At 48.7% G+C, this 139,023-nt stretch overlaps 1 protein-coding gene across 7 annotated transcripts; it reads right to left on the reverse strand.

Moving 5' to 3' along the window:
• Positions 1-3,971: 3,971 nt before the first annotated feature.
• On the reverse strand, positions 3,972-102,300 carry LRRC7 (leucine rich repeat containing 7). 7 transcript variants are annotated; one of them, XM_088060428.1, is made up of 26 exons: positions 98,503-99,821; positions 60,442-60,644; positions 57,024-57,141; positions 56,167-56,245; positions 54,950-55,039; positions 51,765-51,821; positions 44,533-44,596; positions 42,072-42,146; positions 41,479-41,623; positions 38,981-39,053; positions 34,080-34,209; positions 33,582-33,697; positions 28,255-28,324; positions 26,828-26,927; positions 26,006-26,130; positions 23,393-23,593; positions 20,080-20,187; positions 18,626-18,737; positions 18,250-18,430; positions 15,691-17,368; positions 13,805-13,954; positions 10,281-10,400; positions 8,696-8,914; positions 7,130-7,222; positions 5,908-5,982; positions 3,972-4,726 (listed from the first exon to the last, which is right to left on the reverse strand). In XM_088060428.1, the coding sequence occupies exons 1-26, from the start codon at positions 98,660-98,662 to the stop codon at positions 4,619-4,621; spliced, it is 4,650 nt and encodes a 1,549-aa protein (XP_087916554.1). In that variant the 5' UTR covers positions 98,663-99,821; the 3' UTR covers positions 3,972-4,618. The 7 variants fall into 7 exon arrangements, with proteins under 7 accessions (XP_087916554.1, XP_087916553.1, XP_087916550.1 ...); XM_088060427.1 differs by lacking the exon at positions 20,080-20,187; XM_088060424.1 differs by lacking the exons at positions 13,805-13,954; positions 20,080-20,187; positions 98,503-99,821 and adding an exon at positions 102,249-102,300.
• Positions 102,301-139,023: the final 36,723 nt, after the last annotated feature.

Consider the following 139,023-nt stretch of genomic DNA (forward strand, 5'->3'; position numbering starts at 1 on the left):
AGCTTTCAAGTTCAGTAAGTCTTTATACTGCAAAAAACATGAAGTACATTCACAATCTATGTTAATAAAGTAGTAAATATTTCCTCATTCAGCTTTATTTACATGGATACTGGAATTCAACTGAAAAGTACAGTCATCTGGAATATAGCAATCTTTGAACACATACAAAAATGACCATTTCTGTATATAATTTAAGCTCAAAATCACAATTATCTCAAAATATTAATTACAATACAGCCATCTCCATCATAATTAAACATGTCTTTTATAAAATGGTAAAATCTTTACTAAAGGAAGCTGTTGGTTCTGAACTGGATACAGTACTCACAGGTAGAAAACCGAAGTGATGAGCGAGTGCCCTGCCCGGGGAGGGGGAGTGAGGGAGGGGACACAGCCACCACCAGCAGGTGACACCTCCTGTGCCACGGGATCCTGACCCGCTGTCACCCACTAATTCCACTGAATCACCTGGAGTCAGCCAGGGAGAGGCTTGGCAAAAAAAGCTTTTTTTTTGGGGGGTTTGTTATTTTTTGAGTTTTGGTTTGCGATGCCACGGTTTGCAAATGGTGCCTTTTGGGGTTGGGTGGTGGTGCCCGGCAGGTCCCGCTGGGGATCCCCCCGGGGATCCAGGGCCAGGGCAGCTCCCGGGGATCCGGGGATCCCAATCCTGTCCAAAAGTCCCGTGGGCACGAGCTGGGCCTGCCCTGCCTGCCGGGATCAGCCCCGGCTCTGTGCGCTTCCAAAGGGATGGGGAGGGAGCGGCACGGGCAGGGAGCTGCAGCTGCACACAACATCCCCAATTTCCTTTGGGAATTCTAGCTGTGACATCCCACCAGTTCACAGAATCACAGGAGGGACCTCTGGACATCAGCCAGTCCAGCCTGGAGCAGGGGACACGGGAATGTGTCCAGAGGGGTTGGGATGTCCCCAGAGAGGGAAACCCACACCCGCTCCTGGCAGCTGTTCCGGGCTCTCCACCTCCAGGGAAAGAAGTTCTTCCTCATGCTGGGGTGGGACTTGCTGTGTTCATTTATGTCTGAACTCTGCCAGGGTGGGTGGTGAGGCCACAGCTCCGTCACCCCCTGTGCCATTCCGGGACCTGTCCCCAGCCCTGCTGCTGTGGGACAGGCTCTGCCTGGCCAGGGGGACACGGAGCCCCCGTGTCCCATCCCTCATCCATGAGCAGTTCCTGGGAATAAACACCCTGATCCCCCCTGGGAGCCATGGCCTCCCCTGAGCCCTGCCCTCAGCTGATCCCATTTCAGGGTGGGGTTCATTTCCCTGGATTTGCATTCCCCAGCAGAGCTCTGCACACAATCTGTACAGAAACATTTCTGATTGCATCGGGTGGTTCAATTACAGCAGAGAGGGCTCCCAGCACCACTGGCCTGGGTGGGAAGGGACTCAGAGCCCACCCAGAGCCACCCCTGCCACGGCAGGGACAGCTCCCACTGTCCCAGGCTGCTCCAAACCCATCCAGCCTGGCCTTGGGCACTGCCAGGGATCCAGGGGCAGCCCCAGCTGCTCTGGGAATTCTATCCCAGGGCCTGCCCACCCTGCCAGGGAACAATTCCTGCCCAAGATCCCATCCAGCCCTGCCCTCTGGCACTGGGAGCCATTCCCTGTGTCCTGTCCCTGCATCCCTTGTCCCCAGTCCCTCTCCAGCTCTCCTGGAGCCCCTTCAGGCCCTGCAAGGGGTTTTAACCAAGCAACACCTCTACACTCCAAGCGCTCACTACCAACAGCAAACCAACCTCCCGGACATTTCCTACTCAGATTTTTCCTGGATTTCCTTGGCTCTGCTCTCAGCTGCCCCATTCACCCTCAGCCTTGTCCTGTCTGCTCCCTGTGTGAGCCCCCTGTCCCCTCCAGGGCTGGCACTGCCACTAAACACAGATGCAGACGTGGATGTGTTAAAAAATACCTTGGAAAACATGAAACCGGATTCGAGGATGTTAAATGGTCGCTGTTGGGAACAATTGGCTGAGAACTTTCCTGGTTTGCCATCACCTGGGCAGGAACTGTGAGCTGGGAATATGGGAAATTATCAGGGGTGGAGGGTCCCGGAGGTTTCCCTGGGTCTGCAGCTCCCCAGGTCCCACAGCCAGGGAGAGAAGGTTTGGGAATTCTTAGAGAAGTGGAACATCCCTGGCTGTGCCCGTGGGTTGTGGGATTTTGGGTGGGAATGGTGCAGGTGATCCCGGAGCCAGCTGTCCCTCAGCCCCTGGCCATTGCTCCGGGGCACTGGGATCCCCTGGGAACACCTGCAGGGGCTTTCCCTGTCTTTTCCCATTTTGCTGTCAGGGATAACCAGGCTGGACCCTGGCACCTCTGAAGCAGCAGCAGCTGGGCACGGTCTGGGCTTTGGGATTCTCGGTTGGGAACAGCCCCAGGACTCGGACAGGAGGGGTTGTGCCACTGCCCCTGTGCTGGGAATGCTCCTCCCAGGCTGGCTGGGGGTCACCTGCTGCTCCCTGGGGTGTGTCAGCTCCGACACCTGCACCCATCCCTTCCCAGGACTCCAGTCAGGGATCCCAGAAAGCCTCACCCATGGGAATATCCCGAGCAGGGCCTGGAGCAGGGGGGAAAATACACAACAATGTCAATGGGGAATCTGAAATGAAAAATTAAAGAGTAAAATTAGCAGCAACAAAAGGAGTTTTACTGCCACCATCACAACCTTCCTCCATCCGTGAGCCAAACCTGCCTGTCCTCGGTGTTCTCCTGTAGTGTGTGCACATGGAATCGAGGGAAGAGCCAAAGCAAAGGAAGTTAACCCATTCCAGAGGGAATTAACCCATTCCAGAGGGAGCTAACCCATTCCAGAGGGAGCTAACCCATTCCAGAGGGAGCTAACCCATTCCAGAGGGAATTAACCCATTCCAGAGGGAATTAACCCATTCCAGAGGGAGTTAACCCATTCCAGAGGGAGTTCACCCATTCCAGAGGGAATTAACCCATTCCAGAGGGAGCTAACCCATTCCAGAGGGAGTTAACCCATTCCAGAGGGAGTTAACCCATTCCAGAGGGAGTTATCCCATTCCAGAGGGAGTTAACCCATTCCAGAGGGAGTTAACCCATTCCAGAGGGAGCTAACCCATTCCAGAGGGAGTTAACCCATTCCAGAAGGAGCTAACCCATTCCAGAAGAAGCTAACCCATTCCAGAAGAAGCTAACCCATTCCAGAGGAAGCTGGAATCATAGAACCATGGAATGGGTTGGGCTGGGAGGGACCTTGAAGCTCACCTTGCTTAGCCCTGCCGTGGGCAGGGACAGCTTCCACGAGCCCAGGTTGCTCCAAGCCCCGTCCAACCTGACCCATTCCCAAGGGAGCTCACCTATTCCACAGGGAGTTATCCCATTCCAGAGGGAGCTAACCCATTCCAGAGGGAGCTAACCCATTCCAGAGGGAGCTAACCCATTCCAGAGGGAGCTAACCCATTCCAGAGGGAATTAACCCATTCCAGAGGGAGTTCACCCATTCCAGAGGGAGCTAACCCATTCCAGAGGGAGTTCACCCATTCCAGAGGGAGTTATCCCATTCCAGAGGGAGTTCACCCATTCCAGAGGGAGTTATCCCATTCCAGAGGGAGTTCACCCATTCCAGAGGGAGTTATCCCATTCCAGAGGGAGCTAACCCATTCCAGAGGGAGTAATCCCATTCCAGAGGGAGTTATCCCATTCCAGAGGGAGTTATCCCATTCCAGAGGGAGTTATCCCATTCCAGAGGGAGTTATCCCATTCCAGAGGGAGTTCACCCATTCCAGAGGGAGTTCACCCATTCCAGAGGGAGTTATCCCATTCCAGAGGGAGTTATCCCATTCCAGAGGGAGCTAACCCATTCCAGAGGGAGTTATCCCATTCCAGAGGGAGTTATCCCATTCCAGAGGGAGTTCACCCATTCCAGAGGGAGTTATCCCATTCCAGAGGGAGTTATCCCATTCCAGAGGGAGTTATCCCATTCCCACGTGGGTTCCTTGTCCCGAGGTCCCAGAGTTACAATTGGAGAAGTCTCTCACCCTGTATAGTGAATTGTTCCTGATCCCTACGGAGCCAGCTATACACACGGCATATGTACAGGTATTTTCATAAGGCATAGAATATCTTTGCATTGAAAATAAATGAACATTATTAAATTTAATTTAATATATACTTTCTTTGAGGTGTTTATGAAAATATTTTCTTCTCTATACTTTCGTATGCGACATGATAGAAATATTTCATGGGAAGTACAGGTTAATATATTTCATTTTATAAAGGCATATACAACTTTGAGGCAGTGTTTCTGATGGACAGCAGAATTCCTAAAGGATTTGTATGTGCTTCTGTGTTTTGAAATCATATGAAATTGACTTTTAAGAAGGAACTTGGTTAAAAAAACGCACCAATGCACAGCCAGAGGCTGACAAGTAAAACTAATACGGAGCCACATGAACAATATATTTATAGAGTTAATTCTTATATTTTCTCCCGATGATTGGTACTAACATAGAGTATTATACATTTGGCACTACTGTTTGCCATTGGTCCAGCAATTGGCAAAAAATTGGTTTCCTATGTATAAATCTGTTTGAGCATTAGATCTGGCTAGACATATTTACTATTTATAAAAAAATATTTAGACAGTAAGCTCACGTTGGATAACTAAGTCTACTGTGTTCTGGAAACTCTTCAGTAGGAGCACAGCCTTCTCGTGTTCCAGGTGTACAAAGCTGTGTCCATTGGCCTGCAGCAGGGAAAACACAAGGGAAGAGGCTTTAGTGGATTGTTTTTTGGGGAAAAAAAGGGATATTTGGCAATTAAAAGCAAGGCTAAAATAAATAATGAACATATGAGGATTTCTCATGAGCACACATTTCTCTTGTCCTCTGTGGGATGGCTTGGGTGCTCCAAGGAATGATTTTATTCCCACTGAAATCATGCTGTGGCTCTGGGGTCTGAGCAGGACCCGCTTAAAGCCTTAATACAATAAAACATCTTTCCTCTGGGAAAGAGGAATTCAAATTCCAGGCAGGGAAAATTCCAAATACACCGACAACTGTGCCAAAACAGGGCGTGCACGGAATGTTGGAATTCTGCACTGTGGGCTGGGAGGGATCTCAAGGATTTGGAGGATCCAGAGGGAGATCAAGGGGCAGAGTGTGAGGACAAGGCTGGGGTGGGAGATGGATCCTCCAGCAGGGACTGGTGGCACTGCCAGCCTGGAAAACAGACAGGGACAGAGCCCAGAGAGGAGAATCTGGAATGAGGAGCTGAGGGGCACCAAGGGGGAATGGCCAGGGCTGAGCAGAGTCCTCTGGGAATGACTGGGACTGTCACACCTCGGTGGGAAAAGCAGGAGAAATGTGATTCCCAAAGAATCCACAGGGTCTGAGCTCCCTTTGAGGGAAAAATGCCTCCACCCTGAGCCTCCCCTGGCCCAGCCTGGGGCCGTTCCCTCTCCTCCTGGAGCAGATCCCAAATCCCCCCGGCTGTCCCCTCCTGCCAGGGACTTGTGCAGAGCCAGAAATTCCCCCTGAGCCTCCTTTGCTCCAGGCTGAGCTTTCCCAGCTCCCTCAGGGATTCTCCAGCCCCTTCCCAGCTCCCTCAGGGATTCTCCAGCCTCTTCCCAGCCCTGTTCCCCTGGGCTCGCTCCAGCCCCTCTGGCTTAGGTTTGAGGGTGCCCCAAAGTGGCCCCAGGGCCGGAGGTGCCCCAGCCCAGGGGACAAGCCCTGCCCTGGGCACTGCCCACGAGCTTTGGTTCAAAGCAGGTGCCCGTGGCCACCAGGGCAAGAAGTGCTTTGGGCAGGAGCTGTAAATCAGTTTTGAAGTCCCCAAAACACAAGTGGCAGGTGGGTCCTGCTGCAAACAGCACCCAGGGTATTTTTAGGCTGAGCCCTGAGCCCAGGAATCCCAAGGCATCCCTACCTGGAGGATTTTGTCTCCGGGCTGGAGCAGGCTGGAGGCAGGGCCGTCAGGCTGAACCCTAGTAACAAAGATACCCTATAAGTCAGAAGTAACACAGGTTAGGATGCTTTCTCCAAGAACTACATCCCAAAACACACAGGGTTCCCTAACTGGGGGCTCTGGATACCCTGGAGATGGGTGAACACCAAACTGATTTATTCTGTTTGCTACCAGACACCAGTCTGGGGGTGGAGCAGCTCTCTGGGACCTTCAGCACTTATCAATAATTGTGGCTCATTTAAAACTAAAACCCCACATCACAAAGAAAGTCCAGAGTGAACAGGGCATGAGTGACAGGTTATCAGGAGGCTAATTAAAATGGAGCAAGTGTTAATTATTAGAATAATGTGTATCATAATCTCTGGACAGCAATCTTTGCTTCCTCTAGGAAACACAGCTTGAATTTCACCATTCTCCATATTTATGGAAGTTCTCCCTGTCCCTGCAGCATGAATCCAGTATTATCCAAGAACATCAACTCCAGGAATGTGTCCAAGGCCTCCTTTTCCAACAAACTCCAGTCATTTCCAGGGCACCAAACACAAATGCACAGGTGTGAATTCCCAGTCCTACAGCCCTGGGAGCTGGGCCTCACCACATGCTGGAGTTTTCGAGGCCTCCTCCTATTGCAAACAGATTTATCTGGAGTGTGCAGTTCTCAAAATGAATTTGAGTGTCCCTGACCATCACCAGGTGTCAGTTTTAACTCCCAGTTCAGGAGACAACTGCTGCCCTGGGGTCTGGAAGGATCCAGGGGTTTCCAGGCTGGTTTTATTTGACACAGCAGCTACAAACCCTGGAATTTCAGCCTTCAGGAATGATACTGTACTTTAGGGTTCCCTCTAATTAATTTAGTAAAAGTTGGATTGGGGTGTAAGATGACTCTTAAAAAGCAAGAGAGACAATTCTCCAGAAAACAGCCCAAGAAATTATCTTATCCAGGGAATATGGGCCAGACACTCATGGGATTGAGGCTGGATTCCCTCATCTTCTTTAACTGGGAAAAAAAGCAAACAACACTGCTGAAAAAAAAACCAAACCAACAACAAAAAACCAAAGCCAAGTATGGGGATAAAACTCTTTCAATTATGCCAAGAGGGGCACAAACATCCCCCTCATATTCCCTGCCTCCACTCTGGGACCTCTCTAACAGGGAGCAGGGAGAGAGGAATTTCAAACTCACCTTATCAGAAGGTTTGAATGGATTTCCTTGTCCACTTATTCCACCACTGATACTAAACCCAAGGCCAGGATTCTTCTCTATCCTCACACAAAACTAGGTAGGAAAAACAGGGGTGATGTCAGCACGGAATCCTGCCCCAGCCACGGCACCTCCTTCCCTCCCATCCCATTTCCCTGGATGAGCTGAGCCCCTGCACGCCACAAAATGGGAAAAACCTCTGGAATATTGCTGGAAACTGGCAGCATTTCCCCACACTGCAGCGATGCCACAACATTCCCTGTGGCTCACAGATTATTTTTTGCATGGATTTTAATGTTTTTTTTTCAAGGAGGAAAAAACCCTTTAGATTTGTGAAAGAGAAGTTCACCCTGGCCAGGTTTTTCCACTTAAACGTTGGGATAAACCCATTAGGGAGGCTTTGTGTGGTGCAATTTTGTTTTCCCAGGAGGAACCAGGCGTGCAGCACCCCTGGGATGAAGCCAAGGATAAAACTCTGGGATCTCTGGAGCAGTGCTGGGATCTGACAGCCTGCACTGAGCACCAAACCCTCCTGTCACAGGAATCCGTGCTGAGCCTCCTCTGTCACTCAGGGTGGCTCCAAAGAGCCTTGGGGAGTTGGATATAAAATAAAAATGAGCTCAGAGAGCTTCATGGCCTCCCCCAGCAGGTTCTGAACATCAGGGACGTGGGACAGGAGCTGCTTCCAGGGCTCCAGTGACACTCCCCACAGGAGGAAGGTTTAGGGATGGCTCTGCACCTCATTCTGCTCCTCAGGAGCCTCACACAACCCTGCAGAGTCCTGAAGGACAAATCCAGTGGGGGCAGGAGCAGGGAATGAGGAAACTCCCCAGTGCCTGTGCCAGGCTGGGGCACGGGGGCAGCAGCTGGGCTGAGCTGGGCAGCTCTGAGCAGAGCAGAGTCCCACCAAAGCCCTGCCCTGCTGGCACTGGGCTGGGTCACTGGGGAAAGGGCAGAAGCTGAAAATTAATTCAGGCTGAGCCGGGAATGCCGGCTCTGCTCAGGGACCTCAATTCCAAACGGTGTCACTGGGTCAGTCGGGGAGAAAATGGGTATTGGTGGCTGGTGCTGGGAAAGGGACAGATCCAGCCTGTGCCCAGTCCAGCCAGAGCTCCTCCAGCCCAGCCAGAGCTCCTCCAGCCCAGCCAGAGCTCCTCCAGTCCAACCAGAGCTCTCCCAGTCCAGCCAGAGCTCCTCCAGCCCAGCCAGAGCTCCTCCAGCCCAGCCAGAGCTCCTCCAGCCCAGCCAGAGCTCTCCCAGTCCAGCCAGAGCTCTCCCAGTCCAGCCAGAGCTCTCCCAGTCCAGCCAGAGCTCTCCCAGTCCAGCCAGAGCTCCTCCAGTCCAGCCAGAGCTCCTCCAGTCCAACCAGAGCTCCTCCAGCCCAGCCAGAGCTCCTCCAGACCAACCAGAGCTTTCCCAATCCAACCAGAGCTCCTCCAGTCCAACCAGAGCCACCCCAGTCCCAGCTCCCCTGGGCTGCCCGGCTCAGCTGTCCCAGTCCTGCCCAAGGTTCCCGTGGACAGGAATGTTGTTGTTCCTGTGGCTCACCTGCTCCTGGTAGGCGTCCGTGCTGCGCTGGCCCTTGGTCTGGATGAGGCACCGCTGGGGCTGGGGGGCCCGGGAGCTCTGGGATGACGGGATCTGGATGGGCAGGGGCGGCTGGTACTGCTGGATGGTGACCTTGTTCATGCTGCCCTCGTACTGCTGCTCCCGGCTCCGGTGCTGCAGGCTCTGCGATCCCATCAGCGTCTGGATGTGGCTACCTGCCTGTGGGCACATCCGTCAGGAGCGGCCAGCAAAGCCCCCCTGCCCAGCACAGCCCTCACAGCTGGCAAGAGCAGCGTCCCCACACCGCTCATCCCGATTCCTCAGAGGACAAACAGCTCGGCTGTCAGGGCCAACTCCATCCCACACCATCAGCCTCCCCTGCTGCTGTGCCTGGAGGCATCTCTGGCACCGACGGCTTTTGTTTCACCTCCCCTGGCCCAGGGATCTCGGGGAGCCAAGGGCTGCTCCTTCTGCAGCGGCCCTGGATAAAAGCTTGGAGCAGGGGGGAGCTCCGTGGGATCCCCACACACAGCAGGAACCGCTGTGCCCTCCTGGCACTCCAGGCATGGATCTCCCGACAGCGATCCCTGGGATTATCCCGGCTCATCCCTGCAGCTCCAACACAGGGCGTGAGTGAGGATTCTCCACTCTCCAGCTTTGTGGTCAGAGCAGCCCAGCCCAGCCCAGCCCAGCCCAGCCCAGCCCAGCCCAGCTCAGCCCAGCCCAGCTCGGCCCAGCCCAGCCCAGCCCGGCCCAGCCCAGCCCGGCTCAGACCGGCCCAGCCCGGCTCAGCCCAGCCCAGCTCAGCCCAGCCCAGCCCAGCTCAGCCCAGCCCAGCCCAACCCAGCCCAGCAGCTGCTGAGCCCATGGGCAGCCAGGAGCTCTGGCACTGGAATTCTGTATCCACCACCACAGATCCACCAGAAATGAGACCCTTTCCCAGGGAGTTTATCAGCAAAAGGGCTGTGCCTGTGCAGGGCTGGCCTGGAGCCATCCCACCACTCCTGCTCTTTATGGACTGAACAACAAACAGGGATGAAACCTCAGGATGATGCTGCAGGACCAGGACAGGAGACCCAGCCCAGTTCTCTGTGCCCACTGCCCACAGCAGAGCCAGAGCACGCAAAGGGGCACCATGAAAACGATGCCTGAAGTTTTTTTAGCTTTCATATTTCCCCCTTCTGCCCTGCCCTAACTCTGAACTTCACAGAAAGCCCCAGCAAGTTCTCCTCACAGCTTAGGGAGACAAAATTGCAGCTCCAGGCCCAAAGGGTACAACCAGCAGGGAATTGATGTGAGGACTGCATCACTGGAGCTGGAATTGGACAATTAATTCATGGAGCAGAACTTATCGAAGTGTGAAACTCGTGACTCAGAGCCCAGCTCGGGTGGAGCCACGGCCGGGCTCTTGCACTGCCCAAGGTGCTCCTTGGAAGGGCTTTTAATAAATCCCTGCTTTATTCCTTTAACCCTGCCCAGCCTCTGCTCCAGGAGCCTCTCAAGGCATCAAAACCAGCGCCCTCAACTCACAGAACTCTTGCTTTAATCCTGGCAGCACCCCCAGGCTGCCCCAAGCTGTCCTTACCTTCTTGGTGACGGTGTCGGGGGGCACGTCCCGCCGGCCCAGCGGGTACGGGGTCCAGGGGCTGCCCACGGCCACCTCGTCCTGCCCGTTGTCCAGGAGGCTGCTCTGCTGCGACGGGGTCTGTTCACAAATGCAGGGCAGCCTTTAGTGACCGGCACAAAGCCTCGCACGCTCACGTCACAACAACGCGGCCACGCGCCACGGCCACGACGCCCGGCGCTCCGCCGGCACGACGGGCTCTGGGACTCTCTGCAAGCAGGAGAGCTCGAGAGGTTTGGGACAGAAATCACGAGAATAATGAATGATGAGAGAGAAGAGAAAATTCATTGGATGGGGACTCGTTACTTTCGGAGAAACTAATTTTGGCAAATTGTGATATTTAAACGGCCTGGCGTTAATTCCCGGAGTCGGGACTTTCTCGCTGCTCATTCCAGCGGCAGGAACTTTTCTAGGAAGGATTTGCCACCAGGAAAAATGAGCTGTTTGTGTTTTCTGCAGCAAACATCCCCTGCTGGCAGTGCCAAGGCTGTGCTGGCTCCGTGTGCAGCTCCCAGAACCTCCTGGTTTGTGCCAGGGACATTTTTTGGTACAATATTAACCCGGAATTCAATGTTTGCCTCAACATGAATGGCCACAACACACAGAGAGCGTTTCCTCAATGTTCATAATTCCCTTTTCTCTCCTGTTCCGTGTCTCTTCCTTGTCACATTCCCCCCTGGTGGTTTCATTCCTGTTTTCAGGACTTTGGACAGGGTTTGGACTTTTCCTGCCCAATCCTGAGTTTCCATTATTGGTCTGTCTATTTCTCGATCATCACTGGGAGTTTTCCTAACACCTTTTGGGTGTCGAACTTCCCAAAATCCCAGCCTTGTCCTGCCTCTGACAGCACCTGGCACAGTGTAGTGCTTATTGGTTAATGGGGATCTGCAAAGGAATAAAAAATATCCATCCTTCCCCTCTGCCATTCCAGGAATTCCTTCTCTAGCTTAGACTAAAAAAAAAAAAAATAAAAATCAGGATACACTTCTCTAGATGGATGAAGAATTAATCAAATTTGCTTTGAGATGTGAAAGCTGGGAATTTTTCCATTAAAAACTAATTTTTAACAGAAGTTGAAAAATAAATAAAAGGAAATTATGATTTAAATTACGTCTCTGAGGTGAAGTTAAAAAACTCCAACTCTGATTATTTAAAATGAAAGGAAACTTCCATCAGAATTCTTTCATCATTCAAGAAATCTTCTAGAAAAATCATGTAATTTGTGATTTTCCTTCTATTAAAAACCACTAGAAAAACATTTCCCCTGTTTAAAGCCCAGGATCTCCTTGCAGAGCTTTCTTTAACCCCATTTAAAGGGGAAAATGAGCCATTCCCTGCAGAGCTGTCCTGGGAATCTGCTCACATCCCAAGGGATCAATTTATGGATCCCTCTGGGTGCCCTTCCCATTCCAAAAGGAACCTCTGCTCCCCTCCTCACTGTTATTCCCAATGGGAATTCCCACTCTGGGAGTTCTGGGAATGGGTTGCACCAAATGATGAACTTTAAAAACTTTTCACTGGGAGCCAGAAACGGGCAGGATCCCTCTGGAGAGGGCTGAATTGGCACTCCAGAGGGAAAAGGGAAAATGCAGAGAGCTCTCTCAGCTTCCTCCAGAAACAGGGAAATCCTGGGATTGCGTTTGCTGCAGCAAAAGGAATTCATCCCCTTGCAATATTGGCCATTTCCTGAGCTGGGAGAGGCTGCTCCACTTCCATGAAATCTGGGGAAAAGAGGAAAAGCAGCACTTCCCACATTTTCTACAGGGAGTAGATTGATGCCATGAAGGTTTTCAATGTAATTCATTGTTCAAGTTGATTTCCTGACAGCCAGAGCTCACTCATTACTCTCTCGAATCCAGGCCACGGGAAGGAGGGAGGAGGAGAGGCAAGGATTAAACTGCTGTGGCCTGGATTCTTTAGGAAATGCAAATTCTGTGGAAGGTGTGAAGCAATAAAATTAAACAACACTAAATATACACAGTATTTTTCCAACAGTCATTTCCCCCTGCAGTAATCTTTCCCAACAATCATTTTCCCAAACAGTACAGCCAGAGAACGACCCCTCGATGCAAAACTCAGCATCACAGTTTCTATGGATATGGAGCAATGGAATGCTGGTGAAATAGAAAAGCAGAATAATCCACATCAGACCACGCCCCGAAATATTCCACAGAGCAGATTCCCGAATTTCCTCAGACATCCATCATTAATACCCATATTCATCTACAGCCTAAAAATCCTGGAAGTGCCATAAAACACCTCATTCCTAGCGTGTGGAGGCAACCAGCACCATTCTTTGGGGTTGATTCCCAATGGATTTTTCCAGGGACTCGTGACAAGCACCTGAGCAGACAAACAAGTTCCTGGGAAGCAAAGACAACACTGGGGTGTCCCTGCCCAGCACACACATCCAGGCGGGATCCCCTGGGAGCCTCCCGCCCCACGACAGAGCAGCACAGCCCCAGAGCAGGACCTGGGGGGACACGGCATGGAGGTGACAGAGGATGGAGGGACAGTGGGAAAGGCCTGGCACTGCTCCCTGTGCGCTGCCATCCTGCCCTGGATTGCCTGGAATTCCGGCCGGGACACGCCTGGGGTCGGCAGGAGGAGCAGGGCCGAGCTCTGGGCCAGCTCCTGCTGCTGCTAAATTATCCTGCTCTCCTCAAATCCTCGGAGCTGAGCTCTGAACCCTTGGAAGCCTCCTTTGGGAATTGCTGGCCAGGCTGCTCTGGCCTGGGTGGCTGCCAGGGGCCAGCCTGGTGATTCCCAGCACGGATGATCCCATTGGAACGCCGGGATTCCGGCTCTGCTGCCCTGTAATTACCGACAGAGCTGCTGCTGATTTGTCCCCTCAGCTCCTGTGCCAGGGCAAGGAGAGGCTGAGCCATCAGAAAGGTCTCAGCATCCCTCGCTGACACTGAGAATCCTGCAGGAATGGCCCTCTCTGCCTTGTCCTGGGTCCCTCTCCCTCCAAATATTCCTTGGGAATACGTAGTTTTGTACGTCTGTACCAGTCAGCAATATATTGATGATAAATATAAGATAAACAGTAAATAAATGAGGAAAAAGTTCTCTTTTTTAGGTGTTCCTCAAAGTTTTGAATGGGTTTGGGCGTGGTAACGTGTTCAAAACCCATCAGGTGTTACAGCACACCCAATTAATGCTCAAATATGAAAATCCCCATCTCCTGGAGCCCGTTCAACATTTCCACACCCGTTTTTCTAGGATCAAACAGCCCCAGAGCAAACCACGTTCCCCAGTGAGCAAATGACAGCCCGGGAGTGTGTGAGGAGAGCAGGAAAGCAGGAGTGACAGCCAGGGAGCTCCGGAATCCAAAAAGCAAGGCCAGAGCCGCGTCCCTGCCAGCCTTGCTTTGTGGACCGGGCACCGAAAAAGCGCGAGGAAGAGGCAGAAGCTAAACCAGGAGGAAGCAAGGATCGTTAATTAACCGGGAATGCCGGGAATGCTGGCTAGCCCATACTTACTTTCGGTAGAGGTAGCTCTTGAAGCATTTGGTTTTCAAATTTAGATTTAGGCTGCAAGTTTAAAGTCATGCTTCGGCCGGCATGCATGGCTGAAACCCCTCCAGAGTGCAGCATGCCAAGGCTAACTGTGTGGTGTTTGTAAGCAGCGCTCTGAGTAGAGGAAACAACCACGGGACACATATGAACACACATGCTCAGAATTAAGTCTCACACATACATGGTTAAGTTCACAGAGTTTTAGTTTAAGCCAACAAACAGTACCGAGTATCAATAGCTCCTCCAGGCATGCACTGGTCACACAAAGCGAGTACATTGCTCCTCGTACAGAAAATGGGCACCAGAGAGGAAGGACTTCCACGCTGACAGCACATGAGGGGTGGTGGGATCTGGAGTTCGCATCCTACAGGTCTTGCTTTTGCAAAAACGGCCAAATTCGGGGTGGGCTGTGTAGGCAGAGGTGGGCCTGGCGTGGAGGAGCAGCCCCCGGGCAAGTCCCGCTCCCTGAAAAGCGCGGACCAGCCTGCGTGGGAGCAGCTGGGCAGGGCAGGGACACGGGTCCCGTGCCCACCCCAGGGACAGGGGCTGCTCCCAGCTGCTCCCAGCAGCAGGGTCTCCAGCAGGCAGCCCAGCCCAGCTCCTTGGAGCTCTGCACCCAGCAGGAAGCACCTCGCAGGGATTAGGGACAACCACCGGCAGCGGCTTTCCGGGGTTAAAGCACCCTTTGTGCGCGTTGTGAGCTAAGTGTGAAGGTAATTCCTTAAAGCAACAACATCTGGCAAGGGTTTATTTCCACCAGGAAGGGCCCTGCTCGGGGGGCACTAGTTTCCCTGGGTAGGAGGCAGTTTCCAGTGGGTTTACACAGCACAAGGAGAAGAGCTGAGGGAGGAAAACACTTCAGCCTTGGAGCCCCTTTTTAAAGTTTCCCCATTCGATCTTTAAGGATAATTTAATGTCATCACATCCGAGCAACTGGAAGGTAAGGAGGGTATTAACACCGAACTCAGGAGGCTCTAGCAAAAAGCAGTATATGGACACATTTGGCAATGACTTCTTATGCATTTCACCACAGGAATTCGTCACAACCACTTCAGATCACGGAGTAAATCGGATTCATGGATTAGGTCATTAAATAGGTAATGACTGAATCATGCACTAAAGTACCCTTTGGATAGAAGGCAAATCAGCATAACTTCCTACAGCTAGAAGGAGTAACGATCACATTCCCGTTAGAACAGTGGCAGTGGATACCCAGGGATATTTCTCAGTTATAGACACTTTTAAACCCCCTGCACTAACAGTGACACCAGAGCTAAAATACATTTTATTACTTATTCTCTTTTTCCTTTATTCCTTTTTACTGCCAAGGCACGCCCAGTGCCTCTCCAAGCTCTCGGTCGTTACTGACCTGGTGGCTCCAGCAGCGCTTCCATGAGGGGGAGAGAACCTCAGGGCTCTTCCTGATTTTGGGCAGAGCTGCAGGAGTCACGACCCCCGTGACGGGCACTGGGGCAGAGCCTCTGGATTTACCCGGGGTCCAGAGTCTCTGTCCCAGCAGAGCCTCTGGATTTACCCAGGTTTCAGAATCACCACCCCAGTGACTGCCCCAAGGAATGTCACCAGCGTGAAGCCTCTGGATTGACCCAGGAGCCGGAGCCACCACCCCGGTGACCGTCCCGAGGGGCACCGCCAGTGAGGAGCCTCTGGATTTTCTGGGATCCCTCACTCCAGCTGAGCACCCCCAGGGCCCTCGGCGGGCCGGTCCCTCCGACACCACGGTGGGAATTTCATCCCTGGGAATTCTGGTGGTCACCACTGCACGTGCAAATCGTTTGACAGAGCGAAACACACAACTAAAGGCATTAATTGCAGAGAAATGCCAAACATACCCTGTCTAACCTTCTAGCTTCTATATGTCTAAGTAGCTGTTGTCTCCAGTCAGCGGGCATTTTAGCACAGCTCTCATTTCCCTTCCCAGGGGGAGGCCTCGGCTTTATATCACTGCTATCGGAAGGCTTGTCGCCATAGTTACCCAAGTTATAGTCTGACGGAATCTTTTCCAGCAGAGCTGCCATGGTGGGCCTCGCTGAGACCGGCCGCGTTTGGGCCGTGCCGTAGCTCTCTGTGCTGTAGCTTCGTGCTGACAGGGGCCTCCTTTGCGTGAGGTTTTTAACTGGGAAGCTCCCAGTCTGGGCTTTCACCTCCTGGTAGGAAGGGTGCTCGTCTTCGTAGCGCCCGTTGCGCTTGAGGAACTGGGCCTCGGGCACGGCCATGCTGCCCTGGCGCTCCGGGGCGCCGCGGAACGGGGCCCGGCCGTACCTGTCCGCCGGGGGCAGCTCCTGGGGCTCGCCCACCCTGCGGAACACCGACATCTCCGCCGAGCTGACCAGCGAATCCGCCCTGCGCAGGAAGCCGGGCCGCGCGGCCGGGCCAGGGAAGGGGGCGGCCGGCGGCTCCTCGCCGACCGAGGGCTGCGAGAAGGAGAACATGGGCTCCACGGGTGCATAGCCACGGTAGCCCCGCGGGCTCACCAGCTCCTGGGGCAGGCTCTTGGCCGGCTGGGGCAGGTACTCGGCGTTGAGCTGGAAGGGCGGCAGGAGCCGCTTGTCGGCCGGCAGCTCCACGGCGCCCTGGGGGTTGAAGCTTTGGTCGAACTGATAGACTTTCTTGGTGACCGACGCCTTGTGCTGCGGCTGCACCTTGACGCTGCCGTAGGTCAGCAGCTCGTCGTCCAGCATGGGCACGGACTGGCTGCGGGACATGCTCAGCACGCCGTGCTCCGGGCCCAGCAGCTTGTCCACCCTCTCGTGGGGGCCCACGGTGTCGTTCCCGGATGCATAGTTTTCCAGGGGGATGTTGTAGACCTTGTACGCACCGATGTCGATCTCGTCGATGCTCTGTGACTTCTTAAACTTGTTCGTTTTTAAATCCCTCATCATCGGGGAGAGCCGCTCCGTGCTCTTGCTGATGGAGATGACGTTTTTGGAAGGGTCCGGGCGACAGTGCATGTGGGAAAAGACGTTTGTGAGGCTCCTGTTAGCGTTGGAGTCGTGATATTCCCACGGAATTCCTGGAGTGAAAGTGCTCGTCATTTCGGGAGACTCCTTGACGTGATCTTTCCGCTCGGGCAAAGGGCTGGTGTTGGGGGTGCTTTCCAGTTTGGAAGGAAAAGCTGTCCTGTCTTCAAAAGGACTGGGGGTTCTGGTCCAATTTTGCCAAGGATTGGGAGGAGGCACTTCAGAGTCGTGTGTGTTTCTGAGCGCGGGCTGCTCCAGCTCCAGGGGGATCCCCACAATCCTGTCCTGCCGGATCAGCGGCCGGCGCCCGTGCGCAGAGGAGCTCCTGGATTTGGTGCTCAGCAGGGGGTTGGTGCTGGCGTTCTCTGCCGCGCTCTCCTCGGCCACGAACCCCGTGTTGTCGTAGTGGGAGCCGTCGTTCCAGCTGTCGGCGAAGGCGTCGCTCAGCGGGCGCCGCTCCGGGCGCGCCGGGACGTTCCCGGCCGGAGCCGCTTCCCGCTGGCTCAGCAATGGCTTGGTCTCCAGGGGCTGTGGGAACGACTGGGCCAGCCTGCAAAGACAAGAGAAGGGAACAAGATAAAATGTCCTCTGTCCCGGCACGCCAGCACTCATCGTCCTTGGAAAGCAATCCGGCCTTCTCCCATCTACGCTCTGGCTTCCGGATCGCACCGGGAGACCACAGGGATTCTGAACATGGAATATTCCCACTTGGAAGGGCCCCACAAGGATCACTGAGCCCAGGAACCAAACCTGCCCCCTCGGTGTTTTTAGCACCAACTGAGCTACTCTCAAGCTGTTGGGAACTCCACGGATGTCGTGCCACTGGCACGGGAATGGTGGCAGCAGGTTTCTGCCCTGGAGCACAGACTCCGGCAGGACACACACGGAGAAGCCAAGAAGTCACTCAAAGGCCTGGCTGGCTCCTTGCTGTGTTCCCAGAAATCCCGCTGAACAGATTTTCCTGCTGTAAAGATAATGGATGAGTGCAACAGAAGGTTCCCCCCCACTTTTTAACCAGAGACGCTGGAGGCGGTTTTTGCCTGTTCTCATCCAGCTCTTTAACGGGGCAGAGCCGCGGACGGAACAGCCTGAGGGGATTTGGGGCAGGCACTGACAGGACAGGCCGGTCCTGGAACATTTCCAGAGCAGGTTATGGCTTCCCAAGAACCTTTTTGGAGGTCCAGGGCAGAGGGAGCTGGGACAGCAATAATGGGACACCAACGGCACCAGCTCCAGGAGCTGGAATGCCTGGAGATGGCACAGAGCTGAACCAGCAGCTGTGGGATTATGGAATACGGAGGGTGGCCAGCTCTGCCAACATGGGACAAAAACGTGGATTATTTTTTAACCCCCAGTGCCCTAACAGGGTGGCTCTGAGGGCCCAGACAGGACAAAAGGGAAGCAGAAGCTGCGTCAGGAAAGATGTCACACCTGTTCCCCCACAAAGAGTTATTCACTGCTTCTTTAGCCGTGGTCTGCAGGGAGCCCATTTTTACGTGCGCGTTGGAGGACCCTGAGGAAGCCTGGGAAGGGGAATAGTCTGAGTAAGTGCCTGAGGAAACGCTGTTATTCAGACAATGGATCTTATCTGCTTCAGACTCATCTGTCGACTCTGAAACAAAACACAGCAAACGCTTTCAGGGGGCGGCACTCGGGAACGAAACACCAGAAAAACACATTTGAAAGTTAAAAGCGTTATTGGATCGGATGGACGCGCGCACAAATGTCCGCGGGCTATGGTTTACAAGCAGGGGTGGAACATCCCCACCACACGGTTTCATCTCAAAGGCTGTAAATCCATCAGTACCTTTCTTGTCTTTACCCAGCAGGATGAGTTTCGGGGGGTAGAGCGGCGTCTCGGGGATGGAAGGACGGAGCTCCCCTATCCTCATCTCACTGCCAGGATGTCCAAAGGCATCCTGAGGGACACAACAAGGCAGAGTGAGCACAGGAACGCTTCAAGCTGCAGCACACAAACAGTTCACAGCCCTCGTGATCATTCAAACACCCCAAACCCACCGGACGGGCTGTGCAGAATGTTCTAATTTGTCAGCAGAAAGTTCTAATTAGTCCTACACAAATCCTCCTCAAAATGAGGGTGATGTGATCGTTCTGGCAACGTGGACAAACCAGATGGAACTTGCAAGATACATCAAGGCCGTGTAAACATTTTTGATGAAGTCAAGGTCACCAAAAATGCTGCCAGCAGAAACAAATAGACACAAATTGAGTGTAAACAATTGGTATTTCAGGAGGGAGGATTCCTCGCTCAGTTATTTTTGGTGAGTCCTTCCAGAGATTCAGCTGTCCCTGGAGCTGTACCTAATTAAAATGGCTTTGTCTCTAAGGAGTTTGTGGCTAAATTGAAATGAGTTGGTTTTAATAAACTTCTGCCTGAGAGTTCAGCACACCTGGCCTTCACACGGGCCCTGCAACAGGAGTGAAAATAACCCCAGTTAAACTGGGGGAGGAAAGGGGGACTCATTCTTAGAAAGAGAAATTTCAAATTAGGACATTTAGGCCCCTAGGGAGGGAATGGAGGCACCAATGGGAACTGTGGGGCCTTTCTGATCCCTGCAGAAAGCTCCAGGATGAGGAGAGGAGTGTCCTGGGGAGACAGGGACAGGTGACACAGGAGGCTCTCTGCACCCTGACACATTGAAAATGCTCTCCAGTGAGTTTGGAGAGGGAAGGCAATAGGGAGAGATTTAATAATCAGAGAAACTGATCATTTAAACTGAAATTTAAACTGGAGTACCCAAACCAAATCCGCATTGCCAGAATGTATAATGCCACCATGTTTTAAAAATTTTCTTGTTTTCACTTACAGGGAGGAAACTTTCAGAGGTTAACTGCCATTAACTACTTTTTGTAGTGACAGAGATTTGCAGAAGCATTTGCCATGTGATTTATCCGTGGAGAATTTAATTCTGTTTACACCAGAGCTATTTCAAACCCTCTGTATTTGATGTTCTACTGGAGGCAGGACCTTCCCAGAAGAGGCATCCTCAGTTTAATCAGCGCCCTCGGGGCTCGTGTTTCAGGCAGTTCCACGGTGATTCCCACACGGAGTGATCCAGCCCAGCCTTCCCTTCCCCATGCAGAGGATTTCCCCGGTGCTCCACAGGTGCCCAGTGACCCCCAGAGCCCTTTCCCAGTGCAGTGGGACAAACTGGTGGGACCCCACGGCTGTGGGCAGAGCAGTGCAGGGCAGTGCAGAGCGTGACGTTCTCCACCTGAGCAGCCCAGGCCTGGCTGTACCTCTGAGCTTTGGGCCTTGTCCTCCCTGCCCGGGGCTTCCAGAGGGGATTTCGGGCTGCTCTCAGGCAAGGGGGTCTTGGGGGGTTCTTTGGTGTCTTTGTCTTGGACCTGGAATCCCAATATTGTGCCATGAAACTTCCAGGAGTTTCAAGCTTAAACTGTCCCCCACCTTGCTGGAAGAGATGAAGACCCAGCAGTTCCATTTTTCACAAGACTGTGAACTTGGGGTGCATGAAATTCCCTATTTTGTAGTATTTTCCTTTCCTTTTCATCCCCCAGCCCAGCCATTCCTTCAAAAAACCAATGCACTTTTGAAAGAACCACTCTGGCATTTGTGAATCTGCCATGAATATGTGAAATGTGCTGTAAAAACCCCCAAACCACTCTCCATTTAATTCCACTCTCTTTAAGAAGACCTTTTCCTTACAAGCTGAAGAACAAAAAGGTCACTAATAGGAAGAAAATTGCGAGGAGAAAGGGAAGAGATAAATGGAATTATGTTGAGTTGGTGCCTGGAGATTACTCTTCAGGATTTATTCCTCAGGATTAACAGGAGAAGGGTGCAGGAAGAGAGGAGAGAACTGTGGTGAGGAGAAAATGCCTGGTACAAACCATAAAAACAACTGGCAAGAGAAATACCAGCACATGCTCAGGCTGAGAACACAAGAACATTAAATTATAATCTGGAGGGACAGAATGTTTGGAATGACCAGGCTCCTGGAATCTGCTTGGAGCAGCCCAGGGCTCTGGGAAGGGATGAGGCAGAGGAAATTTGGGATATTCTCAATGCAAACACATCAAGAACAGGAACCACAAAGACCTGACTTGCTGATTTTGATATTCCTCATTGTTTCTCATGGAAAGGCAGCACAACTCCCTAAATAATTCCAGGCTCCTCTTCGGCCAGAACTCACATCTTTCAAAAAAGAATCGGAATGATGAAGAGGTTTGTTTTAATTGATGATTAATCAAGACATTGTTTGCTTATTGTGAATGGAGGTGAAGGGTGGTACAGTGGATTTGAAATGCAGCTCCTCATTCAGTTCCTCATTCCAGATGCTCCCTTTCATTATTTAGAAACAGTTTCTGAAGAAACACGTGCAAATTAATTGCAGGGAAAGCCAAAAGAGATCAGAAACCAGTTTATCTGAGGATGAAAAGTGAGCACTGCACCTGAAATTCAATTACCTGGGATCAGAAACTGCCTTCAGCCTTTAGCTACATCACAACACACCTGCAATTTCAAAGTGCACTTTAACTCGAGGCTTGAGTCTGTCTGCTAATTATCTGCAAAGCAAATGGAGTTTAATTATGTATGATTTAATGGGTTACAACTGAAATCAGGCCAATATTGTTCACAAAACCATTCACACTTTGCCTACACTTCCCGTGTGTTTTATCCTCGTGCAGGAAGCCAAGGAGAGGGAAATGTGTCTGCACCACCCTGATCAGAGCTAAAAACCCCTCCTGGTGTCTGGGAAGGACAAGAACATCCCTTTTCTTTTCTTCAGCTGCTGGAATAGTTGTGGTACCAGCCTTGACTCAGTCCCAGGGAAATGAAAATCTGAGAAGTTCCCCCATCTCCACCACTGTGACAGAGATGAAATCTCACCTTGGCTGGCACAGGGGGGAGCAGGGGGAGCTCCCAGCTCTGCTTTGGGAGAGAATGAGGGAGGAAACTGCAGTCTCTGGTTATTCAGTGGCACTGCAGGAGCCACCTTGGGGGTTTTGTGACATTCCCGTGTCTCCACACACACCCAGGGAACATTCCACACCCACTCTGGTCACGGTGTCCCTGCTATTCCCTCTGTTCCCTGGGCATGCATTTCCTGGCTCTGCCAGCTCCCAGGACCCTGCTGGGGCTCAGCTCGCTGGGATGTTCGTGTTTTCATTAAAAAATTCAACATTATTTTAACAAAAAGTAACAAACTGCTGATTTCTAGAGGCCACATCACTGGCCACAGCCACGAGAGCAAACACCTAAAACCTCTGCCAGGCCACATGGATCAAATTCCAGATGGAAACACGTGGGGATAATTAAAAAGCCACAGAAAGCTGTTGAGAATATTCAAGTTCAAACGATGGGTAATACAGAATAAATTCTATATATTCAGCAACAAGAGCAGAATGTCAAGACTCGTGGCCCAAGTCACCAGCTGGTTCAAGGACCAGATTTACACAGTGAGAATTTAATGAGTAAATGGGAAAAATGGTGGAATTGAAGATTTCAGATTTAGATGAAAACATGAGTGATTTAACACAACTATTCTACTTGAAATTAAATATTTAACTTCAATATTTTAGTCCTAATTGAAATCGTGCCTAGAGTTGAAGCTTTCTGAAGCCAACTTGAAGAGAAAACTTTGGGGGGTTGTTTTTTAAGGAATGAAAACGTTTAACTGCAAATAAAACACGGCAGTGAGGGAGCAGCCAGAGCTGAATGTGGAATATTTGTGCCAAAGACATGGAAAACTGAGGGAGAGCAATTCCTGCCCACAGAGGGGGCATTTCCAGGAGTTTATCACAATGTTCATATAGCAAAGGAGTGAAAAAGAAGGAAAATCTTTTTTTCCTCATTTATTTCTTTTCAGCATTAAAGCTTTGTAAAGATTTTCAGGAATTCTCCAATTCCCGCAGACCTCTCCAAGCTTTTAAACTCCCATGGGAAAGGATTTCCCTTGGTTCTGCATGGTGCCTGCACACAGGTTTGGTGGGGCAGGTGAGACCAAGCCCCAGCAGGACTGCAGGATTTAGGAATTTACCTTTTGGGGATTTATCCTGGGGTGGAGTTTGTCCCTGTGCTTGGAAAACACTCCAGGAAGAGCCGGATTCTGCAGCTCCGGGATGGAGCCACTATCCAGGGCTGCTCCCTGGTGTGGAAAGAGCTCTCCTGCTGCCTTCATTAACTCTGGGCAGGGTTAATTGGATTGCTGACAGCAATCCCAAGGGCAGAACCCAGTGGTCTTGGACAGATCCGATGGGATGGGATGGAAGTGGTGCCTGCGCCCTCCTCCTGCCAACCTCCCGTCACTGAAATGGAGCAGAGTGCTGCCATAAATCCACAGCTAAATTCACATCTAGGGAGATTTCAACCCAAAAATTCAGCAGCATTGGGAAAAACAGCAACTCAGTCTAAAACTGGACAAAACTCAGCAACTCAGTCCAAGCCCGACTGCAACCCAGCAGCTCAATACGGAACTTGAGGAACTCGTGGGCCTGAGGGGATCAAAACATCCTTTGGGGGGTTCAAAACCCTAAAAAAAACCCCAAAGAGTCTGGAATTGTGGAGAGGAGCAAGGGTCCTTTACAGTACCTCCACTGAGATCTCCTTGGGGGTCAGGGGCCACTTGTGCTCGTACTTGTCCTTCCCCGTGGGGTCACTGTTGGCAGCCGGGGCCGAGTTCTCGGGCCGCACTCCCAGGCTGGGTTTGCTCACCAGGTTTTGCACAGATTTCACCATGTTCTTTAAATCCTCGGGGTATGGAGTGGGGTAACGCTTGAGGTTTATCTCAACCTGAACAGTCACAGAAGGGTGAGTTAAAATTCGCAATGGAAGCAGAAATACAGAATGAAGGCAGGGCCTGGTTACGGTGCTGGGCCGAGGGCACTTCCCTCGTGGTTTGCTCGATCTGCCTGGGGAGTTTGAGGAGTTCAGGACTGAAATTTGCTCATTCCCTCTTTGCCAGCATCAAATGCAATCCCAGTGACATAAAATAAGGGGTGGGAATGGTTCCCTGCAAGGCCATCTCTCACCCTGGGAGGGTTTTGGTAACTCTGCCCTTTTGCTGACACATTCTGTCGCGCTTTCCCAAACAATCCCGCTGTAAACGCTGAATTAATTCAGCCGAGCTCCACGTTCTCAATTAATCTGAATTATGGATGGCAGCTGAGAGCAGGAGCTGATCCTCTGGGAGCCATTTGCTCCTGGAGATGGATCGTGTTCACACACAGCCGGGTGTCTGCGGCTCTTTTCTGGCACGGGAAAACACAGCCAGAGCTCTCCAGAGAGTCCCCAGGGCCTGGCTGAGCTTGGAGTGACTGACAGACCCCCAGAATTCCTGGAAAACCCCACATCTGAACTTCCCAGCGTTCCCAGAGCGTGTCAGCATGACGAGGCTGGGAAACTTCAAATTTCTCCTGGTGAGAGAGGATCTGGAATTTGCCGCACAGCAGCTTTTACCTCATGGTGCAGGTGAGCTGACAAAGGAGCTGATTTTAACAGCACCTGCCAGAGCTGCTGGATTTAAATTCCCAACGAGCAGGAAAAATGCAGTTTTGGATTCAGCTGAAAATGGTCTGTCCATAGGAATATTTCAGAGGCAAAAGCATGATTGATTTGGTAAATAAAACTGCATCAAGTGCTGGCATCCAGACCCGAGCCAGGAGAGAATAAACATCACGGAGCAGAACAGAAAATGTTAAAATCTATGAGTGGGATGTCACTTTTAATAAAGAATTCCAACAGAAAAAGATAAATCAAGTCTGGAAAGCAGCACTGAAGCTCTGCTTCAATTACAGTTGAATGAAATGGTTTTTAGGGGTGGCCTAATGAGGCCCTTGGTGTCTCCCAGAGCTCAGGCCTTGGTTTGAGGGCAAATCCTTGGGAACTCCAGGCAGGGAGAAGGATCTGGAGGCTGGGATGAGACAGACATTCCCAAACAGGGATTTCAGGAGGAGTTTCACCTCCCTGGGAGCATTAATATCAAACAGCCAAACTCCTGCAGCTCTGGTGGGGACAGCTCTGGGATGCAGACCTTTCCCTCAGTGATCCACACTTTCCATCCCAGAGGAAATCTGCATTCCTTGCCAGTCCCACTCCATCAAAAGCAGCCTGACCCCCAAAGAGAGAATTTTCAAAGGTCAAAATCCTTGATAGAAAAAAGCTGTCGAACAATCCCAATTATCAAATTTATTTTAGCATCTGTCTGTCTGAAAGTTCAGTGTGATGAGAGATAAAAAGTGAAATCTTCTTCTGCTGTTATAAAATGTTGCAGTGTTGGTGGTTACTGCTTGCTGGGAATTTAAATTTATTTAAATGTATCCCTTAAAGCTCTGGTGAAACTGCTAAAAATGTTCATGTTGAAACCTCCAGCCATGTCACCCCCAGGGAAAATTCTGATACAAGTTGTGGAACAACAGAAAACTTTCCCAGATGCTGTTTTCCATGCACGGCCCATTGAAACCTGCAATTCATCCAGGGTAAAATTCCACTTTAATCTATTTATTGTGAGCTGAAAGCTGCTTTTGGCTTCATTTTCTGTTTCACTAAAGCAGAAGAGTCCATTATCTCTGGGCACAGGAGCTGGAGAGAAATTCCCAACTGGGAAAAATATTGGAAAGAAAAATCAAGAATTTCCACCAAGTTTTCAATGGAATGTTAAATTGCTATTGACAAGAGAACTGTTAATTTTAGAAGTAAAATCTGATTTAAATCTCCCCAGATGATTTTTTCTCAGACCCCACATTTTACCTTGGGTGCTCTACCACAGTTAGAAATTGGCAGGGTTGAAGTGTGGGATAATTCCCTTATATTATTCAAGAAAGAGACATTTCCATGCCATGTAAAGGCTGACAGGTTTGAAAATATCCTCCTGACAATGCAGCTGATTGAGGCATCAATGGAGAACTCTGCAGTGGCATTAATTTCACTAAACTGGGGGAGGAAATTCTTGCTTTGAACTTCATTTTTTACAAGTGATGCCCTCTCCACTGCACATTCCACGAGGCTCGTTGTCTTCTGCTTTGAGAGGAATATGGGATCCCCTATGGGATTCAAATATTCCTAAAAAAGCAGTGGTGGGACAGTAATTCTGTCCCAATTCCCTTTGGCACAGAGCAGGAATCTGACATTAAAATACAAACCCAGCTCAGTTTGAGACCCCTGTCCATACTGAGTGAATCCCAGAATAAATCCAGCAGTACTTACCTTGACTTTCCCTGGATTTTCCTCCTCTTCCTTCTTGTCCTCGAATTCAAAGGCCACAGTCATTCTCTGCTGCCTCTGCTCCTCCCATAGAGTGGGGTTAAAGCTGTCGCTGTCTGACTGGAAATCTGCAGGGAATTGCAGAGGGAGATGGGAATGATCCAAACAGACTTTCCCTAATTGGTCGCTTGGGTGATTGCTGGAAAATGGGAGGGGGACAATGGGAACTGAGAAACCATCCCAGAGTTATAAAGAAAGCTGGGATGAGAGTGGTGGGAAGCACCACCAGGGTTTGGGGCAGAGGGGGAGTGTGAAAATTTGGATTTAATGGAGCTTTGTGGAGAGCAGAGCCTCAATCCAGCCAAGTTTGGGAGCCCTGAGCCCCCACCCCACGAGGCTGGACATTCCCAGCTCCTGTCTGGAGCCGACAATTCCTGGTGTGTGCACACCCAGAGCTGGGCTCTGACTGCCCCTGCAAATCCTCTCTGGAAATAAAAGGGGTCCAGAAAACGTCAGTGTGGAAGCGTAAACCAGCAAATGCCATCCCCAAAGTGTAAATAGGAAGTGTCAATCTGAAAATGTAAATCAGGGAATGTCAATCTGAAAATGTGAATCAGGAAGTGTCAATCTGAACGTTTCCATCAGAGGACGTCAATCTGAAAACGTCAATCGGGAAATGTCAGCCCGAGCACACCAGGATCCATCCGTGTGGGCCAAACCAGGGATGTCCCCGTGGCCTTGGAATGTCAGTGGAGCCACGGCTGGACCTTCCTCTCCCTCTGGAATTCCCTGCCCTCCCCAAAGAAGGAGCTGCCGGGGTTTTACCTTCGTCGCTGCGGGGCTGCTGGGGGAACATGTAGTTGGTGAGCACTCGCTGCTTGGTCTCGGGATGCGCCTCCGTCTGCAGCGGGATCAGAGCCTTGGACTGCAGGGAATGGGAACACATCCATTAATTCCTGGGAGCTGGATCTGCCTTCCCCTGCCCAGGAGCTCAAGGCTGGCTGCGGTTCTGGAGGAGAACAAATTCCGCCTGCACCGGGAGCAGCGCGGAGCCTCCTCTCCCTTTTCCCGCAATTCCCGGCAGAACGGAACACCGGGAATCCTGCCTGGGTGCTCCAAGGGAAAAGGATCAGGGAACAGACCTGGCACTGCACAGTTCAACACCCCTTGGGATGTATTTGGAGCCGGGCCTAACGAAGAGTTAATTAATGATGAGGAGTAAATTCCTGGGGGTTGTCAGTTCACCTGGCACAGCAGAACTCCCATGGAGCATTCCCGGAGAATTCCCCCAGTGTTTGACTTCAGCTGGGGATGTTTTATCATTGCTTTGCTCCACCCAAAGTCACTCTGATCCAGGAGTGACCGTCACAGCCCAGAGAATGGAAATCAATCCACGCTATGCCACAGGAAAGTCAAAATGCTGGGAAATGTTCTGTATTTAAAGGGCTGGGGGTGTTCTGTGCCTGGACTGCACAGCCAGGCAATGTTAACTTTTAAAATGGAAATCAGAGGGGGGAAAAAACCCCAAGAACCCTCATTTAACACATTAAATTTTAATCATAATTTTCTATTAACCCCCCCCCACTTTCATCTTTCACATTTTTGGCTTGGCTCTAAAACTAAATGTGCATTTCAGACTTATTTTAGGGCTCAGCTGCTGCTGGAACCGTTGCATTTCTCAGGGTTCCTGTTGCATAATTTGGTTTAAAATAGAATCCCAAAGAATATCTGCTGTAAACCAGAGTCCTGGAACAAAGAAAGGCCCCCTCAGGTTTCACAGGCACAGAAATGAGTTTTCTCCAAAGCAAGACCCAGAGTCCTCGTGCATCTTTGACTTGTCTGAATTCTCCCTGAGTGCAGGGGAGTTTAAAATATGCAGGGATGGGAGAAGGGGTGGGAAAAGGGAAGAGGAAGCCAAGGACAGAGGAGCAGATGGAGGAAAGGGTGGGAGCAAGATAATAACGAATTTGGGAAAGAACATCTTGAATTTCTACTTCAAAAATACTCCCGTGCTACTTTTGCCCTTTATTTACTACTTTGGTAAGGAGGCAGAAGCTGATCCTGGTGAAATAAATCCTGCAAAGGTGATTTTTCCATGGTGAAAAATGACACCCAGGATTTGTGGCTGGATATGGAAATCTACAGCTGGGCTGGGAGCAAAGCCTTCCAAAATTCTTCTAAATCTTGTCTTGAGTGACAGGGCTCTTGACAGCCCCTTTCCTAAGGAAAATGGGAATATTGAAAGGCATTACCTGGTTGTCAGAAAGCCACAGGGCTGCCAGCTCCTTGAGTTTGGTGAAAGTGAAGGGCAAATTCTTCAGCCTGTAAAGGAGAATTATTGGGACAAGGTGAATCCTTAATTTCCACAATAATTTATTTAAAGATTTGCATGCAGCAGGTTTATCGTACTGAAACAGCTAAAATTTCACTGCTTTTAAAAATCAAATTTAATAAAATGCAATATTTGGTCTATATTCCTATTATTATTATTGTTCCTATTATTATTCTTGTTGTAATTATTATTAGAATATCTGATTAATATTCCAATATCTGATTAATGTTTGGAAAGTAGAACTGCTGACATCCTTTGGTCCTGAGGAGAGGCTGATATTTCCTTTGGTTATAGTGTAATAAAATTACATGTATAAGACAGAATACAGAAAAAATCTTGGTCCCAGGGAGGTTCAGTGTCACTCACTGAGCTCCCTTTATTGGACACTGGAAGTTTGGAACAGAAATATTCCAAGATGATGGAAAATTCATTTTTGTCGGAATGTCAGACTGAAGATTAAAATGATATAAATATTCATAGTGAACCTAAATGGCAAAATTAAATGGAGCAGGGGAAAAAAAAATCAGCATTTTAATGAGACATTTAAACAGAATTTCCTAAAAGGGATCTGGGAGTGGGAATGGGAATGGATGGCAGGATATTTGTGGAATCTTCATTGATGTTTTTCCCATAACTCCTTCTGAACAGGGTGTTTTTATAGAATTATGGAATCCAGGATGCTTTGGGTTGGGAGAGACCTTAAATCCATCCCATCCCATCCCAGTGCTCCATGGACACCTTCCACCATCCCAGGCTGCTCCAGCCTGGCCTTGGGCACTTCCAGGGATCCAGGGCAGCAGCCACAGCAAATCTGGGAATTCCAGGGGCTCCCCACCCTCACATCCAAGAATTCCTTCCCCATATCCCACCTAACCCTGCCCTTTCCCAGCACATGGCCTGAGTCTCTCCCAGCTTTTGGGAGCTGAAGGAGCTGGGAAGAACAGGAGCAACCAAAGGAGCATCGGCAAACCCAAATCCTAAATGAGATTTGGGAAAAATCAGGAGGAAAAGCCCTTCAGTGCCAGACTCAGACCCTGCATCCCATGGAAGTGATTCCCACATTTCTGGGCACCTCAGGATGCAGCAGCTGGAATACAAAACCAGCACCAGACCCAAAGTTGTCTCTGGGGGCACTGGGATGCTCCAGGGAATATGGAGTTGGGAATCAAAAGGAGAAGCAGAACTGGCCACCAATTCCAATCCCTTGGAACTCGTGTGGGACAAGACCATTCCGTGCTGACTTTCCAGTTCCATACTCAACCAAAGCCCAGAACTCTGCATTTTTCATTTGCTCTGCCCAGACCCCTGGATACAACTTTTAAACATCAAACAAGGCCTGATTTGAAAGAGTCTTTGAAAGGAAAAACCTCAAATTTGAGCTCCAAGACAGGGAGCACCCAAAATCATTGCTGGGCTTGGAATATCTCCAGCCAAGCAAATTGTGCATTTTAAAGATTTTAAATAAAAAGCAGTTTAAATTGTGTAGTGCAGGAAAAAAATTCTTCAGCTGTAACAACAGCCGTGCAAACACCCTGAGTAAATCCCAATTCCTGACTGGGAGGAGGAAAGGACACAGGGAACAGAATTTGTTCTGGTCAGAATTTGTTTGTGGTGAGGTCTGAGGAGCTTTTCTGGCTTCTGTGGGAGTGACAAGTTGGGACCCCAGAAGCACAGACAGAAAGGGGGGATTCTCTCAATTCTTTTAGGACAGAAAAGGAGGTTTCTCTTGGTTCTTTAAGGAACAGGAAGAGGGGTTCTCTCAGTTCTTTTTGGGACAGAAAGGGGGGATTCTCTCAGCCCTTTTAGGAACAGAAAGAGGGGATTCTCTCAGCCTTTTTTGGGACAGAAAGAGGGGATTCTCTCAGCCCTTTTTGGGACAGAAAGGGGATTCTCTCAGCCCTTTCAGGAACAAGAAGGGAGGCTCTCTCAGCTCTTTAAGAACAATCTGGAACTAAAAGAAAGGTCACTTACCAGTAACCGAGGCTCTGTGGGAAGTGTAGCCCAAATGGACTTTTCTAACAATTCTACCTCTCAATCACAGGGCTCAGACCTGGAAGGACTCTGAGGAGAGAGGAGAAGCAGATGGGAGACAAGGTGTTTGTGGCTACCCATGGGCAGGGACACCGGTTACTGGTAAGGAATTTGGGATTTGGGATTTCTGGACTCCCACGGGCGCCTGAGGCCGAGCAGACACCCCTGGGAGAAATTCAGGATGAGCTGGAGCTCCCAGAGCTTCCACAGAGCTGCACAAAAACCTCACCACGGGCACCTTCTGGATCCAGGTCCAATCCCTGCTGGCTCTGCTGGGCAGAGCCAAGAGAATCCCACATTCCCTGTGGAAAGGTTTGGAGATGGGAAGATAAAGTAGGAGAGAGGAGTCCCAGGTGTGGAGATGAGAAGCTTGGATATGGTTTAGAGGGCGTGGCACGGGGAAGGAAAGCTGGAGGTGTTGCCTTGGGTGAAGTGGAATTCCAACATGGAAGTTTGAATGAAATCCTGAAATTCAAAGGGCTTCTGGCCAGGTAAGATCAGCAAGTCCCAGGATGAGGAGAAGACATGGAACAGAGTGAAGGTTTGTAGTGGCAAAGATCAGAGATCCAAAATGCTTCAGAGAAGGACTCAAACAGTGATCCCCCTGAGCAGAATGGGATCTGGGATCCAAAATGCACCAGAGAGGGACTCAAACACTGATCCCCCTGAGCAGAATGGGATCTGGGATTCCACCCAGCCCCAGATCCAAAATGCTCCAGAGAGGGATTCAAGCACTGATCCCCCTGAGCAAATCGTGTCCCTTCTTCCAAGGCTTGGAGGGGCCTTGGAAGGGAAAGAGATCCTGGGATCTCCCTCCTCTGCCAGATCCAGGGAAGAGCAGAGGGCCAAAACTGCTGTGGAAAAGTGGGAATGTTCCCACAGGAAGAGGAGCCCCAGCTCTCTTTAGTGTGAAAGTGTGGGCTCATCCAAAGGAACAACAGGGATTGATGGAATGGTGATGAAAGTGAAGCTGGGACCACAGGAAGTCAAAAAATCACACAAAATCCAACATTAGGAAGGTGTCTGAACTTCATCCAAACTCTTTGGTGCAGAATGTTGGAACTTTTTAGTTTTCATTAAGGTGAGAAAAGAATTATCCCAACATCTCCGCAGGGCAGCGCTCAAACTCAGCCGGAGCTGGGAGCAACAGAGGAGGAAAGGTTTGGAAAGATTCACTTCCCAAAGCACTGCAGAAAAGAAGAGGAGATGATTCCACCAGGTTTAAAGACAATCCAGCCTGGAGGGTTGAAGGTCTGGGATCTGGGTCACCAAACACCACTGAGGGGGAGTGGGAAGGGCACAGCTGCCACGTTCCACCCCATGGGACAAACACCACATTCCACCCTATGGAACACCCCATGGAACATCACATCTCATCCCATGGAACACCCCATGGAACACCTCATGGAACACCCCATGGAACACCCCATTCCATCCCATGGAACACCCCATGGAACAAACACCACATCTCATCCCATGGAACACCCCATGGAACACCGCATGGAACACCACATCCCACCCTATGGAACATCCCATGGAACACCCCATGGAACACCTCATTCCATCCCATGGAACACCTCATGGAACACCCCATGGAACACCACATCCCACCCCATGGAACACCCCATGGAACACCACATTCCATCCCATGGAACATCACATCTCATCCCATGGAACACCCCATGGAACACCCCATCTCATCCCATGGAACACCCCGTGGAACACCCCATGGAACACCCCATCTCATCCCATGGAACACCCCATCGAACACCTCATTCCATCCCATGGAACACCCCATCCCACCCCAAGGAGCAGCACATCCCACCCCACATCACCGGGATGCTGCTTCCATAATCCGCTTCCTCCCCAGTGGAAATCCCAATCCTGTCCCAGCTGGGGCAGGGAGCTGGAATTTTGCTGGAATCCAGGAAGGTGGGAAGCCCTGCCTGCCCCGTCCCACCCCTGCATCTGAGTCAGTCCCTACACACCAGTGGTGGCCCTGGAATCAGCAGGAAAATCACCGGGGGAAAAAAATGGGAAAAATCCCAAATACCTCCCAACAGTTTCCTGCTTCCCCAGCTCAAACTCCCGGCACAATTCCAGGTTGGAAAAAGGGGCAGTGACCCCGCTCAGGGTGGTTTAACGTGCCAGGGAAGACTCCCTGCATTCCTAAATCCCAGGAAATCCTGGATCAGCACTGTCCTCTGCCCCCTCTCCTGTGCCCTCCGTGGGCAGAGAAGGGACCAGCCTTGGGAACATCCACCCGGAAATCCACTAGATTTGGGACAGGCCCAGCCAGGATGGAATTTGTACCATGGAATTGCAATGCAGGACAGAATGGAACTGAATTAAGGAATTCTAAACAATATTCCAGGGAGGTTCTCTGTGGCTTTATAGGATTTATATTTTATGTTCAACCTGAATCTCAGCAATGAAACTGGGCTGGAAAATCCAAAATGCAGGAAAATTTTTGCTGAGTGTGGATGGCAATTCCCGGAGAGGAAATGGAATTCAACCCCCACATCTTGCACTGCCCAGCAAACCTGTGGTATCCCACAAATCACCACATTCCTGGCACATCCACACCGATAAATCCCAAGGGAATTCAGATTTTCCCTGTGGCAGAACAGGACAGGGATCGAGAACAGCTCATTTTAAATATTTTGTTTCACATCTGAGCACAGTCCCATGCCTAAGGACAACAAATCTGGGCTTTGACAAAAAAAACAACTCTGCTGAAGGAAGTGAAAAATGTTCCTTGGATTTCAGTGGATCCAGGAAAACAAATTCCTGGTTCCCTGGGTATCAGCTTTTTAATCATTAATTAGTACAAACCTATAGAAAATATCTCATTTTTTTTTTGCATGGAAACAGCAGGAGATAAAAGAAGGAAATGGATTTGAAGCTATTAAAACACACCAAGATCCAGATTTTAATCTTATTCAGTTTTCTTGACGTTTTCCTTTGGATGTCCAAGGAACTGAGACTGAACCATAAGGGCTAAGAAAAAACAGCCAAGATTCTTTCCTTACAGTTACAATAAATGAAATTATAATGATACTATTTCAAAACTAGAGTTCTAAAGATAATTTTTTATTTAAAAATATATTTTAGAGAAACGTATCTTTTACAAAGACCTGAGAGGAAAAGTTTAAATAAAAATAAAAAATAGAATTCTTAAATTGGCTAAAAAGAAAAAAATACTGTCAACTGTACCTGTTATCACTCAGATTTAACACCCTCAGCTTCTGCATCTGGCCAATCTCATCAGGAAGAAATTCCAGTTTGTTGGAGCGCAGGGACATCACAGTCACGTTCTTACAGCTCCCAATCTGCGGGAATGGAAAAGCCAAAATGATGGAATCCCAACTTTGGGAATGTTTATTATCACTTCTCATGTCAGGAGGTGGCTAAATTGGGTTTTATTGAGAGGCACAAAAGGCAGAAAAATCCAGAATTCAACCAGAAAGCGACATTTTCCTGTTGGCAGGAACCTCAGGGAATGCCTGGGGTTCCTCACACTGCTCCTCTCAGGGATATTCCCAAATTTCCATGGATTTACTGCTCAGCTTTCCCACCGAGCGCCTCGGGAACATTGGCGTTGGACAACGCAATTCCACGGGCAGCTGTAATTAATTATCTGTCGGGACAGGGATGGAATGTGGCTCCCACAGAACATTCCAGGCTGGAATCAGGCACGGAAACACCGCTCACTTCTCTGGGCAGCTCCGGGAGGAAGTTCTCATCCACGGCCAGGGTGCGCAGGTTGTGCAGGTACCCGATGGTGGAGGGCAGAGACTCCAGCTCGTTGCAGCTGCAGTCGAATTCCTCCAGCAGGGACAAGCTGGAATGGGAAAGGGAACGGGAAAGGGAAGGGAACAGGAAAGGGAAGGGAACAGGAAACCTCTCATTAGTGGCTGTGCAGGGCCTGGATCACCCAATTAACAACCCCAAACCTCCGGGAGCTTCACCGGCTCCAGGTCCTGCTGCATCACCATTTCTGAAGAGTTAAGGTTTTAGCCAGGAGTTAGAAGCAATTTATAATGATCGAGATGTAAGTCAGATGAGCAAATGGCAGGTTAATGATTATTAGATGCTTAAGCCAGAGCTAATTGTTCTATTGTTGACAGAAGTGCAGTGAGTGGTTCCAGGAACAGAGGGAACCCAGGGAGAGCAAGGGCAGCACCTGGGCTCTGCCCCAGCCCATCCCTGAGCAGGGCCTGGATCCTGCCAGAGCTCACACTCACCTGAGGAAAACATTCCTGACTTCCCTGGATCCTGCCACAGCTCACACTCACCTGAGGAAAACATTCCTGACTTCCCTGGATCCTGCCAGAGCTCACACTCACCTGAGGAAAACATTCCTGACTTCCCTGGATCCTGCCAGAGCTCACACTCACCTGAGGAAAACATTCCTGACTTCCCTGGATCCTGCCACAGCTCACACTCACCTGAGGAAAACATTCCTGACTTCCCTGGATCCTGCCACAGCTCACACTCACCTGAGGAAAACATTCCTGACTTCCCTGGATCCTGCCACAGCTCACACTCACCTGAGGAAGACTTTCCTGGCTCCATCCCTTGAGGCCACTGACCCAAGTCCAGCCCAGCCACCCAAACCAAGAGAAGAACTGAGCAGGGTGAGGGACCCAGGGGCTCATTTTAATGCTGAGTGGGGATGGGAGGTGCTGGGGGTGGCCAGATGGGCTGGAAGGTGTGGATGGATGGGGATGGAAGGGTTTGGGGAACAAACAGAGGGAGCAGAACCTTGTTTGGGGCGGTCACACCTTTTGGGGACGATCCCCTGCTGCCCAGCAGTGAATAAACATCCCTTTGGAACTTTAATTAGTGATTATTGTCTGTGATTATATCGGCTTTTAACGATTCACCACCAGGCCTGGGAGGGAACATCCAGCTCTGGCTGCCCCTGGATCCCTGGAAATGTCCCAGGCCAGGCTGGGGCACCCTGGGACAGTGGAAGGTGTCTCTGGTGGCCCTGGATGGGCTTTGAGGTCCCTCCCAACCCAAACCATTCCATGATCTCCATGATTTCCACAGAACTCTATAATAATGGGATTTTTGGAACCCACTTTAAGGCCACGTGGTTTCCCCACGCTACAATTCAGATTTTCTGGGATATTGAGGATATTGAAGAACATGGGGAAGGATTCCAAGTGCTTCAGACAGAGATCAGGGCAACTGAGATCGTGGAACCAAGAATTTAACATTTGTTAATGCAGGTAACATTCCCAGTGGGAATATATGGATGTATTACACATTACAGAGTGAGATATACAAATATATACATATTAAAAATATAGAAGCTATAGACATACATGAAAATATTCTGGAGAAGAAATATTTCCTGGCCTTCCTCTAAAATGAGGCTGCAAATTAAAATCCTTCAAGTGAAAGTTGTGTGGCCACCACAAGTGGCTCCTCTGTCCCCTTCCCTCCTCACCTTCCACCTCCTACTCTCAAGTGCTTTAATCAGAGTAAGGTTAAATAAAGTCAATTATTTCTTCCTAAAATTTCCCCATCTCCCTGTTCACTGCTTTAGGGACTTGTCAGAGGAGTCTCTGTTTTATTCCCAAATATTTTGGTGGATCTGGTAGGAAGTTTAGCTCTGAGCACACATTCCATAGATGTTGTTCTGTAGGATTCACCGGAGTCTCAGCTGCAGGATTGGGTCTTCACTCTGTATCTAATTTACCTTTATTCCAGTTTCTTAATTAAAAAGGTCTTTCAGCTTTCAAATCTGCTGCCAAACGAACCCAGAGATTCCTGTTCCTCCCAGGGAATCCTCAGAGCTCCAGGGATATTCTCAACTTCCCATGGATTTACTGCTCAGTTTTACCACCGAGCGCCTCGGGAACATTTGCGCTGGACAACGCAATTCCTGGATCCCTGTAATTGCTGGAAGCAGGCTGGGGAGCCAAAGGGGTCAGGGAGAGGTTCCTTGGAGCACATCCAAAGGCTCTGCCAGGTCCTGCTCCAGCTCTCCTTGTTCCACATCCTCAATCCATCTCCAACCAAGCACAAAAGGATCTCCGGGAAGGCTCCACGGGAGCTGAGGGAAGCTGGGTGGGAATCCCGATAAACTGCGGGATGAGCACATTCCCCTTTCCCTGCTGCACACCCAGAACTGAGATCAGCTCTCCAGAGCTGCCACGGCCCAAATCCATCAGGAAACCCGAGCTGCATCCTCAGACCTTTCCCTGGCAGTGAGGGATTTTGTTGGGAAGGTGATCCCTGGCATTCCCGGGGATTCCCAGCTGTTTTCCTGCCTGCTGCCATCAGGAGCTGGCACAATAAAAACCCCGAGATCCCCGTGGAACTCTATTTCCCCTCTGTAGCCCTGAGGTGGGAGAGCTGCACTGCAGGAAGGGATTTTCCATGCCCATGGATCATGGATTGGGCACGAAGGGAAGCTGACAGGAGCAGCTGCAACTCTGACAGTGCTGATTTAGGGGAAATCTCATTAACCTGGCTGTGCTCTTGGGAGAAATCCCCATCATTCCTGACAGGTTTTAGGCAAGGCAGACACAAATCAGCTGCTGGTCAGTTGGGCACCCACTGGAACAGATCCAAGGAAAACCAGGAATATTCTTAGAGGTGAGTAGAGAGATTCCCGGAGTAGGAAGAGTAATTCCCAGCCATCCAAGCTGCATTTCCTACAGCCACAGCACGCAGGGAATGGCCAGAGCAGCCCAAATGCCAGGGGTCACCTCCTGCTTGGCCAGCATCAGGCAAAAGGAGTTTTGCAGACCCGAGAATCCCAGGATCCCAGACTGGTTTGGGTTGGGAGGGACCCTAAAGCTCATCCATGGGCAGGGACCTCTCCCACCCATCCCAGGGTGCTCCAAGCCTCGGACACTTCCAGGGATCCAGGGGCAGCCACAGCTCCACCTGTGCCAGGCCCTCCCTGTCCTCTTCCTCCTAATCACTGATCTCAGCTCTTCCAGCTCCGTTCCCTCTGCTTCTTCCACTCCAGATCCTGCTAAAACCTGGGAATACCGACCTCCTCTGGCATTTGCAGCATCTGGGGCAGAGTGGACCAAACACCCCCAGCAGCAAACACTGCCCCAGGCCCAGCTGGGGGTGCTGAATTCCTCCTTCCCACCCACCCAGATCCCACAGGGAACGTCTCCAGCCTTTGGCTGCGTCAGTGAATGAACGGGAATCCTGGATTTTGTGTGGAATGGCTGATTAAGCCGGGCCTATTGTGCGCTCTGAGAGCCACCACGGGTTCATCCTTTGAGCAGAAATCCCAAAAACGAGGGTGGAACTCCCCGGCAGAGCATGGAATCAGCACAGAAGTGCTCTCATGGAGAAATCCCAGAGGGAATGTTCCCTCCTCCACATGGCCAATCCCTGTGTGACGGTACCAGGCTCTGGAGGGGGGGTTCCACCCCTGGAATTCCGGAGAAAGAGACCCAGCAGGAATCCATCCAAAGGGATGAGTCAGAGAGCCGGGTTCATTGTCATGTGGGAGGCTCTGCCCTCCTTACAGGAGAGGGAATTTTTCACTGGAAAAGCACAGCCAGTGGTTCCAGCACGACCTGGAGATCCCACCTGCTCTGCAATTCCACTTTGGAGCAGTGGCTGTGCCTTTGGAAACGTCATTAAAGCTCCATGACAAACACTGAAGAGATATTGGGTTAAAAAGGGGGGATTTCCCTTCAGCTGGAGCAATTCAATAAATAAAAAAAGTTTTAAAAGGTTTTAGAGCCCAAAATTGCTGAAGCTGGATTTAAATCCATCTTATGGCAGCATCCAGGAGATCCTGGAGCCTTCTGAGCTCTCACTTGGATGAGAATTTGGGGAGCAAAGATTTGTCCTTCAGTGTTCCCCATCACCAGCTTTTAGTGCTCTCCATGAAAATCCCACAAATCCAAAACATCCAAGGATGAGCCAGCCTGGGATTTCAGTGGCTGCAGCTGGAACAGGTCACAAATATGGATTATTGTTCCCAAATGGCATCACAACAGCAAAATTCTTATTGGAACAGGCCAGGGCCAGGGCTTGGAGCAGCCTGGGATGGTGGGAAGTGTCCCTGCCCTGGCAGGGGATGGGATGGGATCATTCTGGAGGATTTTGGAGGATTTTGGAAGCTGCAGAAGGAGGCAGAGCCATGGGAGACCCCACACCAGAGAGCTGCAGAGCATCCCGAGTTCTCCCCATGATCCCAGCCCCTGGAATCCTTCTGACTTTCCCTAAGAGGTTTCTCTCATGTTTTAGGAACTCTCCATCCCTGCGAGGCCACATCCAGATCCCTCCCAGCTCCAAGCCTTGGCTGTTGCCATGGGAACAGATGGATTTATATTTTTTTTCCCCCAAAATTCTTCTGTTTTGCTGCTCTGCTCATTCAAATTGATTCACACCGAAATCTTTGGTTTTCCTCTTGGAAAATTGGATGTATTTTACTGTCTTCCCCCTTGCACTGAAAAATCCCCAGGATTAAAAGTGGTGCTCCAAATACAAATGTCACAACCTGGGGGTTGGAAGCTATTTCATAATTCAGTATATTCGTCTTATTTGATATTTGAAAACCCACACTCCTTGAGCAGAAGGGAAAAGGCATTTTAATTAAAAATGATGGAACTTGGACTCACTTTCCAATGGCATTGGGCAGGATCGTGAGCTGGTTGTCATCCACTTTCAGAGTTGTCAGTCTCTTCAACAATCCTGCAGGAAGAAATGATGGATAAACAGCTCCCATGGAGATTTCCTGGAATGCCACAAGCAGTGATTTGGAACCCCAAACAGCTCTGAGCTGGATTTTAGGAAGTATCTTTCCAAATGGATTTATTCCTGCTGAAAACCACAGAACAAAAATCCTGGGATTGATGGGGAGATGCAGAAGAAGAAGATGGAAAACAGGAGGAGACACCCAGAGTGTGAATAATTAGCAGCATTAATTAGCAATCCATGTTGGAATCTGAGTAAATTGATTTAAAATTGAGGAATTTTACAGTTCTGTGTTCAAAGGGGAAGGGAAAAGCAAATATCCCAATGGACAGAGGAATGTCCATTCAGCTCCCACAACTTCCACAGATCCTAAATAATCCAGGAATTCCATAAATCATTCAAAATAAAAGGAAAATTCATAATTTATTTCCTTTTAATTTCTTTTTCCCACTGTGAATGAGCAGCAATCCCATCATCGCTCTCAGACTGATTTTTACATTTAAATCAAATTAATTCTGTCCTTCTTGGCTTCTTTGCCAATCACATGGATCAATTCCTTCCAGCCAGGGAATTCTGCTCCTGACTTTACAAAATGGGACTGTCCAGACACCATTTTCTGCCTCCTTTGGGAATTGATGGCAGGCCTTGCTCCATTACTAGAAATCAATCATTAATTGATTTTTAAATTATAAATATAAAATAAAATATAAAATAAAATATATATTATATAAATGTATGCTATTTTTAATATATAACATATATTATATATATATATTTTATAATACATATATATTTTCTGCTTCCTTTGAGATTGATGGCAGGCCTTGCTCCATGATTAAGAATAAATCATTAAATGATTTTAAAATTATAAACATAAAATAAAATATAAAATAATATATAAAATATATAAAATATAATATATATTTATATACAAGATATATTTATATACAAGATATATTTATATACAAGATATATTTATATTATATATATTTATATATAATATAAAATAACTATTTTATTACTTTTATTAAATTACTAATTAAATTATAAATCCATAATTAAAAAAACCAACAAAAATTAAAATAAATAAATAAAAATATATTTTATATATATAAATATATATAGAGTAATATATATAAATATATAAAAATATATTTTATATGTAAATATATATAAAATAATAAATAAAAATATATAAATATATACAAATAAATTTTTTATATATATACAAATATATTCTATATATAAATATATATACAAATATATATAAAATAATATATATAAATATATAAAAATATATTTTATATATAAATATGTAAAATAATATATAAAATATATAAAATGTTTTATATATAAATAGATATAAAATAATATGTATAAATATATAAAAATATATTTTATATATAAATAGATATAAAATAATAGATATAAATATATAAAAATATGTTTTATATATAAAAATATATAAAATAATATGTATAAATATATACAAATATATTTTATATATAAATAGATATCAAATAATAGATAAAAATATATAAAATGTTTTATATATAAATAGATATAAAATAATAGATATAAATATATACAAATATATTTTATATATAAATAGATATAAAATAATAGATAAAAATATATAAAATATGTTTTATATATAAATAGATATAAAATAATAGATATAAATATATACAAATATATTTTATATATAAATAGATATAAAATAATAGATAAAAATATATAAAATATGTTTTATATATAAATAGATATAAAATAATAGATATAAATATATACAAATATATTTTATATATAAATAGATATAAAATAATAGATAAAAATATATAAATACATACAAATATATTTTATATATAAATATATATAAAATAATAGATATAAATATATACAAATATATTTTATATATAAATAGATATAAAATAATAGATAAAAATATATAAATGCATACAAATATATTTTATATAGAAATATATATAAAATAATAGATATAAATATATACAAATATATTTTATATATAAATATATATAAAATAATAGATAAAAATATATAAATGCATACAAATATATTTTATATATAAATATATATAAAATAATAGATATAAATATATACAAATATATTTTATATGTAAATATATATAAAATAATATATAAAAATATATAAATGCATACAAATATATTTTATATATAAATATATATAAAATAATAGATATAAATATCCAATATATTTTATATATAAATATATAAAATATATTTTATCTATAGATATAAAATAATATATAAAAAAATATATACCTCTATAATTATATTTGATATATAAACTTCTATAAAATCATACATATAAACACACAAATCTAAATGAAACCAATATAAACCCTTGTGTGCATGGAGAGGAATCCCTGCTGTTTGCTCACCTATGGAATCTGGCAGCTGCTGCAGCATGTTGGATGAGAGGAGCAGATCCTCGAGCCCCTCACAGCCCGAGATGTCCAGGTCCACTGTCTCGATCCTGTTTTTGGACACATCCAGGTACACGAGCTGTTTTAACTTCCCTATAGACTTAATAGCACGTGAGACAGAGTTACTTGAGCAGATAGAGCTGTTAATGAGAGCTTAATTAGAGACAAACACACAAATCCAGCTGAGCAGCACCCTTCGGATGCAGGGCTGGGGTGGGCTCAGCCTCAAAGGAGCAAAATTAACCCTCCCAAGTTAATTAACAGGCTCCAAATTTGTTAAATCTGCTGGAATTTGGCATTGCTGGGCATGCAGCTGAGATATTTCTGCGTCTGGACACGGATCCAAGGGATATTCCCAATTCCCACCTCCCACCAGGCAGGTGGAGCTATCCTGTGCTGAACCATCCCGTGACTTTCATAATTAACTAATTAGTTAATTAATAAACTACTCTCTACACCCACCCAAGGAAATGCACGTGCAGGTGTTCCCTGCCAGGCAAACAGGTCACAAAAATCACCCAATAATTCCCTAAAATAAATGTCCATACCCCAGGTAGCACTTGCAAGGAATTATTGTCCATCCACAACTCCTTCAGATTCTGGATTTGTTCAAGAACCTCAGGCTGAGGGAAAGAATAAATAATTATGGGCAACTAAATAAAGCAAATTGCCATTCCCAGAAGAAATCTGATTTTCCACCTGCCCAGGGAATTGTGGGAGAAGCTCCTGATGCCTCATCAGATGAGAACAAAGCTGATGAACCGATCTCATCCCTTGTTTTCCACATCTCCACGTAATGAGTTCCTATTAAAAGCCAGTGGTGAGCATTTTAAAGATGATTTATTTTGCCTCTGCTAATTCCATTGAAATTCTGCTGTCCTTCAATGATTAAAACCACTTCTCGTTTCCAGGCTAAATTGATTAATGGTCATTTGATCCTATTTGTTCCTGTGCTGATTAATGTTTCTTTATCCCTCTGGAGTGTGCACTGCCTGAGATCATTATGGATAATCATAATTTCCCCTCTCAACTTTAATTTGCTCTTCAATCCCTCTCATTAACAGACACCTTTCTTCAAGGCCTGTTCCTGGGCTGTACAGAGCACTTTTTGGTGGGGAATCCTGTGGATTACAATTTCCCAGGATGATGGGATTTCCCATTATTGGAATATTCCACATGACAGCACACGGTGATCCAGATGAGATCTCGTGGCATTCAAGTGCCAGGAAAACCTTACTCATCTCTGCTGGGAATGCTTTGGTTTGGGCCTGTTGGGGAATATTCTCATTTTCCACACAGGCTGCTGGAAGTGGAATAAAGGGGAATGGGAATGGGAACAGGAACAGGAACAGAAGAGAACCAGCTGGAAGGGTTTTATGTTGTCCTCCCTGTCCAGCTCCCTGACCAATTCTGTCTGACCAAACCTTAAAGGATATTTTTCAGGGAATTGTCCAAATGTTCCTCCATCCCCTTTCCAGGAGCCTGTTCCAGGGTCTGATCATCCTCTCCACACAGAAAAGCTTCCTGGGATCGAGTCTGAATGGAAGTCCAAATGGAATTTTGGAGGAAGTTACATTCTAATTTATCCTCTTTCCTTTTCCTTCTCTCCCTACTCCCTTCCTGAATCTCTCCCCAGGCCTTGCTGCAGACTCCTGAACCTCTGGAACTGGGTGGAGAGAATCCAAACTTGGCAAAGCTGCTCCTCCTCTTCCCAGGGCCAGCTTTGACTCCCCAAAACCAGGGAGATGCCAAACTTTGGGATTTGCTGCTCCTGGAGCCCGGAGCTGCCTCTTCCCTTCCCCGATTCCCTCAGCTGCTGTTTAGGGAGCCACAATTCGCATTCCAGGAGCGCCCAGGTCTCCCAGGATTTGGGAATGCTGTTCCCAGCAGAGGGTGAACGGAATGAGCCCATTTGGGCTCCTCTGGCTGCAGGAAGGGCACAGACTTCTCCAGCTCCAAGGGAAGGGCCACAGCAGTGCCAGGATACCAAAGAAATGAGGCTCTCCCGCACCACCAACTCACCTTTCTCCAAGAAAAAGGAAATTCCGATGGGAACCCCAGTCAGATATTCGGAATCCATGAAAACAGGATTTTTTTTATTCCTTTTTTCCCAGGTGTGAGTTAAACTGGTACCACTTTTCCCATGACATTCCTGCACTTTCCCACTGTTCCTTGGCCTCTTGGCCCATTTGACTCCTGGCATTTGATTCCAGTTCCTACATTTTTGGAGCAGCTGCCTGGAAAATGAGTTAACTTGGGAATTCTGTCCCTAAGAGGAGGGTGGGACCATCCCTCTCCTGATCTGTCACTCGTGGGGTCACTGTGCTGCCATGGAAATACATGGAATATTGTCCAGTTCTTTCCAGACACCACAAATCCAAGCCACACTCTGAACTCGGGAAGGATTTAATTCCTACAATTAAAATTCCAAGTAGCACTTCTGAAAATTTCCCTCTGTTTATCCAGGCTGAAGATTTTAATTAAAAATCGGAGTTAAATCCTCTGTTTTTTCCTGCATGGAATAAATGAGCAGCCTGGAACAGGATGGGAGCTGCTCCATAAAACAGATGTAGAGACTTTGCTACAGCTTTTTAGCACCAGGTGACATTTCAGGGTTTGTTTGAGGGGGAATTATCTCAGTTTTAACTAAAGCTACAGGAAGGATTCCCTTGTAGGACTGTAATCCCTGATCCCATCCTTCCACAGCTCCCAAGGAACTGCATCTCCTGCTTCCCGTGATGCCAGCAGGGAAAATTCCCCAAAGATTCAAACCTCAGGGAAATGAATTCTGATTTTGGGGTCGAGTTAGGGACAGAAACTCCTTTGGGAGGTCCAAAATCGCCCTCAGCTGGAATGACAGAATCCCAGAGTGGTTTGGGGTGGAGGGAAATGTGTCCCTTGAGCCGAGGCCGTGATCCCACAGAACCTTTTCCAGGAAAAGTTGGATGCCCCATGGACAGAACATCCAAAACCCCCAGGTTTCCCACTAAAAACTGGAGCATTTCTTACCAGCTCAGAGAACTCATTATTGCCCAGATCGAGCCTCTCCAGCTGAGTCAGTTTGTGCATTGACCTGGAACAGATGAGGAAAGACCGAAAATGAGATTTTAACTCGCAAAACGTCAGATTTTGGTGGGATAAAAATAAAGCTGCGTTGAAACCGTGATGGCAAAAAGGAATTGCACTGGTTTGATGCTGGTGGAAATTCCAATGATATATTCCAACCTTGAGGTTTTGAACTCAAGAGCCAGCAGCGGTTTTGTATAAAAATAAACAAAATCTTGGTAGATTTTTGCATATTTGCTCAGGGAAAATGCCCCATGTTACATCAAGGAGTGATTGAAATGAAATAGAACAGAAATTGTGGCTTTTGGAGAGAGATTTATTCATTTGTTGTGATTTTTATAAACCACTACAAAGTGTTTGGGCTCTCGAGCCAGGTCCCTTTCTCTGAGGTTCAGATTTAATCAAGTTCCAAGTTAATAAATCAATTTTTGCCTTTGTTTCCATGAACAAAACTGGAGCAGGGTTTTATCCCAAGTGCAGAATTTCTCCCTAAGCCCAGACAGGCCAAAGTGAACCAAGCACCACCCTGGGTTTGGGGGGTGCAGTGAAAAAAGAAGATAAAAATAATGAAATCATTTAACATGAACTGCAACAGGCAGTCCAGAGGCCTCCTGAGGTAATCAGATCCTAATCAAAAAATTAGCATAGCCTTAATTGCTGTGAGCTAAAATATCAACCATTAATCTCTGCAATTTGTACCAGAGGTAAAAGTGATTATTAGTGAAAGAGCCCTGGTTCAGCATTTCAACCACTGCCACGGTTTTATTGCCAGCAAAATTCACTTTTCCTTGGTTAAAACAGGGAAATAAACTCAAAAAACAGGAATTAAACTCCACAGGAATAGGAAATAAACTCCCCAGAAATAGGAAATAAACTCCATAGGAATAGGAAATAAACTCCCCAGAAATAGGAAATAAACTCCATAGGAATAGGAAATAAACTCCCCAGAAATAGGAAATAAACTCCATAGGAATAGGAAATAAACTCCCCAGAAATAGGAAATAAACTCCCCAGAAACAGGGAAATAAAGCCCATGGAAATATGAAATAAACCCCACAAAACCAGGGAAATAAACCCCAGAGAAACAGGGAATAAACTTCATGGAAACAGGGAAATAAACTCTGCAGAAATCAAAAATAAACTCCATAAAACCAGGAAATAAACCCCAGAGGAGCAGGAAAATAAATCCCACAAAACCAAGGGAGCAAACTCCAGTGTGGAAGGGGAACTGGATGGGATTTAAGCTCCCTCCCAACCCAGACCAGTCTGGAATTCTGGGATTCTATGAAGAATAATTAAGCCAATTTTCCAGAAAACTTTAAAAATAGGAAAATACTTTTTTTTTTTTCCCTAAGAAACAATAGGAAAACCCTTTTTTTCTTTTTCCTAAAGCAAAAGAACGAGATGCATCTTCCATCCTCTTCCCTGAGCAACAAACGGATTCAGCTCCAAAAATCCTCAAGGGAAGCCTCGTAGTAGCAGCTGCTGAATAAAATATTGCCAATATTTTAATAAGGTGGTGCCTGGGTTGGCTGGGAGTTCCCAAAGCCAGCCTGAGCTCTGCTATTTGGGGAAAACAGGGCACCAGGAACACTGGGAATATTTGTAAACCCAAAATGTGGCGAACGCTTCCCGTCTCCATCAGAAACTCGGGAGAAAATGGAGCAGCATCTCAAAAAATAGCAGGAGAAAGTGAAGATTTTCACTAATTTTAGCCCCTCCCTGGACAGAATCTCAGCTGATTTAAATTGTCTCTTCCACTGACTTCTCCACACTCCAAAAAACCCTGTGATTTTTGCCAAAAAGTGCCAAAAGTGGGATTTGGGAAGCGCTGAGGAATGAGGATTTTGTGGCAGAGGTGTTTGTAAGTCGCTTGGACCACTCAATTATCAGGTTGCTGGAAATAAAAATCACTTTTATCCCCCAAATTCCTGTCAGAGGGGAGGTAAAGGATTGGGAGATTTGTAATCTTGGATGTCTTCCTGGAATTCCTGGATTATTCCCTTTATTTCTCCCTTTGGAGCGAAGTCTTGGCTGCAGAAGACACAGAAATTGTAAATCCAGGGGGTTGGAAATTCCAAATTTGCAAATTTAACCTCTGCAAAACAGCCACTGTTATTGATGCCAGGAAGAATCTTGTTTAATTCACTTGATTTTGTTTTAAAAGCAAAAAAAAAATTTAAAAAAAATCTGCTTTTCACACATTTTTTATGATGCTGCTTAAAAACCTGAATGTGTTTAATCTCCTTCCACACCCTTTTATGAAATAACCATAAATAAAAGTTACAAATCATCCCAAGAAATGGGAATTTTAGCAAGAACAGGAAAACTTCCCCACTTTGCCTTGTTCCCAAATGTTTTTTTTTCCCCAGATTTTGGGGAGTTGTGGATACCTGGCACATTCATTTGGTGCAGATCCACAGCGGGATTAATTCAAATTAAAACTTTGGGTCTGTCTCTAAATTTGGGGGGGAGAGAGAGAAATGGAAAAAAGTGGGAAGGCCTGGAAAAAAAATAAAAATGGAATGAATATCAGAGAAAAATGGCATTTTTTCACATTGTATTTATTGAAAAAAAAAATTTAAAAATCAAAGGAATTGGAATTCAAAGCACAAAGAAAATTCCATTTAATGGAAATTCCTATGAGGAAATTCTTGTGGGTGAAAAAATGTGGTTTTCCCCCGGGGAAATATAAATATATTTTTATAAAATATATTTTTATATTATATTTATAAAATATATTTTCTCCCAATATATAATTGGCAAGCCAAACCAGATATTTTCAATTATGTCTCCACCAAAATCTCATTTTCACCCCTCCCTTCATCACCCAGAAGGAAAATCTTAAATTGAGGAAGATCCTTCGTTGTGTCCATTTCTCCTTCAAATATTTTAATGGGAAATTTTAACGAGGCTGACCTTGTGTGGTTTCCAATTATGAGGAGAAAATTTCTCCAATTTTTGGTTTATCGAGGGAAATATTGGAGCATTGATAGGAATATATTAGAGAAAATAGGGAAATCTCATTTTCACAGAATTGAATGCACAGAAATCCTTTTTTTTTAACTTAAATTGTGGCAGCTAAACCCCAGAAATTCATCCCAGCTCGAGGGATTTGGAGAAAAAGGCAAAGCAGAAAATTCCATTGCCCACAACAGGTAAAACCAAGGAAAATTTTTCCAAGGAAAATCCAAATTTTGACAGCAAACAGAATGAGCAGGAATTCCCAGGAATAAAACTGGGGGGGCTGAAATCAACCCTCTGTTCTCCCATGGTTCTGCTACAGCCAGAGCGTGAAAGAATCAAGAATTCAAACCAAAATTCAAAACATTGGTTTAGATTTTAAGGCTGAAAAGAGCAATAATTTTAAGGCTGAAAAGCGAGCGAGATAAAAAGAGTGATTTTAACGAAAGGAAAAATAAAATCCCATCATGTTTATCATCATTATCATCATTAATTATCATCTTCTTGGCCATAAAACCCTTTTATTCCTGACTCCAAGCAGGAGGAAAAGGACAGGGATGAAATCTTTTGGAAGATTGCACCGACATTGCAAGGAGAGAGCTGGAAAATCTGATTATTTCAGGAATTTCAGCCTGGAAACCCCCAAAGAACAGAACACCCCAAACAAACGTCTGAGAGGAGATGGAAGCGCTGAGGAGCCCCACGTTTGTCACCTCATTTGGGATAAAATGTCCCATTTCTGGTGGATCTCAGCCCATTTCCCCAATTCCCATTTTTCCTGGGAACGCATTCCCACACAAACATCTCCCCTCAGTTCTGCCTTTTGGATAAATTTCATTATTTTCATCTCTCCCACACCACTCGCTGTGCAATCATTGTTTTTCCTACCAGGACCTGCTCCAGCCTTTCCCATTTCCCTTGGAGAAATTCCCAAATGAGCTCTTCCCATTTTTTCATCCCTAAACTGATTTTTGGGCGATTTGAACAGGATTTGGGAGATTTTATTCAGGATTTGAACATCGGTTCAAACTGGACTCTTGAGAACAATCAGGAATATTCAGGGATTTCCCTGATTTTTTTGGTTTTTTTTCCTTCTACCTCAGGAAAATTCTGGAATCTCCCTGGTGGCACAAACATTCCTTTGGCTCCGGTGAGAATTCCCTGCCAGATCCGTGACTCATGGATATTTTCCAACCCTCAAAACCCTCCCATCCTTCATTCCCAGATTAATTCCCACCTGGAGAGCTCCTGATTTATCCCCAAGCTCCCACTGCTCCCTCAGGATGTGGCTTTTCCCATTAAATCCCAAATTTAATTGTGCTGCTCCAAAATCCCACAATCCCACCCATTTTTTGAGGACTGCAACTTTTCCTCCTCACGAAGGGAATTAATCCTGAAATCCAGGAGAAATCCTGTTGGTTTTTTTTTCCATCAGGCTCCTTTGGAAATGATCCATTGGATGTCACCTTTCCCAGCGGCTCCTGCAGGAAAACAATTCCCAAAAATTCCCGAAGTTCTGCTGAGGAGCCACGATTTTATTGGGAGGCAGTGAGTCAGAGAAAACAGCAAATCCAGGGATTTTCTCATCCCTCCGGACCCCAGTGAGCCACCAGCTCCAAAGGAGCTCCCTGAAATCCTTCCCTTTTCCAGGTGACTTTGGGAAGAAATCCCACAGAACCTTGGGATCAACCCAGGGCTGGAATTTAATCCAGGATCTTTGAAAATTCCAGCAAGAAAAACCAGCAGCGCAGGGGGAGATCCCAGATTTTTCCAAAAAAAAAAAAAAAAAACCCAACAAAACAAAACCAGGGAGATTCCTGAATATTCCTGATTGCTCTCAGGAGGTTAAAATCCCCCAAAAAATTCAGTTTAGGAGCATCAGGTCTGCTGACCATGAAGAGAAATGAGTATTTAGGATGGGGATATTCCCAAAAAAATATAAAATTCCTCTTAGTGAGGGAATGTGCTGTGATTCAGGAATGTTCAGCCTGAAAAATCAGGGAAATTGGTGGAATAAAGTGATTTTTACAAGCAGGAAATCCCAGCAAAGTTCCCAAATTAAAACTCCATCAGAATCCCCAAAACTTCCTAGAAATTCCTGAAAAGAAAATCCCAGATTTTTCTATTTTTGTGGGACAAATCAGAGCTGCCATAAAATATCTGAAATTATCAGCAACATCCAGAAGAGATTCCCAAATATTTCCAGCTGCTTGGAAGATCCGGGGAAACGATCCCTGATAATCCCTGATGGAACCACACAGAGGGAAAATAAATTATGGATTTTATGGAAGAACCTGGGGAAGATATTTGGGCTAAACGCGAATTTTCTGCAGGTTAAAAACTTTTCTGTGGGAAAAATGGGAAAATCCTGCCGTGTTTTTATCACCCACAGTCAGAATTCCCTTAAATTGGTATTTTCCCAACAATTTTAGACCATTTGGCATCCGGTTCCTATGGATACATCTTTGAACAACCTGGATTTAGCAGGAAACAGAGCAATTTCAGAACACAAAACACATTCCGTTCCTGCCCATGCCCAAAATGCTCCATTTTTCCATAAGATATCCTTTTTTTCCCTAATTATTTTAGACATTTTCCAGAGTATTTTCTAAATGTTCTCAAACCTGACTTTTCTAGAGTTGTGGAAGAGATGAAAAAAAAAAATAAATTAAAAAAAAAAATTAAAAAAAATCTGCTTTTTGATAACTTTTGATAACTTTTTGATGGTTTCACTGAAATAATCCTGAGCAGAAGGATTATTTCGATATCCTGCTGCCACAGGAAAACCCAAACCATTTCATTTTGGACGCACCATGAGGGGAAAAAATTTTCCTGAGGATGTTTTCCATGTTCAGATGATTCCTTGGGGAGGAAAACGCTGCCACATCCCCACTGACCAGGCTTAGCTTCCCAATTTCGTTTATTTCTCTTAAAATATCAGATTTTTCTCTTAAAATATCAGATTTTTCTCTTAAAATATCAGATATTTACCTTAAAATATCAGATATTTACCTTAAAATATCAGATATTTCGCTTAAAATAACAGATTTTTATCTTAAAATATCAGATTTTTATTTTAAAATAACAGATTTTTATCTTAAAATATCAGATTTTTATTTTAAAATAACAGATTTTTATCTTAAAATAACAGATTTTTTGCTAAAAATATCAGATTTTTCTCTTAATATAACAGATTTTTCTCTTGAAATATCAGATATTTATTTTAAAATAACAGATTTTTCTCTTAAAATATCAGATAATTACCTTAAAATATCAGATATTTCTCTTAAAATAACAGATTTTTCTCTAAAAATAACAATTTTTATCTTAAAATATCAGATTTTTATTTTAAAATAACAGATTTTTATCTTAAAATAACAGATTTTTCTCTAAAAATATCAGATTTTTATTTTAAAATATCAGATTTTTATTTTAAAATAACAGATATTTCTTTTAAAATAACAGATTTTTCTCTTAAAAATCAGATATTTCACTTAAAATAACAGATTTTTATCTTAAAATATCAGATTTTTATCTTAAAATATCAGATTTTTATTTTAAAATAACAGATTTTTCTCTAAAAATATCAGATTTTTCTCTTAAAGTATCAGACCAAATTGACCAAAATGACCAAATGACCAAATCAGACCAAAATGACCAAATTAAGATATTTCTCTTAAAATAACAGATATTTCTCAAAATATCAGATTTTTCTCTTTAGATATCAGATTTTTATTTTAAAATAACAGATATTTCTTTTAAAATAACAGATTTTTCTCTTAAAATAACAGATATTTCTCTTAAAATATCAGATATTTCTGTTAAAATATCAGATATTTCTGTTAAAATAGCAGATATTTCTGTTAAAATAGCAGATATTTCTGTTAAAATAGCAGATATTTCTCTAAAAATATCAGATATTTACTTTAAAATGTCAAATTTTGGCTTTGGAATTTCACTCAGTTCATCATCCATAGTCCTTTTATATCATGGAATCATTAATTGGGTGTTTTTTGCTAAAAACCTTCAGTAGAATTACTTTAATAAATGCAAAAAATAAGAACACAAACCTAATCACAGAAACATCATTGGCATTGCTGCCAATCCAAATATTTGTCACTTTTGAATAATATGAATATATTGAATAAATGTAATTTATTCATTTATATATATTTATTATTAATTTATTCCTTTATTTTCCCAGCACTTACTTTGGTAGAGTTTTCAAGTGGTTTTCTCTTAACTCCAAAATTCGCAATTTAACAAGTCTGGAAACAGGAGAGGAAATAATTAATGCATTTAAATTAAAGAATCCATCAGAATTAAATATAAAATATAAAAATATAAAAATATAAAATATAAAAATATAAAAATACAGAATACAAAATAAAAAAATATAAAGTATAAAATATAAAAGTATAAAATATAAAAATATAAAAATACAGAATACAAAATATAAAAATATAAAGTATAAAATATAAAAATTTTTATATTTTTATATTTTATATTTATAAAATTTTTATATTTATATAAAATATAAATTTTATATTTATAAAATTTTTATATTTTATACTTTTTGATATTTATATTTTTATAAAAATATAAAAAATATAAAGTATACACATAAAAATATAAAATTAAAAATTAAATATAAAATATAAAAATATAAAAATATAGAATACAAAATATAAAAATATGAAGTATAAAATATAAAAATATTAAATATAAAAATATAAAATATAAAAATATAAAAATATAAAAATATAAAATATAAAAATATAAAATATGAAATATAAAAATATAAAGTATAAAAATATAAAAATATAAAATATAAAAATAGAAAATATATAAAATATAAAAATATAAAGTATAAAATATAAAAATAGAAAATATAAAATATAAAACATAAAATATAAAAATATAAAATAAAAATATATAATATAAAAATATAAAATATAAAAATATATAATATAAAAATATAAAATATAAAAATATATAATATAAAAATATAAATATATAGAATATATAAAAATATTAAATATAAAAATATAAAATATAAAAATATAAAAATATAAAAATATAAAATATAAAAATATAAAATATAAAAATATAAAATATAAAATATAAAATATAAAATATAAAAAATATAAAAATATAAAGTATAAAAATATAAAAATATAAAATGTAAAAATATAAAACATAAATTATAAAAATATAAAATAAAAATATAAAATATAAAAATATAAAAATATAAAAATATAAAATATAAAAATATAAAATATAAAAATATAAAAATATAAAATATAAGAATATAAAGTATAAAATATAAAAATATAAAATATAAAAATATAAAATATAAAAATATAAAAATATAAAATCAGCATTTGTGCAATCAGATGTTTTCTGCTAAAAGATTTGGGCTCCTGAACCTGTCCCCACACTCAGGGTGCTCCTCCCTCCCCTTCTCCCTGATATTTCCATTTTTATCCCACTCCAAGGACAGGATTTTGGGGCTCCCCTGGAATTCCTCACGTGCAGACAATTCCCTTCCTCCTGCTGAGGTTTTGTGCTCCTCAAAGGTGCCCAGGGGATGTGATAAATCAGCATTTTTAGGTTTTATTTTTTATTTCCCATTTTTTAATCCATTTTTAGCCCCAGGTCACTCCCAGCAGGATTTTGTCACACTTTGTTCAGAGAGCTGAGATGATGTTCCCATAATAAAGAAGTAAATAATAATAATAATAAATAAAAGAAATAATAATAAATAAATGAAATCATAATAAATAAAAGAAATCATAATAAATAAAAGAAATAATAATAAATAAATGAAATAACAAATACATGAAATAATAAATAAAAGAAATAATAACAAATAAATGAAATAATAAATAAATAAATGAAATAATAAATAAATGAAGTAATAATAAATAAATGAAGTAATAAAAAATAAAAGAAATAATAATAAATAAATGAAATAATAAATAAATGAAGTAATAAATAAATGAAGTAATAAAAAATAAAAGAAATAATAAATAAAAGAAATAATAATAAATAAATGAAGTAATAATAAATAAAAGAAATAATAAATAAATGAAATAATAAAAGAAATAATAACCAATAAAAGAAATAATAATAAATAAAAGAAATAATAATAATAAAAATAAATTATAATAAATGAAATAATAATAAATAAATGAAATAATAACAAAAATGAAATAATAAATAAAAGAAATAATAATAAATACATGAAATAATAATAAATGAAGTAATAATAAAAGAAATAATAAATAAATGAAATAATAAATAAAAGAAATAATAACAAATAAAAGAAATAATAACAAATAAAAGAAATAATAATAAAGAAAATAAATAATAATAAAGAAAATAAATTATAATAAATAAATGAAATAATAATAAATAAATGAAATAAGAAAACTTTTGCCCAGGTTGCTGCAGGGACCAGCCTAAAGCTGGGCTTGGGTGAGTTCTGTGACAGCACCCGAGCTTTGCTCTGCTCATCTGTCCTTGCCCAGGGGGACAATCCAAGGGCAGAAATTCCAGCAATTCCCAGTGGAATAAAGCCCAAGGGCAGAAATTCCAGCAATTCCCAGTGGAATAAAGCCCAAGGGCAGAAATTCCAGCAATTCCCAGTGGAATAAAGCCCAAGGGCAGAAATTCCAGCAATTCCCAGTGGAATAAAGCCCAAGGGCAGAAATTCCAGCAATTCCCAGTGGAATAAAGCCCAAGGGCAGAAATTCCAGCAATTCCCAGTGGAATAAAGCCCAAGGGCAGAAATTCCAGCAATTCCCAGTGGAATAAAGCCCAAGGGCAGAAATTCCAGCAATTCCCAGTGGAATAAAGCCCAAGGACTGAAATTCCAGCAATTCCCAGTGGAATAAAGTCCCCATTTCTGCCAGGGCTGTGCAGGGTGAGGATCCCACATCCCCTCCTGTGGGAATTGGGTTAACTCCGGGGTTTTGTCCTGAGCTAACACTTCTTCCTCTTGCTGTGGTTGTTTTTGTGCTCCCCATCCCTTCTGTCCTTGGTCTCCTCTCCCGTTCTGCTCCCACATTTCCTCTCATTTCCAGCTCTCCCAGCCCCTTCTTTCAGCCCCTCTGGCTCAGCCCTCCCTCGGCAGAGCTGCTGCTCCAAGGCTGAGCCTCCCTAAGCTCAGCTCAGCTCAGCTCAGCTCAGCTCAGCTCAGCTCAGCTCAGCTCAGCTCACCTTGCCCCAAGTGCCCAACCCCAGCGCGCTCCTGCTGCCCCACAAAACAGCTCAAAAGCCAAAATCTCTGGGTTTTTACTTCAGGTTTTCAAGGGGAGCCGGCTTTGAGCTGGTCCCTGGAGCCTGAGCCGGGTTCAAACCGCAGGAATGCGCTGCAGTGACTCATTCTTACCTTCCAAAGTTAGCTGGAAGAAACTCCAAAAAGGCATCATTTAGATAGAGCTGGGTCAAATTTAGAAGTTGTGTGAAGCCATCTGGCAGCCTAAAAAAACAGAGCAAACCTTAATGCTCACCCCAGTTGCCATGGAGATAATAACAATGTATATTTAGAAGCAGAAAGGTGACTTTTCTCTCTCACCTTCTTCTTCTACCCAAATTCTCCTGAAGAACTCACTTTTTACAGACATTTTTGCCCATTCTCATCATCTCTGCATTGCTACAAACAGGAAATGCAGAGGCCTGGCACATTCAGGGACTGCAGCCCTTTCTCCCTTCCTGCTTGAAGGATTTAAACCAAAGGTTCTCTTCTCTTCTCTTCTCTTCTCTTCTCTTCTCTTCTCTTCTCTTCTCTTCTCTTCTCTTCTCTTCTCTTCTCTTCTCTTCTCTTCTCTTCTCTTCTCTTCTCTTCTCTTCTCTTCTCTTCTCTTCTCTTCTCTTCTCTTCTCTTCTCTTCTCTTCTCTTCTCTTCTCTTCTCTTCTCCCTTCTCTTCTCCCTTCCTTTCCTTTCTCCCTTCTCTTCTCCCTTCTCTTCTCCCTTCTCTTCTCCCTTCTCTTCTCCCTTCCTTTCCTTTCTCCCTTCTCTTCTCCCTTCTCTTCTCCCTTCTCTTCTCCCTTCCTTTCCTTTCTCCCTTCCTTTTCCCCTTCCTTTTCATCCATTTCTCTTCTCTAATTCTTCCTTTCTCTCCCTCTTCCTTTCTCTCTATTTTTTTAAATGGAAACATCAACATTTCTCCCTTTCTCCCCTTCACTCCACTTTGTAAATCCTGGATCTAAACACATCTTTTGTTGCTATTCTTGCAAGATTTTGGAAGGAGTAAGGAGTAAGGAGTAAGGAGTAAGGAGTAAGGAAAAAGGAGTAAGGAAAAAGGAGTAAGGAAAAAGGAAAAAGGAAAAAGGAAAAAGGAAAAAGGAAAAAGGAATAAGGAATAAGGAATAAGGAATAAGGAATAAGGAATAAGGAATAAGGACAGGTGAAGTCTCACCCCTGTGTTCAGTGCCCAGCCTGACTGGCACCATCAGAGCACTCAGATCTCAGATAAAGCCGGGTTTAAATGAGAAGGACACTCAGACTAACCCTGAGAAGGGCTGGACACAAAGCCCTGAACTCTGGGCTCACGTGGAGCCCATTTTGTGCCCTTGGGATGAGCAAAACGAGCTCCAGGTACTCACTTGGACACGGGATTGACGCTGGCTTCGATTATCGTTAAACACTTGCAACACTTAATGTTTTCTGGGAAATCTTGGATTCCTAAAAAAAAAAACATGGAGAGAATGTTAGATACACAGAAATATTTATTAGATACAGAAAAAAAAACCATTATCTACACAAAAACTCTTCAGCCTGGTCTGTTCATAAATGCTTCACTGGGATTTTCAGTTCAGACTTCAGCTCGGAGCAGGAAGGAAACACAGTTTGGAATTATCATCCAAAAGGTGATGCTCAAACCTTAAATAAATGCACAAAAATACAAAAATATAACTCTTCTGCTAATGCTTGGTTTAGGTAATGTTCTAGAATTAACAGTGACATAATTGGTGCTGAGATTTGTGCTTTCATCCCTTCCCAAACTGCTTTTCTCTCACAGAATCCACTGATGGGAAACTTCCCAACGTTTCCAGGAGTTCCTCGTTTTTTAAAAACAAAGACCCTCGAGCTCAGCCAGCAGAGGTTTTTAGGCCCATCAATATGAAAACACAGAACTGGGAATGCACAGCAGCAAATCCAGATAAATCCTGGGAACTGTTTAAACCCCCCACACCCCAGTGAGCTCTAAACCCCTTTGGAAACGGGATTTTCCCAAGTGCATGGAAAAGTGGCCTCACATTCCTATTCCCAGCTGGGCAGGAGCCCTCAGAGCACAGGACACCGAAGAAAACTCGATTTTATAGTGAAAAAACAGAGCTGGAATTCCAGAGATCCTCCCACAAAGCGCCAGGCGGGAAAACCTGAGGCGGAGCTTGGAGTAAAAACTTCACGGCGGCTCCCAGGTTTTTTTTTAGGGATCCTTGGGATTGGGAGCGCTCACCGTTCTTGCTGATGTCGAGCTCGCGGAGGTTGACCAGGCTGGCGATGGAGGTGGGGAGGCTGGAGAGGTCGTTGTCGGGAATGCTCAGCTTCCGCAGGGCCTGGCAGTTGAACAGTTGCTGTTCCAGGAATTTCATGGCGGGGAGGGAAAAGAAAATTCCAGTTGGGATCGTTATTGACACACAAACAGCTGCCACAGCAGAATTCCAGCCTCCAGCTGGGTTTTTTTGGGAAGGCATTCCAGGGGTAAGGGGAAATGAGTAGCAGGAACGTTCAAAACCTGAACGTTCTCTTCAATATCTTGGGAATTTTGATATCATTTCATGGAATTCATATTTATTGAGATATTTCACATTTGTCATAAAAATCCCCCGATTTTTTGTGCCTCCTGCTAAATTAAAATATTTGATTTCGTAATTAAATTTCATGGCAGATTTTAAGAGACCGTGACTGCATTCAGATTAAATAATTAACCTCAAGATCCAAAAATGCTTTGGCGTTATCCAGAGGATACTTCCTTGAAATCCTTGCCCAAAAGTCAGGACTCAATTCTAATTTTTCCATCAAACTCCAATTTTATAGAAGCGGATTCCCAGTTTCCACCAGGAATTCCTTTGGGAGCTGAGGGAAGCTCAGAACTCGGAGTTCTGACCCCACCTGGACACACCCAAGGCTTTGGAAGTGCTGGAGGAAGAAGCCAAATTAAAAATCTTCCCTCTGGAATGATTTTATGAAGCGCTGTTGCACCAGAAGGAATATGAGACACGGAGTATGGGAATGACGTCCCAAAATTGGGATTTTTTCACCCACTGGATGCTAAACAGATATTTTTCCCAGTCTCCAGATCTTCCTGGCCATCAGGGTTTTGTTGGAATCATCATTCCCTCTGTCCTTGCACAACTTTAATTCCTCTCAGGCCACATCCAAGCGATGCTACCACGCTCTGAGTTATAAAACCAGGGTTTTATTCTGCACCTCTGGGGAGAATTCCATCCCACTCATGTTTTTCTGGATGCTGATTCCAATGACTCCACTCTCATCCAGATCAATTTTTCCTTTATTAGTCATCAATTCACTTGACTCACACAAAGAAAGGATTTTTTGCAGCAGGAGAATGAAGTCAAAGGCAAAGAGAATAAAAAGATTTGGCTGGATTTAGCCAAAAAAGAGTAAGAAATATAAAAACATCTTGTAAACCTTTAAAAAAAAACAGAGAAATACAAGAAACGAAGAACTAAAAATCAGCAGGAAAAAATCATCATTATGATACCCAAAATGAAAAGTAAAAACAAAAATAAAATCAGGCAGAATGAGTTCAAGGCATCAGGTGCATGAAAAATAATTTACTGGGTTCTAGAGCATCACAGGAAACTAAATTAGAACTGGACTTAACTGATTTGTTTGCTCATTAAATAATAAAATAACATCAGGAGTTTTGATTCAAAAGAATTTTGTAATATCAGGAGCACAGAATATTTGGAGAAGAACAGAAAATGACCAAAATTTTCCTCTGGAAGGAATTCTTTGAAATCAGATTTAGAGAGGGAGGAGAGGATGGTAGAGTTTGATGTATAACACAAAAGTTCATGTTAAGTAATGCAGTACCGGTTTCATGGAACAATTGGAACTCTCCTGGAATATTAATTCAGTGATGGAAAAAAAAAGCCTTGAGCTCTGCAGCAAAAACACCTCGAGCAGAAAATTTGATAAAGGAATTATTTCAGCTGTTGAATTCCTGTAACAATTAATAAAGGCTTAAGACAAAAACTGATGAGTGCTATTAACACTGCCATTAATCTTCCCCTCCACAGGGCCAAGATTATGTTAAACTCCATTTATTCCAAATTAAAATTATCACCTTCATCCCAATTTCAGCATTTTGGACCCATTCCCTTTGGTCTCCATCTTCTTCCATACAGAATTCTGGCATCTTGCTTTGATATATTTGTTTTCCATCAAGCCTAAGTCTGAAACACTTTGATAATTCCAGGAGGCCCAACCCAATTATCCCAAAAATCCCTCCCTAAATGAGACACTTCCAGTATTCCTCAGTAGCAGAAGGAAAAGAAGGGAATGGAGAAAGAAGGAGAAAGAAGGAGAAAGAAGGAGAAAGAAGGAGAAAGAAGGAGAAAGAAGGAGAAAGAAGGAGAAAGAAGGAGAAAGAAGGAGAAAGAAGGAGAAAGAAGGAGAAAGAAGGAGAAAGAAGGAGAAAGAAGGAGAAAGAAGGAGAAAGAAGGAGAAAGAAGGAGGAGAAAGAGGAGAAGATGGAGGAGATGGAGGAGATGGAGGAGATGGAGGAGATGGAGGAGATGGAGGAGATGGAGGAGATGGAGAAGATGGAGAAGATGGAGAAGATGGAGAAGATGGAGAAGATGGAGAAGATGGAGAGAGAAGAGAAATGGGACCACCTGAGCAGGTTTTCTCCAGGATCCATTTGGGATTTCTGGGGACAGAACCCAGCTGGTTCTGTGCTGTGTCTCCAGGAAAGCTCAGGCAGTTCTCCACAGCATTTTTCCATGAAAATAAAGGAATTTTGGCTGCCCTGCCCCACCATCTGTGCAGAATTCCTCCACAGAGTGAGACCTCTCAAGCAATGAACCATCACATCCCAGCAAAGCAACTCCATGGCATGGAAAAATCCCATTTTGCACTTTTGTAAATGGAATTTTCACTAAGTCTCCGTGCAGCACAAATGGGAAATTTGCTGTGAGATGATGGAGAATGGGGCAATGTTTAATTAAAGGTTTATAAGCATCTCTCATTATTGTGGAGAAAAATTCCATTAAGGCCTGGATCCCATCCCTTCACGCTTCATTATAGAAGGAAATCCTGTCAGGAATTGGTTTTTCCACCTTTCCCTCTTTTGTTTCCAGAACATTTTGGTTCCAGTAACTTTTAATTCCTTCTAGCAAACATTGATCAGCAGGAGAACGGATTGGAAGATTCCAGGAGTTTTACTCAGGAAGGATGACTTGGATGATCCCAGGGCAGTTACGAAACTCCTGCTTGGACAGTTGGCATTCCTGGGATATCCCACAGGGATAAAGGGCTGATCCTGACACAGGGGACAGCCCTGGCATTCCTGGCATATCCCACAGGGATACAGGGCTGATCCCGAAGGAGAGCTTGCTTTGAAAAGCAGGGATAGAGGATCCAAAGGCAGCGGTGACTCCTGATCCAGGTTCTGGACACCACAGGAATTTCCAGTGCCAGAACCGTTTCTTTTGGAGAATTGTTTTCCCCCGTTTCAGGCCCAAGCTGCCCCGTTCCTGTGCTGTGAAGGAGGAGCAGCAGTCCCTACTCCCCCAGTCCAGCCCCAATTCCAAGGAATATCCCCAGATTCCATCTCCGCCTCTCCCCAGGAGCTCCAGCAGTCCCGGAGCCGGGCGCACATCCCGGGCCAGCAGGACAGGGATTACCTTGGGAAGCTCCTCGATCTGGTTGGCATCGAGGTAAAGCTCCTCCAGGGTCCGCTCGAAGTTGAAAACCTCCTTTGGCACCTGCTGCAGGCCACAGTGGGAATAATCCAGCACGGAGACGATCTCCTCCTCCCCGCGGAAACACCGGCACGGCACCAGGCGGCCGATCAGCTTCCTTTTGGAGGTCATCTCCAAGCAGCATACTGAGGGAAAAAGGGAGGAGAAACGGGATTCTGACAGCAGCAGCAGCCCTGGGAGTTATTGGGAGTTATGTTCTTGGGAGTTATTCTAGGGATTGCAGCTCACTGAACGCGGTTTGCCCCAGGGAGATCCGGAGCGTGCATTGTGCAGTTTTTGTGGAACCTTTCTGGAATGGAGAGGTGGGATTTGGAGCGGGATGAGAAAACCTGGACCCTGCAGCTGTTCCCCACTCTGGGATGGAAGGGAACGCACCAAGCCCAGCCACAAGCCCGGCTTTGATGGGAAAATAAGCCACGGGAAGCCACAAAATCCAAACCCATCCATGGGAGCGCAGAGCCACGGCCAGTCCCAGTCCTGGCGGGGGCTCACGGGGAGGCACCTGGCTGTGATTCCCACGGGAAATGGGCATTATCCCTGGATCCCCCACAGCAGCAGAGCTCCCACAGCCGCTTCCCAGGGCCTCCTGCGGCAGCTGAGGAAAGCAGGAATGGAATCCTTGGCTACAGAGCAATCCCAAACCCTTCCTGCTCCTCCCGTGCCACCACGCTCTGCTGGAAACTCCAAGAGGGGATTTAGCAAAATCCACTCCTTTTCCTGCACTAAAATATGCATCCAGGAGGTTTTTCCAGGCTTCTGCCACTCTCAATCCCAGTGATCAGAGCCTCCTCAGCCCCAGCAAGCGCCTTCCCACAGCGCCCCGCCCCAACAGCGGATTTGGAACGCGGCAAACATTCCCTAAATCCATCCTGGACACCTTCAGGAGTTACTTAAACATTCTGGATAAGCCAGGCTGTCCTGAAATGTATCTACCACAAAGGCAAGGAGGGCTCAACCTTCAACTCCTGTTTTCCAAACCGCTCCCAGGGTTTTGAGTCGTATTTAGGGGGGAAAAAAGGCACAAAATTATTGCAAATAAAGCAAAATAAGGCTTTTGTAGAAAGCACCGGTATGGAATGGAAGGACCTGGGCTACGATTAAAAGGAGTGGAATTTCACGCCCTGTGGGCTTGTGGTAATTAAACCTTTTATTAATTTCAGCATTATTAATTCCTCCCCTGGACTAGTTCCAGCTTTGGTAATTACACTTTCCTTCCCTACTTTTTGCTCTCTCCTGATGTTCAGAGATCCTTTCCTTGGTGCTGGTGGCTGCTCATGGAAAAGGATCAGTCCAGGAGCCACAGCAGCTCCATCCATTCCTGAATCCCTGCAGGGGATTCCTCATCCCTCTTCCACCTCCTGGAAACGCCAGAGCTTGGTGCTTTTCCCCATTCAAGAGCTAAAATTCCCCACAGCTGAGTCCTGAGCTCACTGCCCCACGTCACACATTGCACAGGAAGATCAGACCCTCCAAAAGAGCTCGAAAATGAGATTATTTCTTGAATGAAGACGCATAAATGAGGAAAGCAGCATAAAATAACCTGCTCCTGCTCAGCTCCAGCAAGCAGCTCATTATCACTTCCTGCAGTTTATTGTCTTATAAAGAAACTCCTTCATCCGAGGAAAACAGGAGCTTTATGGAAATCAATGACAATAAAACACAATCCCTTCTCAATTCATGGATCTTTTGTGCAGGAAAACACTAATCCCTGTTTATCAGGAGGCACAGGAGAAGCCATTTCCCTCACCTGCTGGAAAGAGAGAGAAAACTGCTGCTGGTTCACCCGAATGATTTAAAGATGGGATGAAACAGCTCAAGAGATTCCAGCATTCCAAATATCTTGGAACAACGGGACAAAAGAACAATTTCTTTTTTCATCTCAAAAGTTTTAACCTCTGCAATGCCTGGGATGGTGGAAGGTCCCTGCTCGTGGCAGGGCTGGGATGGGATGAAGTTTAAGATCCCTTCCAACCCCATCCCTTCTGGAATTCTGGGATCCCTGGAGAGTCAGGCAGGGGGTGCAGAACAGAGCTGGTGAAGATGCTGCTACAAAAAGCCCCCAAAGTCACCTCGGTGTAATTAGCAGGGTTAATCAATTGTTAATTTGCTGTTTTTCAGGATACATTAATGAGGGACTGAATTTTTCTCCCGGACGAGTTTTCCATGGAACACCTCGCGAAGCGTTGGCGTCTCAGGGAGTTGTTGTTGTCACAGTGAATAACCACAGCCAAAATTCAACCAGGGCCAAAGCCAGCACTTCTGGGCTCTCAGGAACCCACCTGAGCTGGCTCACCAACCAAACCCCTCCTGCTCTTCCAGTTTCATTCAGAAAACTCCAAGAAATCCCATTTTCAGGGATCTGGCAGAGCTAGGGAGTTACTGAGAAATGCTGAAAATCAAGAACTTGGAAGGTGGATGGGAGCGTGGCAGGGCTGGAATGAGCAGTAAAACATTTGCCAGAGGGTTCAGAAAATAGGGATTATTTCCAGAGCAGCAGGGAATTCTCTTCAGTTTCTCCTTTGTCACACATCTCATACAAGGGGTGGTTTTTCTACTCCTGTTTTCTTTCTCTTATTAGCAGCAAAATCAACACCGTTAATAAGGAATTCCTTCCCAGCATCCCATCTAAATCTCCAATAAAAATCCAATGGACACCTCCCCTTCTGTAAAGCACATCCATTTTTTCTCCAAATCCCATACAAGACTTGTTTGGAAAGCAGGAGCCCTCTCTGGAGCATTTACCAGGATTCCTGGGAGGTGTTCCAGGGTACCTGCTCCCTCCTCTGACTTAAGGCAGGCACTGGGAATTTCCCAGTTTGTTCCAATACCCCTGAATTTACATTTTCTCTGCCAAAAGAGGTTTGGTACCAGGGGCTACACGTCAGAAATGGAGCAAAGCTGAGCTTGAGGTTGGAATTAAAAAGGAAAACAACCCTCAGCCACATTTCCTTCATCCCAAAGCCTTTTCCCCATGGATATTCTGCTGGTGCTGGCCAGACATCCACTTTCACTTCCTTTCTTCCCTTGAATTAATTCTGTGGGCTGCCAGGTTGATTTCCACAGTGTCCAGTTGCAGTCTGTGTCACTGCAATAATTAGGAAACTTCAAAGCTCTCGGAGCCATCTTCATCTCCAGCACCACATCTCAGTTGGAAACAGAGCCCTGTTAATAATTCAGAGCTTTGAAGGAACGGAGGAAGACTCTCCCTGCATTTCCAACCACGTGGAACCTTTCCACAGCTTTGCCACCTCCTCATCCAGATTTTGGTTCTCAGATTTGCTGCTCACCTTTCTGTGAGCTGCAGCTTTGCACGAACACCGGGAGTTTTTAGCACTTTGTTTCTTTGCTCTGGGAGTTGTGTAACTCTCGCTACCTCCACCTTGTATTCTTTATCCCAAACTTTTGTCTCCAGCTGTGATCCCGAATTTGTGACATGGGAATTGTGCTTATGTAAGCTCTGACATCAGTCCTGGCTGCTGTTTTGCATTTCCTCCCCGTTTTCCCGTTCAGAAAAGGCCTCTGATGAGGTGGAATCTGCTCAGTCTCTGCCTGAAGAGCAGCGTTGCTCTCCCTGAAAACTCTGCTTGGTTTCCCTGGGAGATATCCAGGTGGGAAGGAGCATTCCAAGCCTGGATCCTGCCCCCTGGACCTGCAGAGCCCCAGCCCTGTCCCAGCACAGGGAGCACCTGGAGCTGCTGGAAGGAGTCCAGAGGAGGCTCCAGGATGAGCAGAGGGATGGAGCAAAGGGGACAGGAGCCAGGGAAAGGCTTTCCATTGACAGAGGGCAGGGATAGACGGGAGATTGGGCAGGAATTGTTCCCTGGCAGGGTGGGCAGGCCCTGGAAGAGAATTCCCAGAGCAGCTGGGGCTGTCCCTGGATCCCTGGCAGTGCCCAAGGCCAGGCTGGATGGGTTTGGAGCAGCCTGGGACAGTGGGAGCTGTCCCTGCCGTGGCTGGGGTGGGAATGAGTGAGTTTTAATATCCCAAAAAAACCCCAAAGGGGATCGGTCACACGTTGGACTCAAGGACCTTGGAAAGCTTTTCCAGTCTCAGGAATCCTGGGATTCTCCACTGGAAGTTGCTCCATTTTATCCAAGTTACACTTTTCCACCTGTTCAGAAGAATCTTCCACCAAACTTCCCCCCTGATCCAGGAGAGGGAGGCGGGAACGTCGCTGTTCTGCTCCTAACTGGAAATGCAAAATTAGGGATTTATTCAGGTTGTATGAGCCATTGGTAACAGTCCTCATTAACCTTCCTGAAAGATTAGAGAACTCTGGCTCTAAAGTCACAATAACAGAATTATTAGGGAGCTTCCAAAGGGGAATTGGTCTTATCAAAGAGAGGGGTGTGCAATATTATCCGAATTGTTTTCCTGCACAGAAATTCCCAGATAAGCGGCATATCTCCCCCAGAAATGTCATTTAATGCTGATAATTGAATCCTCTTCATTATCTCCTCATTACAATGGTCTGCATTCAGGTTTGGCTAATCCTAAAATAAAATAATCGAGCATGAAAAATCAGATTTCAGCTTTTGTCTCCTGGGAATATTAATGAGGGGAAGTTTTCCTGGCTTTGCTGCAAGTCCTGGGAGGTCCCTGGACACCTCGAGATTTGGGAAAGGGGCAGAAAAAGGGTAAAGGAAAATTGAAGAAATTATTTCTACCAAGTACCAGTTTTGATTGCCCAGACCTTCCACCTTTGGGATAAATCTTTATATTTTCTGATAAGATATTCCTTGATTCCAAAGGTTACTGTTGGCCTTGCCTTGAAATTCCCAATTTCCTTCCTTGAAATTCCTTCCTAAAGGAGCTCTTCTGAGCAAATGGGTTTGGATAATCCAAGATGATGGTGACTCCAATCACAAAGACATTTTAGTGACAGCAAAAGCAGCTGTTTGGGTTGGTTTGATTATTAAAAATCTGCGTCCTGCTCTCCCTACAGACAATTCTTGCATAACCTCAAGGAAAACCCGGGATTCTTTTTATAGAAGTGACAGAATTCCAGTAATTTGTTGCACATTAGTGGCACATGTTGAAAATTAATCATTATGCTGTTAATTGCTAGAAATTCCAATCACTCTGACAGCTCACCCTGCAGACATTTCAGCAGGAGAGAATCCCAACAAACCAGAGACATTTCTTTGGGAAGCGTGCTGTCTGGAAATCGGGGAATTTACATTTCTGCTTGGATTTTTGATGTGTCGCAGCTTTTATGTGTAGTAATCCTCCCGTTTAAGAGATTATGTGCTGTGAAATTTGGGATGAAATGGGCTTTATTTGATGCTTTATGGAGCGAAGGCTGGAAGTGCTGTCCTAAAGGAGCGGCAGAGAAAACATCATTCACCTGCTGAAGGCACCACGGAAACAAACTGGGATTTAAGTGGGAACAACAAAACTTCTGGGTTTCGTCCTCACAGGATCCTACAGAATCAGAAAACCAGTGGTTCCCATCACAATCCAGCTGCATTATTCCTGACACAGCGATCAGTTCAGCAGGAAAAGCGAGGGCTGGCAGGGGGCAGTGCCAGGGAGGGGAGTGGGAACCACAAACTGCAGCCAGGACAGGCAGTTGTCATGAAAAGTGACAATTCTGACTCCTGGTGAGAGCTGCTCCTCAGGGACAAATGTGGGATCACAGAATCCTGGAATTGTTAAGGCTGGAAAAGTTTTTCACGATCTGCGAGTGCCGTGGTCACCCAGCAGCCCTGGCCAGGTCCCCAAGTGCCACCTCCAGGAATTCCCTGGGCACCTCCAGGGATGGGCACTGCAAACCTCCCTGGGCACTTCCAGTGCCTGACCCCCCTTTCCATGGGGAAATTCCTGCTGCTGCCCACCCTGAGCCTCCCCTGGCCCAGCCTGAGGCCGTTCCCTCTCCTCCTGTCCCTGTTCCTGGCAGCAGATCCCAAATCCCCCCGGCTGTCCCCTCCTGCCAGGGACTTGTGCAGAGCCAGAAATTCCCCCTGAGCCTCCTTTGCTCCAGGCTGAGCTTTCCCAGCTCCCTCAGGGATTCTCCAGCCCCTTCCCAGCTCCCTCAGGGATTCTCCAGCCCCTTCCCAGCTCCGTTCCCTGCCCTGGACACGCTCCAGCCCCTCAGGGTCTCTCTTGTCCCAGGGGATGAGGGACCTTTCCCTTCCTGTCCCCTCTGCCATGGGATGGGACATTCCCACTGGAGCAGGTATTACTGAAGTTCCAAACAGGAGATTAAATTCATTTCTGTATTTCCCAAACCTCTGGAATGCACACAGCAAACTGCCTGGAGAACGTGTGGCTCCCTCAGCGTGGGAAATGTTCCCATCCAGTCACAAAGAACCTTTTCCTTTCTGAACCAAACAGGGATTGTTGAACCATCCAAAATTCCAGCTCTGATCCCATGCCCAGTTTTCTGCCAACCCCCACCACTCCAACTTGTACCTTGAGGGCTTCTATCCCACAAGGTCCCCATTCTTATGGATTTTCCCATTATCTCCCAGCTTCCATTTACCTTCTTTAACCTTCTCTGCTCTTCCAGTCATTCTCCAGCAATGACTCCCACCTGGGCCATCCTCTCCTTCCTTCCCCATCCCAAGCTCCTCGATTCCCTCCCTCCACACACGCCCTTCCCATTCCAAGCACTGCTCCCACCTCCAGCCCCCTCCCCTGGCTCACACCCTCTTCCCTGACCTGCCCAAACTCTCCACAGCTGGGTTTAAACTTCTGCCCCACCACAATTATTTCCTGCTTTTCTGTCCTGTGGGATTTTCCTTTCTTTCCTTTCTTTCCCCCTCTTCTAGGAATTCCTGCAGAAACATAGATTTAATTCATTCCCAACTAAAAACTTTGCCCTGCTCACTCCACTCTTTATATTTTGAGAAAAGGCACAAAACCTTTTGCTGTCCATCGCTTCCTCTTTGTCCTGTTATCCCATCCCCTTCCTGGCCATGGATGCAGTGCAGGAAGATGCTTCCATGGCTGCTCCTAAGTGGGATTCTGGGAATTCTGGAGCCTGTGGCTGTGGGAATTCCAGCTGGGAATGCTGGAGCCTGTGGCTGTGCAGGGAATGTCAGCACCAGGGAAATCTCAAAGGCACAATTCCCACCAGCAGCCATGAGAATTGATTGCTCCAAGATGAGAAAATGATTTTACATTAAACCCATTTATCTCCACAAACACCTCATTATCCAGGAATTCCTGAGCCTGTCTCCTCTGTATTTCAATGGAACCCTGGAATGGGAAGGACCCTAAATCCCACCCATCCCAGCCCTGCCATGGCAGGGACAGCTCCCACTGTCCCAGGCTGCTCCAAACCCATCCAGCCTGGCCTTGGGCACTGCCAGGGATGCAGGAGCAGCCCCAGGTTGCCCAGAGAATATTCTTCCCTCATAAAATGCTGCACTAACAAGTGGTTTCTTGAAATTGGATTTCAATTCCCTGAGGAAATCACATCCTCACTTCCTTCCCACATCCCGGTTTTTAACGCTCTGATGCCTCCCTGCTCTTTTGTGGTTTAAACAAGTTTTTGTCAGGGTCAGTTCCCCCATCAACAGGAGATGAATTTGGAATTTAGAATCCAGAACTCAGAATCCAGAACTCAGAATTCAGCACAGCCTCCCTGGCTGATGTGAAATCCTCTCCCTGCCTGGCTCTGGGAACGGGAGGCTCCCAGCCCTTGCCCACCCCTGCACCAGCTGCCCTGGTACAGGAAAATGGGAGATTCCAGGGCAGCTCCTCCTTTCTCCAAGGAAATTTTTGTGCCAGAAAGCCTTGGCTTCATAAATTGGAGAAAACAAAGCCCTACCAGAGCTCTCTCTGCTTCAAATGTCCTCAGGAACAATAAACAATAAACCAGCTCCAGGGCCAGGAGCTGGACTTGGATGATCCTTGTGGGTCCCTTCCCACCCAGGAGATTGATTCCATGATTTTATCGTGTGCCACAAACCCAGCTTCCACTTCTAACCACAAAGTAAAAATAAAGAGTTAATTCTGAGCAGTTTGTGGCTGTAAACTCCTGCTCCCAACCCAGTTATCAGCTCGGGCCGGGCGCTCTCCACATGCTGCCCACAGAGCTCACTCCGGTATTTCAGCTGGAACACCTCCAGAGCCAGGGCTTCCAGGAGCAGGATAATGGCAGGAATGTTCATGGACATCATGGAAAACAAGGATATCTGCTTGGATGGCTGGAGAATCCCAGGATCAGCTGGGCTGGAAAAGCCCTCCAGGATCATGGAGTCCAAGCTGTTCCTGATCCCCACCTTGTCACCTCCAGGGATGGCCACTCCAGCCCCTTCCAAAGCCTGGCCACCCTTTCCATGAGGAAATCCATCAGCAGAGGGCTCCAGAACTGCATTCTCCCAAGTATCCTGCTCCATGATTAATCTGTCCCAGTTTTTTTTAGGCAATTAACATGCTGTTCTTCTGGTACAAATGTTCTGTAAAAAAACTCTCACAGCTGAGCTGTCAAACACTGAAATTCAGTGCTTTGGAATGTCAGGTTTTTAACAAAGTCCCGCAGTTTGGAAAGTATAATCAGAACTTTAATGCCCAATTATGCAATCTTAGCAATGACTTTCTCAAGAGAATTTTACCGCTCGCGTTGTAAACTGGGATCAGCCACCAGAACTGCACCAAATCGTTCCACTCTGGGAATAAAAGGGCTGCATTCCTCAGGGAAGGGAACAGCAGAGCTTTGGGAATTGCAGGTGTGGACAGAACAGCTCTGGAAGACTTTGGCACAGCCTTTTCATTCAGCCACAATGATTTGCTTTGGGATTTTTTTTTTTTTTTACTATTTCCCTTGTTTATCCTAAGCATTCCAACAAAGAAGAAGGATTTTATTTGTCTCAGCTCGTTTTGTTTGGGCTGAGACTCCTCCTCAGAGCAAGCCCAACAAGTGCTGGATGTCCAGAGCCACAGCCTGGAGCCAGATTAAAAAAAACAAGGACAAAAAACCCTTGGATAAATTTCCCATCCAGCCACCTGCTGGATTCAACCTTAGCTGGATACGGGCACCGAGAGCCTCTGGGCTTTTGGTTTTTGGCAGCAACTTATAAAAAACCACCAAATTCCCATTTACAACCTGCTCTGGTGACTCCAGGAAAGGAGTTCAAGCCTGGCCCCAAGGCACGGAGCTGTGACACAGAGCAAAGGGAAACAGGGAATTTCCCATCCGGGAATGAATGAGGATTTTATGGACATTTTCTGTAGCAGGTATCAAATATTGAATTGTTTGGACAACTACAAAGCAAAGCAAAGTGTTCAAATAAACCTGGAGGGTTCTGCCCACATCTGCCTGGAATTACAGCTGTAACATTCCCAGCAATACCTGGAATGTTGTTACAATATCCTCCAAATCCCAGTTGACAAAACTCAAGTTAATTCTGGCAGGAATTGCCAATATTATAATTCCACTTGTTCCAGAGCAAAACCCTCAAACAGATGCATTTTATAAAGATTTAACTCGGTTTTTTGGACTGCACCAATCTAATATTTCCCAGATCTTCTCCCAGAACCAAACCAAGCAATCCCTGTTTGTCATTCCCACAGTGCAAGCGGAGGAACTGAGGCTTTTCCTGAAGCTTTTCTAAATTCATTGGACAGCTGATGATTCCATCAGTTTATTTCCATTTAAATTATCCCAGCCACCTTTCTACTGATAATGATGAAAAATAAAAATGTGGATCAACGTCCCCACAGCAGCACAAGGTCCCCAGTGCCTCCTCCAGTGCTCCCTGGCATTTCACAATTTTCTCTGATTATTGCCAAAAAAAATCTTTATTTATTCTTGGATTCTATGATCTATAATTTTTATTCTATTGTATGCTCATTTCTATTGAAATATTTCTAATGGATTGGTAATTTAGCTGTTTTGAGACACTTTGTAATTTTCCAGTTCATGTGGATTCTCTTTGGGGGACCTGGAGGAGTCAATGGAAAGAGATCCTGTGGGGATTGGGGATGTCACCTCCAAAAACCAATAAAACCAACCCAAAATGCACTGAATTATGCCCATTAAAGTCCTCAGAGCTGGGCGACTCCAAGACAACCCTGAATTTTCTGATTTACTACACGTAGTGAGCTCTTACAACTCACAGAGGGTTCGTTAATATTTAATTAAACACATCCCTTCTTCGAGTTCTCCAATGGCAAGATAAAAATTCAATCCCTCCACGGCCTTAAAAAGACAAACTCATCCTATCAGGACTTAATTTAGGAGAAAGAAAAGGGTTTTCCTAAAAACAGAATTATTTTCCAGTCATCCATTGCCTGGGGAGTCAGGATCCATGAGAAGAATGTGGCTGCTCCATCCCTGGAAGTGCCCAAGGCCAGGCTGGACAGGGCTTGGAGCAGCCTGGGATAGTGGAAGGTGTCCCTGCCCGTGAAATGGGATTTAATGTCCCTCCAAAGCATTCCAGGGTTTTGGGATTGAGCTGGAAGTGCTGCAGGGATTTCAATTCCCACAATTCCCACCTCCCAGCCTTGGACACTTTTCCAGTGTTGTCACTCAAGGGAGGCACTTGCAGAAAACTCTCCTGCAGGAGCCACTGCAAAAAACAGGAAAAAGTATCCAGAAGCTCCTCTCAGTTTCCCAGGCTCAGCCTTGTGGTGAGATTCACTGATTTAAAGGCAGAAAACTGCAAACTGGGAAAGAAAATAAAAAAGGAATCTCACTGTGCTCAGTGTCAGCTGCCTATGGAAAAAAAAATACAGGGATCAGAAAAGGAGGACAGGGATCAGAAAAAGAGGGAGAATAAGATCAGGGCTCTGGCCACCGTTTGAGAGGAGGGAAAATAAAGAGAATTTGGGGTGGGACAAGAGAGAATCCAAAAAGGAGTGAAAAACCAGCAGCAGTGAGGATGTGGGAACGGAGAGAGGGATAGGGCTGGGAAAAAAGCTGGACAGGAGCTGAGGAGGGAGCGTTCAGTCCATCCAGACAGAGCACACAGGGAATGCAGCACAGGAATTCAGGGACAGCTCCGCCACCTCTGGATGCAGCAGCGACTGCCTGACCCTTCCATCCCCACCCAGAGGTGATCCCAGCTCCGTCAGATCCATCTGGATCAGGAGTGCCCCCAGCCCAGCCCTGCCAGCGGTGTCAGGAGCCGCACACGAACATCTGAACCTCAGCCTCAACCAGGGAAAAACATTTGGAACAGCTTGGAGCGGATCCCATTCCTCCCTCCCACCCAGGAAAACAGATGGCATCAGGAAGATGAACAACATCCCAACGCTCCGCACGGCTGTTCCGAGGGAATAAAAACAGGGAGCGCCGGAGCAAAGGGACTTTGCTGGGAATTTCTGAGCCCCCACCACGACTCCCACCCTGCTCATCCCTCACCCGAGCACTCCCAGCTCCAGCTCCAGGGTTCCTGCTCCTGCCTGCTCCTCCTGGAATGCTCTTGGAGGCCTCCACTGCTTTGGAGCCCCATGCTAATAATAACTGGCCTGGATTCATCCAGAGGATATTTATTTATTCCTCCTTTTCCTCTGCCAGCGGGCTCATTTATAGGGATGGACTGCATGGAATGGGGACAAGTCCAGCAAAATGTGGGAATTCAGAGGGAATGCTAAAAATGGTCACAAAGTCACCAAAAGCAGAACCTTGTTGGATCTTTCCTCAACCCTGTAGGATCTTCTCAGGCTGTGTAAGGTATGAGCAAAGCAAATATTCTAAAATCCCGATATTTCACGTTATTTCAGTGGGAATTCAACCCTAAGGGAAAGGGGAAAACAGCAATAAAGAGAGGCAGGAAAGGGCTTCTCTGTCAGCAAAGTGTTGTCACCCCATTTGAGAGGGTGGCAGAGAGGACAGACCTCGACCCTCCCCAGAAGGGCACAGGAAAAAGCCAAGGGAACAGGCACAAGGATCAGCACTGGGAATTCTGACTAAACATCAGGAAAAAATCTCATTTTCCAGTGGCTGGTAGCAGAGTCCGAGGAAGCTGAGACCTTCTGCAGGATGAGCATCGTCAAAGGCTGGCTTTAAACAAGAGCTGGAGCACAGCCTTTGCCCCTCCTCACCTTCCCCAAGGATCTGGGTTATCCACAGGTTTCCTTCTCCAAGTTCAGCCCACTGGAAATAGATTTAAGGCAGGGCAGAGTTCATGTTGAGCTCTCCTTTCCATCCTTCCATCACAGTAAGTTTCCCTGGAGTAAAAACATTCCCCTTCTCCCAAAAGGTGCAAAAAATATCCCCATTCTTCTGCTGAGCACAAATGGAACAGAAAGACAGCAGCAACCATAGTTACAGAGCCTTTTAGAATATTGAATCTATAAAAAGAGATAAAAACTATATTTTAACCAGCTTGTTCCCTGCTCAGAAACCTGACAACTTCCAGCCTTGAATGCTTGCTTGGTTTAAACCCCACTTTTAATATTTATTTACAGCACATTCTGGAGTTCGCTCCTCACTCTCCAAATTCAAATTTGAAACAAAGAAAGGAGAAAATAAATTACAGCTCTGTGCATATTTTATGTTTGTTGCCTTCCCAGCAGAGAAATTCATTGCTGTTGTTATGAAATTTAATCCCATCAGTCACGAAATTGGTGGTTCAGAGGCTCACAGGTTTCATCCTGCTCAACCAGCAGGTGAATTACTTTAAGGAAATACTTTGGGATTCCAACTGTTGGTTATTGACAGCTGCCAAAACCAGGCTGGAAGTGCTTTTGCTTGAAAACTTTTTAAACTGGAGAAATCTTCTGAAAAGGGGGAATGCGTTTGGTGGAACGCTGATCTCAAACAGAAGAAATTAATTCAGTAAAAATTCAAATAAAATTCAAAATAAGACAGAATGTTTCACTTAAACTATTTTTGATCCAAGTCATTTCCAGCACATTTCTCCTGGTTCAATCCTCTCCAATTGTGGATTAGTCCCATATTCAGGAAGAGACAAACAATAAAATTCCATGGATCTTTTCCTTTGATCATCTCCCAGCCCCACTGACCCCATCCAGGCCTGAATATTCTGTGTATCCCAGGGATGAGCCCAAGGAAGCTCCTCAGAGCTGGCATTGGCATTAAGAAGAAGTTTAAGAATGTTAATTCATACATTCCAAAATCTTTGTTTTTCTACGAACCAGACATTTCTGCTCATCCACTTGGACTTAATCCTTAATTTATCCCCCCAAAAACAACGGGAATGTTTGCAGCTGTGCCAGCAGATAAATTGGAGAGAGCTTCCTTGCTTCCCTGACTCCATCCTGATGTTCCAAACCTCAGGACCCAGACAAGTGTTCCCTGCTGGGACTGCCCTGTGCTCCTGTAACCCTTCGGGGTCTCCCTCAATTCCTGCAATTCCCATTCCAAAGGTTCCATGACCCCATTTCCCAGCCCGGGCAAAGCAGAGCCCTGGGGCTGGTAGGGACAAGCTATCCCAGGAACACCCTGCTGGGTTTATTCCCAGTGGGAAGAATGTTCAGCACTTCCCTCCTGACCCCTCAGCTCTTTGTGAACACAACTTCCTGAATTATTTACACCGGACAAGCCGGCGCCTTGCTGGGAATACGGAGGAGTGGAAGGATTTGGGAAGAGACAGCAGGAAAACGATGTCAGGAATTAGTCTGTGCCAGTTGTGTGCCAGTGAGGATGGAGGGAAATATTCCAGTGGAAAAGAGCCTGGAAAATGGAATCTCAGCCGAGTTCCTCACCCTCAGCGTTTTAAGCCATGTTTATCCCCATGGAAGGAAACCTGGCAGGAGCTATGGAATGGTTTGGGATGGAAGGGACCCTAAACCCATCCAGTGCCACCCTGCCAGGGGCAGGGACACCTCCCACTCTCCCAGATTGCTCCAAACTCCATCCAGCCTGGCCTTCAGCACCCCCTCAGCTCCACAGAGCGGAGCTGTGACAGCATTTAATCCATGGAAGCTCTCGCTGTTGGAATTGGAGCTGCCAGTGCTGACCCAGGACTATTAAATTTTAATTTCTGGTGAGTTACACCCAGTCAAAAATACAAATAAATGCTGAGTGAAAGAGAGAGAAGCTGAAGTCTGGCAATGGCTGAGATGAGACGGGAGCTGCTGAAGCAGGGCTGCGAGGTGTGCGAGCATCCACTTGGAACAGACAGAATTCTGAGGGAAGGATTTCACTTTGTCACTTCCCATGAGAGCAAAAAAGCCATTATTTAGATGACAAAGAACCTGTCTTCTGGATTTAGAAGATGATTATAGGAGATGTCAGTCTGCCAGAGAAAGAAGTTCCTCCTGGTTTAGAACAAGTTTTTCTCGTGACATTCTCCTGAGTTAATTTTTTGCTTTTAGGGAATTTTTCTTAAGAGGAGCCATCAGTTTACAGACAAAGCCAAAACCTGGGAGCTCTGCAGGGGCTGCAGCGAGGCACAAAAATGTTCTTAAGGCCAGTTTAGAGAGGGTTTGGAGTGGAAGGTGTCCCTGCCCACAGCAGGGGTGGAGCTGGATGGGCTCTAAGGCCCCTTCCATCCCAGGCCATTCCATGATTCCACAATTCCCTTTGTGTTTTCACCAAGGCCACCAAATATTTTTTCTGGTTTCTGCCCGTGGGCAGCAGCCCAGCTGTATCCCACAGATTTCTTGCCTTGGCAAGCACACCTAGGCAGCACAGAATCTGCAAAATACGAAAGCTAAAACTTAAGGCATCACACGAGGAGTTGCTCCAACGCTTTCCAAAGGATGTTGATGCACCTATAAAATAGTCTGGCCTGGCTTTTAGTCCTAGAAAAGCCACGTCTGCCTGGCACGATGCAGAACTTCGTGAGACTGGGATTTTATCAGAGATCAGGGGGGAGGCAAACAGAATATTCCTTCCTTCTCCTCCAGTTCTGAAATATTCCAGTACAAAATCCAAACCGGCCCAGCTCCCCCTTGGAAGCCAGATTTTGCCCTGTCCAGGTGGGAATGTCAGGCTCTCTGTGACTAAAGATGAATCACACCCAAAATCCCAGTTCGAGCACTCCGACGAAATCAGGGCTGGAGTTTGGCATGGAAACGTTTCCTTGTGGGAATACACAAACCTATCCTAAAAGCCCACTTCCCTATTAACCTGGAACAGCCAAACACCAGCATTCCAAATCATCTTCCCATTGTATTTAGCCAGCTTTAACTGGTTTGCTCTCCTTATTTGTCTGATTGGTGGCTTCCAACTTTTCCATGTGCCACGGGAGGTGAGGCCTTGGCGAGCTGGGCCCAGTTTCAGCTCCCAGTACAACACAGGCCTGGAATGAACCAACACTGGCACAGCACGGATGGAATTCCACCTGAACCCAGGAAAATACTCCTTTAGCGTGGCTCCAGTGGAGCTGTGGCACAGGTTATCCCAGGCTGGAGAGCTGTGGAGACTCCATCCGTGGAGAAATCCACACCCAGCTGGACACGGGCCTGGCCAACCTGCTCCAGGTGACTCCCAGCCAATGCAGTAGGTCCAGCCAACCTCAATTTCTTGGGAATTCTGCAAATCTGTGGCTTTTGTTGTCTTTAAAACATGCTGTAGGTGAATTTCCTACATATTCCATGTGAATTTCCCACATGTTCCATGTGAAAAATTTCCCACATGTTCCTTGTGAAGAATTTCCCACATATTCCATGCGAATTTCCCACATGTTCCATGTGAAAAATTTCCCACATGTTCCTTGTGAAGAATTTCCCACATATTCCATGTGAATTTCCCCACATATTCCATGTGAATTTCCCCACATGTTCCATGTGAATTCCCAATATTTTATGGGAATTTCCCCATGTTCCATGTGAATTTCCCCACATATTCCATGTGAATTTCCCCACATGTTCCATGTGAATTCCCAATATTTTATGGGAATTTCCCCATGTTCCATGTGAATTTCCCCACATGTTCCATGTGAATTTCCAACCTCAAGGGACTCAGACTCCCTGCCATCCTTAAAGGCACAGAAGTCACACAAAGCCAGAGTCTCTCCCAAGGAAAAGAAGGATCAATCCAAAGCTCCCCCATCCCAGCAGGCTCCAGGTTGGGTCACAGGCAATTGGGCATTCCCTAGGAAGGAAAACAGGGAAGTAAAACTTCCCAGAAACGGCTCTGAAGCGATATCCCCCCAGTGAAACCTGCTGTTCCTTACATTAAACAGTGATGTGCATGCATCCCTGTTCCCTGAACACTGCACACAAAAATAAGCCCAAATTAAGCACTAATTAGTCCCTCAGATGCCATTAAGTGTGGTGAAAGTCACCACGCAGAACATTCGAGCCATCCCTGCTCAAACCCTTTCTGCTTTAACACTTTCAAGGCTTTGTTTGAGGCCATGAAGCCCAGAACTGCTTTTTCAAAGCAGAATTTCAGTGTTTTGAGAGCAGGATCAGAGCAGAGCCTTTGTCTAGGGCTGGGTTGAGTTGATTTGCTGTTGTTTTGGTTGTAAGGGAGCCCAGCACGACGTGTCTGAGCCTTCCAAACCATGTAGAAAAATGAAATACTCAGTGAACTAATTAGAGGAGCAGATGTTTTTAACACCCATGTGTGAGACTGCGATAACATTTCTACACTAATAAAAACAGCTCTTCCTCCTTTTACTCCCAAGGTATCCCAGATTTTCCTGATTCAAGCCATCAAGATGGGTCACTAGAACAAAACAGGAGGAATTTTGACCAGAAAAAGATGTAGCAATTTGTGCTGTTTAGAAAGGAAATGAAAGATAATATTTTGATTTTGAAATCAATGCCATCCATATGTTGTGTCAAATAATCTCAAATGTTACCAGGACCTTCTAGTGACAAGTAATGAGCTAATTAGAGCAAAAATCAATCTATTTCACAGAAAAGAAATGAAACTCAATTCTCACATTTCCCAATGAGAGATCTCCATTTCAGAATTTGCTGTCCAACCTCAAATTTTGACAAGTTCAGGAATTTTTAAAGTATTGTGTGTGCAGTTCTGCTCCCTTTAAAACAGACTGGGAGATGCTGCTCAGGAAGTCCCAAGTCCTGAAAATTCTGAGACAGTAAAGATGGGGTTCATTAGGTCACTTCCCTGTGCTTTTCTTCCTGGATTTTGTGCCTGTTGATCCAAAGGCAAAGAGCTGAAATCATGGAACACTCTCCAGAAACAGGGATGAGCGTTTCTAAGCAGCTCTGGCTGCTTTGGAAATCTTCATCACCTGCCCATGAATTCCTGGAGTGACAAATCCTCCTTGTTCCAGGAGGATTTTCTTTTGTGTCCCCACAATACCAAGAATAAAGGAGTTGGAAGCCAAAGCAGGATCTTCCTTGAGAGGTGGAGCCGTGGAACGGAGCAGGGCAGGAGGCGAGGTCCTCTGCTTCCCCCACTGCCAGAGGGCAGGAATGGAGGGGATTTGGGGAAGGAATTTCTCCTTGGGAGGGTTTGAGGCCCTGGAATGGATTTCCCAGAGCAGCTGGGGCAGCCCCTGGATCCCTGGCAGTGCCCAAGGCCAGGCTGGACATTGGGAACAGCCTGGGATGGTGGGAGATGTAGGAGAGAGGAACAGGATCTTTAAGGTCTCTCCCAACCCAAACCATTCCGTGATTAGGAAAACAGAAAACCTTGCAAAACAAAGCTCAAAAAAGCTCTGAAACCCCCTCAGGCTTTAACTGATACAACTCCTCCAGCACACAGGTTTCACTTCCAAGGAAAAGAGTTTCTTCCCAGCACCAGAGGCTCTGGAAAGGTTGTTCCCACACCGGTACCTGATGCTGACTGATCGTTTTGTCCCTTCCTAATTGGCTTTGGAACAAACAAACTCATCTGCTCCCTTCCCAAACGCCACAATAACAACCCCAAAACAAACCCTGCGACAGATGCAGATCCTGCTCGTTGTTTGTTTGCATTTTAATTAACTGCAATCCAACCTTTTCCAGCAGATTTATAGCCTAATAAACAAGACAAAAGCTTCTTTTTGGAGATGGGAACACTTCAACGAACGGCAAGGTTTCATTAACAATTCCAGGCTGATCCAGGCCACGTGTGACCTTGGAGACCCTGGGATTTCCCTCTCATCGCCAGAGCTGCCTCGGGATAAATGAGCTATTAAATGGTAATTGTTGGGTGGTCAGACCCTGCTGTCAAGAGCAAATCCACAATAATTTCCTGCAGCAGATCGGCTCTGACATAACCCAGAGTGACATTTGTTTCCCAGTGAATGGGGAAGTCTTGAAAGCGCTTGGAATTCAGCGCTCCCCAGGCACCGCTTCCAACACCGAGGCCTGCGCTCTCAGGGAATTCATTCCGACCATTCCCCACGGTTTCCTCCTTTTTGTTGGGAATGAAAAACCAGCGAGTGCTGCTGAGCACCCTCCAGGATCACAAAGGCATCCACGAGCATCGACTGAACAGCTCTGAATATCAGGATAGGAGAATTTATTCGGGAAAAAGTGGAATGGCTCCCGGGACACCATTCCCAGAGCTCCCAATTCTAGGTAGTGACCGTTGGGATGCACAAAGGGCTTTCATGGAGTGCGTTAAAAAGGGAATAAATTTTAATTAAGTGCAGTTAAAAAGGGCCCAATTTAAAGCAAGTAGGTCAGCACCTGCTTTGAAAAGGCTGCTCTGAATGAAGTCACTGCAGCAGTGCTGGAGCTGGGAGCTTTTCATTTGCACTTTCTACCCTGAGCACAGGCCCAGCCTGAGCAGTTCCCTTGAAAATGCAGGAAGCAAAGGAAAAGAACCTAAAATTGACAAAAAAGAAGGGCTACACTGTGCCTTCAAAAATGGGAGCTTTGTGCTGTCCCTGAGCCAAGCCAGTCATGCCCTTTAGGAAAGGTTGATAACAAGAAATAAAAATTTATTTGACAGCAGTTGAGTTCTGCTGTCTCAACACCATGAACACCAAAGGGAATTCTTACAGCAAATATTTCATAGGATCACATCCCAGAATCCCAGACTGCTTTGGGTTGGAAGGGACCTTAAAGCCCATCCAGTGCCACCCCTGCCACAGGACCCAGGGGCAGCCACAGCTTCTCTGGGAATTCTATTCTTCCAGCCAGGAATTCCTTCCCAATATCCCACCTATCCCTGCCCTCTGGCAGTGGGACGCCACTGCCCCTTGTTCATCTGAGACCTAAAATAAATTTCATTGATTTCCTTTTAGTGCTGATACAGAAATACAGCAATAAAACCCTGAATTTGTCAATGCCACGAATTAGGGTGGAACAAAATGCCAGGGAGAGAGGGGGAAGGAGTCAGTGGGCATCTTAGAAGTTCTCCAGGAATTTATTTTTAGGAACTCTCTCTCTACTCTTCACCACAAATGAATATTAGTGCCAGCACAATGCCAAAGAAATGCCAAGCACCGGCCTCCATCCCTTCCCCCCGACTGGGAGCAGGTGGGAAAAAGCAGCTCAGGACAGGAAAGCAGATTTCCTTTGCCTCGGGTCCATCCTGCTGGGAACAGAGCTGGCTCCTGGCGCTCTGACCCAGTTCCCATCCCTGTGCCCATCCCGGAGCCAGCCGGGAAATCTGCTCCGTGCCACAGCAGATGACATTTCCCTGTGAGGGTGACAGCCCTGGCAGCTCCTGCCACAGCCAGCACCTCCCAGTGTCCCTGTGTCCCCTCCGAGATCCCCGGAGCAGCCACGGGAAGGGAGGGAGAGGAGGAGCCCTCCTGGCCACTTTTCCTCCTGTTCTCTCCAGCAGCTGACAGGGAACGGCCCAAATTTTACACATTAAAATCCAGGGAAGAAACAGGCAGTGCCCCTCAGCTGGAAATAAATCAGGCCAGGATTTAAAAAAAAACACTGGACTGGCTTCAGGATGAACAGAAAAGCCAAAGTTGGGCTTGGAGAAACAACTGGAATCCTCTAAAATTTCCCAGCCATGAAGTTTTTAAGTGAGGACAATATTTTGCCAAAAATACAACTTGCCATGCAAATATTTTCCTCTGAGAGTTTTGGTTCCCAAGTGGGAGGTGTCAAAGTTTTCAATCAGCTCCAGAAAATCCATTTTAACCTTGCTAGGACAGAATACCAAAAACCCTCCTCATGCAAATGTTCTGTATCCTCCCTCCACACTCGGCATCTGCATCAGATGGCACTGAAATGCCTCCACTGAGCACTTCTGGGGCAGTTTGGAAGGAATTCTGCAGCCTCTATTCCAACCTAAAAGAAGGGAAAAAAAAAAAAGAAAGAACCCCCAGAATTTCCTTTGGAACTGAAATTCCAGTTGGCTCAGCTGTAGTTTCCAGGCAACCGAATCTCTGCTCCTCCTCCGAGGATGTTCAGGCTGTGGCTCCTGCACCTTCCCCGGAGAAAGGCAGAGGATTCTGCCAGGAGTGGCCACAGCCACGAGGGGAAAAGCAGGGATGTGGGAAGGACACGGTGCCACGAACGGCCTGGCCGACCGCCGTCCTGAAAACGCAGATGGATCCGAGGGAAAAAGGGAGAGATCTCCCCAAAGCGAGCTGGCGGAACAAGGGCTCCTGTTCATTTCTTGTCCCATTCAAGCTCAGCTCTTGGCAGCTGCCCAAGGCAGGCAGCACCAGTCACCCAGAGGCACGGCCCAGGACAAGGCCACGTCTCAGGAGAAGCCCAGAAGAAGCACATGGCAGCAATGGTTTCATTCAGGGCTGCAGAAGAAAGGAGTGAGGAAAGCAGCGCTATCTAAAAGCCCTGTCTGCGTTATCCCCCACGACACTGGCGCTTTGTGCAGCAGCCCCGTGGCAAAAGCGCTCTCAGAAAGGCTTTTAGATAATATTTATAGGGCTGGGACAATAATATTTGAAAGCTTTTGCAAACCAGCGCGGGAGCTGAGGGCTGGCCCCGCTGGCGTTGTGAGCGGCGAGCGCACACATTGTGCTCCTCAAATCCCACAGAACCGAGCTGGGAATCGCTGGGAATCAGCACTTCAGAGGGAAGAAGGGCCCGAAATAACCCTCCCAACCCTGATTTTCCCCATTTTTATGAGCACAATGTGACCCAGGCTTTAAGGATCTGTTTGACATGAGCCAGCAGCGCTCTGAGAAGCGAATGGAACGAGAAATAAAGTGCAGCGAGGATACAAAAGATCTGTGCATGACCCAGCCCAGAATTATCCCTCATAAATGTGGAAAGAGGAACAATTTAACTTCAGAATTGCTCACTGCCACATCTCCCTGTTCTCCACCAGGTCCCTGAATGTTCAAAACTCCTCTGACAACACCTGAAAACAAAAAGTGGTTTTTTTTCCCTGAAAAAACTCCAAACTTCAAAAAATCCCAACACAAATCAACAACAAAAAACAAATTATCCAGAACCAAGCCTTGGGAGAAAAACAATTTTAAAAAAATCAATCAAATGCTTCATGCAGCCAATTTATAAACAATTAAAAATGTGTGGATATCCTGGAATTTATTCAGCCTGCTTAATCCTGGGTATCGCTGTGTCTGTAAAGCAGAGGGGAACAGAATTCAGCAGGAATTCAGCCTCACACGGGTAACTCCCATTTCTGGGGGAACAGCAGAGCAGTTCCAGCTTCTCCTGAAGTTTTTAGGAGAAAAGGGATAAAAAGAAGCAAACAGCACAATCTAATTGTCCACTAAAAGCAGAATAAATGATTGAGGAGCTCTTGCTGCAGAGAGCAGCTGTATTTAAACATAAAATCCCGAGTTCTGGCCATTCTTGGCTATAAATATCCCTGAACATGGCCTAAGGAATATTTATTCCTTTGTTTTTATCCCTCTTATCCAGCACCCGTAAGGACTTCACTGATTTCCACTTCTAAACTTCTTAAGGCCACAATTACTGAGGCGAAATCCAAGCTCTGGATATCCCAAATGCCTGCTTGGAGAGCATCATTCCTAAGGAAAGCCTTCCTCCTCCTCCCAGCACCAAACACCTGCAGCACATCCAGCCTGCAAACCCTCCATGCCTTACATGGATTTTGTTGGAAAAGATATTCCAAAGGGCCAAAGACAAAAACATTTCCTTTCCAGAGTGAACCTTTTCATTCCAAACCCAACCTGGCAGCTTTTTGGGATAAGCACAGGGCAGGGATCACTTCCAGGCTGCACATCCCTGGTGATTCCCAAAGCACTCAGGGAATGTTTTCTGCTGCAAAAGCGTGGCTGGAGCGAGCAGCACAGATGGGATTCGCTGGAATGCTCCAGGAATTGCAGCAGATCTCTCAGTGTGTGTGGCAGGGTCCCGTTCTTTCGTAACCAAGGATTCCTTACATAACTCATTACTAATAATAGGGAATCTCTTTTTTCCCCACTTTTTGGATGTCTCACTCACGCTTTGCAAATCCTTTCTCCCCTCAGAGCTGGAGTGCAGGGAAAAATCCAAGGACAGCCTGGTGCCCATGGATGGATCCAGCACGGAACGGCCCGACCCAAAAAGCTCGGGAGAAAATCGATGTTTTGGGAACAAATAGCATCAAGGAAAGGGATATTCCTGACTAAACCCCCATCCTGAGCCCTGAGGATCTGCCAGGAGCTCACACCTACACAAGTGTGGATTAGGATCCTACCTTATCCTGATTATCCATAAAACTGCCCAAACATTCCTGGGGAAGAGCCCAGATTTGCATTTGTGGCCCAGGAACTGCAGCTCCCCAGTCCCAGGTGAGGATCTGAGTGCCACACATCCCCTTTGGAATATTCCCACTCCTCCTTCCTGCACAGTCTGCCTCTCAGCAGTGCCTTTTCCTTTTCCCTCGTGCTGGAAAACCAGCTTTGGGACAGCTGCCCTCTGGAATAAAGGGCATTAAACTCTGTAATATCGTGGATTTCCTATTGAATCAAACACAACCTACTGGAAAAGCAAAATCCCACTTCATTTCCAACAGGAACACTCAAAACCTGGGGGAATGTGCAGAATTTAGGGCACGGGGACATGGGCAGTGCTGGAGAAATGGCGAATGATGATCTTAGGGGGCTTTTCCAACCTAAACAATTCCATGCTTTTATCCCCAGCCAGGAATCTCAGTGATGGCTCCAAAAATTGAAATAATTCTGATTCTGGAGGTTTCAAACCCGTGCTGGGTGAGCTGGGCCTAGGAAATGTCAGGAGGAGGTTTGTGTTTTGGGGTGAAACAAAGTCATTCCTGCCATTCCTGCCTTCCCTCCTGGATACCTAAACGACTTCCAATGCATTTCCCATCCAGTTATTTCTAAGGCAAACAAATCATTCCAGGCTATCAATCTTGCAAATTGCTCTTTGGAATAAAACCTTTAAACTTTGCTTTTTTTTCCTGTGCAAAAAAACCCATTCTCCGCACTGGAGGCAGGATGATTAAATTCCTAATTACCCGACTTGTGCGTAAAAACGTCTTTCAGGAGAACTAAAAGTGGCTTTTATGGATGGAGGTTAAAGCCCAGTTTGGAAATCAGTCCCTGGGAGTCCATTCAGGAGCCACCAAGTTGCTAAAAACAGGGGAAAGTACCCAGACACCCTTAAATAACAGCAGGGTGTCCCTCTGGATCCTCACTGAGGTCTCTGCTCTGCAGAATTCCCCTGCCTGCAGCCAGGGAAAACCGGGATCTCTGCTCCTGGGAGAGGCACTGGCTACAAACCAATTAAAATCCCTTTAATGCCACGTTTTAAATGTGTAAATGCAATTATCCTCTGAGCAGTTTAATTACACTGTGGTGTCTCTCCTAAAAGGAATTTAAAGGAAGGGTTTTCCTGTTTGGAGTTTTCTGTCAGAGGATGCTGGAATTGTGGAATGGTTGGGTTGGGAGGGACCTCAAAACTCATCCAGTGCCACCATGGGCACCTCCCACCATCCCAGGCTGCTCCAAGCTGGCCTTGGACACTTCCATGGATGGGTCAGGAATCCTGGCTGCAGGAAAGAGGCACAAAGGAATTCTCAGGGAATTCTGCAGCTGTGACAAGACTTTAGCCGTGGTTTTACCCTCTGTGCTCCTCAGAAAGCCAAGAATGAACTCGCTCACTGCTTTGGGAAGGAATCCTGAATCACTGCAGATCCACATTCCAGCTCTTTCACAGGATATTTCAGCCCAGATCCTCTCTGGGGTTATTCCGTGACCTCATTAAAAGCCTGGAAGTTCACTTGTCTGTAGGAAACCCCATTTCCCCAAAGGAGAGGGGGAGCACAGACCTGGAGCCATTCCTGGAAATTCCTTTGGTCTTTTTTCTCCTCTCTTGTTAATTTTTTTTTTAAATTTCTTCTTAGAAAGCAAGAACTGCTCCAGCTCCATCCATTATCCCAGTGCTGCTCCCATGCTGTAGTCCAGGAATGAGGAATCCCTGCCCCCCCCACCTCCTTCCTGACACTTCTCCCTGCTCCATCCCATCCCATCCCATCCCCTTTCCAGAGCACATGGAATCACCACTCCAAGTCCAGCAATTCCTGCCACTGAACCCTTCCCTGGGCTAATGAAGCCATCCAGGAAAGCACCTGGAGATGGGAATTGGGCTCTGGATCTGTACCTGGGGCTCCCGGGATGCCGAGTCCTGTTCCTGCCATGCACAGATCACAGAATCATGGAATGTTCTGTCTTGGGAGGGACTCACAAGGATCATGGAGCCCAGATCCTGCCCCTGCACAGGACAATCCCAAAATCCCACCCTGGGCATCCCTGGCAGCGCTGCCCAAGCTCTCCTGGAGCTCCAGCAGCCTCGGGGCTGGGACCATTCCCTGGGATCTGAGCAGTGCTTCCCTCCGGGGGAAGAACCTTTCCCAAAATCCAGCCTGAGCCTGCCCTGGCCCAGCTCCAGCTGTTGACACCATGGAAAGCAATTTATCCAACACCCAGGATATCCAGAGTGCCCAGCTCCACTGCTGCTGGAATGGGAGCCAGGATGGATCCCTGCATGCTCATTCCCGGTGTTGTGGATGTATGTGGCATTTGGAAGCAGGCTGCTTTCATCCCTGATTTCCAGGATTTCCATAGGAAAGGACTCGTGCATTGCCCACGGAGCCGTTCCCAGCAGCCACATCGTGGAGCAGGACACAGGGGTCTGGGAACGTGGGACCCTCAGGGACAGCTCCTCTGGGGCTCTCCAGGAACAACAGGCTCCCCTCACATGGAGTGGAGGGATTCACCCTCACCCTGACCTGGATTCCAGGGAAATGCCAGAGATTTTAACTTGCCCCAGGACACAGGGAATGGCTTCCCACTGCCAGAGGGCAGGGATGGGTGGGATACTGGGAAGGAACTGGGAGGCTGATGAGGGACTGGGATGGAAATTCCAGAGCAGCTGTGGCTGTCCCTGGATCCCTGGAGCAGCCTGGGGCAGCGGGAGGTGTCCCTGCCATGGCAGGGCTGGGCTCTGAGGTCCTTCCCAACCCAACCATTCCCAGATTCTGTGATAATTCCAGTTCCTTTCTGTTCAGGTTGAACATTTCCTTATGGATCCTCCCTTCCACCCGTCCCCCTCAGCCCCCAGAGCAGAGTCTGACACCTCCAGCTCTCCTCGTCCCTTCCCAGAAACCGGAATTCCCAGAAGGGATCCCACTATCCCAGACTGGTTTGGACTGGGAAGAACCATAAAACCCCCCAATTCCAGCCTTTCCCACACTTCCACTGGGAGCTGAAGAACTTTTCACCTTCCTCACACCCAGCTGGCCCTGAGGCAATCCCAGCACAACCAACCCCTGTGGAATGGGATCCATTTCCCATCCTCCAGGCACCGGGATGCTCCTGCCCACAAACTGCTTAAAAAGAAATCAAACTACAAAATCTAAGCCAAATACCTGCATTTATACTCGTTTGCTTCCATATGGAAATAGCTCTATTTATATTGTCTATATTTATTTCTTCTGCTTGTGTGTTTGCATATGGAAATATCCCTGGATTTGGTATATTAAGCTATATTTGTGTGTTTACATATTTAAATTTCTGTGTGGTTTGGGTGTTTATGTATTTATATGTCCATATTTGTATTAATAAATGTATGTATTTATCTACTTGTACATGAGGTATTTATAAATGTCTGTTTATATTTATATAAATGAGTATTACATAATTATAGTTATTTATTTAGATATAAATATATTTTTTTTTAAATTTGCCTTTTAACTAAAGAAACACTGGGAAAATATTTTCTATAACTGTGTCCCTTCAGAATGGAAAGGGGGGTGTATTTTAAAATAAATACATTTTTAAATAAAGATATTTTAAAATACATTTTTAAATGAAGATATCTTCAAATATAAATTTGAAAATTTTATACTCATTTTCATAGTAAAAATGTTACTTTAAAAGTCTGAAATTCCTTTCCTGTGCATCCTCCGTAGTTAACTCGGAATGACAGTAATGGGAATTACAGGAGCCCTTTTTTAGGAGCAGAATGAACCTTTTAACTTCTTTCTCTGGTGGCTTTAGCCCCTGGTGATAACAGCTCTCCTGTCACAAAGGAGATTTATATCCTGCAAAATGCAGGGAAAGGAATTCGTCCCAAAAACCACTGGATTTGTTTTCCCCCTCCATCTCCTTCCATGCTACTGATTTGCACCAACAGAAACGCTGGGAATTCTCTGGGATATAAATTCACCACCCTGGGATATTTTCATGTGAGAAACACGAGGCCAATTCCAGATGCACTTTCCCTGTTATCCGTTTAAATTCCATTAAAAATGGATGGCAGGGCCCACAGGCACCGGGAGAGGCTGGATCTGAGGGATAGCAGGACAGGCTGGATCTGAGGGATACCAGGACAGGCTGGATCTGAGGGATACCAGGACAGGCTGGATCTGAGGGATACCAGGAGAGGCTGGATCTGAGGGATACCAGGAGAGGCTGGATCTGAGGGATACCAGGACAGGCTGGATTTCAGGGATACCAGGACAGGCTGGATTTCAGGGATACCAGGACAGGCTGGATCTGAGGGATACCAGGACAGGCTGGATTTCAGGGATACCAGGACAGGCTGGATCTGAGGGATACCAGGACAGGCTGGATCTGAGGGATACCAGGAGAGGCTGGATCTGAGGGATAGCAGGACAGGCTGGATCTGAGGGATACCAGGAGAGGCTGGATCTGAGGGATACCAGGAGAGGCTGGATCTGAGGGATACCAGGAGAGGCTGGATCTGAGGGATAGCAGGACAGGCTGGATTTTAGGATTAGCAGGAGAGGTTGGGTTTTTGGGATGTGGCAGCCCCAGCTCCCTGTCAGGCCCTGCTCCCTCTCATCCAGCTGGATCCTCCCAGGGAGCTTTTCCAGGAGTGGGATTCCAGAGGGGTCAGTTCCACTCGGGAATAAGTCAGAGAAGCACGGGATGGTGGGAGGGGAGCCACAAGGATCAGGGAATCCAACTCCAGACCCCAACAATCCCACCCTGTCCTGAGGGCCTTGTCCATCCCCAGCACTTCCAGAGGAGAATTCCAGTGGGAACTCCGGATTTCTGAGGGAATGGCTGGAATTATTTCAACCCTGCCAAGCCCAGTTTTCCTTGGGGATGCAAAACATCCCTCAGTGCCCAGGGCTGCTCCACCCAGCTCCTCCAACACGGAATGATGGAATTCCTTCCTCACCTTCTCCCTCCATCCCAAACAAATCCCACACACAAATCCTTATTTCTTTGTCATGGACCAATTTTCTCCGACAAAAAGAACCCAGCCCAACTTTCTCTCTTGGAGACAGGAAAGCAAAGAGGGAATTGTGGTTCAATATTGAAATCCTGGTTTGTTTCCATGCCAGGACTGGTTCAGGGCCCTCTGGAACTGGAAACATTCCCAGGCTGGGATGGGCACTGCTCCTGTCACAAGAATTTCACTCCAACTTCCCAAAGTTCTCCTTAGGTACAGCACAAGGCACTGGCTGGGATCTTTGGGTCGGATCCAGGAGGGAATTGCTCTGTGCCCCCAGCAGAGCTTGAAGTGTCCTTTACCTCCACACCCAGGGGGTCTCTGAGGGATTCCAGGTTTGGAAAGGGAGGACAGGGAATGAAATGGAGATGGAGGAAGGGATGGGGGACCAGACAGGGGCTGGCTGGCCTCAGTCTCTCCAGGAACTGGGATTTCATGGGAAGAGTTCATCCCAGCTCCCCGCTGAGGCCATGGAGAGAGCGCTGCCTGCATCCCCCAGCACAGCTCCCGCTGGATTTTGGGAATGCCAGCTCCCACAGGAGCCTTCCTGCAGCTGCCTGAGGCAGCTCCATCACCCCTTCCTGCTGCTGCTGCTTCCCAGGCTCTCCAGAGTGAGGATTCACTCCCACACCTCATCCTGAAACTCCATTTGGTCACTCTGGGTTCACCCAGAGATTCTGCTGGTCCCTTCCCAAGGGAAAAGGGACGGGACAAAAGGAAACGGCCTCAAGCTGTGCCAGGGGAGGCTCAGGCTGGACAGCAGCAGGAATTTCCTCTTGGAAAAGGAGCTCAGGCCCTGGCACAGCTGCCCAGGCAGGGGGGAGTCCCTGTTCCTGCAGGATGGAAATCCCTGGGCATGGAAATCCCTGGGCATGGAAATCCCTGGGGATGTGGCACCTGGGGATGGAAATCCCTGGGCATGGAAATCCCTGGGGATGTGGCACCTGGGCACGTGGGGCAGTGCTGGCCTTGGCAGTGCTGGGGGACTCCATGGACTCAGAGGGCTTTTCCAAGCTCGGTGATTCCGTGATTCCCGGATTTTGGGGAGCACGCCCAAGGCAGGAGTTACAGGGGTGAGGAGCAGGTGGATACAGAAGAGCAGGAAAAGGAGGGTGTGGAACTCCCAGCTGAGTTCCCTCATGGGGACACAACTCCTGATATTAAATAAATTTCTGTTCCTGCCCCTGGGTTCCCTTTGCTCCCGCTGTCACCACAGATCCCTCACCTTCAAATCCCCTTCCAACAAACAACCCCCAGGAAATCCAGAGGATTGTGTCTCCCTGAATATTCCAAAACCAGCAACACAGAGGCAGAAGCCACAGCAAGCGAAGGTGAGCTTTAGGAGCACTGGGAATTTGATGGTTTAAAAGCAGAGATGTCCAAAGGTTTTCCTTCTGCAGCCCTTCCAGAGGCTGTCCAGGAGGGATTGCCCAGCTCCCAGCTCCTCCTCACGCCTCAGTGCCCAGCACAAATCCAGGATCCCTCAGGATCCCAGGCTGGGCTGATCCCTCAGGATCCCAGGCTGGGCTGATCCCTCAGGATCCCAGGCTGGGCTGATCCCTCAGGATCCCACCTCCAACTCGGCTTGCACGGTCAGCTGGAATAATGTTGATTAAAGCACAGCTCGACAGCAGAACTTGAACCGAAGTCTAACAAGATTAAAATGAATCAGAGAAATTTGCATTGAATTTAACCGCAATATTTATCTCTGGTTATGCAATTATCTCCACTGGGGATTTGGAATAAGGGGTCCAGCCCTTACTCCAGGATTGGCTCCTCTTTGGGCAAAGAAAGAAATAAATAATCCTTTCTTTTCCCTCTTGCTTTGCTTCCTCGAGGAACCTCCCCTGTCCTTTATCCCCAGAATTTCAGTGGAAGGAACTCTCTCTCAGTGCAGAGGGAAAATGAGCACATTTCCCTTTCCCTGCAGCTTCCCCCAGGTCCCACTCGGATCCCTTCGTTAGAAAATTGTCCTGCTGCCCTGAGCACAGAGTTTTCCAACTCCTCATCCCTGCTCCTTCAAACACTTCCACCAGCACCAGGAGAGGCCAGGAATTGAGAATTGGAGCTGAGAGGGGTTTCTGCCCCTCACCTCCAGCTGCCTGAGAGGATTTCCTGGACAGGAGTCGCTGGTGTAAGAGAGAAATTCAATTAAACGAACCCAAGAGCAGCAGCTTCACATCATTTTCCTTCAGATTTCCTCCAGATATCTGAGGAAAGGCAGCAAATCCTGTGCTGGTGAAGCACCTCAGCACCGTTTCTTTATTCCTTTTAAATTTTAAACCTGTTTTAACCTTCTCCTAATCCTTATCTCACAGCAAAAAATAAATACCCCAGGAATTTTAGCCAGCGCTAAAACCCACCTCATTATTTAGTGTATTAACCAAAAAAACTCAGATTAACAAATCCAAACCACAACACACGCTCACAGGGAGACTTTTCCAGAGTCCCTGAAGAGCTCTGGGGATTTCTCTGCCTTTCCTGAAAGAGATTTCCTTATTCAGGGATGAGGAAGAGCCAGCAGCAGCAGCTGGGGAAGTGTGAGTTCCCCCAGTGCAAGGTGCCCCATCAGTGACCCTATTCCAGTCACTTAGAGGCAGAAAAATGCTATTTTCCAGCAATATTTTCCTGACAACTCAATTATTTAGTAATAAAAATAGGGTTTGGGTGGTTTATTTTATTTAATTGATTTAAACCTATTTTATTTTAACAATATTTTCCTGCCAAAAATTCCCAGCCTCGACTGGCAGCTGCCCTTCCCTCCTGGCTGAGATTGGGTGAATTATTTCTCTTGTAAATAAGCAAACAGGGTGGCCCTGACTGTCAGAATCTGTAAATAATGTTACTTTTCTCCGTGGTACCATGAGATATTGTCCCTTTTCACTGCTGGGGTGTGTATCCTGATTTTTTTGCAGGAATTTCCCTGCTTCCCAAACAGGATCTGGGAGAGCTCAGGCCCTGTTGATCTCTGCCAGGAAGAAATCTAGAAATAAAATTCACTGATCACTGACTGGAGCAGTGATTATATTGATATTAGAATATATTCTAACTGGATTAATGAGAATTGATGGGAATTTCTGGGGGTTTACTTCAGCAAGAACCACCAGGACAGTCCAGGCCGATGTTCCCTGCAGATCCCTGATTTCCATGGTGCCTTCTTTCCCAAAAACCTTTGGGATCGTGCCTGTAACTCCCTGGAGCCCCCTGTTCTAAGACAAGAACTAAAGTAAAATAACATTTTTGTGCCAAATTGCACTTCCTTGGCAAAGGGAATTAGAAGGGAGCAGGCAGCTGCTGCATGGAATTACTGGAGAAAATGGGATAACGGGAATAGTTACAGGCCTGGCAGCCTGACACTGATCCTGCACAGCCTAATGGAATCAGCAGCACACAACATTCTTTAGGGAGAATTACAGCAGCTTAATAAAATTAATGCCAGTCCCCGTGTGCCTCTCCACCTGCAGCACATTCCTGCGGGATCAGCGATCCCAGAGCTCATCTCCAGCTGCTCTGGGAGCTCAGGGCTCGGGATTCACTCACAGAAGTTTGGGAAAGGAGCAGAATTGTGAGTGGGAACCTCCAGAGCCGGAGTGGGGCCTCACCCAGGGAACAGCTCCGAGCCTTTGGAGACTTCAGCTCTTCCCCAGAGCTGGAATCTGCTGAGCAAGGGATGGAAAAGCAGGGACAGCACACAGGGAATGGCTCCCAGAGCCAGAGGGCAGGGCTGGATGGGAGGTTGGGAAGGAATTCCTCCCTGTGAGGGTGATGTGGGGCTGGGATGGAATTCCCAGAGCAGCCCCTGGATCCCTGGCAGTGCCCAAGGCCAGGCTGGATGGGTTTGGAGCAGCCTGGGACAGTGGGAGGTGTCCCTGCCATGGCTGGGGGGGCTCTGGGGGGGATTTGAGGTCCCTCCCAACCCAAACAAAATTTAAATTTAAGTTCAAGCCCTCGGAGAAAGCCAAAGGGAGGAGTCCCTTGGGAATGCTGGGCTGCAGGGGGATTTGGGATAGCAGGAAGCAGTTTCTGCTGGGGGAATTACAAGAGTTGGAATAAAGATGGAATGGAAAGCAGGGAGCACCCCCAGAGCCGTCCCAGCAGTGCCACATCCCCTGAGGAAGGGGCAGGGGATTCTCCAGACCCTCACTGGAGCTCCAGCCCCCACAGCAAGGCTCTCCTGCACTGGGATAAAAGTGATAAAAACCCATTTTGCACAGCTGGGGTCTCGTAAAGTGACCCAGTTCCCAAGGGAGCCTGGAATGAGAGCGGCTCAGGGGACACAGCACAGCCAGGGCCACCCAGAGCTGTCACCCCAAACCCCGAGGGGACAGCTGGGGGCTCCTCCTTCATCCCAAACACATCCAGAGAGCTGGGAAGGGAATTAGAATATTCCAAGCTGTCCCCCAGGCTCTGAGCAGGGTCTGTTCCCTCCTCCTTGCCCAGCAGGATGAGGGACACAGGCACTGCTCCCTTCCCTTCCATACAGCCCTTGTTAATTCCATATATTTTCCTCCCAGAGAGCCACAGGAGCTGCTGACGCATCTCCAACCTTTTTCTTAGAGATTCATCAGCTAAAATAGATCCCACATATAAGAATAGGAAGTTTAATGAATTCACACTCCTGTGATGTAACAAGTTAAATTAAAAGCACTGAGCTCGTAAGGTTTAATAACAAGCCTTTTATGGTGATTTCGCTTTTCCTGCAGGAAAACTTCCTCCTACCAAAACTGGGAAGGATATTTTTAAAACCTGTGAAACTGGAAGCAATGTTGGGAAGCATCACAAGGAACAAAGCCCTTCAGGGACAGTCAGAGTGCCTGAGAGGTTCCTCTGCCATTGTTGGAGTTCTTACATCACCAAATGTTGGAGTTCATCCCAAATCCACGGTGGAGAATGTTCAGGGACCTTCATTGCCACATCTACAGGAAATCCCTCCAGGAATGGGGACTCCACCACCTGCCCAGGCACTCCCAAGGCCTGACCACCCTTCCCATGGAGAAATCCCTCCTTTTCTGCAGGCTGGAGTGGAAGTACAACCTCCATTTCAGGGTGAAAAGTCTCAGGGTATGTAAAACAACCAGCCTGGGGTTTAATCCTCCCCTTCACAGGGTAACAAAACCCTCAGCCAACCATCAAGCACAGACACGTTCAGCTCACAACCAACAGGTCATTCTGACCAAACCAGAAAGGGAAAATCCCAAAAAACCCTAAAGGAACGTGCCTGGTGATGCCAGCGAACATTCCAGAAATAAAACCCAAAAAAACCCTAAAGGAACGTGCCTGGTGATGCCAGCGAACATTCCAGAAATAAAACCCAAAAAAACCCTAAAGGAACGTGCCTGGTGATGCCAGTGAACATTCCAGAAATAAAATCCCTAAAGCAATCCCCACCCAACTCCAAACCCCTCGTGGGTCACCCAGTGTGGCTCAGAGCAGCTTGGGACATTCACCTTCCCGTGCTTCAATGCTGCCATAACCCACCAGGAAACCCTGGTTCGTTAACTCTCTTAATTACCTACAATCTCCAAAGGAATGGGATTTTTAAGAGCTCATTGTTTCTGGAGAAAGACAAAATTTTTGTCCTCACAGAAACTGAGGGCAAACCATCAGAGGAGTCTTTGGAGAACCTTGCTGATGATGTTAAATTTAAAACCTGGATTTGAAAATCTTCCCCTGGCACAGCCCCTGGGTCCCTGGAAATGTCCCAGGCCAGGCTGGAGCAGCCTGGGATGGTGGGAGGTGTCCCTGCCACGGCAGGGCTGGAATGGGATGAGTTTTAAGGTCCCTCCCAGCCCAAACTGCTCTGGGATTCCATGGAAAGCTGCTCTAGCAGAAGGTCAAAGGAAGAAATGCAATTGTCAGGCCACGGCTTCCCAGGAGACAGGGAACACGTGGAAGAGAAATCCCAATATTTGATCTCTGCCCTAACTTCTCCCCCCCCATTTATTTTATAGATCACTGCATCAATAAAACGGAAGAAACAGGAGGAAAAAGCACCAAAACCACCCCAGGAATGTAAAAATTGCAATATTTCTGCTGGGTCCACAGCCCTGCCCCTGACACAGGGAACACTGACCTTCAGCAGGCCCTGGGATTCCTGGATTTAATGCTCTGCCTGCTGCTCCCAGTATGGAAAGTCTCCTGAAAACACTCAAATAATCCATCAAAACCTGGCAAAACCACCCCAGAACGCTGACTGGAGATGCCACCTTTATTTAATCACTTTCAGGAGCTGCTGATTATCTCATCCATAAAGCTCTGCTGCTCCAGGCACTGTCCCAGGTGAAATGAAGCTGCAAATGTGAGCAGCGGGAGCCTGGCTCGGAGCACAGGGAAAAATCTGCTTCCCAAGCAGTGGGAAAAGGGAAAGCACCTGCAGGGGACAGGTCCCCTCCTGCCCTGAGCTCTTTTAACTTTGACAGGAGTTGCAGGACGCTCGTTCCCAATCACAGCATTGTGGGCTGGGTTGGACCCCACTGAGCTCGGGGGTGTTTTCCCCCTTTTTTGGGATTCCCACGTGGATTTCTGGGATGTCCTGGGACAGAAGTTGGGCTCAGGAACGCTGAGGGTCCCTTCCAACTCAGCATGTTCTGGGATTCTGTGTAATATCATTTAATTCCAAGCCTCAGCTCACCTCCAACCCCCAAAACTCCTCTAATTCCATCCCGAATTCCCAATTTACCCGTGCAGGATAAACCACAGCTCCAGCTCATTTCTCTGCACTGCACCTCACCCACTAAACCCTGTCCCAGCACTCTCACAACTGCTCCAGACAAACCTGGCTTTTGCTCCTCTGGTTGACAAATAAATCACAAGCAGCTGAAATGCCATGAAAAGAAAAATCCTGCTCCAGGAAATCAATTAGAAAATCATTACAGATCTTCCAGGAAACCTGGATTTCTTTCCTGGCGTGCTTCCTCAAAGCAACTTTAATCACAAAGCCCTCATCTCCACAACAATGCCATGATGCAGTTTGCTAATTAGCTTTTCCCACTCCTTAATTAAGAAGAAGTGTTCGTGTTGTATCTGCAGTTAAATGGTGGCAGCAGCCACCACTCTGGGTTTTATTTCGATTTCAATATTTAGTTGCTTTATTTTCTATTTATTTCATTTTTACTTCAAACTCCCGTTTTGATTCCTGTTTTAATTAGCTGGGTTGTGGCTGCTCCAGGAGGGAATTTGGGAAGTTTTTTTTACGACAAGCATGGATGAGTCTCTCGACAGAGCAGCTGATTCTCTCAAAAGCTGCCACAGGTCCAGCACCCTCCTGTCCTGCACTGGGATCCAAGGAATGCACTCTGTGGAGCTCTCCTGGCTCCAGTTAAATTTTCAGGACACAAAGGAGTGGGGTTTGACCTTCTGGGTGTTCCAGAGAGCAAGAAAAATCTGTGGGATGCATCAGAGTCAGACCTGCTGCATCTGCTCTGGAACTCCTGGGCAGAGAGGAATTAAATGAGGCTGAGTAAAAAGGAAACGTGTTTGGATGTGGGGATGAGCTGCCCAGGATTTCTCAGGAAACAAATAATCACTGGGAATTACGGTTCAGAGCTGGAAACAAGGGCCCTGGGATGAAAAGCTTTTTCCTGCCCACAGTTCCAGGCACTCTTTGTGTGCAGCAGGGAGATGTTGCTCTCTGCAGCTCCCTCTGGGATGAGGAGCTCAGGCAGGATCAAATCCAGCAGGAGGAATTCAGGATCACCCAACCCCGGCTGAATCTGACACCAAGGAGCTTCTCCCTGCCTTCAGCACCCTCTGGATGAGATCCCAGCTGTGGGAGACACAAACCCTGAGGAACAGGATCCAGGAATTACCGAGGAAAAGCCCTCCAAGGTCACCGAGTCCCCACCCTGTCCCCACCCTGTCCCCACCCTGTCCCCTGCCTCCTCCAGCCCCTCCCTGGGCTCCTCCGGGGCTGGGCACTCCGAAATTCCCTGGGATGGCACTCTCCTGCCTCCTGCTTTGTACTTCCCACAAAATCAGTTGGATTAAAGAAAAACTGGAGAAGGAAACGAACCAGACAAGTGCTTTGTGTGTGGATTTTCCCAGCCCTCCCCATGGGTACGGAGTGACCTTGGGACTGAGATTTATCCAAAGTCACCACTCCAAACCCAAGATGTCTTGGCCAGGGATTAAATCCAGGCTGACACTTCGCCTCACACCTCCTGATGCCGAATCTGTCCCCCCAGAATAGCAGCTCTGATGAAAGGCCTGTGCCTGGCAGCTCCTGGAGCTCCATTTTTCACTTGTTCAAGTTCCCACATGGTTGTCATCACAACTGGAAATGTTCATCCAGCAGAGTGAGAATGACATCCTCTTAAAAGGGTGCCTGTTCCTGGCAGGTGGAGACAAGGACAGCCCTGGAAAATGCACAGAATTCCTTGTTTTCAGGGGTTTTTGGTGCCTGGGCTGGAAAGCTGATGTGCTCCCAGTTTTCAGTGAGGCCTCTTTCCCAGGTATTCCTGCAGGAATCCTGAAAAGTGACTTTGCTAGGGAAAAGAAATCCTGAGAAAAATACTGCAGCATCCACAGCCATGGATCAACAAATACAGAAAACCTGTTCTGTCATCCCAAGGAAAAAAATCCTACAAATACAAGTGAGTTCACTGAGTTGGTGCAGAGCCAAATTCCCAAAATGGCACATCCTGGAGACCCTGGAGAAGGACCTGAGGGACAAGGAGCTGTCCCTGAGCAGCAGTGTCCAGAGGGACCCTGGGCTGAGCATCCCCAGCAGGTCAGGGAGGGATCCTGCCCCTCTCCAGCCTCAGCTTTCCCAGGAGAGCAGGAGGAGGCCTCGCTCCTCTCCTGCTCCTCCATGAGCATCACCAAGCCCCAGAGGATTTGGGAGTGATGCCAGGGATCAGGAATACCTCATTCAGCCACGAGCATTCCTGGACAAAATTGCTGCAGCAATGCCACCAACACGGCTGAGGGGGAGCAGGGATGAACAATTCCAGGAGAAACAGCACCTGGCTGCTCCCAGCTACCTTCACCTGGCAGCTCTGCAGGGCTGGAAGAGCATCCCCCACTTCCAGACCCAATTCCTGGATGCTTTGAGGGCACAGCAGGTCACGCCTCACTTCTGCCAGGAGAAGAAGGAAGCCCATTTCGTATTTGTGGTTCCTAATCCAGCCTGGAGAGCACCAGGAAGATCAAACTGCGTTAGTACTGCAGGAGAAAGCACTGATGGATTTAGGGGGAGAAAAAAAATCCTTCTCCATATAAGGGCTGTGAACATTTTCCCACTTAAGACAACGTGTGGGATCATATTCACAGACACAGAAATATGTTCTGTTCCCCGACACCCACGGGCCTGGAACACCAGGCTGAAAGTGCTGGCAGGAATCAGAACCATTTGTTAAGTACAAAAAATGTCTCACATAATTAGGGAACTGCTGAAAGCCACCAATTTAGTGCTCAGGCTGGAAAATGTAGGAATATTTCTTGGAACAACAGGCAGAGCTGCCTCGACGCCGCTCACACAGCAAATACCTGGGGCAAAATCAAAGTGCAACGAGATTCCAACACCTTCAGGGGATGGAACCGGGATATCCCCAGCTGGGAGCATCAGCAAAGTCCAAGTCCTGACTTTAATTCTGATTATGAAGTGAGTGGCCCCTTCCCAGCCTCACCCCTCCATTCCCAGAGTGGCTCCATCACCATCCCAAGCTGGTCCAGGCTGTCCAAGCGCCCTTCTGGCAGGAGCAGAGGGCCAGGAGCCTCTCCCAAACACATCCCAGGGCTGAGGAACCTCTGCCTCCTCAGAGGTCAGCACTGGGAAGGGCAGATGGAAGGTGCTGCTGGAAACAGAACTTGGGGAGGAGGCTGGGTGGAGCTGGTTTTTATAGATTTGGGGAAAAGCAGGAGAAGCAGAGATTGGTGGGGTTTGAGCTGGGAAGAGCTGGAGACAGCTCCTGGCAGCCACAGCTCGGCTCCTCAAACCCCAGAGTCCCCCTGCCCGAGCTCTGTCCCCTCCTGCCAGCACCTCCTCAACCCTCAGAAGGGTTTGTCCCTCCCAAAGCCATCATTGTCCCTCCCAAAGCCACTAAGGTCCCCCTGCCCGAGCTCTGTCCCCTCCTGCCACCACCTCCTCAACCCTCAGAAGGGTTTGTCCCCAGCCAAAGCCATCATTGTCCCCCAGAGCCGCCACGGTCTGTCCCCCAGAGCCACCATGGTGTGTCCCTCAAAGCCACCAAGGTCTGTCCCCCAGAGCCACCATGGTGTGTCCCCCAAAGCCACCAAGGTCTGTCTCCCAGAGCCACCACGGTCTGTCCCCCCAGACTCTGTCCCCTCCTGCCAGCAGCTCTGAGTCCTGCAGGGTCTGTCCCCCCAAAACCCCCAAGGTTTGTCCCCGAAAACCTCCAAGGTCTGTCCCCCAAAACCTCCAAGATTTGTTCCACAAAACCCCTAAGGTCTGTCCCCAGAGCCACCAAGGTTTGACCCCGAAAACCCCAAAGGTTTGTCCCCCAAAACCGCCAAGGTCTGTCCCCCCTGGCCGTGTCCCCCGCTGTCCCCCTGTGTCCCCCGCTGTCCCCCTGTGTCCCCCGCTGTCCCCCTGTGTCCCCCGCTGTCCCCCTGTGTCCCCCGCACCTCTGCAGAGCAGGGATGGGTTCTGCAGCAGGGACACCAAGCGCCGGCGCCGGCCCCGCTCCCGGCTCCTGCCGTAGCTGACGGGAGGGGTGAATCCGCTGCCCCGGCGCGTTCCTCGCGGAGGGAATTCGGGAATGCCGCCGTGCCCGTGCCATGCCATCCCCTTCCTTCACCGGCTGCCCTCGGGCCGCCGCAGCAAAAATGTCAAAGCGACCAAAAAAAACGACAAAAAAAAAAAAAAAGCAGCGGGGCTGTGGAACGATCCGAGCCTTTAAATCCCGCTGGATCCAGCGCTCCAGGGCAGCTCCGGGGCCGGGCTGGAGCACAGGGATGCTCTCCCTGTCCCACGGGGACAATTCCCGAGCTGCCGCGGCTGTCCAAAGGCTCCTTAATCCCGGATTTTATTCCCGGCGGATCCCTCTGCCGATTGCTTTATTTCAATCCGAGCATCCAAGATCTCCCAAGGACGTCTTCACATCTCCAGCATCCCTGGAACAGGAGCGGTGCCTGGCAATTCACGTGATGCGGAGCCGGGTGTTGGATTCCCAGCCATGGGAATGTGCTCGGCACTCCCAGTCCCAGCTCCCTACATCCCGGCGCTGGATGAACCGCTGCTCTCCTCCGCCCCACTCACACAAATTCGGATTTTTTTTCTGCCCGCTGGCTACTGGTTCCTAACCTAGAAAAGGTTAAATCTGCTCTCCACAGATTCTCTTGGCTCCAACTCTTATTTCCAAATCTTTTCCCCGGCGAAATACTCGGGGAAAAAAAAGGGAAAAAAAAGGAAAAAAAGGAAAAAAAGAAGCACCGTTTTCCTCCGATGAGCTTAAACTCCTGTAGCTCTAAAGTCATTCACTCCGGATCCGAGGGAACTAAAGGATGAGGAATATTCTCCTCTTTATAATAAAAAAGAGCCTTCCTGAGCTTACAGCTTCTTTTCTTCTTTATTCACCAGAACCTGATCCATTAACACGGTATTTGCTCCCCCTTCGCAGAGCGCTGGGGTTTAATGCTCCTTTCTTTCCCTAATTTCGCACTTGGCTCCAGCCCTGCCAGCAGCAGCCTCTCCCCGGGGCTCTCAGAGCTCTCCAGCCTCATTCCCAGCTGCTTCCAGCCATCCCTCCTCATCCCTCCCTTCCCCAACTTCTCCGCAGCTCACACCGGGAGGGGCGGCTCTGCCCAGTCCAACACGGAGGATTTCTCTGCTCTCGACAAATTGCTGCATTCCCAGGGAAAAAAAAAAAAAAAAATAGGAAAGGAAGAACCAGCCCCGAGTTCTGCAAGCCTTGTCCTAGGATTTGATGCAATCTGCAAATGAGAGCCTACGGAAACCACGCTAAAATTAGAGGGAGCTGAGATGAAAACCAAGGACACATCGTGGCTCTTAGAAATCTTTAAATAGGGCTTGGTACCACCTCGAGGAGCTCGGGCTGCGCTGGGCTCGCATCCACCGAAATCCTTAATTGGGATTCTCGAGTGGCCCCGGATGTTCCTGGGACACCTGGCAGGGTGTGGGTTCCCACCCCAGCTGTGTCCCAGCGGATTTTCCCAGTGCCCGATGGATTCACACCCCGGAGGGGAGCGCTTCCTCCTCCACCTGCCCTTTCCCAGCTGGGCACGGCCGGGATTGGCAGCCCTGGAGCCCCAGGGATGGAGCCTCTGCTCCCCCCGCCGGGCAGGGGAGGGGGCTCAGCTGAATTCCAGCCGGATAAAACTCCCTGACTGCCCAGGGGGATGAAATTCCCCATTTCTGGTCAGTCTCCTGTCCCTGATGCCAGGCCGAGGCACCCCACAGCCCCGGGGGTGGTGCTGGACCAGGGGAGCCTCGGTGGCTCTGGGGGGACTCAGGGGCTGCCACCCCACAGCCCCCGCCTGTCCTGCCATGGATTTCTCTGTTTGGGATCCCTGGAGTCTCTGCTTTAGGATCAACTCTCCCAGCATTGATTAAACACCTCAGGGGTGATTAATCGGAATTTTGGGGGCTCTAATGGTGCTGCTGCCTTGAAATATTCCAGAGACAGCGGCCAAGCTTCCTTTTAAAATCCTTCCTGTGGGATTTTAAACTTCAACCAATTTTTAATGCAGTGTTGGGAAGCACTGACAAATTCCTGCAGGTGCAGGGAGTGGGGAATTTGCTGCTGGGCTGGCAGCACCTTCCCAGAGATTCCAGCTCAGCTCTCTGCAGCGTTTGCTCCCGAGCTGCAGCTCCTCACATCCACCAGGCACCCAGGAATGGTTTTGTTACTCCAGCAACTGCGAAAATCGCTGTAATCGAACCCCCCCGCATTTTTAGGGATTTCACATCAGCTGTGCAAGAGAAGCGCAGAGCAAAGCTCCTCCTCTGTGAGGTAATTAAAAAATAAAAACGCCGCTTTAGTCAAGGAAAAGTTTTACAGATGGAATACAGGGGAGGTTAAAGTTCACAGGGACAGCAAGGTAACACGGCCCGGCAAGGTATCGGACGATAAAACCATTGAATTTCGGAACAATCACAGTAATTAGGGGTGTTTGGAAAATGAAGAGCCCTCCTTTCACTGCGGCTTCTCGCAAGGGAAGCTCCGTGACCTCCCCGAAGGCCCCGTCCCTCTCCACAGCCACCCCCAGGCTCCGGGAATGTTCCCAAAAAGGGGACACGCTTTCCCAGCTGCTCATCCCCGAGCGTGCCCGTTCTCAGATCAGCTGCTCCCGTTTCTTTCCCAAGTCCTGCTACTTCCCCGAAGTGGCTGCAATCTGCGCCGCGAGGTTGCCATGGCGAGCATCCCTCCCTCCCTCCTCCTCCTCCTCCTCCGTGAGGAGCTGAGCGAGCAGATGTGGAACAGCAAAACCCACCGGATTAAGTCACTTCTGTGCTCGTGGTGGGGGAAACGCTTTGGATTTCTGCTGTTCCTAAGGATTATTCTCACTCCGACACCTGAGATCAGAGACCCCGACCGTGGGCACGTGGCCGGAGTTCTTAGCTGGAAATCACGGATGGGCAGGAGCAAAAGGCAGGGATTTAGATGGAGTGAGGGGCACGGCACAAATCAAATATCCATCGGATCGTTTCTATTTCCCCAAAACCGAGGAACTTTCGGCAGGGCTCTCCTGTCCGTGACCCTCCCCGGCCCAGCCTCCCAGAGCAGAGGAGCGAAGCCAGCTCGGCACACGCGGTCCCGGGGATGGGGCCGGGGGACGCGGGCTCCGAGCGCCACGGGCCCGGCCCCTGCGCAGCCCCCCGCAAACGCCCCAGAGCGGGGCCGAGCAGCTGCCCAGGGCCCCGCTGCCCCCCAGAGCCCGGGGCACCCGACCTGAGCCCCCGCCGGCCTTCTGCAGGCGGCCGGGAGCGACAAACGGGCCGAGGGACCGCGGGAGGCGGCGATGTCCCTACGCGGAGGGAGGGAGGGAGGGAGGGAGGGAGGGAAGGAGGGAGGGAGCCTCCTCCGCACCTCCCCGCGCCTCCACCGCCGCTGCGAAGGGCGCAGAATTTTCCAGGAGCTGCGCCGAGCCCGACCCCCGCCGCAGGCAGGTTCTGTGGCACCGCGCCCGAGCTGTCACCGCTGCGCGGGGGCTGCGCGGGGGCGGCTCAGGAGCGGAGCGCGCCCGGGCTGCGCGCACCGAGGAGCGCTCCCCGCTCTCCCCGCTCTCCCCGCGCTCCTTTGTCTTCGGCGGAGCCGCCCCGCGTTCCCTCCCCGCTCCCGGGGGCGTGGGCGGCCCGGGCATCCCCCGGGGGCTGCGCGCCCCTCCCGGCCCCGGCCCCGCGTACTCACGGTGCAGGCGGGGGCGCGCGTCCATGCGCGGCCGAGCCGCGGTGCGGGGGCTGCGCGGGCGCCGCCGGGGGCTGCCCGCGGCTGTCCCGCCGCCCGCCCCGCCGCGGAGCCCAGCGCCGGGCCCGCTCCGCCTCCGCGGGCGGCGCCCAGACACAAAGCGGCGGCGGCGGCGGCGGCGGCGGGGCGGGTCCGGTCCCGCTGCGCGCCCGCGCTGCGCTCCGCGGCGGCGCGGGGGGGCGGGACGGGACCGCGCCCCCACACCGGGGCGGGGATGTGCGGGGGATGTGCGGGGATACGCGGGGGATGTGCGGGGATGCGGTGCGGAAATGTGCGGGGATTCGCTGGGATGTGCGGGGATACGCGGGGATGTGCGGGATGCGGTGCGGAGCCGTGCGCGCAGGAGGTACCGCCCGTCTCCGCCCGTCCCGGTCCCAACGGGGCGCCCCGCGAGCGGAGCATCCCCGGAGGATCCCCCGGGCCCTCGGGCAGCCCCCGAGCGCCGCCCCGCTCCTTTGGCACGGCAGGAGCCATCGCCTCACGCGGGCCGAGGTGCGGGGCCGGGCAGCGGGAAGGGGCTCGCAGCCTCCCGGGAGCAGCGGCGGTGACAGCTCAGTGTCCCCCGAGGGCTGCGGTGTCGCAGGAACCGCGGGGGTCATGAGGAACACCTGGCAGGGGCGCGGTGCCCGGGGCTGGGGCTGCCCCGCAGGACACGCACGTGGATGTCCCACCCTTCCCTGGGTGTCCGTGCGTGACCCGGAGCGATCCCGGGAACCCTCCGGGGGCTCACGGAAACGCAGGATGCGATGGCTTGGGAGGAACCTTAAGGCTCACCTCGTTCCACCCCTGCCGTGGGCAGGGACCATCCCAGCACATCACTGCCCACGGGGCCGGGCTCCCGCAGCCTCTCCCGGTGCTCCTCACAGCAGATCCTGGAGCTGCTCGGCTCCTTGGACTCCGCTCTTCGCTCCCGAAGCCAGCCCTGCTCCTGCCGTGCCCCACGGCCGGGGCTCACCGGGAACAGCTCCCGGCGGCGGCTCGGGGTGGCCGCGGTGACTCGGTGCCGCTGGCTGAGGCCGGCACCTCGCTCTTCCAGCTCCGAGAATCTGCCTGGCAGCAGAGAGCTGGGAGAGGATCACAGGAGGGTTTCTGGCAGCAGCGAGCTCCCCAGCCCTGTTCCACGGGGATAATCCCCTGCCTCTGATGACCTCTCCGCCTGTTGCTGCTGGAGGAATTCCTGCTCTGGGGACGCTCCCAGTCTCTCCCACTCTCTCCATCTCCGAGGGGGAAGTCAAATTAGGCCCAGAAAAGTTTTGCTCCACCAACATTTTTGCAGTGCTCAAAGCGCACATCCCCTGGTCTGATGCTGCCCAGAGCAGCTGTGGCTGCCCCTGCGTCCCTGGATCCCTGAATTCCTGGATCCCTGCATCCCTGGATCCCTGCATCCCTGGATCCCTGAATTCCTGCATCCCTGCATCCCTGTGTCCCTGGATCCCTGCATCCCTGGATCCCTGGATCCCTGGATCCCTGGATCCCTGCATCCCTGCATCCCTGGATCCCTGCATCCCTGGATCCCTGAATTCCTGCATCCCTGCATTCCTGCATCCCTGCATCCCTGCATCCCTGCATCCCTGAATTCCTGCATCCCTGTGTCCCTGTGTCCCTGGATCCCTGCATCCCTGCATCCCTGCATCCCTGCATCCCTGGCAGTGGGGATCCGCTGCTTGCCACACACATGGAAATTTTCAGGTGGGAATGCAATGCTGTGTTGTTAAATGTTTCCTTTCCTCACAGGCCCATGAAATATTGATAATATGCTGTGCAATATTTTCTTCCATGAAACTGTCATAAAATTCTTTTTTCTTATTTTAATACCTGGTCAGTAACCTCTAGACTGGCTCATCCTGGCAGTGCCCGAGGCCAGGCTGGGCTGGGCTTGGGATGAGGTTTAAGGTCCCTCCCAACCCAACCCAGTGATTCTGATCTCAGGGGTGACATGGGCGGTGTCCAGGGACAGCTTCTGGGAGGCAGGAGATGGAAATTTGTCTCCCAGGAGATCCACAGGAGCACAAAATAGGGATTTTTTTTGTTACTGCTGAGAGTTCTCTCTTTTCCCGATGTTCCTGGAAAACGCCAGGATTCTGAAGGGCACGAAGGAACTGGAAACCCCTTGGAAGAGTCGAGTCCTTCTGTACAAAATAGGGATTTCTCGTCCCTGAAAAGGCAGGTGTGGAGAGGGAGGAACACAGGGATGTGCCGGGGGGAGCTGCAGGAGGACGGGGGGAGGTGGGAACCAAACCCCCAAGGCTGGAGCTGTGGGGTTTAAATCCTCAATTGCCATCATCTCACACCAGTTCCACCCTGGTTCCACTGACTGCAGCGGGGACAGGAAAAGCAAGGCCAACAAAGAGCAGAACAGAAGAGTGAAAAATGTGGATGCCAGCACATCCCTGAACTTTGCTGATGCAGAACTCCAGCTGATCCGTGGAACAAATCCCTAAGCTGGGCTTTACCGCTGCTCTTCCATGCATTTCCCCTGCTAAGCTCCTATAAAAAACCTCTTTCCTGATGGGCCTGGCAAAGGCAAGGTTTTAGAAAAATGAAATTCTTTCAGCAAATTTCCTAGGAAAGCTGGATGCGTTCCCTAAAAGCGTTCTGCAGGTCCGGGCTCAGAAGGGTCTGGTCAAGTCCAGCTGGGAAGTTGGGGGGTAAATCAAAGCATCACCCTGAAATAAAGATATTTTTATTCCTCTTATTTTGAAAGTCTGGACTACAGAGAGAAGGAACAGTTTTAAGGACTCAGCTCCTTCCATTCAATCAATGGTGGAGCTGCACAGCTTTGAACATTTTCCCTTCAGAATTCCCAATATATTTTTTTCCCCCTCTGGTTTCACCAAGTCCTCTCCAGCGCCACTTGAAATATTCCCAGACAAAGCTGATCTCCATTTCTGGAGCCTTTCATCGAGGGGTTGAGAGGAGGGGATGAGGCACAGCCCCACGGACACGGGTCACCCTCTGGGGGTGGTGACAGAGCCACTGGGGAGCTGGGGGAGGGTGACAGTGCTGGGAAAGGCTCTGCCCAAAAACCCCAACGAGTCTGGGAGTTTTGATTGAGGCAGAATTTAGGAGATGAGCAAAGAGGATGGAAAAAGAGGGAAAATCTTCATGGAGACCCAAAAAGCAGCCGGGTACTGCCCTCCCTCCTCATTCCCAGCGTGCAGTTGATGGATAATTGTTGTCATGCATGAGGAATTGCTGGAGCTGTTCCATCAGGATTGACACTGGAATAACTTGGGATATTTGCATCCCTGTGCTGAAGGTGATTTGGGGAAAAGTTCATATTTCTGGAGTGATGACATCATCAGGCTGGATCTGCAAAAATGATAACTCTTAAAACTGGAACAACTAATTTCTTCTTTTAACACTGAAATGATTCCATTTCTATCATCTGGAAGCACTTTAAAAACCTGTTATAAATTCAACAGCCAGGGACACGAAACTGCTCCCTCTTCCCTGTCTCATCACAAGGACAAGGGAGCTCAGGAGAGAAGCTGGGACAATCCTGATCCCTGCTCTGGGATGGTGGGAGGTCCCTGCCGGATCGAGATGAGCTTTCAGGTCCTTCTGACCAAACCAGTCTGGGATTCTGGGATTCCACGAGTACCCCGGGAGCCGCTGGGATGTTCAGTGCTGGCCCCTGAACAGGGTCAGGGATGTTGTGAGAAGAATCCCTGATCCGATTTCCAATTTGTCTCCTCCCAACCGAGTTCCCGGGATCCGGCACAAACCCTTCCCCTCCTATTCCAGTTCCTCCCTGGAGCAGCCGAGCTCTCCAGGACTACAAAAAAAGTATTTAAATCTCTTCGAAGACACAGCTCCCTCTGGACTTTCCGTGCGGGAGCCGCCCGTGTGAAGAGCAGCTGAAGGTCATTCCCAGCCTGGGAGAGCCGGGCTGCCTTTGCTGCAGCGGCTGCTGCCGGGGCTGCCAGAGCTGGGGCTGCACGGCCGTGCACAGCTCTCCTCAGAGCCGGGGAAGGGAATTCTCTCCCCTCCTTTGCTGCAGTGGGCTGCACTCTGCAGCAGCGTGTGGCAAAAATCCACTGCAGGCACTGCAGCAGGAGCGAGCCCCGTCCGTGCTCTCCCCGCTCCTCCTCCTCCTCCTCATCCTCGTCCTCAACCTCCTCATCATCCTCCTCATCCTCCTCATCCTCCTCCTCATCCTCCTCATCCTCATCCTCCTCCTCATCCTCATCCTCATCCTCCTCATCCTCATCCTCCTCATCCTCCTCCTCATCCTCATCCTCATCCTCATCCTCATCCTCATCCTCATCCTCCTCCTCATCCTCATCCTCCTGCTCATCCTCGTCCTCATCGTCCTCCTCCTCATCCTCATCCTCCTCATCCTCATCCTCCTCATCCTCATCCTCCTCGTCCTCCTCCTCCTCCTCCTCCTCATCCTCATCCTCATCCTCCTCATCCTCCTGCCCTTTACGAGACGGGAGCTCGCTGTGCCCCCAGATGCAAAGCCGGGGCTCGGAGGGAGGGAGGGAGGGAGGGGGAGCAGCCACGGGCAGCGCCCAGCGCCGGAGCCCGGGCGATCCCGGTGGGAAAGGGAAAACGGGGGGCAGTGACGCTCCCGTGGCAGGTGTGACACGGAGCCTCGCTCTGCTGGGGTTTGTGCCGCTCACCCGCGAGCTCCCGGCCCCGGAACCCGACGGCTTTTTAAGGAGCATCTTTCAGGTCCCTTCCCTCCCGCAGCGCTCCGGGGCTCCGGGCTCAGCCGGGCGTCGGGAGGAGCTGCTGGGACAGGAGCGGCACCAAGGACAGCTCCGGGGGCAGGAGGAGCGAGCAGCAAACATCCCCCGACAGAACAGCCCGCGGCTCTCCTCCCTCAGGCTTCACTGCCACGGCCCTGGGATGGAATTCCCAGAGCAGCTGGGGCTGCCCCTGGATCCCTGGCAGTGCCCAAGGCCAGGCTGGATGGGTTTGGAGCAGCCTGGGACAGTGGCAGCTGTCCCTGCCATGGCTGGGGTGGCTCTGGGTGGGATTTGAGGTCTCTCCCAACCCAAACCAGTCTGGGGTTCTGGGATTTCTTTCCAAAGTGGCTCTGGGGTAGAAGCAGATCCCCTAAGGAAGGAGGTTCCCTGGAAGATGCTCCGTTCCTGCTGGCCAGGCTCAGCTCCCCACATCCACAGTCTCCTTCCCCAGGAACATCCCGTCCCTCACAAGGACAGGGTGCCCTCTCCAGGAGATCACCAGGAGCTGAGCACTGCACAGATTTCACACTTTGGCCTTTTCCTCACCCAACTGGAAGCGCTGGAGGTGGGTGTGGGCAGCTCCTGGCCCTGATCCCACCCACTCCCAGCCCAGCTCCCGCCATCCCAGCTGGGTTTGGTGGCCCCATCCCAGCTGGGTTTAGTGCCTGTTGGATCAGAGATGGAGTAAACTCCCATTTTTTGATCTATTACCCTCTTAGCATTTAAAAATAGAGCTGTTACTAAGCAATGGCAGTGAGGAGAAAGCCAAGCCTATTGAGGAGCATTCCTGGGAACAGGTATTTTTCCCAGCCCAAGCTCTGTAAACACTGTGGGATGTGTGAATCAGAGCCTTCCCTCCCTCCCATCCCCACTGCTGCTCTCCCCTTACCCCCAAAACCAGCGGCAGCGACACCAGCAGCTGTTTGTTCCCACTCTGGCTTGGTTTGCAGGTCAGGTTTTCCAGCCTTTCCAGGCATCTTTCCAAACAAAAAAAAAAAAAAGGAAAGAATTGGGATGATATTGCCATGGAGGGGGGAACCATGGGGACAAGAGTCCAAGCACTGCCCCCAAGGGCCACATCCACAGGGTTTTGAAATCCCTCCAGGGACGGGAACTCCTCTCATCCACTGCTGCTCCAGCTCCTTTCCCTTCCTGGGGCTCAGTATTCCTGCACAAAGCCAAGAGCAGCACTGCAGGACAAGGGAAATTTATGGAATTAATAAAAAGATGGACAGAAATTGGAAAAAACAGCTGTGATTTTCCTCCGTGGGGTTCAAATCCTTGTTAGCCCCAGTGGCTCTCCTGAATCACTCAGGGATTTATGGCTGCAGAAGTTTTTGCAGTGGGTTTGTAGGACTGGATTTGGGATAAAGTCTCCTCTGACAGGGTTAAAATAGGGCAGAAATCCTCATTAAATACAAGAAGTGACATTTTCAATTAAGCAAGAGGAAGAAAGCAGCAGAGAATTGATAGGCCTGCTCCAGAAAATGGGGGAAACGGCATAAAAAATGGGAAGATGCAGCTGGAGAAGCCTGGGTATTAAAAATCACACTCATACATTGAGATTATCCAAAGGAATGATGGATTTGTCCCTACTCCAGGCTCTTTTGTGTGAAAATAATCAGGAATGCAGCAGTGGAGAGGCAGAGCTTGGCTTTCCCCACGTGCAGCCAAGGCCGCGTGGGATGGGGAGGCTCAGCCCATCCCAACAGTTCTTTGGGAATCCAGAGCTGCTCTCATTTTCAGCAGCAGGATTTCAGGATTTCTGGCCCTCTGTTGAAAGGAGGATTTGGGATCTGAGGCTGGAATTAGGGGATTTCAGGGGCCACGTGTGCAGGGCTGGAAGGCAGCGAGGTGTGATGGCTCTGTGTGCTCCAGGAGCAGCACTTCCCTTGGATGGGGACATGGAATTACTCATCGGGGCAAGGTGAGGAAAACTGGGATGAGCAAATCCCAATCCAACTCCTGCATCTCCTGTTTTTCCAGCCACACAACCACACAACTCCCTGGGGAGTCCCTGAGTTCAACTTGGAGGCTGCAGCTTAGAGGGGACGGTGTGAATGCTCTCAACCCTTCTGTTTGCTCCAAAGGGCTCCATAATTTGGGAATAGGGAATGGCAGGAAGAAATGGAAGGGGTGAGCTCTTTGCTGCTTCCCAGGAAACTGCTGAGGGATGAGCCAGAGGCACAGGGTGGAACAGGAGCCAGGGGAGCTGGAAAAGCAGGGATGGGGCTGCTCCTCACAGGGGAAGCAGGAAAACGAGCAAGGAAAGGATTCCAAACTTCCATGGATCCATCAGCCCACGCTGGGTTTCACATTCCTACACAGCACAACTTCTTCCTCCCCAGCCCAGGTTCCATTTATTCCAGTGCTGGAATCCTGCTCTGGCCCAGGGACACGGATGTCTCCCCACATTCCCTTTGAATCGCAGCATCCAGGAGCTCCCACCCCTCCGGGATTCAGGGGGCTGCTCTGAGTTATGGATTGTGCCCAGCTCTGCTCTTTCCCTATTTGGCCGCAGGAAATCCTGTTCAATTCCCCCCCAAAGTGACAGAAACCCATTTTCCTCTATTAATGCTCCCACTTCTTCACATCCCAAATCCGGCGGTGGAGCTGATGAAGGAGCTGGGATGAGGACGCTGCCTTCTCCTCCCTGTTGAAGTTTCTGTGCTCAGAGGCTGCTCCAAGGCTTGAACTCGGTGATCCTGGAGGTGTTTTCCACCCTGAAGGATTCCATGACCCTGCCTTTCCCTGCAGCTGCCTTGGCTGAATTTTTCATTGCCCTCGCAGGGCTCCGGAGCCGCTGCCGGGGTTGGGGTTGGGTTATGGAATGTGGCTGCTCCCTGCCCGGCCAGAGAGCCCCAGGAGCTCCTCCCATGGTCAGGAGAAGGCTTTGGTGGGATCCCACCTCCCTTGGCTCATCCCCATCCATTCAGAGTGCTGCTGTGTTCCCTTTCCTGAGGCTCCCTGGATTGTCCTTCCCTCTCCACAGAGGACTCAGCCCTCCATAATTTATATCCAACCTTTCTTGTCCATGCTCTGGGACAGACACTGCAAAAAAAAAAAAAACCTAAAAAATTTATTTTCTGCAGGAAAAAATAGCAAATGGCTGTGGAAGGAGCTGGTGGCTGCCTCAGCCACTCCCTGCTCCCAAGCTGGCACGGGGGACGCTCCGTGCACGGAGCCGAGGCAGGGGATGTGGCTGGGGAGCACGAGGAGTGGGAGCCTCAATTTCCACCTCCTTTTATGTTTATCCAGCACTTTTATGGAATTCCATCCATGGAATGCCTCTGGTTGGGAGATTAAAAGGTTAAGGGGTGGATGCAGCGGGGCTCCAGCAAGGCTTCCCCATCCTGCTGGGAAGGAGGAGGATCCAGCCTGGGCACGGCACAACCTTCCCACAGGGAGGGTGGGCTCCCAAAATTCCATTGCCATGTGACAGAGTCATAGAATCCCGGATTTCTGGTGGGACAACCCATTCCCAGCCCTGTCCCACTGTCCCAGGCTGCTCCAAACCCATCCAGCCTGGCCTTGGGCACTGCCAGGGATCCAGGGGCAGCCCCAGCTGCTCTGGGAATTCTATCCCAGGGCCTGCCCACCCTGCCAGGGAACAATTCCTGCTCAAGATCCCATCCAGCCCTGCCCTCTGGCACTGGCAGCCATTCCCTGTGTCCTGTCCCTCCATCCCTTGTCCCCAGTCCCTCTCCAGCTCTCCTGGAGCCCCTTCAGGGGAAACCACAGGGGCTGAATCTCAAAAACTCCACAGCAAAGGGATCCAGGACACATTTGGAGGAGGAGGATTTGTTCCCAAACACATGAAAGTGCATAAAATGCCTTTTTTATCCCTTTCTTTTGCATGGGGAGGGCAGGAGCTGCGCAGTGCAGAGGATCTCTGTGGGCTGAAGACCAGGAGGTTCCCAGCAGGATCTCCACAGGACACAGCTCCTGCAGAGGGATGTGATCCGTGGCCAGGATGTCTCCGAGTCTCGGTTTGTTTTTCTCTGCTGAAGGAGCTGCAGGGAAGTGGGATTGTTAAAATTCAGCTCAGCCCATCCTCCCTGACAACCGAGGCAGCCAGGGGAGGCTGGGAGAGCTCCACGCCGCTGAATCATCGGCTCTCCTGCAGGAGAGACTCCTTCCCTTGCAACGAGCAGGGAAGGGACAGGGAAAATCAGGGCTATTCCTGGTGATGAATATCACAGCAGGGGGAAGGTGTGAATTCCTGCCTCTTCCCTTCGCAGTCCCACTAGAGGCAGGCGGCTGGGTGGAATTCCTCCCATCCCCGTGCTTGGAGAGGCCAAGGGCAGAGGTTTGGCTCCAATTCCCTTAAGGAATGGATGGGATGGTCCGTGGTGGAAAGGATGGAATGCACAGGGATGAAGGTGTGTCCCTGCCCTTGTGGGTCTGCTCAGACCCCACATCCCTGGAATGTCCAAGGCCAGCTTGGATGGATCTTGGAGCAGCCTGGGACAGTGGGAGGTGCCCCTGCCCATGGCAGGGGTGGGACAAGAAGAGCTTTAAGGTCCCTCCCAGTTCCATCCTGGGATCCCAGCAGTGCAAACGGAGCTTCCCAGGACCATTTTGTTTTATTTGTTCTGAAGGCTGGAATGTTTCACGCTTTCCATGTTGAATATTAGAACAATTCTTTCATCTCAGTGGGTTGGTTGTGTGCGAACACCCAAGGAAAATCCGTGGCTTAGCAAACAAACATATGGAAAGAAGGGTTTGGAGAAGTTTTTCCTGATAAATTACATTTACCAATTTCTTTCCAGCTTCTCTGGTTTCCTTACGGATTCAGGAGGTGCTGATGAGGCAGAAAGCCCTGGGAAAGAAGCAGTGGAGTTTGCACAGGGTCCTGCCTGCAGGGAGGGGATGGAGGGTGGCCAGGGGTGATGGCCCAGGGATACTTTGGAACCCAAAGCCTTCTTCGGGAATGGGCTGAAGCACCCAGCCCTTGGCTCGGTGTAAATCCATTATCTCATCCTGGCCTAAAAATAACCACTCCAAATTATTCCGAGCTCTGCACAGGCTTCTGCTTCCTCCTCACACTTAGTCATAAACCCTTTAATCAATATTAATGTTGTCAGCCCAGGCACGTTCCTGCCTGCTGCAGAGCGGCCCAGCACCGAGCTGCTCTCCAGGGAAAGCGGCTCCGGCCGGGATCCTGCCGAGGATGGAGCTCTGGGGCTGTTCCTGGCTCATTGCCATGGGAAAAGCTCCTTTTCCCTTCACTCAGCTCCACCCCACAGTAATTTCTGTCACACCCCACACGGCTCTGGGACGCCTCTCCCTCATGGGAGACAATCCAGAGGGTCCAACTCCCGCCTCAGACCAAGCTGGGAAGAGTTTGTTCAAATCCCTGGAAAAGTCTGGGAAGTCTCCAAGCCCTAAAGGTGGAACCTGCATGGTCCCGTGGGTGTGAGGTCAGATTTGTAACTCATCCACCCACAGGGTGTGCCCATCTGAAACAGGGATTTATTCCTTCCCAAATTCCTCACGGTTTCCCGGCTATAAATCACAAATTGGTACCTGCTCCACTGTCCTGATCCACCAGTAATAGTTTAATACCACTATTAATCATTATTAATTATTCATGGAGTGCTTGTGCGCTTAAAGAAATGAATGGCCTGGGACTGGCTGAGTGGCAGTGTTGGATTTCCAGTGGTTATCTCCCAATTAATTGGGAGATGCTTTCCATGCACAAAAGCAAAGAGTGCATCAATGCATTAATTCTTGATGGGAAAAAATTCCAGAGATCAATTTACCATTAATATTAAACTGGCTGTGAATAAACATTCCATTAAAATGGAACTGGATTGTTCATGTGAGCACGTCTGTTCCGTTTACTTTCCTGCCAGCCCGTTGGAATAAAAGCATGGAAATCCATTCAGGAGAGGGAGCTGGGCTCCCTCATCCTGGAAATCCCTTCTCCAGTGGGGCTGCAGGAGCACAGCCTGGCCTTACCAAAGAATTCTGGGATGGGTTGGTTTGGAAGAGACCTTGAATCCCTGGAGGTCACTCCAGTTCCGTGCCATGGGCAGGGACGGGCTGAATTCACAGGGAATTCCTGCCCAAGATCCCATCCAGCCCTGCCCTCTGGCACTGGCAGCCATTCCCTGTGTCCTGTCCCTCCATCCCTTGTCCCCAGTCCCTCTCCAGCTCTCCTGGAGCCCCTTCAGGCCCTGCAAGGGGCTCTGAGCTCTCCCTGGAGCTTTTCCCACCAGCAGGACCCGAAGAGCTGCAGTTCCAGCCTGGAGGGAGCAGCAGGAGAAATCCCGTGGCTTTTATGACTCCAGGAGCCGTGCTGGGATTGCAGTGAGGGAAAAATCTGTGGACAACATTCCACAGGAAATCTTCACCTTTTCCCAAGGATCCAACCTAAACCTCCCCGAGGCTTTTTCCTCTTGTCCCATCTGTCATTCCCTCGGAGCAGAGCCCCATCCCCACCCGGCTCTCAGGGAGCTGTGGAACATCCCTGGTTTTGGGGCTCCTTGGGGCTGGATTCTGGGAATGGCTCCCTGGGAACCGGAGCAATCAGGAGCACAGAGAAGCAATCCGTGCCCAGCCCGTGCCCTTGGCATTTCTGGGGTGAGCTGGCTCGGGAGTTCTGCATAATAATGGGAAAAGTAGAGCCAAGAGCCGCCACCAGGAGGGATCTCCAAAATAATTCAGGGATGAGGAGCAGCACAGGAGCGGGCAGGAGCTGCTGATCCATCATCGGGAATTGCTGCAGGTGCAGCACCACCAGAAATGATAAATTGGGGAATGGGAGGAGGAGGAGAAGGGGGGAAAACCATTGGAAGGATGAAATAATCAGGCAAGGAAGGTGCTGCTTGCCCTCCCCTGCCCCGGGGATGGAGGAGCTGCGGGATGGATGCCAGGAGTGCAGCCATGGATCACGGAGAGGCTGGAATGTGTCTGAGACACCGAGGAGCTGGGATGGAAACACCCCACCAGGAGGGAGGAGCCAGCACTTGGATGAGGATTGATGGAACTCAGAAAACGGGAAGAGCCCGAAATCCCGGCTGTTTCAGCAGGAGGATCCTGGAACAATCTCCCCATCCCAAAAACAATCCAAAGGGAGCTCGGAGCCAGGGGAGCTGCAGCCAGGGGCTGGAGCTGTCACGGCTGGGGGGAGTCCCATCCACAGCACCAGGGAATCGTGGAATGGTTTGGGTGGAAGGGACCTTCCAGCTCCTCCCTGTCCTGTGGGCAGGGACACCTTCCCCATGTCCAGCTTCCCTGGGCATCCCTGCCTCGGGATCCCTCTGGAAACAGGGAAAGCACGGCCTGCCCTTCCCATCAAATCGCCTGGAATCCGAGTGCCAAAGCATCCCAACAAAGCTGCGTTCCTTCCCAATGGGCACGAGGGGCTGGGGAATGAAATCCTCCCTCGGGAAGAGCAGCAGTGCTGGCAGAGGTCAGAAATGAAAAAGTTATTTAAAAATTCTGTGAATGGTGTAAAGTGGGAACAGGGACCTGGATCAAAACGTGAGGTTAAGGACAGAAACAGGGAAAGAGTTTAGAGGGAAAAAATAACTTTATGGAGCATGGGAAGTATAAAAACTGGGAGTGAGTAAAGGAGAGTAAAAGAGAGCAAAGGCCACCGTGTCACCAACCCCCCTGGGGACGAGCCCAGGCTGTTCCAAGAGCAAAGGGATGGGGGCAAGGAGGGATCAGGGAAGTTTCAGGTGCTTTGGCTGAACTTCAGACGTGTGGAAGTTCTTAAAAGTAGGGCAAGACATCCCAAACTCCATGCCCAGGTGAGCAGGAGTGAGCCGTGAGCCAGCCCCAGGCCAGGCTGCTGGAAAAGGAGCCAAAGGCAGAATTGCCCTGAGAAATCAGCCGGGGTTATCCACGTTTTATTGGGCATGAGGAGGACGAGGCTCTGGAGCTGCACAGCTCTGCAGGCTCTTCCTTGCCCCCCAAAACTGAGCATAAGAGCAAGAATTCAGCGTTTCCAGGGGAAACTGAGGCAGGAATGGTGAAGCTGCCACTGACAAGGCAGGGAAGTCGCTCCAGAGGATCATTCCCTCCTCTTGGAGATTGTTTTCATTGACAGATTCTGACTTCTTCCTCCTTTTTTTTTTCCCACTAAATTATTTGCCAGGCTTTATTTTCAAACCTGTGGAACCCACATAACCTGAATTTTAAAGGAATATTAAATATATATAAATACATAAAAATATATTTTTATATATTAACTATTATATCTATAATTATATAGGAACATATATAAATACATCTTTATGCACACATATTTTTACATATACATATTTTTATATTTTTTTTTCCCCCTTTCCATCTGGAAAGCCTCCCTTAAACTCTTTCCATGAACTACATTCCCCATGACAGGGAATGAAACTAGTTCCTTCCTTGATCCAAGGAAACTTAAATTAAGCTGGAAAAAAATTTGGAGGAGAGCAGCTTCTATATTTATACAGCAACGAGTGGTGCAAACATGAGGTTTTGCTGGTGGAAAGCTGAGCAGATATTTCTAATTTTATGAACAGTCCAGAGAGTTTCTGCAGGAATATTTCCTCGTGCCTAAAAACATCCATGTGATCCATGGGGGGATCGGGAATTTTGTGAGTTTTTCTGGGAATTTGCTCCGCACACTCTCTCTGTGTCCGGGTTTTAATCCAGCTCCAAGCTGCTCTCCTCTCAATAATTGGGATTTTGGGTTCTTTTTGCACCCCTGAGCTGGGGCTGGCTGGTGCTGAGCCTGCCTTTCCAAATGGGAATTTCCCTTGTCCTGTTAATGGTTCCCGTGGAGCTGGAGGGAAGGGAGGTGTCCCGGGGAAGCTGGACAGGCTGGAGAGGGGAATTCTGTCCCTGTGCCCTGCTCAGGTGAGGCTCCACCTGCAGAGCTGCTCCAGCCCCGGGATTCCACCACGGGAAGGACCTGGAGCTGCTGGAGAGATTCCAGAGGAGCCCCTGGAGCTGCTCCAGGGCTGGAGCCCCTCTGGAGCCAGGCTGGGAGAGCTGGGGGTGCTCACCTGGAGAGGAGAAGCTCCAGGGAGAGCTCAGAGCCCCTTGCAGGGCCTGAAGGGGCTCCAGGAGATCTGGAGAGGGACTGGGGACAAGGGATGGGGAGACAGGACACAGGGAATGGCTGCCAGTGGGCAGGGCTGGATGGGATCTTGGGCAGGAATTGTTCCCTGGCAGGGTGGGCAGGCCCTGGGATGGAATTCCCAGAGCAGCTGGGGCTGTCCCTGGATCCCTGGCAGTGGCCAAGGCCAGGCTGGATGGGTTTGGAGCAGCCTGGGACAGTGGCAGCTGTCCCTGCCGTGGCAGGGTGGGAATGGGTGGGCTCTGAGGTCTCTCCCAGGTGCTCTGGGGTTCCAGGATGATTCCCTGGCTGCTCCATCCCACATTCCTGCCCAGGGAGGACACTCCAGGCTCCTGCCAGCCCTGCCCTCCCCAGGGCCGGGCCCAGCTCCTGCCCAGATGCCCCTGGAGACGCCGGAGGCTCCCTCAGCTGCTCCACTCCCAAATCTTCCCGGGAATATTCCCTCTCCCCACCCTGGGCCGGGAGCAGGAGGAGCTGACAAGCTGTACAACCATCCCCAGGGATGGGAAGCACGTTTGCTTCTCTGCCAGATCAGGATTCCTTTTGCCGTCGGAATTCCTTATCGGAGCATGTGTTGTTCTGCAGGAGCGCACCAGTGCCTCCCGCCAGGGATAAATCCGGTGTTAAACGCGATGCTCTGACCTACATTTTATGGATATGATGTCTCTTACGCTGGTAATGAGCACAGAAACCTTGATATATTAGCACTTCCCAGGCAATATTTTTCCCCGCTTCCCTCCTTAGGATGCTGCGGAGCATTCCGGGAACAAGATGGATTTCCTTTAATTTCTGTGAAATGCTGAACCCTCTGCAAATATTTCCATTTTAAAACTACCAGGGAACACACTTTGATAGGAACGTTTCCCTTTTTTTTTTTTTGTTTTTTTTAGATGTAAAGTGCTCATGAATTTACAGACAAAAACAGGGATTGGAACAATAGCAACGGGGAGCCCCTTTGTCCTTGGAATTCCTCCTGTTCCAGTCGTTCCCAGCTGGAATGTGGCACTCCCGAATTCGGGAGGAATTCAGAGTGGATCATCAGCTCCTCATTCCTTCCTGGATGGGCCCAAATGGACAACTTGGCATAAAAATGGGAATGTCCCAAAGAAATCCTCCCTTTTCCACGAATCCCATCCCAGGGACCCACAGAGACTTTTTCAATCAGCCACGTTCCTGAAACACCGAACCAAAGGGAGAAATTCCCTGGGGATAAGAGGATGCCATGGAGGATCCCAATGTTCCAGACACTTCCCAGTTGCTGTTTCCCACTCTGGTTGGAGCAGTAATTATAAATATAAATAAATAAAGTCACCACGAGCAGCCCCAGCTCCTTCCCTCCCCTTCTGCATCAAGGCTGATCCCTAAAAAAGCAATTTTTTCTTACTCCAAGCGAGTTTTCTCTCTTTTTTCCCCCCCTTATTTTAAAAAAAAGAAGTCATTTATTAAAATGTATCAAGAATAATTATCATTTCTTCAGAGTAGTTTCAAGGCTCCCATCTCTAATTATTCCAGTCTCCCATCTCTAATTACTGCTGGCCTGCTTTAACTAACTCCCCGTTCCCCAGGGTGTCCCGTGCCCTGCTTTGGGGATGCTGAGCTGTCCCAACAGAGCCAGACCCTTTATTTATTGCCTACCCCAAATTAGTCAAACTCTGCTACAGGTGCAAGGCTGCCTTCAGCTTGTGGAGCTGCTCATTGGTTTTTCTTCCTTTAATTAAAGGATGCTGGAGCCCAGGAGGGGCTGGACACACCCTGAAGCTCCTCGACCCCCAGACCCCATTTCTATTTTACTTGTGGGGTTCTCAAGGAACCCCAGATGCTTGAAATACCTCTGAAATGAGGCAAAACCCATTCAGTGTTTACTAAAACCTCCCAGCTCTTTTGTCTCATCCTTTTCTTGAGCGACTTAAGCATCTCTGACAAGAATTTCTTCAAGCCTCTCCTCGATCAGGGGCTTAATCCAGGAGCAGGAGATGAAAAAGAGATTTGGGTCAAGGCCTGCAAGAATTACACTCATTCCATCAGAGCCCGGGGAACAGGGCACAGTTCAGCTTCTTCAGCCCTCACCCGAGCAGGAGAGGCTCTCTGGGGGTTAAAGTATCAGATTTATAAATTCCATACAATAATTCCATCAAATAAACCCGAGCTTCAAAGCCTCACTCAGCTTAATTGAAGCCATCCAAACAAGAACCCAGCTCCAGTCATCTTTTCCATTTTACAGGCGAGCCTGGAGTAGGGAAAGAAGCCCCATTTCCTGCATAAATTATTGGTTGGGAAATATTCCCTGCCTTTCCTCCTGGCTCCTTTCCCGGGAATCGATTTCATCGGCGTTGGCGTCGGACGGAGCCTTTGCTGTCCTTGGGCAGCAGGAGCTGCCCCGGCTCCCCTCAGCAGGAATCTCCTTTCCATCCCTGGCCATGGATCCAGAGCCTGGTGTGGCAGTGGGATGGGGCAGTGGGATGGAGCAGGGCACCCCACACACCTCTGCTTGTCCCGAGGATTCCTGGATTGAATCCGGTTTGGATTTTGGCCTGTGCCAGCCCCACCTGCAGAGGGCTTCCCCGGCTTCCATGAGGATCATGGGATTTAGGGGAGGATCCTGGAATTGTTTGGGTGGGAATGGACCCTAAAGCTCATCCCATGGGCAGGGACACCTTCCCCTACCCCAGTGTGCTCCAAGCCCCATCCGTGGACACTTCCAGGGATCCAGGGGCAGCCCCAGCTTCCCTGGCCAGCCTGAGCCCATCCATCCCATTCCCAGGGATGGAAGCAGTGCCAGCTCCAGTTATCCCAGCTCCCTGGAACCCCAGCACCCCATGGAATATCTGAGCACCTCTGGGACTCCGTTTGTGTGTCTGCAAGGCCGGGCTGGTGGGGCCCTGGAAGCCCTGAGGGACCCTCGGGCCTTCCCAGCAAGGCTTTTCCCTCTCACCCAGGGACTGAGCCATGGATCAAAGTGAAGAGCAGATCCAGCAGAGAGGAACCCCCTGGCCCAGCACAGCTCCGCTTTCTCTCCGTGTCCCAGGAAAACCCCAGGATAACTCCCCTGAGAGCCAGCCCGCCCCAAGGAAAGCTCCACCCCGGGGCTCAGCACAGGCTGAGCAGCTGGAATTCCATTTATCCTTTCCTCCAGCTGGGTCCCAGCCCTGCAGCCCCCCTGGCACCCAGGGCCTGAAATCCTGACCCACCCCAGTGCCTCCCCCTTGCACTTGGATTTTTGGCAGTTTCTTCCTGTGTTTTTATTGGAGCTTTTCTGTGCTTTTACCAGCAGGCTCTTGTGCTATTTACTGTCACTACCAGAAGCAGGAAAAGTCAAAGAAGCAATTTTCACCTCCTAATAATTTTTCCCTGTCGTGGACATGAGCCTTGAGTATTTTTTGACAACCAGGGGCCAAATTATTGGCTGTCACAGGGTCAGAAACCTCGCCAGGCTTCAGGGGAGCTGCAGCAATTCACACGGGCTGAAAACATGTCAGGAAATCTTTGCAGCCAATTTGGGAAAAGCAGAGGTTTGAGCAAGTGAGAAACAGCAGATGCTGCAAACCCAAATTGCCACCGCCCTTTAGCAGCTTTGGTCACCAACCCTGCTGGCAGAAACCAGTTGGGATTGAGGGAAACAGCTCAGAGACGGCTCCAACCATCCCCAGCACTGCCAAGGCCACCCCTGATCGTGTCCCCAGTGCCACATCCACACAGCTCTGAAATCCCCTGGCATGGGGACTCCAGCCCTGCCCTGGGCAGCTGTGCCAGGGTGGGCAGCCCTTTCCAGGAAGGAATTTTCCCAAAATCCACCCTGAGCTCCCCTGGCCCAGCCTGAGGCCGTTCCCTCTCCTCCTGTCCCTGTTCCTGGGAGCAGATCCCAAATCCCCCCGGCTGTCCCCTCCTGCCAGGGACTTGTGCAGAGCCAGAAATTCCCCCTGAGCCTCCTTTGCTCCAGGCTGAGCTTTCCCAGCTCCCTCAGGGATTCTCCAGCCCCTTCCCAGCTCCCTCAGGGATTCTCCAGCCCCTTCCCAGCTCCCTCAGGGATTGTCCAGCCCCTTCCCAGCTCCCTCAGGTTCCTCAGGACAAACCATTCCCTCTTCCCAACATCAGAATAAACCAAAGCAGACAAAGCCACTCTTTGCTCACCAGATCTGGCTCTAAATCCCGCAAACAACGTTGGAAACACCCCCTGAGCAGAGGACCTGGGGGCATGGACAGAGGGTGTGATCAACAGACAAAATCTCAAAGTATTTTGTGTTTCCCCAAGCAGGGACAGGAGGAAGAGGATGAAGCAGCACAAGCTCTGACACTTCCAGAAGTTTTGGGGTCACTGGGAGCTCTGAGGGCTCCTCACCTCTCCCAAGGACAGGAACATCCAGCTCCCCTGCTGGTGTCACCATTCCTGACTGTAACTTTGGGATTTTACAGCACCAACAAAAGAACCAGTGCCCAAGCGACAGCTTTGCACTGAACTCCTGGATTGGAATGTCACGGAATTGAGAAGGTTGGGAATGCTCTTTGAGATCATCAGCTCCAACCATCAGCTGACACCCAACGCCATCACCCGAGCTGGGAGCTGCGAGGACACGGCGCTGGCACCGGGGCTGGGCAAACCTGTTGTGGTTCACACCTTGCCAAGGGCTCCCAGTGCTGTCCCCAGGCCCACAGGCAGCACAGCCTGGCACAGGCTGCGGTGGGAGGATGGAAAAGCAGGAATGAGGCAGCGCCAGTGCCTCTGCGCTGTCACGGTGCGTGAGTCAGCCGGCATTTTCCAGCCTGCACAGGAGTTTCCATGGCTGGCAGCAGGAATTAAAAACCTCCTGCACCGAGGAATCACCAAACGTGGGCTGCAGCTCTGTGGGACAAACATGGCCCTGCAGTGCTGCCCTGCAGAGCTCGCTCTGCGCTCTGAGCACATCAGGGAACAACTCCAGACACTGGAATTCCGAGGTTCTGCTGCCAGTTCTGATTAGAAGGAACTCAAAGCACTTCAAAACTTGCAGGGAGCTCCTCAGAGCAGTGACTCAGCAGCAGCTGCAGGTCTGGGAGGTGGGAGGCTGCTCCAGTCCCTCCTGGATGGATGTATGATGGATGGATGGATGATGGATGGATGATGGATGGATGATGGATGGATGGATGATGGATGGATGATGGATGGATGATGGATGGATGGATGATGGATGGATGGATGGATGATGGATGGATGGATGGATGATGGATGATGGATGATGGATGGATGGATGATGGATGGATGATGGATGGATGGATGATGGATGGATGGATGATGGATGATGGATGGATGATGGATGGATGGATGGATGGATGATGGATGGATGGATGATGGATGGATGATGGATGGATGATGGATGGATGATGGATGGATGGATGATGGATGGATGGATGGATGGATGATGGATGGATGGATGGATGGATGGATGGATGGATGGATGGATGGATGGATGGATGGATGATGGATGGATGATGGATGGATGATGGATGGATGATGGATGGATGGATGGATGGATGGATGGATGGATGGATGGATGGATGGATGGATGGATGGATGGATGATGGATGGATGATGGATGGATGATGGATGGATGGATGATGGATGGATGATGGATGGATGATGGATGGATGATGGATGGATGATGGATGGATGATGGATGATGGATGATGGATGGATGATGGATGATGGATGATGGATGGATGGATGATGGATGGATGGATGGATGGATGGATGGATGATGGATGGATGGATGGATGGATGATGGATGGATGATGGATGATGGATGGATGGATGATGGATGGATGATGGATGGATGGATGGATGGATGATGGATGGATGATGGATGGATGGATGATGGATGGATGATGGATGGATGATGGATGATGGATGGATGGATGGATGGATGATGGATGGATGGATGGATGGATGATGGATGGATGGATGGATGATGGATGGATGGATGGATGGATGATGGATGGATGGATGGATGATGGATGATGGATGGATGATGGATGATGGATGGATGGATGATGGATGGATGATGGATGATGGATGGATGGATGGATGGATGGATGGATGATGGATGGATGATGGATGGATGGATGATGGATGGATGATGGATGGATGATGGATGGATGATGGATGGATGATGGATGGATGGATGATGGATGGATGATGGATGGATGATGGATGGATGGATGGATGATGGATGGATGGATGATGGATGGATGATGGATGGATGGATGATGGATGGATGGAGACCCTCAGTATCCAGCCTGGAGAAGCTCCGTGTCCCTCAGCCACAGACTCAGCCCTTCCATTGGCCCTTAAATTCATTACCCAAGCGGAGCCTTCTCCTCACAACCCATCAGCTCAAATTCCAGCTTCCCAAGGAAAGCCACAGCTCTGTCACTCCATTTTTCTCAGGAATTATCAAAAACTCCGCTCTTACCCAGCCAGGGGAAGGGGGATGAGTGAGGCTCAGAACCATGGATGTTCTTCAGGAGAAGGGAGCTGCCAGTTTAAGCCATGGATGTTTGTCAAAGCCCCGGGTGTTCATTGTGTCTGCTGGGGAAATGGGATTCTGGGGGAGGCTGGGCAGGGGATGGGAGCAGAGCTTTGTACCAAACACAACCTCATCAAAACCATCGAACAACAACAGCTGCGAGTTCAGCCAGCCCTGGGAGGGAAATTAAGCCTGGCCTGCAGTTCCTGGGGCTTTGGCCCCGGTCTAATTCCTTAATCTGCTTTGCTCAGGGTCAGCTCCTAATTTTTAATTATGTCTCAGGTTTTGTGCCCCGATTTCCTCCTCGCTGGGAGTGTCTGGGTGGCTTCAACAGGGGTGGAGCTCTGCTCCCAGGATCTTCCAGCTCCCCCTTTGGATCTTGCCCTTTGCCTCAGCCTCCAGCCTTTTCCCTGGATGTGGGAACAGAAGGAGCTCCTCACACAACGAGGTTTCTCCAAGGTTTCACCACCTCCACCCCCTCAGCTCAATGTCCTCAACATCCCTGATCCCTCCAGGTCTTTGGAATCTGCAAAAAGGAAAAACAACCCCAGCATCAAAGCGGCCCCAGTTTGTTCCCATCACTGGTGGTTCCAAGAGTAAAACCACAAATCCAAATAAATAAAGGAAGAAACTCTCCAGGCAGAGGGAGTGGGGGACACCTGGTTTCCCTGGAGCCACCTGCAGCTCCCCAGCCTCCCTCAGAACCAAACTTCATCACCAATTAATGCTCATTAACTCTCCTGGCTCTTTCCTGCCGCACACACAATTCCTTGTTTGGGTTTTATTCACCAAGCCCAACGTGGGGGCTGTTTTAGCATCCAGAATTTATGGCATCTTTCCATCCCTCCGAGAGCAAATCAAGAATTTGATGACAAATGCACCAATTAAGTGGGAGCAACTCAATTGACTCCAGTGGAGTTCCACTGCCTCATTCCTGCTAATTCCATTAGCAGCCTTTGGATGACATTTATAGAGACAGACTTTGGCCTCTCTCCCTTAACCGGGATATGGAAGTATCCCAAAAAGCCTCTGGAGGTGGGAAACGCTCCTGGCTTTCCCTCCTGAGCAAATTTAGCACCTTCTAAAGGCCACTGGCAGGTTCACTCCTTATTTTTAACACATTTTTGAACATCAGAAAACACAGACTTGGAGCTAACAATATTTTCCTTAAAGAAAAAAAAAAAGGAAAAAGAAGGGAATATTATTCCCTAAACCACTTGCATTTTAAAGGAGATCTTCCAAGCTGCAAGGCTGTGACGATGGAAATTCTAAGTTATTTTCACTTTTAAAAGAATTCCTCTGCTTTTCCTGGAAATTCTGCTTGGTCCCTCAGTCCTGCTGCCCCTTCCACTGCAGCTGCTTTTTTCTGGCAGATTCCAATGTGGTTTTTTTAACTTTAATTTGTAGTAAGACTTCATAACTTCTTTAAAGAGAAACCAAATTATGTGAGTTTCACTTGAAATCAACTGGAAGAGACAAGGCTGCGGCAAAAACCTTTATGGATCCATCCTAGAAAGGTCTGTATTCCTACAATTTATATTGGGATCTCTCCAAATTCGAGGATGGCCTAAACTGAACACCTCATCCTGCTGCCCTGTGCTCTCCTGTGGGGAAAAAAAACAGCAGAATCCCAAAAATCTGAAATTCCTGTTGGGAGCTGAGCATCCCACGGACAAGACAAGCTGGATCCAGGTCCAGCCTGAAGCCACGTGATGGACATGGGATACTGAGGGTAAGCTCAGGGTGTTTGCATCCCTGAGATCAGGAACAAAGGGGCAGATCCACAAAAAGCCAGGAACACAAGCAGGAGGCTCGTGGGACACAGGCACTCTGAGAAGTACTAAAGGAATCTTAAAGGAATTACTGCTCCAGGGAAAAATTCTCCCTCCTTTCCCCCTAACCTCAGAGTACCCCATCTCCTGGGTGGCAGCAGCTCCTGGTGAGCTCCAGCTCCATCCTCCCCTTCCCAGGCTTCTGCTCCCATCATCCCATCATTCCATCCCCTTCCCAGGCTTCTGCTCCCGACATTCCATCCCCTTCCCAGGCTTCTGCTCCCGACATTCCATCACCATCACCCGCTTGGGCAGCGAAGCCTCTCGGGGTTTCTCCTCCCCTTCCAATAAAACATCTCCATGGAACGAGTGGCTGAGCAGAGCTGGGGATGCTCCAGAGCAGGAGCTGGAGTGTGACTGCTGTGTTCCCTTCCCAGCTGGAATTCCCTGCCCACAGGAATTCCTCGCTCCGGGGATGGATTTTCTCCTTAAGATGGGATGAGTGGAGTGAGTGGAGCAGCAAATGCCTCCCAGAACTCTCCATCCACACGTGCCAAGCTGCAAAGCAAAGCTGCTCATTAACCAGTTCAAACCAGCAGAAATAAAACTAATCATGGAAAAATCAGATCACAGAAGGAAAATTCTGCTTTTCTGGCTGTATCCGGGCCACACAATTCAGGATATTGGGAAGGATGAATAATTTTATTGTTTTTCTTTCCAGTTTGGGATGGTGGAGAGTGGGATTTGAGGTTGGCACAGACAGCCCTGGCTCTGCAGGCAGAGACAGAAATCCAGGAGAGCCCCAAACTCACCAATATTCCCATTGGGCAGCCTGAGACACTGATCCATGGCTGCAATTCCCAACACCGGGAATCAGAGCAAGGGAAAGGTCCCATGGCCTGGCTGCAGAGCCTGGGAGCTGCTCCAGGAGCTCTTCCCATTCCAAACTCATCCAACCCGAGCTCCAGCTCACATCCAGGGCAGGCCACACACCTGGGCACAGATTCCAGCCTGGTATCCAGGGAGTGAGAGCTCCCAGGGAAGCAATTCCAGTGTTATTAATAACTTCTGGAGCGTGTGGAAGTGGGAGCCGTGGAGACGTGCTGTTTCCACAGAAACTGGAGGCACTGGAGGTGGGATTCTCCCAGCACAGGCACGACCTCAGAGCTGCTCCTGTCCCCAGAGCAGCTTCCCCTCACCTCTGATACCCATAAACACAAATAAAACCCCATCAGCCCAACCAGGGAGGCAAAGAGGGTGGAATTCAACGTTACCTACACTGGAAAAAACTCTGGAATGTTCCTTCTGTGTGACTAAGCACAAGGATTGCAGCTCCCAGCAGCTCCAGGCTACCAAAGGCTGCTACCTGTGGCTGCAGCTGGGCCAGCAGCTCGTTCCCTGCATGTTTAACACTCCAGCTCTTCTGGCTTCCACGATTATTCCCACACATCCCAGTCCCAGGAAGTTGAGCAGCAGCAGCTCCCGGGCTGGGACTGGGCAGACCAAGATCTGCAGCTCCAAGGACATCCCCGGCTGCTTTCCTTCCTGCCAGCCTCTCCTCGAGCTGCAGCATCCTGGGATGCTGGAGAACACAGGGAATCCACATGGATCAGCGGGAAGGAGCTCTTTTCCCTGGAAAACCGGGCTGCTGTGGTCACCAAGGAGAGGGGATGGCTCCCACAGGAGCCTGGCAGCGCTGGGCTGGGAATGAGGCAGGGCTGGCTCTGCAGGGGAGGGACTGAAGTGAAAGTGCTCCAGAATGAGCCCTTGGGCATCCATTCAGTCAGGAAAGGCCCTTCTGAAGTGGGGGCTCCCAAGGGAAGAGGCTGAAGAATTCCCAACTATTCCCAGAACAGTGTCAGGGTGTCAGCCCTCCTGCTGGATGAACAGGACTGGGACCAGGCTGGAGTCTCCCATTTTCCTGCTTTCCTTCACATAAATCACAGCCCTCGCACAGAGACGTGAGGGGAGGCCAAGCAGCTCAGGAGGGCCCTCTGGAATGACAGAAGATGTGGAGCTACAGCCAAAAAAATCCCAACTTTAAACTCAATTCCACTTTTAAACCAGATTCCAGCCATCACTTTAGCCGAGAACGGAGCGGACAAACAGACCCGGCCCAGCGGATGCTCGCTATTCCCACATGGAATAAATCATGGCCCGACTCTCCCACATCTCCCCCAGATTCCACATGGCCCTCCCCAGTTCCATGGAACCAATGATTTCTTCAGCCCAACTGTGACTGCTGGAGCAAATTCCAGTCAGGATTTATTCAAGGAGAAGGGCTCCTGTGCCGTGGTGGAAGGTGGAGCGGCGCAGCTCCGACGGAGCCCTGAGGGACAGAGCTTGTTTGGCAGAACATATGTTCCTCTGCATTTCTTGTATCTGGGAATTAACAAAGTCAGGTTCATTTAGGAGGAATAATCAGGAATACTGGCGCTTTGTCCTGAGGATTTGGCTGTGGAACAGCTTTTCCCATTAAAACGGGATCGCTGTGGGCGGGAATCTGCTCCAGAAACACTGCCCCAACTTGGGGCACTGCTGGGAAAAATATCAGGGGGGAGAAAACAGGGATAAATCCATTCTGGTGCCTGGGGGACTCCAGAGAGGCACCTTTGCATCCCAAGTTCCTGCTGGAAAAGATCTGGTCTGTGGGAGATATCCCTGCCCATAGAACAATAGGGGATTTAAGGTCCTTCCCAAGCCAAACCAGTCTGGGATTCTGGGATTCAAAGCTTGACCTTGCTGCTGCCACTGCTCCCGCTGAGTGACCCCTCACCCAGCAGCTTTTCCATCTTTTCTGTCCCATCCAGCTGGAAATCCTTGTCTGCTCTCCTGAGCCAGATGTAAAGGATGTTTGTCACACAGCAAATTTCTCCCTCTGGATGTTGGCCAGAACCTCCAGATTTTTATGAGTAGATATTGCTGGGATGAATTTCTTCCCTGAGCAATTCAGCCTTGGAAGGGCTGCTCAGGGAGGTGCTGGAGTCACCATCCCTGGAGGTGTCCAAACACCAGCTGGATGTGGCACTTTGGGGGGGTTGCTTGAAGGTTGAACTTGATTACCCTGGAGAAATTTTCCAACCTTAATGACTCTGTGGCCTTCCACATTTTGGGAAGGGCTTAAACCCTAAATTGCTGTAAATTCTCCCAGTGGCTGAATGGAGGATGAATCCCGTGGGCAGGACAGGGATGGAAGGAAGAGTTTTTGCATTCCAGACTGACTCCGAACACGATCAGATCCCACCCTTTTCCCATCTCTCAGACAGGGATGGATGTGAGCTCTTGGCTGATCCAGGCCTCTCCACAAGGATATTTCTGTTCCCAACCTGTTCTCACCCCTATTTGCAGTGCCACTGAGCACACCAACACAGTGCTTAGGCCTGGACTTAGCTGGGCTGGACTTAGCTGGGCTGGACCCTGTGTCCGGGTTGGCTGCAGCACCCCCAGTCTGGGATTGCTGTCCCAGCACAGCACTGGAGGTGGGAAGGGGAAATGCAGGAGCATCCCTCGGCTCTGGGGAGCATTCCCAGGAGGATTTGCCAGCCTGTGCAGGGATGGGTGAATTGCAGAGGAACGTTCCTTGCAGCAGGATGGATGCTACGGCACAAAACTGGCCCCGCTCATGCTAATTAAACTGGAAGAGTTGATTAGGTAAATGGTAATTGCACTAACACACTCTGAAGGAACGATGAAGCACAAAACCTGATTCCAGGAGAACCACAGATCCCCCGCTCCCGATAACCTTTAGGCAGCTGTGTCAGGATTAATGTGAGGAGCAGCATCTCCAAAACCTGAGCTTTCTGGAGCTCGTTAACACATCCCAGCTTGCTTTCCCTCTGTGGATCTTTTCCTTCCGTAGGCATGTGGAATCATTTGGGTTGGAAAAGATCCTCAACACCACCAGCTCCAGCCCTTGATGAACACCTGGAGGACCTGGCAGTGCTGTAGGAATGGCTGGATGGCCTTTGAGGGCTTTTCCAAACAAATGATTCCGTGACTTTGCGTTTTTCTCAGGAGCTGAGCACATTTTTATCCCCACAGCTGTGGTGAAGATGTTTATTTGTGCTGCCGTGGCACTCCAAGCTCCAGCTCTGGACTGGGATCCAATTATGTCAAGTGCTCCCGGATTTAAGGAGGAATCATGGAACAGGGGGAGTGGCGGTGACAGAAGGAGCTCCTCAGGGAAGAGCTCCAATCCTGCTGGACTGGGGAATGGGAAGGATTGCAATTCCTGTGCCTGCTAGCACAGGAACACGGGAATGCCAGGATTTCTGCTACAGGTGGGTGCATCCCAGCACGGAGCCAGGCAGCTGGAGCAGCACTGGCAGCAGCGGCCGGGAGCAAAAGGCATTCAAAGGCACAAAACCAATTATTAAAATGTAAAGACTTGAAAGAAAAACTGACATTCTAAAAAAAAAAAAAAAAATAGAAAAGGAACAAAAACCTGAGGCAGGACAAGTTACAATAAAAACAGCTTGGGGGAAAATGCTTTTGGAGCCCAGTCAGGCACATTAAGCCTTGGAAAACATCAGGAATATTCACCTTGCTCTCAGCAATTATTTGCAAGTTTAGAGCTGAGGTTTCTCACTGTGAGTTCATCTCTCCTTCAGTGCTTAATGAGATAATTCTAAGCTCTAAAAGCTGCCAGAAAATTGGTATGAGGGACTTTTCTGCACTTTGGTTCACAAATACTCACTAAGGCATAAAACTGGGTTTGGAGCTGCTGCTATCCATTGTTTCCCATGGCTGGGCACTCGGGGTTAATTAATTCCCAACTGGAGAGCTCCATGCTGAAGTGCAGGGCTGGTGTGAGCACAGGGTGGCACCTTTGCAAATTCCATCAGAAACAAAGTGCTGGGAATAAACCCATCCCGTTATCCTGTCTGCTGTGAGATGCCATTTGCTGCCAGAATGATTGCAGCTCATCAACAGAACGGCTGTGTCAAGGAGGACCTGAATTCCCTGGAAAGACATGGATGCTTTCCCAAGCTCTCTGCAATGGGTGGGGTGGCGATGCTGCTGACGGTGGCAAAGCCCTCATGAGGAGCTGTGACAAGGAAATGCAAATCTCAGGGGAGGGTTGGATGCAGGTAAAAGAATAAGAGGAATTTTCTGATCCAGGCTGGGGTTATCTGGAGGTTATGGGGTGCCAAATCCAGGGATGAGCTCCAGAATCCAGGTTGGTGGGACACCTCTCCAGGGACTGGGGCAAGGAGTGGCTCAATCTCCACGTCTGGGACATGTCTCAGGAAGAATTTCTGCATGGCAAGGGTGCTCAGGTATTGGAAAGGGAGGAAGGGGTAGAGTCCCTGTCCCTGGAGCTGTCAGCAAGGCCTGGAGGTGGCACCCTGGGCTCTGGGGACAAGCTGGGGATCAGACAAAGCTCAGCCCCGGTGATCCTGGAGTTCTTTTCCAACCTCAGTGACCCTGAGATGCTGTGACTGGGATGTTGCACAGATGTCCCCATCCATGCCGCCGCTTTCCCTGCCACCAGCTACGGGCTGTGACTCCATCACTTCTCCTTGGTAAAGCAAGATCCATCCTGCAGACAGCCCCTGCCCCAGGACAGGGACCCCTCCACCTCCCAGGAGCGTGCAGGGAGAAGGGAACACCAGGAAAGCTCCCCTGGACACAGCTAAATCCATTCCTTCATTTAAATCACCCAGACTGGTACAAGAGATCTCTGCACCAGGCACACAAAACTTCAGGTTTAGCCTCAATTCATCCCTCACTGAATTCCACCATTTTATTCCAGCAGGGAGGACAGCGGACAGAAGTCCCTGCCGAGCAGTTCAGAGCCAAATCCAAGGTGCTGGAGGTGTTTTCCCCCTCACACACCCCTGCAGAGCTGGCTCTTCCTGTGAAGCCCAGGAAGCGCTTGGCTGAGGCTGCTCCCGGGAGATTGGGGCTATTCTTAGCCCAGGGAAGGAACGGCGCTGTCACAACACGGAGCAGGGAATAAAGGAGCTAAAAAAGGAGCTGGGGATGACTTCACTGGCATTTTGCCTCACAAGTTCATATTCATGTTGTAAAAATATTTATTTGCCTTCTCGGCCTATCGATCGGAAAGAATCAAATCAATAGCAAAAAGAATCAAATCCAGTTAAACTTAATCAGCTGCCTGGATCCGGGAAAGTGGCATTTCAGGGAGGAGGGGTGAAATCCAGAATTATTGGATTCTGAAGGCTTGAAAGTTGTGGATTTGGAAACGCAGAGATGTTTCTGCTGTTTTCCCTGGAGAAGCAGTGTCAGGCAAGGTGAGCACTGGGGACCACTGGGATCACTGGATCCATCCCTCTGCTTTCCAGCAGGAAACACCCAGCCGTGCCCTGCCTACCCCTGGGAGGCTGCAGCATTCCAGGGGTACATCCCACGGAACCACAGAGTCGTGAAGGTTGGAAAAGCGCTCCAAGACCATCAACTCCAACTGGATTTGCTGTTTGTGACAAAAGCTCCTTTGGAGGAGCTGTGTCCTGCACACTCAGCAGATCCCAAGTGTCAGCCCTGGAGCAGAGCTGGACAGCAAATCCCTGCTGGGGGTGGAGTGTCCCCAGCACAGGCATCTGGGAGTACCAGGGGCTGTCCCTGTCACTGGTTGTGACTCTCCCAGCAGGGCTGCAGGAGGTGCTGACAGTTCTCTCCCTCTCCTCGGTGCTCCAGCCCAGCCAGTGACCGATGCAGCTCCAGCCACCCCTCCCAGGGATGCTTAAACACATCCAGGGATTCCTTCCCCACGGCCTCCAGCAATATTGGAATCCTTCCCTAACAAGGGGATGGTCCTTGGCCACCGCTGACACCATGGATTTGGAAGCTTTCAGAAAAACGAGTTACAGGAACCTGAAGTTGGAACAAGCCCAAACCAAATCCTGGGGGGAAAAAAAAAAGAATCCTCCTTTAACTTTTCCTCCCTCTCCACATGTCCCACGTGCCCTCTCCTGCTGGTGACAGCTCAGCTCACAGCAGCCACTTCTGGAGCAGCCAAAATAGGCCACACTTAGTTAAGAGCAATTTAAACATGACCTTGCTCCTGGTGCAAATGAAATCAAATCCTTTCATAAATCTGTTAACTGCTGGTGACTGACTCTGGGGAAGAGCTGACATCTCCCAGCCTAACCTATTTTTGAGTCTAGACATGCCAGATGTGTCCTGCCTCTGGTTCCTTGAGTTATTTTCTGCTATTCAGGGATGTATTACAGCATCTGTGACAAGCTACAATGGATGAGATCAGTGAAATTCCGGGACTCTCCACATGATTTATGGATATTAGCAAGGCTCTCTTAAGTGATTTACTCTCATCCAACCTGCTGCTCAGAGCTCAGTCCTGCAGCCCCAGCGAGCTGTTTTCCAGGGAAAGGCTGCTCCCTCCAGCCCCACAGCACAGAATATCCCAAGTGGGAAAGGATCCATGAGGATCACAAGATTCCAGCACCCCCAAGACAAAAGAAATAAACCCAAAAGTAACTCTGAGTACACAAGATCCTTGAACATCTTTGGGCAGAAATGTGAGCAAGAAAGAGAAGAGGACGATGTGCCACCGCCATCAAACAGAGGCACTTTTGAATATTCCAAATGGTTTTCCCAAAAAACTCCAATTAGAGACTACAACTGCCTTGAAAACGCACTGAATTTGATGCTTGGCACTTGCAATAATTAGGAATTACACCTTTGGCTGCTTTTCCAGCTCTGCATTAGCAAAGGGATCCGTGTGGGGCTGGGATCACCAAGGGGATCACCAAGGTGTGGAACACCAAGGGGGAGGGAGCCACAGCCCTGTCCCTGCAGAGGGAACACAAATCTCTGTCCCTGCACACACAGAACCCCTGTCCTTGCAGAGGGGACACAAATCCCCTGTCCCTGCATACACAGAACACCTGTCCCTGCAGAGGGAACACAAATCTCTGTCCCTGCACACACAGAACCCCTGTCCTTGCAGAGGGAACACAAATCCCAGTCCCTGCATACACAGAACACCTGTCCCTGCAGAGGGGACACAAATCCCCTGTCCCTGCATACACAGAACACCTGTCCCTGCAGAGGGGACACAAATCCCCTGTCCCTGCATACACAGAACACCTGTCCCTGCAGAGGGGACACAAATCTCTGTCCCTGCACACACAGAACACCTGTCCCTGCAGAGGGGACACAAATCCCCTGTCCCTGCATACACAGAACACCTGTCCCTGCAGAGGGGACACAAATCCCCTGTCCCTGCATACACAGAACACCTGTCCCTGCAGAGGGGACACAAATCCCCTGTCCCTGCATACACAGAACACCTGTCCCTGCAGAGGGGACACAAATCTCTGTCCCTGCACACACAGAACACCTGTCCCTGCAGAGGGGACACAAATCCCAGTCCCTGCATACACAAACCCTCCTGTCCCTGCCTCGCTACCTTCACGCCTGATGGGTTCTCCAATGCCCACCAATAAATTATTCCTAATGAGAAATTATTTAACGGACTGAGCAGAATTTATGAGCATGATCTGCTGAGGGTAAAACCAGCACAGAGGCTGCATCCCAGTAAATCCCAGCCCAGGCCCTTCCCACCGACAGCGCCCCTCAAATTTGGGACAAATACCTGAGCTCAGGATAGGCTGCAAGAACCTGTTCATAATTCAGGCACTCCAGCCCAAAGTATGGACTTGGGTGCTGTAATTCCACCTATTTAACATAAATATTCTATATAAAATTAATTACAAGTGAAGGTCTCCCCTCAGGCACAGGGGATGGGGTCAGGCTTCAATCAGGACCAGAACATATTCAGAAGAAATAAAATATTCTGCCTTCATTTGCTTCAAAGATTTGTGAGGAAAACAGGAGATGTGTTACGTGGTTATTCCCTTTAAAAGTAATTTTCCAGCCAAAACATCAAAAATAGATTTAAAAGGTGTTTCTCTTGTTCAAAGGCAAGAAGGACAAACCTGAACCAGCCTGGTACAGAGAAGAAAAAGATATTTCCATGTTCCTAATGCAAGTTTTCTGTTCTTTTCAACTTTTTTATTAAAACAGGTCAAAATTTTAATGGAGAATTATTTAAAAAAAAAAAAGAAAAAGCAAATGTTTCACGTTAGAGCTGTTGTATAAGGCTTATCCCAAAGCTGAGCTCACCCAGTTTGCTCAGCGCCTGTTCCTGGTGTACCTGGAGCCCCCGGGACATTCCCGCAGTGCCTCACAGAGCTGGGAATGCCACAAACACCGGGAATAACACAGCACAGGAGCACAGGCAGTGAGGAACAGGCAGCAGATCCCTCCTGGCCACCCCAATTTCCATTTCATTCCAATGGGCAGCAGCAGAAGCGAGGCAGGCCCGGCCTGGGCCTGACTGCGCCGCTCCCGCTGGGCAGGCCGGGACCTCACTGCCCTCGTGCCCTGATTGCAAATAAATCCCCTTTGAAAAGACTGACGGATCTGCTTTCGCTCTTGGTTTTTAATCATCCTTTTAATCTCCCCGAGGATCTCGGGGCCTCTTTGGTGCGGGGCCGGGGGTGGATGAGGAGGCCGCAAAAGCCACGGCTGAGGGCACAGAGGAGACGCAGGCCCTGCGAGCCCGGGGCCTGCAGAGGAGCAGAGATTCACATCTGGATCAAGAACTGAGCCCTGGACACAAACAAATCCACTTCCCGTTGGATTTCCACTATGGAACTCCAAGGACACACTCGCTGGGCCAGCCCTGGGTGAGGATCAGCAGAACCAGGGCCTGGAGGAATTCCTGCCCTAAGCAGAGCTCCAGGGGAATGCAGGGATCCCATATCCACTGCCTGGGAATGTGGGATCCCAGAGCTCCAGGGATCCCATATCCACTGCCTGGGAATGTGGGATCCCAGAGCTCCAGGGATCCCATATCCACTGCCTGGGAATGTGGGATCCCAGAGCTCCAGGGATCCCATATCCACTGCCTGGGAATGTGGGATCCCAGAGCTCCAGGGATCCCATATCCACTGCCCGGGAATGTGGGATCCCAGAGCTCCAGGGATCCCATATCCACTGCCTGGGAATGTGGGATCCCAGAGCTCCAGGGATCCCATATCCACTGCCCAGGAATGTGGGATCCCAGAGCTCCAGGGATCCCATATCCACTGCCTGGGAATGTGGGATCCCAGAGCTCCAGGGATCCCATATCCACTGCCCAGGAATGTGGGATCCCAGAGCTCCAGGGATCCCATATCCACTGCCTGGGAATGTGGGATCCCAGAGCTCCAGGGATCCCATATCCACTGCCTGGGAATGTGGGATCCCAGAGCTCCAGGGATCCCATATCCACTGCCCAGGAATGTGGGATCCCAGAGCTCCAGGGATCCCATATCCACTGCCCGGGAATGTGGGATCCCAGAGCTCCAGGGATCCCATATCCACTGCCTGGGAATGTGGGATCCCAGAGCTCCAGGGATCCCATATCCACTGCCTGGGAATGTGGGATCCCAGAGCTCCAGGGATCCCATATCCACTGCCTGGGAATGTGGGATCCCAGAGCTCCAGGGGAAACCCAGCTGAGCAGCATTCCCAGCTCCATCTGCTCCGCAGGAGTCTGGGCACCATCGTTAGAACAAGGGGGAAGGGGCTGCAAAGAGCACCAGAGCCATGAGTGTGAGTAAGAACATTCCCCACCCCACACCAAAAAGCTTTTTTAGAGCTAAGGCTGCAACGTTTCTGTTTGGTTTTTCCAGCAACAGCAGCACCCACAGTGAGTGATGCCTTTGGCAGGGAAGGTTCCAAAAGACAGGATCAGATCCACACATTCCTCCTGCTGGGTGTCCATGGGGAACCTCCTGAGGTTCTCCAAGCAGGAGAGAGGCCAGGGCTGATACCAAGCTGCAAAACCAGGAGCTGGAAGGGAGAGACCTCATGGGATGAAAAGCTTGTCCCCATGCTGTCCCTGGCAGTGGCACATAGCCACACACAGCCCTGCAGCCAGCTGCTGCACAGGGAATGGTACAGGGGCTGCCCAGGCAAGGAAATGTCCCTAAAGCTTCCCAAATTCACCAGCAAAACCCATATGAGGAGTTCCATGTGGGCTGTGATTCCCAGCGCTGTCCGTGATCCGACAGCGAGCTCTCCTCGGTGTTCCCACAGCGTTAATTTTGCAGGACTACACGGATTCGGGAAAATATTTCCTGTGATGCTGTCAGATCCTCTCTACTTGGAGTTTCTGAGAACAAAATCCTGTTTGCTTATAAATTTGTGATGGGATGGAACTCCAAACCAGGTCAGCTGGAAGGCTGGAGGAGGATACCTGACCTGTCCTTCCTCCCAAACCAAACTGAGGGGATGAACTCTGCTGGGTGAAGTTGCTTCTCAATATCCTGGGAAGAGAGTAGAGCACAACTCCGGGCCTGGAGGTTCTGAGGCACAACTCTGGGGCTGGGAGTCTGGGAGTGGTGTGCCAGGAAAGCCCTGGATGGAATCAGGAATCCTCATCCTCACCTTCCACTGCCCCTGAGCACAGCCAGACCCCACAGATTCCATAAAACACCTCTGCTGGACAGCAGGAACACGTGGAATTCAGCAAGCACGGCAGCTTGGGCTATTCCAAGAGCCACGTTTTCCAGGAGGGCAGAGCCTGATGCTGAGTTTGTGCTGGGAATTATCTCCCCTCACAGTCTGAGCAGCAAACAGAGGTGATGGAATTTGTGCATCCGAGTGAAAGCAGCCAAACGTGCTCTGCATTGCTCAGCACAATCCCCTGGAAGGGAAAGGGATGCTTCCTGTGAGAAAAGCCATGGAGAATTCCTGCCAGCCGGCCAGAAGCCCACAGATTTTTATTTTTATAAATCCAGGGGGAAAATTAAAACCTTGGGAGAGCTGGAGAGAATCTAAAATCCAGGTGACACTTCTCTAAAGCTACAATCAAGACTCTCTCCTCTGGGATTAACCCCCAGGGCTGCTCTTTCCAGGGATTTCACCATGCAGGCAGCTCTGAGAGCTCAAAGGGAATGATCAGTTTCTGAACCACCTAACCCTAACCATGGAATCCCAGAATCTCAGCCTGATTTGAGTGGAAGGGACCTCAAATCCCCCCCATTCCCACCCCAGCCACGGCAGGGACAGCTCCCACTGTCCCTGGCTGCTCCAAACCCATCCAGCCTGGCCTTGGGCACTGCCAGGGATCCAGGGGCAGCCCCAGCTGCTCTGGGAATTCTCTTCCAGGGCCTGCCCACCCTGCCAGGGAACAATTCCTGCCCAATCTCCCGTCTATCCCTGCCCTCTGTCAATGGAAAGCCTTTCCCTGTGTCCTGTCCCTCCATCCCTTGTCCAAAGTTTGGCACCAATCACTACAGAAAGAGCAAAGGCATCTGTTCAAAAAGGAACAAAATCAGAATTTCCTCTGAACACCTGTCCATGGGAGATGGCTGGAGCTGAGCAAGCCATCAGATTTCCCTCCAAACAGCCCAAAGTCCCCACGGAGCAGCTGGGGCAAGTGGATCTTTGCCCCTTTTGTATTTCCTTCAGATCAAAATGAGAAGTTTCCCCCATGGCAACACATTGCAGACCAAGCTAGTTCTGATAAATGTTTTCAGGAGGTCTTCAGGAGGAAACTGGGACAATTCCCCAATAAAACCCCAGCTCTGGCTGTTCTCTTGGACACACACGTGCTCCTGCTTCCCAACAATCCGCATCGCTTCTTTTCCCAAAGAAAATCCTGCCGCTTTTAGCCTCACAGAAACAAATCTGGGTTTAAGTTTTGACCTTGCTTGCTGTGAACAAACTCTCCGGGGGCCGTGCTCCAGTGCCTGAGGCTGCTATTCCTGCCGGGGCTGTTATTTGGGAGTGACGCCGCTCCTGAGCCAGGAATAGCTGCGGGACCCGGAGCTGCACACTGAACTCCCTGCCGGGGCTTTCCTGCGCTTCCAACAGAGCTGTCACCGATGCCACTCCTGCCACGGATGGGGCTGGTGAAGAGGTGGAAGTGTGAAGAGAAATCTTGGGTTTTCAGGGCTGGGTTCAGATGCAGAGAGAGCTGCCAGAACTGGCTCTGCTCCCAAAGCGTTGGGATTGGCTGTGGAATCACTCGAAGGATAATCACAGGACCCCGCCGTGTCACCCAATTTGTGTCTGGCTGCAGCTGGAATTTCGTGGTATTTCTGGATCTGAGCTGGATTTGTGGCACTTGGGGGCTCCATCTGCTGTGTCCCCCCACCCATGGAGGACATCTCACTCCTCCCTCCCTCTCCAGCACGGAGGGCCTGGATTGCACAGGGAACCTGAGAATGTTCCAGCACCTTCGGATGAGGCTCTGCTGCTGCTTTGGGACCTGCAGATTGGGCTCTGAGCCCTGGGGACAGTCCAGGACACCCTCCCAGTGCTGCAGCCCCTGCAATCCAACACAGCTTCCAGCACCAGCTCATTCCAGGGGCCTTTCCATGTGCAACCCACCTCTCCTGGCTCTGCCATTCCTTAATTTCATACATCAACAGTCCCCATCACTTTTAAAATACAGCTTAGAAATACCAGCAATGCCAAAAATATGGAGGATCTCACAAGAGACAGATTTCCTGACAAAAACCCAAAAATGCCACCTCCTGGGCCCCTTGGCCAGGGCCAGCCAGTCCTTCCCTCCTTTTCCCGGGATCCCCACACCCCTGTCCTCATGGATGTGAGGATGAGGTTCACAGCTCTGCCAAACCCTAGGGATGTGCCCCAGTGAAATTATCAAAGAGAATAAAATCCAGACCTTTAAAGACAAAATCCTGAAGTTCTCTACAGGGGAGTCTTCAAAGCGAAGCTGCTTCCCTTCTAATTCTTTTTGTGCAGAAAATTTGGCAAAGATTTTTTTTTTTTTGCCATCCAGACAAAATGTTCTAGATCAGTTTCCTTTTGGGAAGTCCTAGAAAAAATGGCCACGTTCAAACCAGAGCCCTGGCTGGAGGAGGTGTGGTCTCTTCTGGCCAGGATGCTCCAGGAGAACTCCCAGGAGAGCAGATATGGATCCCTCAGCGCTGGATCCATCCATGTTTTCCTGGAGGAACTCCGAGTTCCTCAGGAAGAAAATCCATGCTCCTCTCTAACATTCCCAAGCCTGTGCCCACAGCAGGGGCACCTTTGGGGTACAGCTGGGGCTTTGTGCCATTTCCCCACTCCAAAGGTGTCCCAGCAGCACCCTGGGGAGCTCCACACCCGCTTTTCTCACGGCTGACCTGAGCAAAGCAGCCCCAGCTGAGCTGGGCTGAGGCACCGACACGGTGCAGGTTTTATTCCCAGCCCAGCAGATGGAGAATGAGAAGAATCCTTTAGCCTGAAATAAAGGCAGTGCCTCCTGCAAACCCCACAAATCCCCAAGGCTGGTTCCAGACTCTGGCAGTGCAGAGAGCCCAGCACTAGCCTGGAACTAATTTTCATCCTCCATGCTTAAATCGTCAGCTTTGCTCATTTGGCTTCCAGAGAAATTGTTGTTTTAATGGGAACTGGAGGTGCTCAGCACATTCCAAACATAAATCCCAGACTGTTCTGCACCAAAGCGGGATGAGTGAGGTCTGTGGGGGCCTGTGCAGCTCCTCTTGTTCTGCAGCAGGTGATAAACACTGCTAATTAAAATAGTTTATAATTGTCTCCGAAAGGTTAAAAATGCCGGAGCACAAAATTTGGACTTTTCCTGACTAAATTGTACTTTTCTCCCCCGGCTCCCCGGGCTGTCTCCATGGCTACCAGGAGATTGCTGGGCTGCCTGTGCCAGCTAATTGA

The sequence above is a fragment of the Pseudopodoces humilis genome, chromosome 10, assembly GCF_049639895.1.
Source record: "Pseudopodoces humilis isolate 2021_Gansu_Grassland_sample_001 chromosome 10, ASM4963989v1, whole genome shotgun sequence".
NCBI lineage: Eukaryota > Metazoa > Chordata > Aves > Passeriformes > Paridae > Pseudopodoces > Pseudopodoces humilis.

What these genes read in the sequence shown, in the direction of transcription:
- LRRC7 (XM_088060428.1), bottom strand. Translation starts at nt 98,662, where the DNA reads ATGGCATGGCACGGGCACGGCGGCATTCCCGAATTCCCTCCGCGAGGA. An exon ending in AAAATCCAGGGAAAGTCAAG is followed by an intron (nt 23,594 to 26,005) that starts GTAAGTACTGCT and finishes GTGACTGTTCAG; the next exon opens with GTTGAGATAAACCTCAAGCG. An exon ending in AAGCTAGAAGGTTAGACAGG is followed by an intron (nt 13,955 to 15,690) that starts GTATGTTTGGCA and finishes TCCTCTACTCAG; the next exon opens with AGCGCTGCTTACAAACACCA.